Raw genomic sequence first — 144,179 nt, forward strand, 5'->3', positions numbered from 1 at the left:
CCCCCATGGCATCAGGTCAAACATGGGCAAGGAAACCTCTTGCTGATTGCCATGTACCGCAGCCCCCCCACCCCCCCAACCCCTCTCCAGCTGATGAGTAATGCTCCTCCATGTTGAACATCACTTGGAGGAAGCACTAAGGGTGCAAGGGTGTAGAATGTACTCTGGGTGGAGGACTTCAATGTCCATCACCAAGAGTGGCTCAATAACACCACCGCTGGCCGAGTACTAAAGGCTGCCAGTCCGGGTCTGCGGCACAAGGTGAGAGAACCAACAAAAGGGAAAAGCATACTTGACCTCATCCTCACCAACCTGCAGATACATCTGTCCATAACAGTATCGGTATGAGTGGCCACAGCACAGTGGAGATTAAGTCCCGTCTTGACATTGAGGATACCCTCTAGTGTGTTGCGAGGCACAACCACTATGCTAAATGGGATAAATTTCGAACAGATCTAGCAACTCAAGACTGGGAAACCATGAAGCACTGTGGACCATCAGCAGCAGCAAAATTGTATTCAATTGTAACCTCATGGCCCAGCATTTCTCCAGGTCTACCATTACCAAGCCAGGAATCAACCCTGGTTCAATGAAGAGTGCAGGAGGGCATGCCAGCAGCAACACCAGGCATACCTAAAAATGAGGTGTCAACTTGGTGAAGCTACAACACAGACTACTTGCGCGCCAAAAAGCATAAGCAGCAAGCAATAGGCAGAGTTAAGGGATCCCACAACCAATGGACCAGCTGTAAGCTCAGCAGTCCTGCCACATCCAGTCGTGAATGGTGGTAAACAATTAAACAACTCACTGGAGGAATAGGCTCCACAAATATCATCATCCTCAATGATGGAGGAACCCAGCACATCAGTGTGGAAAATAAGGTTGAAACATTCACAACAATCTTCAGCTAAAAGTGCCGAATGGATGACCCATCTTGACCTCCTCCAGAGGTCCCCAGCATCACAGATGCCAGAGGTCCCCAGCATCACAGATGCCAGTCTTCAGCCAATTCGATATCAAGAAACGGCTGAAAGCTCTGGATACTGCAAAGGCTATAGGCCCTGACAATAATCCAGCAATAGCACTGAAAACTTGTGCTCCAGAGTTTGCGTGCCCTTGCCAAGCATTTCCAGTACATCTACAACAGTGGCATCTACCCAGCAATGTGGAAAATTGCCCAGGTATGTCCTGTACGCAAAAAGCAGGACAAATCCAACCCAGCCAATTACCATTGCATCAATCTACTGTCCGTCATCAGTGAAGTAATGGAAGGGGTCATCAGCAGTGCTATCAAGAGGCACATGCTTAACAATCATCTGCCCAATGACGCTCAGCTTGGGTTCCACCAAGATCAATTAGCTCCTGACCTCATTACAACCTTGGTTCAACATGGACAAAAGAGCTGAATTCCAGAGGTGGGCTGAGAGTGACTGTCCTTGACATCAAGACCACATTTGACCGAGTATGGCATCAAGGAGCCCTAGCAAAGCTGGAGCTAATGGGAATCAGAGGGAAAAACTCTCCACTGGTTGGAGTCACACCTAGCACAAAGCAAGATGGCTGTGGTTGTTGGAGGTCAATCATCTCAGCTCCAGGACATTATTGCAGGAGTTCCTCAGGGTAGTGTCCTCGGCCCAACCATCTTCAGCTGCTTCATCAAAGGCCTTCCTTCCATCATAAAGTCATAAGTGGGGATGTTCACTGATGATTGCACAATTTGTAACTCCTCAGATACTGAAGCAGTCCATGTCCAAATGCAGCAAGACCTGGACAATGTCCAGACTTGGGCTGACAAGTGGCAAGTAACATTTGTGCCACACAACTGCCAGGCCATGACCATCTCCAACAAGAGAGAATCTAACCATTGTCCATTGCCATTCAATGGCATTACCATTGCTGAATCCCCCACTATAAACATCCTGTTGGGTTAGTATTGACCAGAAACTGAACTAGACTAGCCATATATATACTGTGGATAGGAAGCCTGCACATGTAACTCACCTCCTGCCTCCCCAAAGCCTGTCCACCATCTACAAGGCACATATCTGGAGTGTTATGGAATACTCCGCACTTGCCTGGATGAGTGCAGCTCCAACAGCACTCAAGAAGCTTGACACCATCCAGGACAAATCAGCCTGCTTGATTGGCACCCCATCCACAAACATTAACTCCCACCACTGACATTGTGCAGTGGCATCAGTGAGTACCATCGACAAGATGCACTGCAGAAACTCACCAAGACTCCTTAGGTAGCATTTCCAAACACACAACCATTACCATCTAGAAGGACAAGGGCAGCAGATAGATGGGAACACCACCACCTGGGAGTTCCCCTCCAAGTCACTCACCATCCTGACTTGGAAATATACCGCCGTTCCTTCACTGTTGCTGGGTAAAAATTCTGGAACTCCCTCCTGAACAGCACTGTGGGTGTATCTACACCACATGGACTACAGTGGTTTAAGAAGGCAGCTCACCATCACCTTCTCAAGGGCATTTGAAGATAGGCAATAAATGCTGGCCTACTCAGTGACACTCACATCCTGTGAATCAATAATTAAAAAGGACATTTAGAAATCATAATGCAATCAGGCAAAGTCAACATGGTTTTATGAAAGGGGAATCATGTTTGATTAATTTATTAGTACTTTTTGAGGAAGTACAAATACAAGGTGGATAAAGGGAAACCTGTAGATGTTGTATATTTGGATTTCCAACAGGCATTCAACAAGGTGCCACATCGAAGGTTACGAGACAAAGTAAGAGCTCATGGTGTGGGGGCTAACATACTAGCATGGGTAGAGGATTAGTTAGCTGACAGGAAATAGAGAATATGGATAATAGGTCATTTTCATGTTGGCAAGCTGTAACCAGTGGAGTGCCACAGGGATCAGTGCTAAGTCCTCAACTATTTCTAGTCTATATCAATGACTTGGATGAAGGGACTGAATGTATGGTGGCTAAACTTGCTGACAACACAAAGATAGGTAGGAAAGTAAGTTGTCAAGAGGACATAAATAATCTACAGAGGGAGTTAGATATGTTAAATGAGTGGGGGAAAAAAACTAGCAGATGGCGTATAATGTGGGAACATTGGATTTGTCCACTTTGGCAGGAAAAATAGGAAAGTAATATATTATTTGAATGGAGCGAGACTGCAGAACTCTCTGGTGCAGAGGGGTCTAGGCGTCCTGGTACAAGACCCACAAAAAGTTGACATGCAGTGACAGCAAATGATTAGGAAGGCAAAAGGAATGCCACCATTTATTGCAAAGGGAATCAAGCATAAAAGAAGGGATGTGTTGCTGCAGCTCTACTGGGCCTTCGTTTGACTGTATCTGAAGTACTGTGCACAGCTTTGGTCTCTTAAGGAAGGATACAATAACGTCAGAAGCAGTTCAGAGAAGGTTTACTCAGCTCATTCCTGGGGTGAAGGGATTATTTTAAGAGGAAAGGTTGAAGAGGTAGGGTTCGTATCCATCAAAGTTTAGAAGAAACATATAAGATTCTGAGGGGATTTGACAGGGTGGATCCTGGGAGGATATTTCCCCATCTGGGGAAGCTGAGAACTAGGGGTTACAGTTTAAAAATTAGGGCTCTCCCAATTAAGACTGAGATGAGAGATTTTTTTTTTCTCTCTCAGGTCATTAGTCTGTGGAATTCTCTTCCCCAGAAAGAAGAGGCTAGGTCACTGAATATATTCAAGGTTGAGCTAGATAGATTTTTAATCAACAAAGGAATCAAGGTTTATGGGGGCAGTCAGAAAAGTGGACTTTAGACTATAATCAGATCAACAATGATCTTACTGAATGATGAAGCAGGCTTGAGGGGCAAAATGGCCTTTTCCTGCTCCTTGTTCTTCTATTCTTGCACTCCTGTGTTCTTGTAAATACTCCACTGTTGGTGCCATGCCTTCAGTTGGCTATGCCCTGGAATTTGCTTCCTATACCTTTCCCCTGCTTTAAGACACCAATTAAAAGCTGCTTCCTTGACCAAGCTTTTGGTTACCTGGCCTAATATCTTCTTATGCAGCTCACTTTTTTTTTCCATAGCAGTTCTGTAAAGTGCCTTTAGACATTTCATTCTCATAAAGGTGCAAAATAAATGCAAGATAAGGCAACTCTCTCCTCCCTCTTTACCCCTTTTTAAATCCAATTTTTATTAATTTATTTATTCATTTATTTTAGTTTTAATCTTTTATTTATTTGTTCATTTTGATATCCTTTTTCCCCCAAAGCCCCCCTCCCACCACAGGGCCATCTGTCACTTGTTTTTATGTTGTGCTTTCACAGAGTGCTGACCCTTGTTGTGCTATTAACACCTTCTGTTATCTTACCTTTATGCCACTATCAGCACCTTCTTTACTCTTCGCCACTACCATTAACACTCCCTTTGTCTTGTGTCCATGACATCTTTGTCAGTTTCTCCTTAGCTGTCCCCTATCCCTGACCTTTTACCTCGATCCACCTGCTCCACCCCCTCTTAAACAGTATAAAATCCATGATATTTCTACTTCTCTTTAGCTCTGAAGAAGGGTCATATGGACTCGAAACGTTAACTGTTCTTCTCTCCACGGGTGCTGCCAGACCTGCTGAGTTTTTTGAGTATTTTCTGTTTATATTTCAAAATAAATGCAACTTGTTTTCATTGTTGTGTTAAGTCATAGTTATGTGACACTTGGATGAATGACAAAAATCTACTTCACTGTTAAGCTCAGCTGATTCTGCAATTTATCCTTGCCTTTCTTTCTAATTTTGAACACATTTGTTTACCTATATTTTTCTGTGTCCCACTCCCCACCCCCCACCCCCCACCCCACCGTGCCACTGTTTTAAGAGTTGGTAGTTTTTTTTCTAAAAATAAATGCTTCTGATTATCTGAAAATTAGCTTTAAAGTAACGTTGCCCTTATGGAAAGGCCAGATTTACCGCTTCAATTGGCTGAGAGATGACCTTGAAAATCAATTTCCTGCCAATAAAAAAAGTTAAAGGTAATTGCTCCTACCTCCAAAATGGCTTCTTTATAATGATGAATCAATTTAAAATGTCAACTAGAATTTGTATTTTTGTCTAGGCTGACATTAGGCTGGCAGGAGCCAAATGTCACTAGGAGGAACACAAACACAACTTCAAGTGTTCCTCCCTCAGGAGGATGGCACTCATACTTGAGTGACAGTCAAGCGAACGAAGAATATCTACTACATTATCAAGCTCTGCCGCTCCTATAGAAAGTATATTTTCTTTGAATACAATGTCATTGGAGTGCCGCAGATCATTATGTGAATGAGATAGCTCCATTTTTTACCAGAGTTCTGCCCATCAATGTGGTACTTAAATTCATTCATTTAACAGAAATAATCGGTTGATAGTTGCATTCAGTTTGATTGGATCCTGGAATATCTTACTTAAAATGTAACATTTGGCATCCTTGAAATAATTCATCCAGCACAAAAGCAGTCACTTCAAATTGTGCACAACAAAGGAAATAGGTTCATGTGACAGTGTCTATATTTGCAGGCAGAGTGCAAATGTTCACCTTCCGCGCCCTGGGAGATGATGGTGCCATTTTTGCAATCAACTGTAATAAGACCTTCAAACCTTCACAGAATAAGCAGGCCAGTGTAATTAACTGATGCATGCTTGTATTTCCTATCAAAAGCCAATCTGGCAAAATTATTATTTTTTTTTATTTTGACAGTGCCCGAAATGCAGTTTGCTTCACAAATCATCCAGTTCTTGACATGTTATATCGTTAACCCAATACAACATTGATTTTTTCATCATCTCTTATTAAACTTTTATGTAAATCCAATTTGACTGTCATGTAACTGTTCCTGGGTATCCTTGCTTACCTTTATTTCTGCAGTAATAAGCAGTTCTAACTAAAATTCAAAGAAGCTTAAACCTTATTATCCTGCCTACCTCAGCTAAAATGCTTACAATATAAATTGCGCAGCAATAACTGATAATAGACCTTAAGCATTACAACATTTCATCGTAGCCTCTTTTTTTAAAAGAGGGATACGTTTTGAATTTTACAAATACTTTTTTCTAGGCTTACTCAGCAAAAGGCCTTTCTGAAAATGGACAAATGGTGCCATATTGAGCACTAAGGGAACTTAATGCTACAGTAGATGTTCTGTTTGCTCCAAAATAATTTATGTTCTGATATGGTGTTTTAATTTTGATTCCAAATTAATTGAAAATATTGTGACAGTATTTTGTTTTTGCCATCAAATGTTTTCACTGCATAAAAAAGTATAAATATCATCAAAGACCACAAATTACTGGAGTTAGGACACATTGACAAAACTACCGGAATTTGTGGGTTGATATCTGGGGTGGCAAAAATTCTGATGGGTCTCTTTCCCCTTATTCTACCGCTGTTTAAATCTGCTGACAGTGGTAGGGGTGGCAAAGTGGGAGGGGGGCGGTGGCTGGGTGGTGGGGGAGTGTGGTTTATACATTCACCCACACTTCAGCGCAAATTTTCATAGAAAAGATAGAACAGGCAGGATATATCATCGGTCAAAATTCCCACCTGAGTTCTGACCTCAGTTGTCCCCAATGTGGAACTATGGGCAGAGAATTCCCCCCGTTGGGGCGGTTGTGTGGGCGGGGGCGGCTGCGAACCTAATCGGCGCCCCCGATCGGGGCTGCGCTGCCATTTTATGTGGGCCAGTTAAGGCCAGCCCAGCGTGACACGAGCCCGGAAGTACTGAGCACTCCCTGTGTGGACGGTGGGGGGATTCCCTGAGTCGGGGCATGCGCGCGAAAGAGTGCAGAAATCTGCCTGAGGCACAGAGGTGCCTCAGAGAGATTAATTTACGTTATGAAACATTGAAGAAAAGTTTTAAAAAAAATTAAGGACATGTCCCCTCATGTGAAACTGTCACATGAGCTGGGACATGTCCATTAATTTTTCAAAAAATTTTATTTAATTAATAAACCCTTCATGAAACCTCATCCTGCCCGTGGATGAGGTTTCATTATACATGTGAAGGCCGCTTGGGCTCTTCGCCGGCCCGCCAACCTTAAGGTTGGACGGACAGCATTCTTAACAAGTTTAATAACTTTCTTAATGGCCTTAAAAGGCCTTTGACAGTTTGGCGGGCGCGCAGTCGACTCGGCTGGATGCCCGCCGAACTAAAAATCCAAATGACGCGCGGTGACGACAGGATGCATGCCCGACATCACCGCGCGTCATTTCACACATCAGCGAGCAGGCCCCGCCCCCACTCACCGACCCGAAAATTCTTCCCTATGTTACAGATGTACTGTGAGGAGAAAAGAGGGTACTAGGAGGAACATGAGATAGTTATAACCCAGAAGAACATCAAGTGAAGTGTGACTTAGAGGTACACGGAGCAGTTTTCAAAAGTGCTGGGAGGTCGATAATTGTGAAATTGTGATAAGTGCTGGGAGGTCGATAATTGTGCAATATCAAGTGGAACTGCTGATTCAAAAAATAATCACTTCACTTCTATCAGTTCTTATACCCAAAGATCCAGACAATTTGAGGAAAGCGTGAATGCTATCCAATACTATTTGCTAATTCTCTGCAGCTTGTATATTTATTTGTCTGCACACAGCTTAGTACAGAGCTTGAAAGATTTACACTTAATAATGTTCTCCACGGTTAGGATAAAATCACTGGCAGAGATAGGGAAATGCCAGGGATATTAGCTATTATTTAGCTTCAGCATTTAACAGGGAGAAGGCTCAGGTGGACATGACATCAGAAAATGAGATTAGAAATTATATAACCATATTTAAAATAAGAGAAATATTAAATGAACTAATAAACTCAAAGGGAATCAAACTCCTGGTCTGAATGGATTGCATCCAGGCATTCTGAAAGAATCTAGGGAAGAAATAGCAAAGGCACTATTACACATATTTAATAATTCATTAGAAATAGGTCTAGTGTTAAAGGACGAATGGATAGGTAATGTCATACTTAAGAAGGGAAATAGAGCATCGCAGACCAAGCAACCTAATGTCAGTAGGAGGAAAAATAATGGAATTGCTACAAATGGCGTAAACAGGAAAACATCTAGATCTAGATCTTGGCAGCAGAAGTGGGATGCACAATAATTGAGATATCACAGGCTTGAAAATTGAAAAGGAATAGTCTTCATTAAAAGCATGTGGAGCAGTTCTTAAGTGAAGCCAGGAGCTACAATGCCATTGGCATATTCTCGGGATCAGCTGATAGACAGTTTGTTGGAGAAAACAGGTGCACCTAGAGCGAGAGATATACTGGGGACTGTAGAAGAGTGTGAGAGATTACAAGGGCATACTTGATAGGCCCTCTACAGAGGTTCAGAAAGGCAAAATGAAGCTTAAGAATGTAAGGAAGAAGTTGGGCTATGGTGCACACATGTGTGAACTACAGGATAGAAAGCACAAGGAGTTAAGGAAATGGGCAGAGAAGTTGCAAAAGGAACATGATGGCTGACAAGACAATATTCCCATCCTATAGTCAGTTACATCAGGAACAGGAAGCATATGAAGAGGTGTGTTATTAAAAAGAAATAGAGCAAATACTGGAACAAAATGTTGAGCTACAAACCAAAAATTCCAGATTGAAAGAGTTAGAAGATACGAGAGGGGCTTTGAGAGAACTAGACAGGCGGCAGAGCTTTTCCTCCCCTGATGCAAACTATTCCCCATATATAGACATCTTCAGGCACAAATCAGCCAGCAGCAGGCAGTTGTGGCTGCTGTCTCTAAAACCAGAGCAAGTGCTGGGCCAATACAGTTGAGAGCATCTCCCCATCTGCTCCACTTCATCTATGCAAATGAGGAAATGCCAATGTCTGTTGTCACCCGAGACAGGGCCACAGGACAAGCTAAGACCAAAACAGAAGAGGGAATGAGGAACGATGAAGAACCATCCTTGTCCACTGGAGTCAGGGAAGAAGTCACAACCATGACCTCACTAAGAACCTTGTCCACCGTCGAGGTTCCGGCTCTGAAAGAGGAGTTGGGGTGACAGTAGATATGAACACCGATCCCTTCCTCCTCATGAAAAAATAGGAGATTTTTAAAACCTCATGCTCAGAGTTACAGAAAGATGACCTTAAACAGATCCACCTAGCTGCATGCTGTCTAGAGTTAAGATGGGAAATTACCAAAACATTTTGAACCAAAGGCTCACTTGAGAGGGTAGAGGCTGACCTAAGGAGGGCCCTAGGGGAAAGGAATATTGACTTTCACCAGGATCTAGTTAGCATCAAACAAGCCCCCACTGAAAGCCCAAACAGAAAGGCTCCATAACTGTTATTGGTGCACGAGGAACGTGAGAGATCATCATTTTGACTTTCTGAGCTTCAAGAGTCTCTTTCTGTGAGGTTTCCAGCCATTCATACAGGCTGCATCCTTCATTAGCTGGAAAAAAGACCAGGGAAGAGCTTCTTAACATTATGGTGAGAAGCAGAAGGGGTTGCCACCTTCAGCCAATGGCTTTGGAGGCCAACACTCACTCTGCATCAGTCGTCCATTTATGCTCCAGGATTGGTAAATCACTCTGACCTGTCATGGGTTGTACCTTTTATCTGCCTATTTAGTTTATGCATTATATTTAAACTGTTGTTTCTTAATAAACTACATAAAAGTCACTTATGAGCTGCACTCACTTTTTGGGTGATCTGTGACTGCCAAACTTTAGAGGGTGGCATAAAGACAGAATCTGCACATGTTGAGTCATCGGGCAAAATTGGTCAAAACCAGAACAGGGGGAAAGGATAGTGTAGGTGCCAGGACTCCAAAGGATATGGTCACAGACAAGTTTTGATGCAGAAGACTCAAATAAGGGTTGCAATGGGATGGCATACAGGAAAAAGTTGATAGACATGTACTTCCCTGCCCTTTCCCATATTTTTTTATCATCTTCCCTTTCCCATTTAAAGAACGACTTTACATTTAACATAGCATTTTTTACAACCACCAGATGCCAATGAAGTACTTTTAAAGTGTATTAGTTGTTGTAATGTATGAAATGTGAGAACCAATGTGCACACAGCAACTCCCACAAGCAATGTGATAATGTCCAGATTATCAGTTTTTTTTTGTAATGCTGATTATGGGATAAATATTGACCAGGACACCAGGGGTAACTCCCCTGCTCTTCTTTGAAATAGTGCCATGGGATCTTTCACATCCACCTGAGCAGACTTGGTTTAACACCTGATTCAAAAGATGGAACCTCCAACAATTCAATACTCGCTCAGTATTGCACTGGAGTGTCAGCCTTCACGTTTGTCCTCAAGAGCCAAGCACCATCTAGATGGAAAACTATTTAATTTCAGTTGCCTCAGTGCCAAAACTAAACTGACGACCATGGATCTACGTGTTCTACAGTGTGCAAATGACTCCAGTGTTATTGCCCACTCTGCACTGGATTTGTAAACCAATCTCAATCTCTTCAATTCTGCGTAAAGGGAACTCGGCCTGTCCTTGAATGTTGCCAAAACAAAACTCATAAGTCAACCCACACCTGCTCAGCCAAGTATTCTGCCTCCCATATAAGTTGAAGGAAAGACTCTGGACTATGTTGAGCACTTCCCATACCTTGACAGCCACTTCTCTCAAAAGGCCACCATTGACGAGGAGATCCAACATCAGGTCAGCAGTACCAGCTCAGCTTTCGACTAGGTCAGTGAGTATTAGACCTCAAAGATCTCTGCAAGGAAACAAAAGTCCTAATGTACAGAGCAGTTATCATCACCATGCTCCTGTATTGCAATGAGACCTAGACAGTGAGCGGAATTTTCCCAGATTTGTGCTAAGTGTGGTCGTGGGCAGGTAAAACAACGTTTTACCCACTGGCCACGATGACGGGTTTTCACACTGTATCGGCCCAAAGCTGCCTCATTATTTATGCACTTCTGGGAAACATGCCGTTTCCATGGCAAGTGGGCTCTCATTCACCCGCTACGCCATCACCTCGCCACTGCATCATGCCGGGTGCCATATTTAAAGTCCAGTTGCAAGCACAGATTTCAGCTTTTCCAGACCAGCAATGCTGCATAGAAGACATGGCCCTGAAACTGAAGAAGGCTGCAGCCCCCAGGTTCAGTGACACGTCCTTCGAGTGCCTTTTGGGTGCTGTGGAGGTCCGCCAGGATGTCCTCTACTCCTATTCTGGCCTCAAGACGGGCAGCAACATCACTAACGCAGCTTGAGAGGTGGTGGCAGTGGTGGTCAGCGCCAAAGCCCTTCAAAAGCAGACAGATACCCAGTGCCGCAAGAGAATGCATGATCTCCTCCGTTCCGCTAGGGTAAGTCGTTCTTCTCATTACTTTCAACTCACACACACACAAACACATCACACATCCACTGTGATCTCACTCGCTGCTAGTTCAAGGGACATCACCATTCACTCTCTCACACTCACCGTCATTGTCCTCTTCCTGTCCATGGGACCACTCACTACTCACTATCATCTGGCCTGGCAGTCATCCTGCTTACACTTTCTCCATCTCTATTCATGCAGGACAAGCTGGCATAAAACAACAGGGAGAGGTCGCAGACCGGTGGCAGAATGCCCGAAATCAGGGTCCTCACGGACTGTGAAAACAGAGCCATTCAGCTGGCCAGTGATGATCTAGACTGGTCCTGTGCTGTCGGTGAGGTCGGCGCTGGTCTACCAAGTGAGAGTCCGGCAGTGAAACATACATCAGACAACCATACTGTGGGTAATGTGTCCTGTTTCACAGGCCAATACCATTCACTAATTATCTCCACTTGCATCCGCAGGCACATCAGGGAAACAGCCGATGGAGTCCATGACACAAGGCCTCCAATCACACCGCGAAGAAACTGCTGAAGAGGAATCTGGAGGCTCCCTGCTTGAAGTCCCGTCACAGCACTCACCACACTCTCCAACAGTGCAGAGGCACATACCTCGGTGGGATTTAGCTTTTAAATAGCCTCGGAATCACAATCTAGTGAGTACATCACACTGTCTGATCCACAGCAGGCGGCAGAGGGACCGCTGTGGCGTCCGGCACTCAGAGGATTGCTGAAGGCCAGAGGTTTTTTTTTTGTTAGTCATTCATGGGATGTGGGCATTGCTGGCTGGGCCACCATTTATTGTTGAGAAGGTGGTGGTGAGCTGCCTTCTTAAACCGCTGCAGTCCATGTGGTGTAGGTACATCCACAGTGCTGTTAGGAACGGAGTTCCAGGATTTTGACCCAGCGACAGTGAAGGAACAGCAATATATTTCCAAGTCAGGATGGTGAGTGACTTGGAGGGAAGCTTCCAGGTGGTGGTGTTCCCATCTATCTGCTGCCCTTGTCCTTCCAGATAGTAATGGTCATTGGTTTGGAAGGTGCTGTCGAAGGAGCCTTGGTGAATTCCTGCAGTGCATCTTGTAGATGGTACACACTGCTGCTATTGTGCGTCGGTGGTAGAGGGAGTGATTGTTTGTGAATGTGGTGCCAATAAAGCGGGCTGCTTTGTGCTGGATGGTATCAAGCTTCTATTCAGTCACATGAAGACGCATGGCAGAAACTCATGACTCTGAGTGGACATCATCCTTGAACAGAGGGACAGAAGACAATGGCAGATGTGCTGTCAATCAAGAATGCTGCTCTGTCCTGGATGGTGTCTAGTTTCTTGAGCATTATTGGAACTGAACTCCTCCAGGCAAATGGAGAGCATTCCATCACATTCATGACTTGTGCCTTGTAGATGGTGGACACGTTTTGGGGCGTCAGGAGATAAGATAGTTGCCTCAGAATTCCTTGCCTCTGACCTGCTCTTGTAGCCACAGTATTTATATGGCTGGTTCTGTTAAGTTTCTAGTTAATGGTAGCCCCTCAGGATGTTGACAGTAGGTAATGTGTTGAACATCAAGGGGAGATTGTTGGATTCTCTCTTGTTGGAGATGGTCATTGCTTAGTACTTTTGTGGAAAAAATGTTACTTGCCACTTATCATCCCAAGTCTGAATGTTATCCACGTCTTGCTGCATGCAGGTACAGACTGCTTCAGTATCTGAGGAATTGTGAATGGACTGACTGACCACTGAGAGATTTGGTGATTTCACCATATTCCCTTTATAGGTACATTATGATTTCCTCAGAAAATCAAGTTTAAGCAACTCTTTACATCTCTAATTGACTAATAAGTATTTGCTGACAGTCTAATGCTGCAATAGGCATCATTCTGAAAACAGTACAGCCTTGATTTTTGCTTCAGAAATCTGAAATGACTGAATTTTCTGAAGTTAAAACTAAAGCTAAACCCAGAGTAAAACCTGTTAATAATCCTACTGTTCATATAATCAGGAAGAAGACCATTCTTTTTTTGACAGAGCAATCGATTGAACAACAGAACTAACAGCCATACGGCATGGAGGCAAGTGGATCAGAATTACAGGATTTTTTTAATGCAGGATACGGTTTTTTTTTAACAAGATGGCCAGAAACAACGTTTAAGCAGCCTCCCTGAGCCCACCCAGAAGGAAAAAGCAGTAAAAACTGAGAAATAAGAATACTGGTCCGAACTGACCTTGTATATCTTAAAATGGAACACTTGTAAAACTAGGAAATAAGAGTACTGGTCTGAACTGTTTTTTCCTTCTTTGCAGTCACTTCCATACTTTTTTTCTCTTTATTCTATCATGAGATGTGGGCTTTCCTGGCAAAGCCAGCATTTGTTGCCCATCCCTAATTGCCGTTGAACTGAACATTTCCGAGGACAGTTAAGAGTCCAATCACATCACTGTGGGTCTGGAGTCACTTGTTGACCAGACCAGGAAAGGATGGCAGATTTCCTTCCTTAAAGGGCATTAATGAACAAAACAGGCCTTCACTATTATCAACATTAGTTTCATGGTCACCATCACTCAGACTAGTTTTAAATTCCAGGTTTATTGATTGAATTTTTAAATTCCACTAGCTGCTATAGCAGGGTTTGGACCCAAATCAGCAGAGCATTAGCCTGGGCCTTTAGAATATTAGCCTAGTGACATTACCACTACACCACCGTCACCCCAGCAATGCTTTGTAATTGCTTTACGAAGTAATGGAAAGTGTCCTTTAACATCTCAGCGGTATTGACAACTAATGTGTCTCTAGGAAGCTCACCTTTATGCTAAACATATTGTCAGGCAAACTACAGGGAAATCAATGGGCTAAATTTCACGGCACAAGGGCAGGCAGGCAATACTCCCTATGTACCATAAAATAGAGTGTGATGACTTTGGGAGGGGCTCCCAACATCATCATGCCAAATTATGATATTTTGGGAGCCAGGTGGGTCTGAAAGTCGTCAACCTGCACAACGTCAATTAAAGGGGAAACTGAAGGAATTAAAAATGCAATGCATTGCAATTTTAAGCTGCCTGTGTGGTTTTGTGGTCAGCACACAGGCTGCACAGGCAGGCACCTCACAGTGATGACTTTCTCAATCCAGGCTGCAGAAGGAGCAAAGAGTATGCAGGTAGGAGCTTATGTTCATTGCTTAAGTTTTCACTTTATGCCCAGAAGGAAAAATCAGTTTGGACCAGTACTCTTATTTCCCAGTTTTTTTGGTGTTCCATTTTAAGGTATACAAGACCAGTTTAGACAGTTTTCTTATTTCCCAGTTTTTACTGTTTTTTCCTTCTAGGTGGAGTTTTGTCCCATTGTTTTCAGAGCTATCAGTTAAAATTTATTTTTGGTAAGGGGGCTTCTGGCTTTACAAACAAATGGCAGAGTGGCCATATGAGTCAGTCTGCACCTCAGTAATCCAATTGCTTAAATGTGGGAATTGCTCTGTCAGGAGGAAACTTCCTCAGTTGAAGGGAAGGGCACAGGGAGAGAAGGCCAACTGGCCAGAGTCAGCATCAACAAGTCTGCCCACAAGAGCAAGCAGCACATCCTGAAGGGGTTGAAGGCCAGCAAGGCTCGTGAAGGAGAAGGGGCCAGCAGAGGCACCACTACCCTGCTGGCAGCATTTACAGAGTAAGATCCAACTACCTGAACATGACAGAGATGCAGGGCAGAAGAAGGATCCGCATCTCAAGGGAGACAGTAACTTCCAACTGTGAAACTGAGATAGCATCCAACAGTGTTGTAGGAGATTGGGGGTGGGGTGAGGGGATGGTTTTGGGTGAGGGGCGGGGGCACCTTATGCCTATTGCACTGAAAGTGACTGTTGTCCTAAATTTTTACACATCGGGGTCAATCCAGGGCCCTGCAGGGGATCTCTGCAGTGAGTTGCAGTTCGCTGCATGCCATTGCACACAGTCCATCATGAACACTCTCTTTAGGAGAGTGAACACCTTTATAAAGTTCAAAACAGATGAGGAGAGCCAGAGGATTTGGGGCAATTGCTGTCTTCCCTTAAAGATTCAGGGCACCATTGATTGCACCCACGTGGCGATCAGAGCGCCTGCAGGAGAGCTGGGGCCTTTTTGAATTGTAAAGGTTACTATTTGCTCAATGTCCAGTTAGTGTGCAATTGTCAGCAGCAGATCCTCCAGGTTTGTGCAAGATATCCTGGGAGTTGTCACAGCTCTTATATTTTCCGGTTCCATAGGCTCCGAGGCTTTTCAGCCCCCCTGCACACTTGGATAGCTGGCTGGTGGGGGATAAAGAATACGCTCTGAATGACTGATGACAACTATCAGAGGCCCTTGGACTCCCACTGAAGAGAGGTACAACAGAAGCCATGCCTCCACGAGGGCCATAATCAAGGGTATGATCGGACTACTCAAGATAGTTCCTGGACCGGTCTGGGGATACACTTCAATATGCGTCAGATTGCGTGTCCCTCACTGTTGTGTGCTGTGCCCTGCACAATCTAACTCTTCCTTGGTGAGATCAGATGAAGGAAATAGACTTGGACAGACAACCACATGTGTGATGACGATTCAAACACAGACTCCAAGGATGAACCTGAACAACCACACAGCCATGTTGAGGAGCCAGCAGGGCAGCAGCTTTTGGGACCCAGGGAGCCCAGGTAAGCTCTCATACAGACGTGCTTTCAATACGCTGGCAAAATATGCAATGTCATAAAAAAGCTGCAGTTACATCCTGGCTAAGACCACATGTACCCCTCCCGACACCCTGTTAAGCCTGAGCATCCTCTGAAAAATAACAGTGTTAGTGCTCAATTATTTTGAGAGATTGAGTTGTGGGTCTCCCATCTTCATGCCACTCATAGTGCAAGAATAACATGTAATTTGAAAGATCAATTTAGTAAGGTGAATTAGAATAACAAAACACAAGTTACACAACTAAATAAATCACCCTTGATTGCCTTTCCGTGTTTAGCGTGGTTTCTTAAATCATTTATGAGTACTTTGTCTTCGTGCTCCTGTACCGCTGGTAGCTTCATTGACTCAGATTCTCCGTTGGCCTGGGTGACCTTGGCAGTCATCCTCTGGCTGCCGGAGGCAGTGAGGACCCCAGCTGGGCAGGAGAGTCCTGTGCCATGGCAGGACACTCCTCAGTTGTCGCAGAGGGGCGGAGGAGCTGCTGTCACCATCAGGAGCATCCTGAGAGCATCCCCCAGATGCAGATAGCTGCTGCTCATCCGCAAAAATGAGGTAGCTTGGATCTCCTTGCTCACCATAGATGGACGAGAACCTAACAGAGACACCAGGTACCTCGTCCATTCTAATGCTGGCAATACCCTGTGAGGTCATTGCAAGTGTGTGGGCTTGCAGGCCTGAATGCAATCCCAGGGACCCTTGATTGAGCTGCTGGAGCTGGCTGTCGATGACAGCTGTCAATCTCTTGGTGGAGGATGTTCAGAGAAAAGAGTGACCACAGTGCTCATGACCCACATTGACTCTTCCAATGTACGGACAAGGGCATGCATACCCTCTGGCAGCTCCACCAGGAATCCACATACCTGCTGGACATCCAACATTTGTCATCTGATGGATGACCCCAGAGGCTCATCATCTGCCTGGTCTCCAACACTCAGCCGCCTGTTGGAATCCTGGAAATCACTGTCTCCGACAGCTGCACAGGTGATTGTGATGTGCTGCACCCAGTCTGTGCTACCATCTGGACAGAGGTGCTCAACCCCACTGAGGAGCCAGTATCTGTGGTGGTGCATGCTGCGGGGCGAGGATGTTACAGTGCAGCATCTGATTGACCGATCTTCCTCCTCCAATGTCAATGCTGGACCGTCTGGATCCTTGTCCAGTCTGGAAGATGAGCCAACTGATGGATGGGAAACGGCAGTAAATATACATGAGCATTAAAGAGGCAGGCTGTCTAGCTGTTGCAGCATCCTGTACATTGGCAAGACACACTTCACAAATAACGATAGAGGACAACAGAAGGCCAGTCACCATAAACTTACATTGCCTGCCCCTGAGCCCTTTAAATTTCATGTTCCCTCACCAGTCAAAAGTGCATCCCCGTCACTCTCACCTGCCTTAGAAACTCCTGCCTCTCCTCGACCAGCAGATCTCGCCGCACCCCCCCACCCCCCTTGCTCGCATGCCACCTCTAGAATGTTCTCTTCCATTGGCATTGGAACTGCCAGATTTGGAACTCCACCACCAGTATGGTTGAATTCTTGTGCACTGTGCTTCTTTTTCTCCTGTGAAGAGAAGAGCACATTCATGAGTCTTTATTCTATATGGCTGAGGTGCATGTGCTCCTCCCCAACATCACTGGTCCATGTGCACGACATATTGCAGGGCTTTTCCCCTTTTAGGTGTGTCTGCCACCCTACCTAGTTCTAAACAGCCGTGCTGGGCACAGATTTCCTGTGCCATTCATGTACCAACTTACAGCCCCACTAAATGAATTCCCATATACCAGGCCAATGGAGAATCTGAGTCAATATACATTCACTACAAATGTCAAGTCGCTTCCTTATTCACACTTGCAGAACAGAGAAGATCATTGACCCTATTCCTACACTGCAACCAGGTGCTGCACACCACCCCACCGCTGCTGACTATCTCCACCACCTCCCTCCAGGCTTTCTTGTGCAGAGGCTTCCTTTTCCCATTAACTGGCAGCAATGTGTCCCGTCATTCACTTATTGCCTGTAGGAGGGTCATCAGAGGACCAAGAGGCCATGCGTGTGCCCTCATTTGCATTCCCTCTAGCTTGGCTTTATCCTCTAGTCACCATACCTCAGCTCCCTCGATGAGGTGGTCCTGCCTGTGCTGCTGAATAACACTGAATGGCTGTCACAGAAGAATATCCTGCAATTACAGTCAATTATAGATTTATTGCTTCTCCCTCCCCAGTGTCACTGCATAATCCATGTGGCCTTTTTAACCCCCGGCTAGCAGCAAGCTCAATGCTCCTGCTCACCTGACAGCCTCTCAATGAACACCTTTCAAGCTGGCTGGCTGTTAATTGGCCAGTTGGTGCGTAATCACTGTCGGCATCCGGTACTGGGTGAGTGGACATCATAAATGTTTCCTGTCTCCCCATTGGACCCACACGCTGAGCATAACATTTAGGTCAATGTTTTTGCTTTTGTTTGATTTTTAGGTTTTGTTCAGTCAGAGAACTGATCAGTGTAACAACGATTTGGAATCTATTTAATCAAAATGAAAGCTAACAGCTGACTGCAAGGATGGATTCTTTTAGAGTTTCAAGATCAAGGGAATCCTTGTAGTGTTACTCAGATATGATAAAGCAAGATGGGAGCAGCATCAGTGAAGCAAAAGAGACACTTTATGATGAATTTAGGTTCAAGCAAAACTGATTGACACCTCAACGATCGTTACTATCCTCAAAACCGTCACAATGGAGAGATGCATCTGGAACAAAGTCCTTAAAAATGTTTAGTCTGATGCAACCAAAGTAGCTTTGGCTCAACAGAATGTATACCTCAATTATCTTCTGAATTGTTTTGTAACTGATTAAATATATAATTGAAGTAATACAACTTATCTATTATGAAATATTGTTGCTTCTCAAATAACATTCCTAGTTTTGCTGAGATTACCCCTTCAGTTGAAGTGTATATAAAAACAATAACATTTTATAAACAAAATAGGTCAAGTGACTTTCATGAAGAAACTTTGAAAACCAAAGCAATTAGTATACAGCATTACTGAAAATCTCCCTTGGAGATTCACTTTAGTCTCTCTGGTGATTTTTAATAGGTTTTGTAAAACCAATTATAGCATAAGTTAAATAATTGTAGATTTGCTGAATTTTTGGGTTTGATGCCAATGTTCTGAGTTCTGCTTCTACAGAGGAACCAATAAGATTCATGCCTAGTTGATGTTCTGTGGTATTGGTCACGGCAACTAAAGATCTTTCACATTCCATAACTGTTTCTCCAATAAGTTCCTCACTTTATTTTTTTTCAATGTTCCTCCCTAATTCTGTTTGTATCCTGCTCTCTGTCTTGCCAATGCTCTAAATGGTTCTGACTTTTCTCACTTTTTGTGCCTCTTTTTCTCATTCTTTATGTAAGTCTCAGCTGCCATCTATTTCCCGTTTCTTCTGTATGTCCAATGATGTCTCAGAGGTATGTTCCTGTAGCAAAACACCCTATTTCTATGTCTTATATTTGTTCAATCCTGGCAAACTAAAATCATGGGCACTGGAATCAGATGAGGATGAGGAACTGAGGAAGATTGGAGACAAATTGAGATATTAGGGCTGTTTAGGTTGAAGTCTACACAACACAAGAACACAAGAAATAGGAGCAGTAGTAGACCATATGGCCTGTCAAGCCTACTCAACCATTCAATACGATTATGGCTGACCTTCGGCTTCAACTCCATTTTCCCACCTATTCCCCATATCCCTTAATTGCCTGAGAGACCAAAAAGATATCTATCCCAGCATTAAATGTATTCAACAATGGAGTATCCACAAACCCCTGGGGTGGAGAATTCCAAAGGTTCACAACTCTTTGAGTGAAGTAACTTCTCCTCATCTCAGTTCTAAATAATTGTTCCCTTATCCTGAGACTGTGTCCCCATATTTTAGATTCCCCAACGGACAGAAACAATCTCTCAGTGTCTACCATATCAAACACCCTCCAAATTTTGTCAATTTCAATGAAATCACCTCTCATTCTTCTAAACTCCAAAGAATGTGTCCCAATTCACTTAGCCTTTCATCATAGGACAACCTCCTCATCCGAGGGACCAAACTAGTGAACCTTCGCTGTATCACCTCCAGTACAAGTATATCTTTCTCAGATGTGGAGACCAAAGCTGCACACACTATTCCAGATGTAGTCTCACTAAAACCCTGTAGAACTGCAGCAAGACTTCTTTATTGTTGTACTCCAATCCCCTTGCAATAAAGACCAACATGCCATTTGTCTTCCTAATTGCTTGCTGCACCTGCATGCAAACTTTCTGTGTTTCTTGTACAAGTACAACCAAGTCTCTTTGAAGTCTATTATATTATACTTTAACTGATTTCCATTCATATTGTAGTGATATTAAGGTTTTGCTTTCACCGACTAAGCAAATAGAAGGCAATTCAAAGTATCATTGAGCTGTTAAGGAAGCACTGGCCAGCTTCAGAATGAAGTAATGAAAGACTTAATCAAAGATGTTACATTGCATTCTTGTTCTGAATGTTTAAGAGAACCATTAGCTATCAGCTTGCAAAAACAATTCTCCAAAAGTCAAACAATGGGATATTCATCATCTTTTTTTAATTGTTACCAAGAATACAGAAACAAAGGTGGAGTTATGTTTAAAAATTTCATTTTGTAGAATAGAAATTTTATGGAATGAGATGAAATTATCAATAAAATAATAAAATAAAGGACAAATACTTGTTAGTCCAGTGGAAAAGGAGTTTGTTAAGTAAGGAAAGCTAAAGTTATTGTTGAGGGGTAAGTCAATTATTTCTCCCTTACATAAAGTTGTGTTTTAAATAATTATCCAATGTTGAATTGTATGGATTGTCATGTGAAGGGAATGAGAGATATAAATATGATAGTTTATAATGAGTATTTGGATTTGTAAAGGCCTAAAATATTGGGCAAGATTTTTAGCTTGGCGGGTAGGTGCGCGCCTGACCTGACCGAGCATGAAATGACACGCGATGACATCAGCCTAGCGTGCCGATGTGAAAGCACAGTCACACGATAGTTTGGTTGGCGGGCACGCTGCCGACAAATAAAATGCCGATAAAGCCCATTAAGTTATCAATTGAGTTTAATTTTTCATTGCCCGTTCAATCTAAAGGTTGGCAGGCAGGAGAAAAGGCCAAGCGGCCTTTGCATTTTTTTGGATAAGGTTTCCAAAAGCAAATACAAGTAAAATAAAAACTGTATTTTTAAATTAAAAACATGTCCCTGCTCATGTGACAGAGTCACATAAGGGGACATGTTTTATTAAATTTTTCTGATTTTCAATAATTTGTTCAATATATTCTTCATTTCCCTGAGGCAGCTCCATGCCTAAGGGAGATTATTCTGTGCTCTCTTGCACGAATGTGCGAAGTTCGTGATGGGTCTGCTCGCATTGCTGCCCCCGCCCATAGAGGCAGCTCAGCGCTTCCGCTCGTGTATCACGCTGGGCAGACCTTAATTGGGCCTGCCCACGTAAAATCTCAGAGCGCTGCCGATCACGGGCGGTGGTCAGCTTCCCGACTGCCCCCGCCCGCCCCCGCCAATCCCACACACCCAGGTCAAAATTCTGCCCATTGTGTTCAAAACTGTAACACATTTAAATACTCAGCCAGTCAGCGTTAGGACAACTTTTTACGTTTCTTAAGTACTATTACATGCACTGCATGATAAACAAATCTATGATACCTAATCCCAATGTTCAAGAGTCTGACTGAAAACCTTACAACTTGTATTTGTATAGCACTTTCAGGGTTAGATATTCCTGTTAGAGTTGGAAATCACAAGTCAGACAATTCTTCAATGTTGATTTCCTGTCATCTGTGTAAACCTGCCAATCTAGGCCTGAGATAGGAATGGAAGTGGGCAGATACTGAGGCTGGCATGTTTTAAAGCCCACCTCCATTTGCTGGCACATTGGTTCACATACCTTCTCTCCATGCCCCCCATGCCTTCCACATTCCCGCCATGCATTTTCTTTACCCCCAGGCCCCCCTCTATGTCACTTCTACAACCCCATGCATCCTTAATACCCACTAACCAATGTATCCACTATGGACATAACTCAGGAGCCCTATAATAACACTATGAAGTCTTTGAAATGCTCATGGATGGGACTTCCAGAAATGGGGCTTTGGCACCATTTTGGCTAAACTGAAGACTCTCTTTACCATTTCAAAAAGTCAGCCCACAATCTATTAACTGACCATAAAACTTTCAACCAAACAAAGCTCACAGTCCCCTTGACAGCTGTGCAGACAACCTCTGCTGAGTTAAATCCATCAGTGGGTTTGGAAGTTAGTCAAGCATTCATAATGAATTCTATTGCACAGTTGTATGAACAAACCCTTCAGAGCTGAATACAATAACATCTTTGAAGTTGACTGAACAGGTGGCTAGCCATCTGGTCAGTTTTTTTTTTCAAAGGCTCAACAGGTGGACTTTCAATCAATGATGTCAGGCATCTGTTCAGTTTTCTTTTCAAAGGCTCAACAGGTGTCTGAACTTTGAGTCAATATGAAAATCAAAGCACTGGGTCCATATGACACATTGATATCTGATTCCTAATACTGTTGAATGCATAAGAGGCATTTATCCTCTGGAGAAAGTACTCTAATGTACCTGAATACTTACACTATTCTGGTCAATTCAATGGTCACTTACATTCTAAGGTGTTACAATCCCCAGAAAGACCAATAACTTTACAAAAGATATTTTAATTCCAAGTGACCAATTTAAAGGATTTGCTAAGCAAGATTTCAAGCTTTAAGACTTTTACTGTAATGAACAAACTAAAAGCAAAATTGACTAAACACTATTTCATAAGGAAATTATACTACAGAAAAGTTAATTCTTGTTAATGCTTTAATGCAACTGATAACCACATACCTCAATTACATGTTATGCCACACTCTTCATGGAATTAAAGACTTACAGTCCATAGCAGAAAGTATCCTCTGTTGCTCCCAGCTTTCAATGGGTTGACATTTCCCTGTTTGCTGAGTAATAACTTTGAGTGACCATCTGAAGGGTCCCAACTCTGCAACAGGCTCCTCCCCAAGGTTCACAAACTGACGGATCTGACATGTTTCACACAGGCTTAAACCACCCACGCACCTCACTGAGGATCTCAACCTCAGGGAAATTCACCTGGATGGCAAAAAATGGCCCCTGATATAGTAAAGTGCCCCAAGATATTTCACAGGATTATCAAACAAAATTTCAGAACACACAAGGAAAGTTAACAAAAGCTTGGTCGGCCTTATGGAACATAAAGGAGAAACCCCTAAATAAGATGGAGAGGTTTAGGGACGGAAATCCAGAGCTTAGTTCCTAAGTTGCTGAAAGCATGGCTACCAACGTTGAACTGATTAAAATCACGGATGCTCAAGAGGCCATAATTGGAGGATAGAAGATATCTCAAGAGTTGTGGGGGTGAAGGCCAGAGACAGGGTGATATTTGCACAGAACGATGCGAATTTTAAAGTTGATGTGCTGTTCAGCCCAGGTCCAATGTGGGTTAGCAAGCACAGGGATGATGGATGAATGGGACTTATTGGGTGCTAGGACAAGGGAAGCAGAGTCTATAGAGGACAGAGGATAGGAGACTGGCCAGGAGAACATAGGAATAATCAAGTCTAAAAGTAACAAAGGTATGGATGAGGGGTTCAGCAGCAGATGAGCTGAGGCAGAGGCAATGTCAGGTGATACTACAAAAATGAATGGTGTGAATACTAGGTTGGAAGTTCATCTTGGAGTCAAAATATGATACCAATGTTGTGAAAAGTTTAGTTCTGCCTCAAAGAGTTGTTAAGGAGAGGGATAGAGTTGATGGTTAGGAAACTAATTTTACGGTGACGGAAGACAATGTCTTCCAAATATTTCATTGGAGGAAATATCTGCTTGTCCAGTACTGGATGTCAGACAAGCAATCTGATAATTTAAAGACAGAGGAGGGGTCAAGAGAAGTGATGGTGAGGTGGAGCTGGGTGTCACCAATGTACAAGTGGAAACTGACATGGTATTTTTGGACAATGTTGCCGAGGCGCAGCTGTAAATGAGGAATAGGAGGGGGCCAATAGCAGAAACTTGGGGAATCTAAGAGGCAACGGCATGGGAACAGGAAGTGAAGCCATCATAAGTGATTCTCTGGCCATGACTGGATGGATAGGATTGGAACCAGTCCAGTGATTCCCAACTAGTTGGAGAACAGCAGAGAATCATTGGACCAGGATGTGCAGGAGATATATATAGTTGGGATAAAGACTTGAGGGGAGATGTAGACTAAAGACTTAATATCAGAAGCACCTGGTGCTGATATGACAATGATGTAATGACACATGACTAAGTAACAGAGATCTGGAGGGAGGAGAATTCCAACCTTGAGTTCCTAAGATATACATAGAGCTGTAAATAAATAATAATGATTTTAACAAACTACAGTCTTGAGTAGCTTATTTAGGGAAAGTAGACAACCCCAAAGAACCTCAGCTAGACCTCAAACACCTGACAATGTATGGTGGCAACAGGCATTGAGTAAAAGATGCAGGAATTCTCCAAGGAAAGATTATAGACCTGAGAAGCCTACAGATCTTTGAAGGAAAGATGAATGGAGTGGATTGAAGATTCACCGAAAAAGCTGGAATATCACAGGTGCAGCAGAAGCAAGCTGAGGCACAGACCCAGAGTCTGGCAACGAGCCCAGACCAGAATCAACAAGCAATGGCAATGCCTTCCCATCAAGGCTGTGAGAGTGCCTGGGCATGGATGTATTTGATTTTAAAGACAAGGTATTTCTAATTGTCACTGATTTACTACTCCAGATGGATTGAAGTGAACAGATTGCACAGCATCATGGCAGAAGCAGTCACTCAATCACCAAAGAGATACTAAGCAACATATGGCATTCCGGACATTGTAGTGTTAGACAATAGTCCACAATTTGCTAATGACTTATTCCACAACTTTGCGAAGGAATATTAATTCATTCATGTGATGAGCTGACCTCAATATCTTCAAGCAAATGGAGAAGCTGAGAGAGATGTTCGAATCATCAAAGACTTGATGAAGAAAAATCAATATCTCAACTTAGCCCTTCTTAATTATCAAACCTCGCCGCTCCAAAATTGGTCCTCACCATCAGAATTGTTAATGGGAAGATAACTGAAAACACAACTTCCAGCTCTGCAACAGAAACTAGAACCAAAAATCACCTCGAATGACAATGAGAGGGTTAAAAAGCATGAGGGTGAATATGAGAAAAAAGTTCATAAATTCAACGTCAGGCACAGAACACGAGACTTATCAGTGCCGCAGCCCAGGGATAGAGCATGGATACGAGATCAACAGAAAGAAAGTGTAATAATGGAAAGAGTTCCACAATTGAGCTCTTATAAGATTGAGATGGCCCAGGGAAATATAAGGAGAAACTCAGCAATTTAATATCCTTGGAGCGAAAGCCAATAGAAACTTGGACTTAACTATTCAAATCTGGACGGGGATCAGGAACAATAAGCAAGACAAAGCTTTACAACAACCCAGGAGAAGGACACTCGTATCGAACAAAGAGAAAGTGAAGAATATCCTCAACCTCAGAAAGAGATCAGAACAAGATCAGAGAGATTGGTCAAGGCACATCAGAGACTAGCCTTGTAAAGTCTGAGACTTTGGTGGGAGATGTCAGAGGATGATTATAGTTGAGATAAAGACTTGGGAGAGATGTAGAGTAAAGGGTTAACATCAGAAGCACCTGATGCTGGTGTAACTATGATGTAATGACACATGACTAAGTAATAGACATCTGGAGGGAGAATAAGTCCAACCTCATGCAGAGTTCCTAAGGCGTACATAGAGCTGTAAATAAAAAAATAATGGTTTTAACAAACTAGTTTTGAGTAGCTTACTTAGGGAAAATAGGCAAATGCTGAAGAACCCCATATGGAACCCAACACACAACGAACAGGATGGTGTGCTCAGCCATGTCAAAGGCTATAGGCAACTCTAGAAGAATGAGACGGGATAGCTTACCTTCATCACATCAACTAGGATGTCATTTGTGACTTTGATAAGAACTGTTTCAGTACTGCAGTATGCATGGACGGATTCAAACATGAGGTTCTGTAAAAGATGCACATGCTTTGGGAACGAACAGCATGTTTAAGGATTTTGGAAAAGGAGGTTAGAAAAGGGGCAGCGGTATGCTAGGGTGGGGGGTGGGGGGGCGGGTCAAGGGATAGAGGTCAGGAGGTGAACTGTGACTTTCAATGAACTCAATCTCTGCCCTGCCCTTGGAATCATGCTATTAGTATGTATGATCCAGTTAAGCTTCTGGTCAATAGTGACTCCTAGTCCGTTGATAGTCAAGGATTTGTTGATGGTGGCATCATTGAAGTTGGAGGAGAGGCTGAGCGTTCCCTTCTTTGAAATAGGTATTACTTGCTATTTATAAGGTGTAAAATATTGCACATCAGTTGTCAGCCTAAACCTGGATGTTATTCCCATCCTACAGTTACTCTCATCTCTCCTTCATCATTCTGTCCTTATACCCACGCCTGGGACAAGTTTGAATGAGACCTTAGGCTGATGGTTCTAGTAGAATCTGCAATGAGCATCTGTAAGTAGTTTTGGTGAAAAACTGATGCTTGATGGCAGTATTTGGAACTTCTTCCATCACTTTACTGATAACTGGGAGGATTATAATCGGCTAGGATAGATTTATCCTGTTTTATAGAGAACGGGACATTCCACATTGTTGGGTAGATGCCAGTATCATAACTATTGGAAAAAGTGTTCTAGGAGAGTAGATAGCTCCAGTATACAGCCTTCAGCACTCTAGCCAAGGTGCTGTCAGGGCTCATAGGTTTCACTGGGTCTGCGTAATGTCTTAATGTCTTTTTAATGTCACATGGAGTAAAGCAAATTGACTGAGCATTGACAGCTATAATGCTGTAGACCTCAAAAGGAAACCAAGTGGGATCATCCACTTGGTATTTTTACCGAAGAGTTTCACATGCATTCGGCCTTGTCTCTTCCATTCAGTAACAGTTGAAGATGCAACAGTTATTGGAGTCGGCTCCTCATGTTAGTTCAACAGCTAGGTGTGATAGATCTAGAGCCTGGCTCTGATCTGTTGGGTGTGGGACCATTTAGCTCTGTCTATAGCCTGTTGCTTTTGCTTTTTAAGTGATATTTTATGTTATAAATGTTATTTTAGTGGAGCATAGCACAGTAGCATAGTGATATTTTTTAAAAATTCATTCACGGGATGTGGGCTTCGCTGGCTAGGCCAGCATTTATTGCTCATCCCTAATTGCCCTTGAGAAGGTGGTGGTGAGCTGCCTTCTTGAACCGTTGCAGTACATGTGATGTAGGTACTCCCACAGTGCTGTTAGGGACGGAACTCCAGGATTTTGACCCAGTGACAGCGAAGGAAAGGTGATATATTTCCAAGTCAAGATGGTGAGTGCCTTGAAGGGGAACTTCCAGGTGATGGTGTTCCCATCTATCTGCTGCCCTTGTCCTTCTAGATGGTAGCGGTCATGGATTTGGAAAGTGCTGCCTAAGGACCCTTGATCAGTTTCTTCAGTGCATCTTGTAGATGGTACACACTGCTGCCACTGTGCATCAGTGTGGATGGAGTTGATGTTTGTGCATAGGGTGCCAATTAACCAGGTTGCTTTGTCATGGACGTGTCAAGCTTCTTGAGACTTATTGGAGCTGCACTTGTCTAGGCAAGTGGAGTGTATTCCATCACACTCCTGACTTGTGCCTTGTAGATGGTGGACAGGCTTTGAGGAGTCAGGAGGTGAGTTACTCGTCACAGGGTTCCTAGCCTCTGACCTGCTTTTGTAGTCACAGTATTCATATCAGTAAACTAGTTCTGTTTCTGGTCAATGGTAACCCCCGGATATTGATAGTAGGAGATTCAGTAATGGTAATGCCATTGAATGTCAAGGGACAATGGTTAGATTCTCTCTTGCTGGAGATAGTCAGTACCTGGCACTTGTGTGGCATAAATGTCACTTTCCAGTTGTCACCCCAAGCCTGGATATTGCCCTAGTTTTGCTGCATTTGGACATGGACTACTTCAGTACCTGAGGAGTCGTGAATGGTGCTGAACATTGTGCAGTCATCAGTGAACATCCCCACTTCTGAACTTCTGATGGAAGAAAGGTCATTGATGAAGCAGCTGAAGATGGTTGGGCCTAGGACACAAGGAATCCAAAGGCCTGGACTGATGCTACAGAGATAGGAGTTCAAATCCCACCATGGGAGCTGGTGGAATTTAAATTCAATTAGATAAATCTGGAATAACAAAATATAACTGATCCAAGGTCCCATTTGAGGTAAGATAAATAGTAAGGCCTCAAATGTCAATAGATAGAGGGGTTCAAGGTAGAACTATTAGGAGAGGGCAGCTCCCAACTGGATATCTGAGACAGAAGCTTTACCTTAGAAAAAAATTACAACTAATGAAGAGCACAGAAGCAATAATTCATCTGTTACAGCCCTCAATAATTATGTCGTTAAGGTTAGTGTCTATATGCCATATTTTCCTTGCTTTGCTAGTTTTGCTAATAAAATAAGCAGTTAAAAACAAGTGGTGCAATATTGGTGGAAGTTATGAACAGACTAATTCATATTTACTGATATTCTAAAGATTCCTACTTTTTCAAAAAATGGATTAACCAACAGGAATAGAAAGTTAAATTTTAAAAAGCTGATCCGTACTTCATCAGTCACTTTTGAGGATCTCGCATAGCTTTCAGCCATTTTAGACTCACATCAAAAATACATTTCCCTAGATAAAATTTGGTATTAGTGAGTTTAAAGAACAGGAATATATCAATCGTGATAGAAGTGGCTATGGTAGTGGGGCGTGAGAGGGAGGAACTCTTATGAATCGTGGAATTGGATGGAACTAATTTTGGAAATTTCATAGAATGGCTGGAGAGTAGGAAGGAGCATGGGGCCTCTGGGTATTTCTCTTATAAATAGTTTTAATGTAGAATTCTAAATTATACATTTGTCCGTTTTACACGTGTGGGCAAGAACCAACTGGTCCTAAGAATTTGGAATATAATCTATATATACATCTTCTCTGGTGGATGCAATTGGCTGGGGCAAGTCTCATTGCCCCCAACATGAATTGCCTGTGTTACAGGCTTAATTTAAACAGCACTAATTTCTCCTCTCACCCGTCTGTAAACAGAAAGGTGTTTTGATTTGTTTCCCTCTTTATAAGGGATGGCATATTTCCCAACCCCTCAGTGTTTGTGTGATCCAATTTTCTATTAATAACCCCACAGAAAACTTGAGATAGGATGAACTCAAATGGTTAGTTTATTTGCACACACTCAAAACTTGGGAGAGGGTTTGCAACATCCCTCTCTTAGTCAGATAGTAAAAAAAAGGGATAGAGAAAAGAAATATTTACAGTAGGCAGATCACTGGCAAAGGAAATATTGCTTCACGTGGGTTCCAAAGTCCAGAAGCAAAGTCCAGTGAGATATCCCTTCATGGAGGTCGGTGGGTTGAAAACTGATGCTGTATAATTCACTTTTCCGGTGGTATTGACTTCGCATGATGAGATAGGCATGGAGAGATGAATCAGTCTTGTGGGCGATAGTACAGAATTTCCAGCAGAAGCAGTGTTGATGGGGCCAGGTGTTCAGCCTAGGCAGAGCTCCTTTTCTGTGAGGCTGCAAATTAGATGGAAAACAGGAGACTGAGCTATGCAGTTCAACAAGGCAGTATTACTTGTTCTACAAGCCAGAGGCCTATGACATGTGACTTATTACTGCTCCACCCGACCACTGACATAGGATGTGTATCCATCGTCTGGGTTCGGAAGACTGTTAACGGTCTCAGCCATTAGGAATTGAAAGGAAGCTTGTGGGGCTTTTGTCTTAGCAGATGATCCATCTCCTTCTGGCCAGCTTAGGTTATTAAATGCAGATGGCTTTTATGTAGCTGTCTTTGAAGTTGGGCTGTATATCTGAGTGGCTCCTCAGAGATAACGAGGTCTGAGTTTTTATAAAACTGCCCAGTGGCTTCTTTTGTTCACAGATCACAGACAGACATTGTTTCACATATTTTAAGGATCATTGATCAGTTTTAAAGTTTTAGAAATAGCAATAAGCATATCTATATATATTTTATAAAAATAGACAATGTGAGGTCTCAGTCCCTCACACGTGGGTAATGAAAGATTGGAACTGAATCAACTCTCTGTGGCACCCTGGGTGATCAAATACAATTCCCACCACCACTCCCTATGAGAAACAAATTGGTGTTAACACGATTTGCCCATTTTAAGCATTGGGTGGTAGAACAATAATAGGTTGTATCTGGCCGTTGGGATATTTTCCTACACTTAATGGAAAACTTTCATGTGCAGATGTTAATAATCAAACTTGTTACAGAACGGCTGAAGTCTTCACTTTCCAACTGCTTGTTATATTGTTAACATGATTGCTATTGATTCAGATGCAACTAAGAACCTCATCACTCAGGCAATCATACTTTAACAAGTACAAAGGGCTGATTGAAGCTGCTAGATCATCCAACTTTGCTTGAGTTGAGCAGAACTTTTAAAATGGCAAATACATGGGATTAAGCAATTAAAGCAATTGCATTTTAATGAGTTGCAAAGACCTTATTGAATTGCCCAATGTGGTCAGCACACTTAATATATTATAAACAGTGCTTTGTCTTTGCAGCTGACATCTATGGCAATGGTAATGTTTATCATTAAACATTTGGCAAAGACAGTTGCCCATCCTAAGCGCGAATGGTATAAATTGTGTGGGCTACACCTGAAACAAGTCATGGGCATATTCCAGGACACTTTAGATGATCAATCTATCAGCCTCTCATTAATGGGACCTGGACATGGGTGGGATTCTTTCCAGTAAACTATCGAAAAGAGTTACATCTTCTTTCCAGTAAACTAGCCAACATTCTAATGGATGATGTGGTTAGAGTTGAGCTCGCAACAATAAGCGCTATTGCTACATGTAAAAGGTATAATTTTAACCAATAAATCTCCGGGAATAATCTAAATGCTTTTGGAGTCCATAACTGTTGCCAACTAACCTTTGCCTAGCCTGTCTGCAGTTAAGTCAGTGGCCTTTACCCTTATGATATAAAGAAGTCTTAATTGTATAGCAAAAGCAAAATAATGCAGGTGCTAGAAATCTGAAATTTAAAAAAAGAAGAAAATGCTGGAAATACTCAGCATCTGTAGAAAGAGAAACAAAGTTAATGTGTCAGCTCGATGTCCGATGAAAGGCCATCCACCTGAGACATAGAGCGGAAATTAATTTTTGCGATGGGGCTCTCGTCCTCTGGCTGGAGAAATGGCGGGAGCCCCCTGTCGCCTACTTCGGGGAAGGCACAATGTTAGACCTTCCCAGGGATTAAGGACCTTGGGGGCTGAAATCCCACTGCCCAATAGCCAGCCAGAGGCTGGCAGCTCTCCATTACCATCAGCGCCACCAAGAGCAATGGTAGCTGCTGTTAATGCACCCACTAGAGACCTAGGATCAAGGAAGGACCCCACATCAATGGTGAGTGAGGCAAGGATGGAGGATCACAGGTAGTGGGCTGGGAGTCCTGGGAAGGAGGGTGGATGCATCAGAGGCTAAGGTAGGCTGATGGCTTTCTGTGCTCCCCACCCCCCAACCCTTCCCAATGCTGGGTCCCTAGATCAGGCACTGGGTGCTTTTGAATGATGGACCCTACCCCCACCCCCACTGCCGCCACGCCAACTTTTGGGTGCTGGAAGAAAACCCAGCAGGGTTTGCATTTCGGGCTTCTCATGTGGCGATTTCCCCACCTGTTGCTGCTTGAATACCAGCACAGGCAGGAAGAGGCCCTAAAGTGGGTATTAATTGGCATCCAGATGAAAAGGCCTCCAGGAGGAACTGGGAGAGCATTAAATTCACCCATTAATTCTGTTTCATTCTCCACAGATGCTGTAAGACCTGTTGAATGTTTACAGCATTTTCTGTTTTTTAATTCCTTAAGTATATAGCAATGTCCACTTCCTTAAAATGTTCCAATTTGGAAGTGTAATCATTATTTTTGTTTTAGGCAAACATCATAGCCAATTTTCACATAGTAAGATCCCACAAACAGTAATGAGATAAATAACTGGTTAACCTTCAAGTAACACCAGCAAAACAAGTTAAGTGTTGACCATAACACCGAAAGAGCTTTCCTTCTGTTCTTTGAATAGTGCCACGAGTTCTTTTGTGTCCTCCTGAACAGGTAAGGCGTTCTTCTATTTTATACCTCATTCAGCTCTGACCTCATACCTCTGGTCAGAAAGTCATACGTATTGCATTGAAAATTATTGTGCTCAAATCCTGGAATGGGTTTAACTCCATGACTCTGAATCAAATGGTGAGAGTGCTGTTACTGAACCAAATTGACACTATGGGAAGAATTTTCCCTCGGCGGGCACCCAACCCGCTTGAGCGTAAAATGACGTGTGTTGAAGCTGGGCGAGTGTTTCGATGTCAACGCACACTCACGTGATATTTCGGTTGGTGGGTGTGCGCGGGAGATGGAGCTGCACCCGCCATTAATTAAGAGGCCAGTTAAGGTCCTTGACACCCCAATTGTCAGCGAGTTAAAGTTGCCCGTGTGATTTCTCGATAGTTGCATGGGCAAAACGGGCAGGCAGGCAGCCCACAAATTGCAAAAGCTCACCCATGGGCAGGATAAGAAGGGCCAGCAGCATTGTCAATGTGAGTAATGAGGTGTTTTGGAAATCGTATGCTGCTGGTGTCTTATTTGAACTGGACAGCTTTATCTCGATTCTGAGCCTCATTCTGAGCATTTCTAGGCTTCATTTAAGGACTCATTGGTGTTATTCAGTCCCCCAGAGGATTCAGGCCATGTGGACCCTTCCAGGTGTTAGACAGCCTTCCATTACCTTGTAATAGGGATTGTGGTCTCCAGTAGAGGCACCTCCTCTGAGGAACAGAGAGGCAGAAGGGAGAGGTGGCCAGGTGTCCCAATGCAGCTTCGAGGGGAGGGACCAATGGAAGGAGAGGCATAGGCACAAGGATCGCAGGGCCAGCAGGTATTCGAAGGCGGACGGGGCCGCAGAAGATGGCACTATCCTGCTGCCAGGGTTTCCAGGCGGTGTTGCAGCTACCTCAATATGTCTGAGGTGCAATGCTGAAGGAGGCTCCGCCTCTCCAGGGAGACAGTGACCTCCATCTGTCATATGATCGGGCCTGAGATCAGCTCCAACTGTGTGGGTGGACACCTCATGTCAGTGGCTCTGAAGGTCATAATGACCCTCAACTTCTATGCCTCCGGCTCTTTCCAAGGCTCAGTGGGGAATGTGTGTGGAGTCTCCCAGTCAGCTGTCCACAGTTGCGTCAAGCTGGTGACAGAAACTCTGTTCAGACAGGTATTGACTTTCATTTAGTACCGCATGGACAAGGCCAGTCAGGCATAGTGAGCCAGAGGCTTTGCAGCTATTGCTGGGTTCCCCTGCGGCCAGGGTGCAATCAACTCCACAAATGTGACCATCAAGGCACCAGCGAGTGAGCCGGATGCCTTCGTCAACAGGAAGGGTTTCCACTCCATAAACATGCAGATAGTGTGTGACCACAGGATGCAGATTCTGAAAGTCTGTGCAAGGTACCCAGGCAGCTCCCATGACGCTTACATCCTGAGACGCCCCTACGTGCCAAGGCTCTTCAGTGCTCCAGCCCGACTGGATGGATGGCTGCTGGGTGACAAGGGCTATCCCTTGAAAAGGTGGCTCATGATGCCTCTCTGCTACTCAATAACAGAGGCAGAGCAGTGGTACAACAGGAGCCACGCCTCCACAAGGACGGTGGTAGAGAGAACCATGGGTCTTCTCAAGATGCACTTCTGATGCCTGGACTGTACGGGCGTGCACTCCACTACCTCCCAGATCATGTGTCACTGAGAGTGGTTGCATGCTTTCCACAATCTGGCACTGGCAAGGGGGGGATCCAGTGGAGGAAGAGGATGTTGACGCAGTTCCACAGGCAACAGATGATGTTCCAATAGTGAGTCAGAAGATGAGCACAGTAAGGAGAATGTTAAGGGTGTGGAGCCAGACCTCGGCAACCTCCAGGGAGGCATGGACACCAGGGACGCATTAATCCAATGCTCTTTCAGCTAGGCTACCAAATAAGAACTACCACCTCATGCCAGGGCTGCTGCCTCCATCCTCAATCCCAGAAAGGACCCTGTCCTTGGCCCCCAAGATACACTCAGTGCCTGTGCAATAGAGTTTCAACAGACACACGTCCAGCATTAAATAATGCTTATACTGCACCTGCAGAACAAATGAAGCATACTCAGGCCAATAATACAAAATCAAATGTCATTTAATGTTGGGACGCACAGATTCTTGAACTGAACAAAACCAGTTTTGGTAGTCACACCATTAAAAAAATGAAAAGCTAAATGGGGCAACAAAAGATCACCTGTTACCAGCCCCTCTTGTGCTTAAGGTGCTTTAAACTTACATTTACAGGTGCTACATCTAGGTGTTCTCCCCTCGCTGGCACCGGCATTGGAGACAGCCTGCTCACCCGGGCTGCCACCTGCTCCCCTGCGGTGGCTTCCTCCTCCCATTTCTGGGGACAAAGGTGTCCCTTTCAGCAGCCACCTCCTCCGGGAGGGCAGCGAGGCACTTGAAATGTGGGGCCGACTGCCCAGCTGACCTCACCTCCTGCATGGGTTCGCCTTCCTGGGTCGCAGCCATGTTGCTGTTGCAACTCCGATGCAGACAGCCTCCTTGGGGCTGCCTGTGCCACTTTAGAATTGGCTGCCATTGAACCCAACGGACAACAGGCTCCTTCCTTGAAATAAAAAGTCAATGATATTTTAGATTACTTTCCTCTAAGTAATATTACGGAGCCTCAGCCTACATTATTGGAAAATTTCTCGCACAGGAACAAATAGACACAACAGTTTATTTTGAACCTTTATCAATAAACACAATCTTGGTGGCAGCCTTCCATCTTGCAATGGTTTGCACTGGTCAACTCTGTTAATCATCACCTCATCACCTCAGGAGCCCCACTCTGGCATGGCACACAATCTTAATGAACAATTTTGTAAACAATCTCGTGAACTAACCTGGATCATAATAATCCTTGTGGTTTCACACTTTATAAGGAAGCCTTATACTTTAATGTTGTATTGTTTTGAAATTAGATCATAATGAAAATACATTGTTCTGTGGCCTAACCACAGAGCTGTAATGGGGGATAATATATGTACATATAAAATTAAATTCCATCATATCTGTATGAATAAAAACTGCATTCATATCTGATTTCAGCTAATAAATGTGTATCAGATTGCACCAGATGCTATAAAGTATTTTACAGAGCTAAAGACTCCACACAAAACCAATGCTAATTAAACCTGACTCAATGAAGAATAGACACTTCTTTAATCAATCTTGAGAACTAACTTATGAAGCATGGTGTTACTAACAGAGATACAACAATATAATTATCAAACATGCTTTTACACCTAAACCCAGGCACCATCCACAGTGGGATCACAGAATCTCATTTAAACTGTGATTTCAACAATTGTTTCAATTTAGAAGAAGGAACACCATGGCATTATTTATATAAACATTTATACATTTGTACAAATAACAAGGTGAAGAAAACATTGGGGGGAATAGTCTATAGGCCCCCTAACAGTAGCTATGCTGTAGGACAGAGAATAAGTCAGGAGATAATGAGAACATGTAAAAAAGGCAGTACATTAATTATGGGTGACTTTAATCTTCATGTAGATTTGGAAAATCATATTGGCAGAGGTAGCCACAAGCAAGAATTCATAGAGTGCATTCAGTTTCCTAGAATAATATGTTGTGGATCCAACCAGAGATCAGGCTGATTTGGATCTGGCTATGTATAATGGGGCAGGTTTAATAAATTATCTCAGAGTAAAAGATCCCCTGGGAAACAGTGAACATAACATGGTAGAATTTAGCATTCAATTTGAGAGTGAGAAACTTGAGTTGGAAACAACTGTGCTAAACTTAAATAAGGGTAAGTACAAAGGAATGAGGGCAGAGTTGGTGGAGTGGACTGGGAAAGGAGTTTAGCAGAAAAGACGGTTGATGAACCATTTAAGAAAATAGTTTATGACTCACAAGAAAGATATATCCCTGTGATGAAGAAGGATTCTAGGAAGGGAATAAACCAACCATGGTTAACCAAGGAAGTTAAGGATAGTATTAAATTGAAAGAAAAAACATACAATGTGGCAAAGATTAGTGGTTAGCCAGAGGATTGGGAAAGTTTTAAAACCAACAATAGATGACCAATAGAATAATAGAGGGAGACAATAAACTTTCAGGGTAAACTAGCAAGTAATATAAAAATTGATAGTAAGAGCTTATTTAAATATATAAAAAGGAAGAGAAAGGCCAAAGTGAATGTAGGCCCTTGAGGTTGTGGGAATAATAATGGGGAACCAGGAAATGGCAGAGGAGTTGAATAAATACTTTGCATCAGTCTTCACGGTAGAACTAATAGCATTCCAAAAATACTAAATAATCAAGGGGCAAAAGGGAGGGAGAAAATAAATACAATATCTATCATTAGAGAAAAAATACTAGGAAAACTAATGGGGCTAAATGCCAATAAGTCCCCTGGAACTAATGGGTTACATCCTAGGATATTAAAGGAAGAGATAGTGGATTCACTCGCAGTAATCTCCAAGAATCCTTAGATTCTGTAAAAGTCCCAGAGGATTGGAAAACTGTCAATGTAACACCCTTATTTAAAAAAACAGGTAAATATAGGCCAGTTAGCTTAACATCTGTCATTGGGAAAATGTTAGAGTTTATTATTAAGGATGTAATAGCAGAGCATTTAGAAATGCATCGTATAATCAAGCAGAGTCAGCATGGCTCCATGGAGGGGAAATCATGCCTGACAAATTTATTAGAATTCTTTGAGGAGGTAACAAGCACAATATTTAAAGGGGAACCAGTAGATGTAATATATTTGGATTTCCAAAAGGTGTTCAATAAGATACTGCACATAAGACTACTTAATAAGATAAGAAACCATAGTGTTGGGGGTAGTATATTGGCATGGATACAGGATTGGCTAACTAATAGAAGACAGAGAGTTGGGACATGGGGGGCATTTTCAGGATGGCAACCTGTAACTAGTGGATTGCCACAGGGATCAGCACTGGGGCCACAATTATTTACAATGTATATTCATGACTTGGATGAGGGAAGTGAATGTACTATTGCCAAGTTTGCAGTTGACACAAAAATAGATGGGAAGGCAAGTGGTGAGGATGACACAAGAGTCTGCAGGGGGATATAGACAGGTTAATTGAGTGGGCAAAAACTTAACAGATGCAGTATAATGTGGGAAAATGTGAGGTTATGCACTTTGTCAGGAAGAATAGAGGAGGTAAATATTATTTAAATGGAGAAAGACTGCAGAAAGCTGCAGCACAGAGGGATCTGGGGGTCCTTGTGCATGAATCACAAAAAGATAGCATACAAGTTCAGCAGGTAATATGGAAGGCAAATGGAATGTTGGCCTTTATTTCAAAGGGAATGGAGTATAAAAACAGGGAAGTCTTGCTAAAACTATACAAGGCACTAGTTAGATTACACCTAGAATACTGTGAACAGTTTTGGTCCCCTTATCTAAGGAAAGACATACTGGCATTGCAGGCTGTCCAAAGGAGGTTCACTAGATTGATCCCGGGTATGGAGGAATTTTCTTATGGAGGAGAGGTTGAGTCGGTTGGGCCTATACTCATTGGAGTTTAGAAGAATGAGATGCAACCTTATTGAAACATATAAGATTCTTAGGGGGTTGACATGGTAGATGCTGAGAGGTTGTTTCCCTTGTGGAAGAGCCTAGGACCAGAGGGCACAATCTCAGGGAAAGTAGTCGCCTATTTAAGACAGAGATGAGGTGGAATTTCTTCTCTCAGAGGGTAGTGAATCTATGGAATTCTTTATCACAAAGGGCTGTAGAGGCTGGGCCATTAAGCATATTCAAGGCTGAGATAGACAAATTTTTAATCAGTAAGGGAATCAAGGGTTATGGGGAAAAGGCAGGAAAGTAGAGTTGGGGATCATCAGATCAGCCATGATCTCATTGGATGGCGGAGCAGACTTGATGAGCCAAATGGCCTACTTCTGCCCCTACATCTTATGGCCTTATGGTCTTATAATTGTGTATAAACTAAGGGGGTAATTTAATCTAATTTATTGCGAAGGTTCAGGTTGGCAGCCCATTTTAATGCTAAATGGGGAGTAAAATCAAGAAGGAGTCATGTAAAACAGACACCCAACCTGATCCTGTTGGCTTTTCGCTGGCTAAAACTGCCAGATAAGAGCTTAAACCCATTTGTGTTGATCAAATACCATCAGAAAAATGCACATATGTTTGTAATTCTAGCTTTCAAAAGATCTGAATTATGAAAGACCAAAATAAATGATATGGGCGGACAGCAGTGACTCACTCATCTAAATTTAGTGGATCCAGAAGCCTAAACTCACACCTCTTAAACATTTATGTCACTTATGTTTGACAACCCCTTTTGGTAATGCTTGCTAGCAGTTCAGTATTTATTGATCCTTGACTGTATTACTAGAAATGTATACTATAAGTCTGCCATAGCTTCTAGATTAGACACAATGGCACTGAAGAGTTTTTTTTTACATGAAATGAAAGAAGCTGCTAAAATGTTGTATTGTGATAGCTGCTGTGAAAAATCATTATACTTTCCATGGAAACAGAAAATACTGGAAATGCACACAAAGTATCTCCATATCTGAGAAAAGAGAGTTTGAGGTTGTGGGTTGAGCTGCTGCATAAGCTCCAACAAAACTCACAGTCTTTATTGTTTCAATTTGTTTTGAAAACACCATTTTAAAACTAAAAAAAATCAGATAAAGTTTTTTTTCCCCTTAGTTCTGTTGAAGAGTCATACGGACTCGAAACGTTAACTGTGTTCCTCTCCGCAGATGCTGTCAGACCTGCTGAGTTTTTCCAGGTATTTTTGTTTTTGTTTTGGATTTCCAGCATCCGCAGTTTTTTGCTTTTATCTTAGATAAAGTTGAGGCAATGCTGCACATTTTCAGTGAGAAATTCAAATTTTAACATATTGGTGATATGAAAAAATGGATTAATTTACGACAGAGGCAAGGTGGCCAAGGTTCGTCGAAGTCAGCAGTGTGAAACATGTCCAAAGTAAATTGGAATTTTTCACTGTGCTGGACTTCTTTGCACTGAAGTTCACAGAACGATAGTTCAAACTCTTTTTGGAGACTCATTTTTTAGTTTCACTGTCAGTTTTACTTGGTTTGAAATTAAAAATCTTGGCAATATCTTCCAATTCAATGGAAAATAAAATCAAACAAGGTGAAAAGTGGCTGCCGATTCAGCCTGTTTTCCCGGCTGGTGTGGGCCGATTTCACACCACATGTACTCAGTTCATATACACTTCAATCCCCAGTCCCCTGTGTCAATAACCTGGTTATAAATGTACTCTTTACATGTTTCTATTTTATAATTCACAGGCAGCTTTTAAAATCGCCTCACTGTGCACATGATATAAGCATCCTCTAGTTAGGTAGATAGCCACATCAAAAATACATGTGTGTAAATCTTCTCTCCGATATCTCTAATGAAATTGTAAACACAGCCTTTACATAGACATTTGCAATGTTACTATACATTGTGTACCAGATAAGTTATTGCTGCACTATAATTAAAATTCTCTGGGCAAGATATTTTCAATGACATGAATAGGGAGCTTTTTGTGCTGCTATACAAAAATCTGATATTTTATTTGTACGCAATCAAACAATAGCATTACCCAATTGTGCAGCCAATGATATTTCGCTTTGCCGCAGAGCGATCACATTCAGCCAGCCCACTGAGCCCATTTTTATATTTTTATTGCTGGTCTATGTCAAATTTTGGAGTGTTTATAGTATCAAACCAGAATCCTTTTACTGGCTATAAGAATTGCAAAAACATTTTCCATGAAAGTGCTGGTCAGGCACACAGACCTTAACCCTAGTAATTTTAATTTATAGTTGTCAAAATACTATACTAAAATAAAATGGAATCAATTGAAAGCTGCTATTTGTGTTAAATTTGAAATAACAAAGCCCTACAAAGAGCTCTAATATTAGACCTGGACTACAAGAGTACTTTGCAGTAAATTCTCCAAGTGTGGATGAAAGCCTGGTACATCTGGCATTCTACACAGTCTCCTATCCAAGTACTAACTTAGCCTAACTCTGCTTAGCTTCTAAGATCACATGGGAGTAGGCACTATCAGAGCAGCACAGAACTCAACAGTAGCATGCGTTTGTTCTTTTTGCTTTGAGGTAAATTTTTCAACAATCACATCCGCTATGATTCCATGTTTCAAAATCATAGATATGTGCTAGCAAAGTTGAGACAGCTAAGGCACTGGATTAAGGCTCCTCATTCTCAGGAGTTTGAATTGAAACTCGTCATTGCCACTCAATAATAGGTTGTAAGAAATGGAATATTAGGCTTAATGGCAAACGCATAGAATATAAAAGTTGAGATGTAATGTTGGATCTACATAAATACTTAGCTTGAGGACTGTGTGCAGTTTTTGGCTCCACTTTTATGGGAAAATGTTATAACAATGTAGAGGGAATAGGGATGGAACAAATTTACTAGGACACTGGAAATTAAAAATATGCTTTGAAATATTGAGGTTATTTTCATTGGTACAATGGAGATTAATGGCTAATTAGACAGAAGTCTTTAATTTATGAAGGGATAGGACAGCATAGATAAAAACAGACAGATTCCTGAGGTTGAGGAGTCTAAAACAAGGAAATAAACAAAAGGTTAAATATAAGAGATTTAGGACAAAAAGCCAGAGAAACTTTTCTTACAAAAAATGTTTGTGAAGATGTAGAATTTATTGGTGATTGAAACAGAAACCATGGGCAAAATCGTCCCAGATTTGCACTAAGTGTGGTAGCGGGTGGGTAAAACGACATTTTACCTGCCGGCCGCGATGGCAAGTTTTCACGCTGTATTGTCCCAAACCTGCCACATTAATTATGCACTCCTGGGAAACGCTGTTTCTAATGGGGGCGGGTTCTCATTCGCCCACATGCCATCAACCCGTGGCTGCATTACGCCAGGCAACATATTTAAAGTCCAGCCACAAGCACACATCTCAGGGCTTCCAGACCACCATTGCTGCATGGAAGACATGGCTCTGATATGGAAGAAGACTGCAACTCCCAGGTTCAGCGAGCCTTTTGGATGCTGTGGAGGCCTGCTGGGATGTCCTCTACTCCCGCTCTGGCCGCAGGATGGGCAGCAAAAGCACTAACCTGGCTTGGGAGGCAGTGGCAGCGGTGGTCAGCGCCAAAGCCCTTCAAAAGACAACAGCCATCCAGTGCCTCAAGAGGATGAATGTTCATCTTCGTTCTGCCAGGGTAGAACTCTTCTTTTCAATCTCAGCTCGCACACTCACAAACCCATCACACATTCACAGGGCCCTCACTCACTGCCAGTTCAAGGGACATCACCATTCATTCTCTCGCAAACACCTTCATTGTCCTCCATCCATGGGACTACTCACCACCAAAACATGCCAGGCATGCTTATCATCTGGCCTGGCAAGCATCCTGATACACTCTCCCCATCTCCATTCATGCAGGAAAAGCTGACGCACAACAAGAAAGAGAGGCCGCAGACCAGTAGAGGAATGCCTGAAATCAAGGTCCTCACTGACTTTGAAAACAGAGCCATTCCGCTGGCTGGTGACAATCTGGACCGGACCTTGCTGACGGTGAGGTCAGCGCTGCTCTACTAAGTGAGGATCCAGCAGTGCAACATTCATCAGACAACCATGCTGTGAATGATGTGTCTTGTTTTACAGGCCATGCATTAATTATCTCCCCTTGTTTCTGCAGGCATGCCTGGGAAACAGCCAAGAGAGCCCATGACCCAAGGCCCCAAGTCAAGCCCCAAAGACACCTCAGAAGAGGAATCTGAAGGAACCCTCCTTGAATACCTGTCACAGCGCTCACCCACACACTCCACCAGTGCAGAGATACACACCTCGGTGGGACCTAGCATTAGAATGTGCCTGGATGTCTGCACCTCGACGGTGCTTGTCATTGCTGCCAGAATGTAGTAGGCAGGAGCCATAGAGTTCTCTCATTCTCTCTGTGAGCTCTCAGCATCTTTAAGGTGGGCTGGCCCCCATCTCTTCAGCATCTGTGACCACTGATGTTGTGCTCCTGAAGGGCTCAGATGCTGAAGGTGGACAAAGGGTCAAATGCCTTTAAAATTCCATGTCTGCATCTCTATGATATGACCCTGATTACAGAGTGCAAGCAGTCTGCCCATGACCAGACAGGAGTCAGAAATTCTCAGAGGCTATGTGAAGATTTATGGAGTGTCCTCACTGTATGTTGTCATCATCTTCCTGCCTTCGAGTGACTCTTAGAGCTTCCACTGCACATCCATGACAGGAACATTCTCACAGAGGGTTTTTGCGCTGCCATAAGCCAGTCTGGAGTCAACCGTTGCAATGTGAGGATCTATGGGGTCACTTCACTGCATGTCATCATCATCCTCCCCAAATCTGGCAGCTATGAGGGCCTCCCAAGTGCCTGCCTCGTCTAGCCAGTGCAAGGTCTTTATCCCCGTCATCGTCACCTCTGAGTACCTCCTCACTCCCATCCCTGTCAGCGTCCTCCTCATCCGAGGAGACGTGCAGCTCTTCCATCTCCTCCTCAGCCAGCTCGTCTCCTTGTTGGAGCGGAGGCTGCAAATGGCGCAGCAGCCGGAAATGATGCTTGACACCCTCTGTGGACTATATTGCAGGGCTCCACCGGACTGCTCCAGGCACCGGAACCTCATTTTCAGCATCCCGATGGTCTGCTCCACCAAGTTGCGAGTTGCAGCATGAGCCTTATTGTAGCACCGCTCTGCTGCAGTCTGAGGCCGTCGTACAGGTGTCATCAGCCATGGCCTCTGCAGGTAGCCCTTGTCCCTGATGAGCCACCCACCCCTGCAGATTCTGTGGACTCTGGAAGGTGTCAGGGATCTGTGACCGACTGAGGATGTAGGAGTCGTGCATACTCCCTGGTAACTGTGCGCACACCTGAGGATGCGTTTCTGTTGGTTGCATACCAGCTGCACATTCAGTGAGTGGAACCCTTTGCGGTTGATGTAATTAACCGTGTGTTGCAACAGAAATCAGACTGCCACATCTTGAACCTGTGGGAAACCCGAGATCTGGGCAAACTCAATCCTGGCTGTTGCATCTGACTGTCCTGGTCCCGGGTGAAATGCACAAAGTTGTGTGCCCTTGCAAAGATGGCATCCATGACCTCATGGATGCATTTTTGAGATCCCACAGAGGCCACCTGTGGAGCCCCGAAAGGAGCCACTGGTGTAGAAATTGATCGCCGTGGTCATTTTCACAACCACTGGCAGTGGATGCCCCCCATGTTCCCATGGCACCAAATCCTGCAGTAGATGACAGATGTGACCAACCAGTTCCCTATACATGCGACACTGGTTCTCGGTCATCTGCAGGAATGAAATGTGACACCCGTTGACCCTGAATGTCGCTAGGTGCTGACCAGCAACAACTCACTGTGGCTCTTGGGTAGCGTGTGTGGGAGCCCCAGCCGCCCCTTCTTCCTGTGGGTAATGCTCTTGCCTCTGTGCAGCCAGGTACCTCAGTCACTCTCTCCTCCGTCGTCTTCACACTCTGTAGGCCATCAGGCATACAACTAGTTCACCAGGCGCCATGATCCTGATGTATTCCTGCTGTAGGATGAAAGAGAGAGACACATGGTTAGCATGGGTGTACTAAGAACCTGCCCTGACTAAGTGTGAAGGCCCCTTAATGCTTCCCGGAAAGTGCTGTCACCACTTGGATGGCCAGAGATGAGTGCGCTGCAAGGCTGCCCTGTTAGCTTGAAACATGGGGGAGACTGGTCCAAACTGGGATGCTGACATTGCAAGGGGCTATGAGCACCTCCACCAGTGACTGCTCAATGGCCAGTACTGTCGGTATGATACCCACCCAAGGCCTAGGATCATTGAGGAAGCCAGTTCCTGATGGCAGGAGAGGGGGTCATGGGAAGAGAGGGAGGGTGGTCAGCAGCAAAGGCAGGGATTGGCTCCCAACAGGCTTCCTCCTTCCTGATGCCAGGTACCTCGATCAGGCACTGCGGGCCTTTGAAGGAATCCTCCACTTGGGAGTCCGCTAACACCCCCGCCAGAGTTTGCTTGTTGTACTCCTTGCATTGGTGAGCCACTGCCTGCCACTGGTATGGGATGAATCTCTTAAGTGTGTATTAATGCCCACTAAGGGCCTCAATTGGTGGTAGGGCAGGAAGGCCATCCACAGGCCTTCCCTCCATAGACTTAAGCGAAGTGGAAGTGGTAAGATGGCAGAGTGTCCACCCACCACCCTCCTACTTGATTATATGCTACCTGCCACCAAATTTTGCCACTGGGGAGGGCAATAGACACTGCCCAATATTTCTGGTTACAAGGTAGATATGGAAGACAAAAAGGAGGGGGTGTCAATATTGATCAAGGATACAGTTAGAACACTAGAATGGAATAAAATATTTGAGGGTTCAAATTTGATTAGAATTAAGGAGTAATAGAGGAGCTATTAAGCTGCTGGGTGTATATTACTGGCTATCAAATATTGGGAATGAAATCAAGGAGAAATTTTGCAGGCAAATGACAGAAAGATATAAGAACTACACAGAGTAGTGATATTAGAGGACTTCAATTGTCCTAATATCTGTAACTCACTGCCTGACTCCCCAAAGCCTGCCAACCATCTACAAGGCACAAGTCAGGAGTGTGATGGAATACTCCCCAATTGCCTGGATGAGTGCAGCTCCAACAACAGTCAAGAAGCTCTACACCATCCAGGACAAAGCAGCCCACTTGATTGGCACCCCATCCACAACCTTAAGCATTCACTCCCTCCACCACCAACACACAGTGACAGCAGTGCGTACCATCTACAAGATACACTGCAGCAACTCACCAAGGCTCCTTTGACAGCACCTTCCAAAACAACAACCTCTGCCATCTAGAAGGATATGGGCAGCAGATGCATGGGAACACCACCACCTTCAAGTTCTCCTCCAAGCCACACTCTATCCTGACTTGAAACTACATTGCCGTAGCTTCACTGTTGCTGGGTCAAAACCCTGGAACCCTCTTCCTGACAGCACTGTGGGTGCAATTAGGGATGAGCAAATAAATGCTGGCCAAGCCAATGGGGCCCACATCATGTGAATGAATAAAAATAAATATACTGGAAAAACAATAGTTTAAAGGGAAAGGAGGTGAAGGAATTCTTATGAGAGCTTTGTTAATCACCATATTTCCAGCCCAATGAAGAATGAAATATTGTTGGATCTCATTCGGGTGAACGAAATGGGAGAAGTAGAGCATTTTAGAGTGGGAGCAGCATTTGGGGATCATGGATCATAATATCATTAGGTTCACAGCAGCTATGGAAAAGTTCAAGCAAAAGTCAAATGTGAAAGTACTCAACTGGAGGAGATATAATTTCAGTGATTTGCAAAAGGACCTGGCCAACTGGACATGAAGAAAAGATTGGCAGGTCAAAGAGTAAATGAACAATGGGTGACCTTCAAGAGGAAGCCAAAGCCATGGTTCTTTACACATCTAAAGAGATAAAGAAAATTTAAAAACATGTTTTTATAAATGTTAGAAACATAATTTAGAAGAGAACCACAAATACTTTATGAATATATAAATAGTGAAAAGGTAGTCAAAGACAAGGTGGTGGGTCTGATGCGCAACCAAAAAGGAAACCTTTTTGTGGAGCCAGAAGGCATGGCTGAGCTACAAAATAAGTACCTTGCATCTGTTTCTAAAGCAGAGGATGCTGCCAATGCAATGGTAAAGGAAGAGGTAGTTGAGAATTTTAACAGGATAAAATTGGATAAAGAAAAGCTATTCTAAAAGTTGATATGCTCAAAAGTAGAAAAGTCACCAAGTTGCCATCGAGCCTGATGTGTCTTAGGATGGTGAGGGAAGTAAGGGTGGAAATTGTGGAGATTTTGACCATAATCTTATAATCCTCCTCCCAGAGCACTGGAAGATTGCAAATATTACACCCCTGTTTGAAAAAAAAGGGTAGAAAGATAATCTCTAGTCCAGTCAACCTAACTTCCCTGGTGTGGAGAACTTTTAGAGACAATCATCAAGTGCAAAATTAATTGGCACTTGGAAAAACATGGGTTAATAAATAAAAGCCATGAAAAATTTGTGAAAGGCAGATTGTATTTGACTTGCTGGAGTTCTTTGATGTAGTAAGGGAGCTAGTCGATGAGGCTAGTGCAGTTGTTCTTGTTTATATAGATTTTTAAAGCATGTTTGATAAAAATACCATATCATAGTGGTATGATCCCAGCTGAGGTTACCCCTGGGTAAGCCTGATCCCAGAGTGGAACCCAGCTTGGTAGATCCTAACTTTTTTTTTGTTCATTTAGATACATGGAAAGTAGCTACTGAACAGAGGCACAGGGGTCAGCTGATGAATTTTTAACAAAAGAATGAAACATTTATTCAACAAGAAAAGATGAACTATGTTACAATACCCATTCACTCACAATTATACCTTTACAGATATATACAGATTTGTAAGGATAACACAAGTAACAAAAGCTACCTTATACTCTAATGTCCACAGTAAGTACACAGTCCATGTAAACCAATGGCACCCTGTGGTCAGACATACCACACTCTGAAGCCAAGTGACAATTTTTTAAAAAATTATTCACGGGATGTGGGCTTCACTGGCTGGGCCAGCATTTATTGCCCATCGTTAGTTGCCCTTGAGACAGGCTTTGGGGAATCAGTAGGCTAGTCACTCATCACAAGATTCCTAGCCTATGACCTGCTCTTGTAGCCACAGTATTTATACGGCCAGTCCAGTTCAGTTTCAGGTCAATGGTAACCCCCAGGACGTTGATAGTGGGGGATTCAGTGATAGTAATGCCATTGAGCATCAAGGGTTGATGGTTGGGTCATCTCTTGTTGGAGATGGTCATTGCCTGACACTTCTGTGGCGCGAATGTTACTAGCCACTTGTCAGCCCAAGCCTGGATATTGTCCAGGTCTTGCTGCATTTGCCATGGACTGTTTCAGTATCTGAGGAGTCACGAATGGTGCTGAACATGGTACAAACATCAGCGAACATCCCTACTTCTGACCTTATGATGGAAGGAAGGTCATTGATGAAGCAGCTGAAGATGGTTGGCCCTATACCACTACCCTGAGGAACTCATGCAGTGATGTCCTGAAGCTGAGATGATTGACCTCCAACAACCACAACCATCTTCCTTTATGCTAGGTATGACTCCAAACAGCTGAGAATTTCCTTCTGATTCCCACTAAAAGCTGCCTTGATGTCAAGGGCAGTTACTCTCACCTCACCTCGGGAGTTCAGCTCTTTTGTCCATGTTTGAACCAAGGCTGTAATGAGGTCAGGAGCTGAATGGCCCAGATGGAACCCAAACTGGGCATCAATGAGCAGGTTATTGCTAAGCAAGTGCCACTTGATGGCATTGTTGATGACCCTTTCCATTACTTTACTGATGATCGAGAGTAAATTGACTGGGTTGGATTTGTCCTGCTTTTTATGTACAGGACATACCTGGACAATTTTCCACATAGCCAGGTAGGTGCCAGTGTTGTAGCTGTACTGGAACAGCTTGGCTAGGGGCGCGGCAAGTTCTGGAGCACAAGTCTTCAGTACTATTGCCGGAATGTTGTCAGGGCCCATAGCCTTTACAGTATCCAGTGCCTTCAGCCATTTCTTGATATCACTTGGAGTGAATCGAATTGGCTGAAGATTGGCATCTGTGATGCTGGGGATCCGGAGGTGGCTGAGATGGATCATCCACTCAGCACTTCTGGCTGAAGATTGTTGCGAATGTTTCAGCCTTATCTTTTGCACTGCTGTGCTGGGCTCCTCCATCATTGAGGATGGGGATACTTGTGGAGCCACCTCCTCCAGTGAGTTGTCCACCACCATTCATGACTGGATGCGGCAGGGCTGCAGAGCTTAGATCTGATCCGTTGGTTGTGGGACCACTTGGCTCTATCACTTGCTGCTTATGCTGTTTGGCATGCAAGTAGTCCTGTGTTGTAGCTTCACCAAGTTGATACCTCATTTTTAGGTATGCCTGGTGCTGCTCCTGGCATGCCCTCCTGCACACTTCATTGAACCAGGGTTGATCCCCTGGCTTGATGGTAATGGTAGAGTGAGGGATATGCTGGGCCATGAGGTTACAAATTGTGTTCAAGTATAATTCTGCTGCTGCTGATGGCCCACAGCGCCTCATGGATGCCCAGTCTTGAGTTGCTAGATCTGTTTGAAATCTATCCCATTTAGCATGATGGTAGTGCCACACAACATGATGGAGGGCATCCTCAATGTGAAGGTGGGACTTCGCTTCCACAATGGCTGTGCGGTGGTCACTCCTACCAATACTGTCATGGACAGATACATCTGCGGCAGGCAGGTTGGTGAGGATGAGTTCAAGTATGTTTTTCCCTCTTGTTGGTTCCCTCACCACCTGACGCAGACCCAGTCTAGCTGGTATGTCATTTAGGACTTGGCCAGCTTAGTCAGTAGTGGTGCTACCGAGTCACTCTTGGTGATGGACATTGAGGTCCCCCACCCAGAGAACATTCTGAACCTTTGCCACCCTCAGTGCTTCCTCCAAGTGATGTTCAACTTCAAGGAGCACTGATTCATCAGCTGAGGGACGGTGGCACGTGATAATCAGCAGAAGCTTTCCTTGCCCAAGTTTGACCTGATGCCATGAGACTTCATGGGGTCCAGAGTCGATGTTGAGGACTCCCAGGGCAACTCCTTCCCAACTGTATACCACTGTGCTGCCACATCTGCTGGGTCTGTCCTGCTGGTGGGATGATGGAGTCTGGGACATTATCTGTAAGGCATGATTCCGTGAGGATGATTATATTAGGCTGTTGCTTGACTAGTCTATGAGACAGCTCTCCCAATTTTGGCACTAGTCTCCAGATTTTAGTAATGCCACCTAAAGTGACGCCATGGATCTCTCCTTGACTCTCCCCAGATGGTTGTCACCCCGTGAGCCAATCAGTCTCACTGAATTCCGTCCTTCACATGAGAGTTTCCAATCTCCAAGACCTTGCCTTGGAATCTTCTCCCAAACTGACGTTTTCTCTCAGACTTCTTCTGCAAGGGTTCACCTCCAGGATTTCAAACTTTCCTTCCGATGTTCCTCTCCCCGGGCACCACATGCATTCAAGCTTTCTTCCACGCACTCTCTCTCACCAACTCAGCTGTCAACTGTACACCACTACTTCACATGCCCATAGCAAAGAGTTACAGACCTTCACCATTTCTTTGGACCTTTTTGCCTCTTGCAAGCTGTTTTCACTTTAAAGCTCAAACTTGGAGCCTTTCCCTCTTCCCCTCACTCTTAACTTCACTTAACAGGACCTTTTCCCAGATTCCTAGGCTTCCTTTGACAATAAGGTCTCTTTTGGATTTTCCCCTCTTCCACTCTCCTGGATTTTTGGGGTTTTTCTTTAGCTTGGGGCTCCTATCTGTTCGCTTTGCTCCAGTCTCTCCTGGCAGCATCTCCAAAACCAGCTGAACTCCAACAGCTTCCAAATCAAACTGGTCTCTTTCTTCTTTTGTATTTATGCCTGTGGGAGGAACCTGCCTTTCTGGCCCCCTGTTGTGAGGCAACAGCACCGTTTCTCTACTCTTGTGTGTTTACCTTTACCTTATAGCAGTCATAAACTCCTTATTAGGAATGCAAGCAGCCTTTTAACGTGAAACTAAAACTCCATTTGACCTATCTTGACACATAGATACAGAAATACAAATCAAACTTAAACTCTAAAACTAAAGCTCATTCCTAACACCCACAAATACAAATATAACATACTTAAACTATCTCTATTTCCTAACAGTAGACTTGTTAGCAAAATTAAGGCCCATAAGATTAAAGGGCCAGTGACTGTATGAATACAAATTGGCCCAAGGGACAGAAGGCAAAGAGTACAGGTAAATGATTGTTTTCCAGACTAGAGGGAAACATACAGTGGTATCCCCAGGAGTCAATGATCATTTTGATATTTAGTAATGTCCTGGACTTGGAAGTACAGGGCATAATTTCAAAGTTTGCAGATGACATAAAGCTTGAAAATGGAGTAAACAATGAGGTGGATAGTTCCAGGAGAACTTAGACTGGTGAAAAGGGTAGACAAATGGCAGATTAAATTTAAAACAGAAGTGTGAAGAGATGCATTTTGGCAGGAAAACTGAAGGGAGTTGATACATACATAATTATACAATTTTCAGCACATGCAGGAACAGAAAATTCTGGGGTGTATGTACACAAGTCCTTAAAAATGGCAGGAAGAGTTAGGAAGGCTGTTAAAAGGTAAATAGGACCATTGGTTTGATAAATGGATGTACAGAATATAGCAAAGTTATTCTAAACCTTTATAAATCACTGGATAGGCACCAGCTGGAGTATTGGGGCCAGTTATAGTCACCACACTTTAGGGAGGATGTATAGGCCTTGGAGACCATGCTAAAGATTTACGAGAATGGCACTTTGATGAAAGGCTTCAGTTATGTGGATAGATTACAAAAACTCAGATTGCATTCCTATGAACAGAGAGGCAGAGGTGAAATTTTATAGAGGTGAAAGGTTTGGATAGAGTAACTAGGTTTCCAGTGGCAGTAGGCACCAGAGATCACAGATTTAACATAATTGGCTAAAAAAACACTGGACACAACATGAGGGAAAAATCATGCTCAGTGAGTTATGATGATCTGCAATGTATTGGTGAAAGAGTGGTGGATCCGATTGAAATAACTTTCAAAAAGGAATTGGTTAAAAACTTTAATAAGAAATTTTTGGATGTCTATCAGAAAAGACCAGATGAGAATGACTCATAATAGCTGGTATTGGAATGATGGGCAGAATAGTCTCCTTCAGTGCTGTATAATTCTATGAGATTAATCACTTGGGGGCCGGAGAAATAAGTATTCCACCGTTTGGAATGCTAGAATCTTAAAAAAAAACAATAGTCTTGATATCTTCAACTTCAAGAAGGTGATTTCACTTCATCATGGATTTTCCAGTGGGATCTATTTTACTAACTTCTTTTCCCCTCCTGCATAAGCAGTCAGTGGGCAGAATCGTCCCAGATTTGCACTAAGTGCCGTAGCGGATGTTTTACCCGCCGGCCGCAATTGCGCGTTTTCACGCCGAATCGTCCCAAACCTGCCGCGTTAGCTATGCATTCCTGGGAAACACACCATTTCAATGGCAGGTGGACTCTTATTTTCCGGCCACGTCATCACCTTGCCACTTCATCAAGCTGGGTGCCATATTTAAAGTACAGCCGCGTGCACGCATCTCAGTGCTTCCAGCCCACAACTACTGCAGGGAAGATGTCCATAAAAGGCAAAAAGATTGCAGCCCCCAGGTTTAGTGACGCATCACTGGGATGCCTTCTGGATGTCATGGAGGGCTGCTGCAATGTCCTCTACCCCCCTTTTTGCCTCAGGAAGGGCAGCAGCATGACCAACCAGGCTTGAGAGGCGGTGGCAGTGGGATCACTGCCAATGCTGCACAGAAGAGGTTGACAATCCAATGCAAATACAGGATGAATGATTCCATCCATGCAGCCAAGATATGGCACCCATCTCTTCACTCTAAACTCACACACTCAATCCCATCACACATTGACTAGCATCTCACTCATGCCAGCTCAAGGGACAGCACCATCCATTCTCACACACATACCCTCACTTGTCCATTTGGCCCCATCTCCTCTGGAGACTGCCTCCCCAGCCCTTGCCATTTTGAGGCCACTTGCACAGGTCAACATGTGCCCCCATACACACCCTGGGTTACCCTCCTTCCCCAGTACAGACTCTGCAGTCTCTTCACTTGCCTGAGGCCACTTCTCCACCTTTACCAAGCAAGCCCTAGCCCTGCAGCCATTGAAAAGCCACCCACAAACGACTGATCTGGTAGGTAGGGACCCGCTGTGAGCTCCCCTAAAAGTGATGTGGTGCTGTCTGTGAATCCTGACGCTGATGACTGCGAGTGCTGATCGAAGCAAGGTAGGCAAATAAACCTTGAAGTCCCGAATGAAGTGTAACTCACCAGGTGCACATTGCTTATGTGCTGTTGTGAAACACGTTGGCGCGTTTCCCCACTGTCATGGGTGGACGATCCACTGGGGTGGGGGGGATGATTCTGGTGAGCAGGCCTAATAATGATATGCTGATGTATTACAAAGAGGCCCCTGATGTCTGATGGCGAAGAATGCAGCCCGCCATTGGCAGGCTGAGCGGACAATCACAAACTGTTTTCACGTTGTCGTGACACCGATCGCATCATATTGTCTGCTCACGCCACCGAACACGCCCGACACCAGCAGGCACGGAAAATCCTGGCCAGTGTTTTATTTTTACTACTTTACAAGGATTTATGATACTTCCACAGTTTCACAAAGAAATACCCCACATTCCACCCATTTTCCCACAAGGATTTGTCCAACAGTCTTATTTTCTATTCGAGCTATTCAAAATACTTGATTTTCTACACACATGGATCATACACTGACACTCTGATTTGCCACAGCAGTTTGACATTTTCCATAACATTCAGAATTTCCAGAGCGTTTCCATGATTTAGATGTGTAACTGCACGCTACTATGCTGTCATTTTTTTAATAATAACTAGCTATTCCAATCTTGATTCTTAATGTTTTGGAAAATATTGTTGATTTGTATAGAAATTTGTCACTTGGTACAATATTAATTTCTGTCTGCCACAGCCTCATTATTTCTTCCATTGAGTTTCCACAGCACTTCCTTTATTGAAGTGACTAACCACTTGAGATGGTTTTCTTTCTGACAATAGTATCCTTGGGTGAAATTTTCTAGATGTCAGTGATGTTTCCAACAGTAGTGCAATTACTGCAAGTGGAAATTACTAGTTTCTGACATGTTTTTGATATTAGAAATCAGGTTTGCGAACCTGCCATGAAAACACTAACTAACCTTGTTAAACTGAGCAAGGTGAATGCAATTAAAATTGGACATACTGAAGTATTTAATCACTCAAGGTCTAATGGGCATGTTCTTTAGGGGTCGAGTTTAGAAGTGGCATTTATGATATGAAGACAATATTTTTGTGAGAAAAGCAATCTGGCCTTTGTTCCTAAAGTGGCTGCTATTAATGTCTCAGAAAATTTTGTTCTATTCTTACGGTGTAGAAGGACCTATTCCTTCTGGTGAAAGCCAACTAACATGTGGGGGTAGAGTTTCCACAAGGTTGCACTGGTTTTCCAGCACAGTTCACCTGAAATTGGACAAACAGGTGCAAAAAGTTCAAGCAATTTCAAGTGCAAATTACACCAAGCACCAAACAAATTCCCCCATTCAATTGATCAAAGTGGCAACATTACACCAATTGCACCCAGCTGGGAGCTGTTGGGGAGGCTCTTAAAATTAAACTTTATCGGCATACTTTGAAATATAAAATATATTTCATTTATTAAGCAACTGCCTTCTGTACATCAAAGTAACTAGCAAATAGCTTTATATTGTTTATTTAAAGTGCTTTACAGTTATTTGAAATCAGTTAGCCACAAGTAGTGGTCTAGTCTCTGATAAAATAAGCATTTTTAATTATGTCAATTTTTAGCTGTATTAATAAAACTATCAGGGTTTGCCTTCAACTTTCTGGGGGGATGGGCGTTCCACTCAATTATATCAAGGATTTTTTTTAAGAACAAGGGGAAAAACAGTTACATTCTAAAATGCTGCCTGATTGTGTTGGTTCATGGGTCACGTTTTGTTAATGATTATGCAAATAAGTTTGAATGGAAACTTGAATAATAACTTTGCTTTGAAAAGCTACCACAATTCTGGGAACATCTTGCACCTGGATTGTGCCCATAGTAGAACATTCACCCTGTGATCCAGGATGTTTAAATAAAAGTGTCATAAACAGTACAATGACTTTGTAGAATTCAGATCAATTCAATTATTACTTTCTAATATAAGTTCAAGCTTTAAGAATGTTGCATTCCTCCAAGAAACAGTCATCATATTGTCTGGAAAGTTTATAGTTAAGAACCTGTATCATATGCAATAGTTCGGACGTTCCGCCAATTTTATCTCGTGCTTCTGACGCAGGGAAATCCTTTTTCTGTGCATGTGACATTTCTGCTAAAGTTATGGTCTCTCATTCAGAGAAGCTCTAAGGAACTTTATCCCCAATGACCTTCCTCATTTACCACTCATTAAAGCCACTTTTTAGACCATATACGCCCTGTTAATCAAAACTTAAAATAGGAGACAGAAATATCCCAAATCAGGCAAAATTTATCTGATAGTAGGGTTTCTTGCCCTGCCACCCGAAGAGTCAGTGGAGAACACATCCCGTCGATCACTGCAGCCCGGCAGCCATTTAAGGCTCCGAGGAGTATTAATTGGTTGGAGGCAGGGCTTCCGCCCAAGTGAGGGTGCAAGTTTGTCTCAGAGATGCCAGCGAATCTGATTGGCCAGCAGCTCCGTAGTCCCAGCAGCGCCAGTGGCCAGGACTGGGACTGCATGAAGTCCCGAGATTCGAATCCCGGAGCCCAGGACCATATAAGGGTGCAAGGAATGTTGCAGCAAAGAGCGGAAGTGAGGCCCAGCTAGGGTGGGAAGAGGAGAGATGGGAGACTTGACGGAGAGGCCAGGAAGAGATGGGGCACATGTGGGGGGAGCGCACAATGTGGAAAGGGTGCACGTGACGGAGGAACCCCACCAGTGCTGCCCCTCCCATACCACACCCACACCAACCCCCTGCCTGCACAACCCCAGCACCGTCCCAGGGCTCGCCTGGCCCCCCCAACCATCAGCCACCCCCCCACCCAACTGCCACCCGCCCCCCTGCAACCCCAAGGTTTCACGCCTGAGGTGGGCCTCCTTGTGCCCCTGAACTCCTCCAACTTAATGGCCACATTTAGGGAGAGGACAAATGGGCCATGCTAGGCCTCGCCTGCCCCATGTAAAATTACAGACATATCAAGAGTGCAGTAGAGAGTGGCAAGAAGGTCACCCGGAAAGTTTTACGGGCCCTCTGCCTGCAAACCGGCCGGCAGGGAACTGTAAAACTCTGCCCATTGTTTCAGTTGTTCCTTCGCAATAGTGAAAGATCAGTTAGCGACATTTATGTAGCACTTTTTGTAAATCTTGGGTGAATGTCCTAAACAATATCAACAAGCGCTGCATAAGGCAGATGATTTTCTTTTAGGAGATAATCCTGTGAACAGGTTCAACAAAGCGGATATTGTGTAGTAAAAATTCAGCAAAGGTTTTTGTGCAGTGGTGGCAGATCTTGATGTTTGGTGAATCACTCTCTGGTTAGGCTGGTATTAAGTTGGTCTCATGTTCTTCTCCTTAAATGTTGTACAAATTTACATTTGATGAAGTTATTTTGTACAAAGCTGTGCACTGATTCAAGTGCACTCCATTCATCCATCAAGGAAAGCAGAGTTAACGGGTCAAATTTAATGCCTCCCTTCTCGGTGGTGAGTTCTAGAAGCAGGGGTCTATATGATTAGGGAGGAGTGGTGATTAATTATTATCAATTACTGGCCACTTAGGAGCTGTTTTCCACCCAGCCTCAATTTTTAGGCTGGCATGAGGATTTACATGGCTTGGAGGAAGCCTGATAAAGAACGGGCTTAGATCTCGGGTGGGAAGGGGGGAGTTTGGGGTGCGCCTCCATCAAAAGCTCACTTCTGACTGCAGGCGCCACCCCCCCCCACAACCCAATTAAGGTCCAGTGGCTGCTGGGCGTCCCTGCCCCCCACCACCCTGCTCCCTCCACCAACACCCTGATCACTCCCTTGCACCTTCCCAGGCCTTCCCTACCTTCGCCGCCCTGGGACCCCTTAAACTGACCTTCTCCTCCAGTCCCAGGACATAAGCTCAGGTGTCTTCCTGAAGTTCCTCTTCAGTCCACTGCAGCTCTTGTCACTGCAGGGATTGGAGAGCTGCCTGCCAATCAGTTTGGCCCACAGCTCTCTAAGGTGGGACTTCCTCCCAAGTGAGGGGCGGAAGTCCCACCTGCACCCAATTGACACTCATTTGAGTGTGAAATGGTGTGGGGCGCTCAGAGTTGGTGGGGATGCATTCCCCGCCATTTCTTCAGATGGCGGGAAGGGAGACCCTGCCATCTGAAAATATTTAGGCCCAAGACTCTACCAACACAATTGCACATCAGCATTGTTTCTTTTTGCCACCTCATACTTGAATTCTGCTTCTTTCTTCGCTGCTCATTCTTATGCTGTGGGTCATCTTCTTCCATCTCCTCCTCATGTCTACACAAATAATTTTGTACCTGTGCCATTCTTTTCCCTTTTGTTGGCAATCCACACATTTCAGCTTCAGTGCTGCTTTAATTTAACTCTGTCAATGTTGACTTATCTTCATAGTAACTGTTATTTAATTCAGGTAATTTACTTTAACTTAATCTTTAATCTTAATCTATGACAGCCCATTTGGTTAGCAAGCCATCAGTTGTAATGGTTTGGGGCTTTCTCCTAACTTGTGCTCATGAAAGAAAGGCAGTTATCATGAATCTCCTATAAATTAAATGTGCAACTTTATATGTGGCACAGAATTAACATTTACCTCTTAGCTAGTATTGAATCCATCAGACATCACTTGGGTTCTTTATCAAATTCCCTGTAACTAATCTTTTTGTGTGAGTGCATAGATGAGAACAAGAGTGTGAGATGTTGCAATTAATTTGGGGTAGGAATGTGAGAATAAACATCCTTCTTTGTTTTTAAATTCACAATATCTTGCTTCTGTACTATTTAATTGGGATCCATACTCTAAGGGTAAGGAAAGACACACTTATTTCCATACAAAACATACTGACCACAGTAAGAGAACACATACATCTGTCCGTGACACTTACATTACATATATCGTTCATTGTAACACTTAATCTGGCCTCATATTTAAAATTGTATTGAATTATCTGGGATCTGACAAAATGACATTCCAAGGGCCTGATGTATTGAGCACATTAAGATCACTGTGTGACTGGTTCTAACTTCCTCCAGTAATGTTAATACTGAGATCTTAATTTTTGACAGGATTTTCAGCAGACATTACACGTGTGGTATTGTACCAGTCGACTGGCGCCCCAAAGTCAAGCACCGGAAAATGGGTCATCAGGTAGATCATTTTTGATTGTCAACGAGTGTTCCCTACCATTGAAGTCCTCGATTCCATTTAAAGGGTTTGCAGGCACATCCTGTGAACTGCTTAGTGAATGAGCCAGTCAGTCAGATTGTACCTGAGAAAATGCTGCTGAATCATTTGTCACCAAGCTGCAAGGCTCTTAAATGCAATGAGAGACAACCTTTGCAGTCAAAAAAATTGCAAGCGAGGGAGCATAAAAATCAGAAGAACAATATTCTGTTTGAATGGTCATGCCCTTGAGGCTCTTATAAATAGAATAAGGGAATGAAAGCTTTCTTTGCCCAAATTTCTGGTGATTGTGCCTGACTTCCAAGGGTAGGAACAAACCTTACACTCCAAAAACAAACATCTGGGATTTGTTGAGCATCTTTTTTAAATAAAAATTATTTAACTGTGATAGGTCTCAGTCATTTTTCTGGAAATATTAATTAATCTATATTTGTTTTAAAATCAATAAGTAATCTATTGCCTTGAAAAAGAGATTCTCAGGCAAAATAAAAACTGTTGATGCGGAGGAAAGGAATGACTAAGAATTTTACTTGTATTGTAATTTAGCACAATAATTAGATATTATTTATCTTTTGCAACATTAGGAGCTAGCGAAGCTTAAACAACACTAGAAAATGTTTTAATTTTGCTAATACTTTTTAAAAAAAAACTAATGAATAAATTTGATTGTTTGGAAAAACCCTTAGGCAGGATCTTTAGGTTGGTGAGCTGGGGGTGGGGCCCCCGCGCTGAAGCGGAAAATGATGCGGGATGACGTCGGGAGTGAGTCTGGTGGAACTCCCGACGTCACCGTGCATCATCTCCATTTTCAGGTCGGCAGGGGCGCAGCCGAATCAGCTGTGCACCCGCCGACCTATCAACGGCTTATTGAGGCCATTAAAAAAATCATTAACATAATTAATGGACCTGCCCGTCCAACCTTAAGATTGGCGGGCAGGCCGGGAGCCCTGGCGGGCTTCAGAAAAAGCATGAAACCTCATCCACGGGCGGGATAAGGTTTCATGAGGGTTTTTAAAAATTTAATAAATGTTTGAGTTAAAGTGGTGGACATGTCCCAAATCATTTGCCATTGTCACATGAGGGGGCATGTCAGGGAAATTTTTTCAACATTTACCTTCAAAGTTTTAATTCTGAGCCGATCTCCCTGAGGCTGCACTTAGCCTCAGGGAGATCAGTGTGCTCCTTAGTGCGCATGTGTGAAAGAGTGCACTCCCAGCTGAGGGAACTCCCCCACCACCCGCACAGGGAGCGCATAGTGCTTCCTGGCAGACGTCACACTGGGCGGGCCTTAATTGACCCGCCCACTTAAAATAGCGGCGTGCCCCTGCGTGCCTTCCTGCACCCAGTTCTGCACTTACCCCCCAATGGGGGTGAAAATTCTTCCCCATGTCTCTTGCAGCTTTATTCTGTCTTCGTTAAAACACAAGGAAAATCACATAAAAGCTGAGGATAAAACCATCACTGTAGTAACAGAAAAGGCATGTTCCTTGGGCGTGCTTTGAGTTTATACCTAGATGCCTGAATAAGTGAAATTGCCCTCTCATGGACAGAGGGAACTAGAGATCAAAGACTAGTGATGTGGTAATTGCAACAACTCAAAAAAATGAAATCAAGAGTGAAGAAACCCCAAAATAACATTGATCACCCAGATAACTGCAATTTTCACCAATATGTTGGAAGCCTGCACTTGGCCATTGACCAAATCATAACTGAGTGATGCTGAGAGATGGTACGGTGTGAAAAATTCCACTGATGCTCTCCACACTTCAATGATGCAGTAATAAGGATATGCTTACAGACAGTATCCAGACAACTAGGGCTAAGGAATTAAAGGCTAATGAATTAAAAGCTAAGGAATTAAAATGTTGGACTGCAGTAAAACATTTTGTGGTAGGTTAATCAATAACCTACATGAGGACTTGGCTTCCTGCAGAAGTATGCATGCATGTAGTAGTAGCGAATATTCACTTAAATCTCATGTGGATGCCAGGCCCACACCTGTAGTAGCCTCCACATATTATAGGAAACATTTTTGAAATGAGAGCCGCTTAAAGGGTGCACATTCCTGCAAACTTCTCACACAGATTCAGAACTGCCAGTACTATAGAAACAGAGATAATGGGCAAGTGGAAGCCTAAATAAGTGCTATAACTACCACCTGCACACTTATCATTGCTGCTTCAATTTTGGATTCACCTGGCAGTTTAAAAGTTAGAGGATGGTACATTCGTACACGAAGCACACATTTCCAGTAGATTCCATTTAGAGTGATTATGTTAAGAACTATATTTGAAATAAAAATAAAATACTTCCTTGTACATCACATTTAGTGCATCTTTTAATCAAACCATCAAGACCAAAGTGTAGAGGGTGGTGGTGTGAGTCAGTTTCACCTCTGACTTCTGAGCGGTTCGAATCGCTCCCACTCCCTGGGTTCTAGACCTTGGACTTATTTGGGGGTTGTGACAAAGTGCAGCAGACAACTGGTTTTGTTGAAAGAAAAACTGAGTTTATTGAAGTCACAAATGAACTTATAAAAATTAGGATTACACTGAGATTATACAAATTTACAAAGTACACTTAGTTAAGAATGGGGAACACACGGCATAACGAGGGAAAAATCATGCTACTAATCCCCTTACACTTGTCCCACCCCCAAAACCTAACTAAATTGAACTAGGAGAGGTCAGTGATCATGCTCACCAATCCAGGGTTCCTTGACAGTTCGAAATCCAGCCAGGTAAGCTGGTTGCAGTTTTGGGGTATGCTCTTTGTGTCCTCTGGGGCCTGCTGTCCCCATGTGGTCCCGGTCTGTGGAATCTACGAAGGTTCTTCAGTTGAGTGGAGGATGCGGTTGTGGGTGGTCAATCTTCGTGGAGGGCTGCGGTTGCGGCCTTGTTGTCTTCGGTTGAGCCTGCCACCCCCAGATGATCTTGCTTAAACTCTGTTTCAACCGCTTCCAACTGCTCACTGCCTGCTAGCTGGTTTCCCTCTCTCTCTCTCATAACTGACTGGCCAGTTATAATGTCTTTCGAATTTCTTATCGGAATCCAAATCAAGGTTAGTTCTTTGTTTGACTTTGGTGGGCTTCCCTTGGTGATTGATGTCTCGTTGTTTTTAATGGGCTCGCATGATGTTTATCATTTTCTTCCTGCCTTTTAACTAGTTTTGAACTGAAAGCCATTGTATGTGCGGAGTATTGATGGGTTCGCATAATTGAATTGATGGTGCCTTCCTGCTTTAGTAGTTAGTAACGATTATTTATGCAAGATTTTATTGAGCTTCAGTTTGTGTGAGGTGAAGTCTTTCTCTGGGTTGATTGTATTAAAGGGAAGAATGCGTATTCTGTCTCCTCTCGTTGTCTGGCTTCAGGTAAAACAATCCACACTGTACTCAATAAGCCCGGGCATGTGCAGCACCAGGCCTTCATGGGCCCAGCCTCCTGTCTGCAGGGTTTTACATTTAACTCAACAGTTTAAAAGTCCAAAAGTCATATCCTTGTTGATGATATGAAAAATGTGAGAATTTTGAGAACCCTTCAAAAGCAAGAACAAATGAAGCTAAGCTATCCCAGCCAAAGTCAAGGGCCATAATTTGCTGTCACAGAGTTTTTGATGGTGCCTGCTGTTAGATAGACAAGTCCCTGCATCCATCAATTCCGAGGAAAAAATAAATCCCTCAAAGTTTCCGAAAGTCTGAGCTGACAACAATGTAGTGAACTGAATGAACAGGGCAACCAACAGGTTGTCTTCATAACCAATGAGATTGAAGAACTTGGAGATAAACACTGAGATGGAAGGAGAATTCAATGCCAAACCAAGTATAGGAAGTATAGGAAGAAAAACAGTGTATAAGAGAGAGAGAGAGAGAAAGGGAAAAATAAGTTTTTTGAAAAAAAACTCCCCAAAATATTAAAAACCTGAAAGAACGAGACTCCACACTTGCAATCATTAATGTTTGGTGCCAGAGAAGTTGATTGGCAGTAATTAACACTTATCATGTTGTTAAAAGTGTGCTTGCACTTGTAATGACAAGACTTAACTTTCTGTAGTGAATTTAATGGGCATATACAGCAAGCTCCTAAAAAGAGGAGATGCTAAGGGCAAGATGTCATTTTTGTGAAGCCAACAGCAGAAACAAGCAACTAGAACAGTAAAGTTTGGATCTTCACAATTACCTGCACATCTGCTCCTCACGTGAGGTTGCTATTCCACTTAAGCGTAAAAAAACAGCAAGCACTATTAGCCTTGCCATTAGTTTGAAAGGAAATATAAACACAAAAGAAGAATCAATTTAGGGAAATTTTCAATTTGCCAGGTAGGGGCTCATTGTGCACGAAAGTCGCAGAGTGACATTTGACACACCACTCTTTCTTGTGGTAACTTTGTAGCCTCATTCTCTTCTCTTTTTCCACGGCCCATCTCTGCTACTTAGACTTTTGTCCACTGCAACATTTATGCAGCACGAATAGTAATAATAATTTTGAGTGGTCTATACATCTAAGCTGCTGTTTGAACAAACCAGCTCTTGTGTAGGAACAATTCATTGAGACCACCAAGCACGGTTGCTGTGCGTATGCCAAGAAACCAACCTTGTGACTTCCTTCATTGCCAAAGAGGCAACACATGCATACATTCACATGCAGCAGTCACAAGTATGCAGGCGGAAACAAACAGTGATATTCACTGCTGCAAGTTAGTGCAGTGTATACAGTTGATTGTATTTGTCACTGTAGTCCTATTTTCAGTGTTGCCCTTCCAGCAGGCAAATGTGGAATACATCTGTCATCAGGCTGCATTTTATATATACTTTCCATGTGTAAAGGAAATAACAGCCCCTTTGCGTATCATAGGCAGCCATGGATTTTTGGTTTACAGGGAAAAAGACAGAATGTAGGGTCTGAACTTTTAATCAGGGGTTGGGATCTGGGCATGTGGACCAACTCAAGGCCCCGAATCTGCACAGCATCCTTCAGGCACATCCACCTCAATCTTCATCGCTGCAGCCAATTAAACATCAAGGAGTGTGTTCACTGTCTAGTCAGGGGATGATGGGTGGTCCAATGGAAGGCCCTCCAGAATTCACTGATCGGCAGCCCCACAAGCTGAGGTGGGAACTGTTGATCTGAATACGGAGACTGCAAGGGAAAAGATCAGGTAAGCTGATTTTTATTTTTTAAAAAGCCACAGCTTTAAAAATCTACATCACGGCCATGATACTGGAGGGCAATGCGGCTGTGGACCAGGGGCTGCTATGGGTCCAGGAGTGAGGGATCCCTCGCTTAACCTTTCGTGCCCTGTTCTCACCCTGAGCCCACCTTATTGGCCTGGACCATGCCCTGGCAACATGGGCTGCCCACATTGACAACTGGAAATTCCAGTTGGCCAGGAACGGGGCCTTAATAGGCTACAAAATTTACATTAATTCGCCTCAATTGGCTGCATGCTGGGAAGCAGGGTGGGAGGTAGGGGGTTGGAGGAAGCTGATTCACCCTCAAGCCACCCTCATTAAAACTGGCTCAGGGTCAAAATTGTGGCGGCAAACTAGCATGGAGGCCAGTAGCGCAAAATTACTCACCCACTCACCTCAGATCCCAACCCCAACCCATTTAGAAATCTTGTCCTGGAATGCAATTCCAAAAACATCAGTAAAATCCAGCAATTCCCTGTCATAAAAATGTAATTTAAATGTATTCAGTCACCATATTGCAATGGTGTTGCCCATTAATAAGAGTGGGATAATCCCTATGAATAGCAAATAGGCATATACAAGATTAATATAACCACGTTGATTGTGAAAGTTTTCACATGGCAAAGATTCAACAAATAAATATTCCATTGCTACTGATGATTGTATGTCAAATATATTGGAATGGGGAGCAAGAGTGTCTCGCAGTGTAAGGAAAAACAAATCTCAAATGTATCTCTTAGTTCTTTCCTTCTCAGTGTTCAGAATGCATTCCAAGTATGTAGCTATCTTGGGACTGAATTGCATCAAGAGAAATGACAGGATTGCACAATACATAACCACTTCTCTTGATCCTGACATTTTAACCTATTTTTCTCTACCATGTTGCACCTTCTGCAATTGGATAATCATTTATGACTGCAGGGATTGGATGATTTGGCTCAGCGTCGTTGGCATAGTGAATGCTGCTAATGTTATTATGCCCATTATAGTAGGAGAAGAAAAACACAACAAATAGAAGTATTCATGCCTTTTACAATTTTGTCAGAATTTTTCAGTACAGTTCAGCATTTCATTAGTCCCAAGTTTTCATGTATTGAGAATGTAAGTTGAACATTAAGAACCAAACAATACATTCATTTCCTACATCACAAGAGTGACTGCAGTCCAAAAGTACTTTGTTAGCTATAAGAGCTTCCAAAGTGCTTTGGAAGATCCTGAGGTCAGGAAAGACACCATATAAATTCCAAAGCAAAATCATGGCCCTCTATCCAGTCCTACCTGTCCCACCCCCTCAACCAGCTTATATTTCACCTAATTTCTATATTTCTTAGCTCTGATGAAGAGTCATACGGACTTGAAACGTTAACTGTATTCCTCTCCGCAGATGCTATCAGACCTGCTGAGTTTTTCCAGCTATTTTTGTTTTTGTAAAGAGTTAACATCAGGAGCACCTGATACTGATGTAACGACTGATGTAACTATGGCCTGAATTTTCAGGATGGTGGGGGCTGAGCCCCCACCGCCTGAAGAGTCGGAGGTACAGATCCCCACCGACTGCAGCTGCCCTGATGCCATACTACGCTCTAACAAGCTGTTGCCTGTTGGCAACTCACAGGGCAGCGATAGTAAGCCAATTAAGTTGGGTGGCACCTGGCTGGTCCCTCCAGGCACCATGCTTGCAGGGAGCTGTGTGACAACAAGTCCCAGGACCGAGAGGACAAGGTAAGTGGCAGAGATCCCAGAGCAGGGAGGGTAGGGAAGGCATGGGGGAGGTCGCAGGGGAGGTGATCGGGGCCTCGGGTGATAGGCCAGGCGGGGAGGGAGGACCAAAGGTCACTGGGCCTTAAGGGGATGCCACCCCTATTCAGAAGGGGGCTTTTGATGGACACCCCACCCCACCTGCCCACCCCTTCTATTCCCACCCAAGATTCAACTATCTTCATTTCCAGCCTTCCTCCCCAAGCTGTCATCCACCTGCCAGAATTGAGTCTGGGCAGGAAATGGCCCTTAAGTGGCCACTTAAGGGCCTTAACTGGGGCAAGGGCGGGCTTCCCGTCTGAGGTCCTGCCTGCCCCAGGTCAGGGCAGGTGGGGACCCGGAGGGAATCCAGTCCATGCAATTTCATGCTCCCCCCGCCAACCCGCCTCAGAACCTACTGGGGAGTGGGGTGGGGGAGCATAAAATTCTGGCCTATGATGCAATGTCACATGATTAAGCAACAGATCTGGTGCAAAGCAGAAGTACAGCCTCATGTAGAATACTGAGATGTACATAGATCTGTAAATAAACAAGAATGGTTTTTACAAATAACAGTCTATGGTAGTATTCTTAGGTAACAGAAAAAGCCACATCTGTGGAGAGGAACAGATCTAGCATTTCAGGTTGCTGAGAGATCATTGACCTGAAACATTAACTCTTGTTTCTCTCTCCACAGATGCTGGCCTGTTGATTTTCTATATAAAACCAAGGTTTTTAAAAGAAAAATCACAATGCGCATTCCCTTGCTATTACAATAACCTTATATGTTGACACTAGTTTGCCCATGTTCAAAGAAATTATGCATTTTACATTCAGTGACAAAAATTGGACACCAGTTGTTCATTGCACTTAGACTTGCCATCAGATGCTTTATGGGTTTTTGCTCTGGAATTTGCAGCATTTAGAATTCCATTTCAGCATGAACCCACCCATTCCCCCCCAGCCACTTTACATTAGGAACCTGTGTTAACAAAGCATATCTCCTTAACCAGTCAAAATTTTCCATGCTCTTGGATGTAGGTTTGGTGGCATAAGGGCCAGGAAAATTGAGAAAAAAGCCATTGGACCAATATTCCAGCGTATCCCAGCCTCCTTCTTTCCTGAGGTGGCTTAAGAATCTTGTTGGCAACTTACAGGGTAGTGACAGAAAGGCAATTACAGCATTTACAGAGGCAATTAAGTGAAATTTTGCACCTGCAATGGCTATTTGCCAACACTGGACAGTTCACATTCAATGCCTAGAACACAGCAGCTTTTTTTTTATTTGTTCATGGGATGTGGGCTTCGCTGGCTGGGCCAGTATTTATTGCCCATCGCTAATTGCCCTTGAGAAGCTGCCTTCTTGAACCGCTGCAGTCCATGTGGTGTAGGTACACCCACAGTGCTGTTAGAGAGTGAGTTCCAGGATTTTGACCCAGTGACAGTGAAGGAATGGCAATATATTTCCACTTCAGAATGGTGAGTGACTTGGAGGGGAGTTTCCAGGTGGTGGCATTCCCATCCATCTGCTGTCCTTGTCCTTCTAGATGGTAGTGGTCATGGGTTTGGATGGTGCTGTCGAAGGAGCCTTGGTGAATCCCTACAGTGCATCTTGTAGATGGTACACACTGCTGCTACTGTGCGTCAGTGGTGGAGGGTATGAATGTTCGTGGATGTGGTGCCAATCAAGCCAGCTGCCTTGTCCTGAACGGTGTCAAGCTTCTTGAGTGTTGTGCGAGCTGCACTCATCCAGACAAATGAAGAGGCAAGTGCAAAACGAGGCATCTTTGCGGCATGAAACTAACATTGCAGCCAATACTATAAGGGGGTAATGTGGCAAGTTTGGGGTCAGCTATAGACAGAGGCTTACGATGACAGGTGCAGGTCATTAAGGCTGATACTAATGACAGTAGTCTTGGTAAGGAAGTGGTAGCAGTTCCTGCAGGACATTTTCACAACTCAACACGGCTACAGACCTTCCCCATCTCCCTTCCAGTTTCTTCACAATTGGCTCCAAGTCACCACAGAAATCTCTGTGTAGCCAGTGTGAAGGCTCCTATAAACCCTAGCTGCTCAATCGTGATCCTGATTCATCATTTAACCCACCAATCTTAATTGGAAAGCGATTCTGGATGTGGGTCCCTAATTGGACACCTCTGGAAAAGTTCAGCTGGAAAGCCTGCTATTTGTATGTCCGATTTCCTGACCTGGAAATCACCCTGCAGCTCAGGCAAAAAAGTAAGGCGGCAAGAGTTGCCCACAGAGTCTGAACCACAAAGTGCAAGTTAGAATATTTAATTGAGTATAAAATCATGGACAGAACATAAATTAACGGGAGGGAACGAGTGATAGGATTAAGAAAGGGAGATATGAGACTGAAAGTAAAACATTTCTTTTAAAATCTCCAGTGGTAACTAAGATATGAAGGAATAAAAATTCACACTTGTAAAAGGTTGTTTGCAGTAATTAAGAGCCATTATGGTATTAAAAATTTACTTGCGCAAGATTGGACAATTAAGCCCTAACTTTTTCTGGAAGGTTAGTGTGCATTTATCACACAATGATAGCATATTCCCACCGTTCCATCTGTTTCAAAGGAGAGTCTCTTGGTGTGATACTAGCATCGCAAAGCTTCTTAGAAGCAGAACAATTTAGAAGCAACTTTCTGATTTGCATAGGTGCAGAAAGTTAAAAATTGCTGTCAGATTAACTGTGAGCACTGTTAACCTCACTGTTACCTTTACCACAAAATTCATGCCATAGAGCTTACGTTTACATAGTACCTTGTATCCTCAATAATATGTAATGTTACATATCCATTTAAGTTGCTTTTTGAACTATATGCAAGAAGGAAACTCACCATCCTTTCTTGGTCTGGCACATGTGTGACTCTGGTCATACACCGAGGAGTTGACTCCCAACATCTCTGAAATAGTTTAGCAAGTATTCAGTTGCATCTTGAAGAAGGTATCCCATCGCCACCTTCTCAAGGCAACACCTACCAGCCTTGCCAACCACACCCACATACCTAAAGTAAAAAAAAACACTTGTTATGTCGCTGAACATTGCAGTTTAAACACTGCAAATCAGATTCATAACCTGTTAATGTTGTGTTATCACATGGCAGATGATGTCTGCCCCATGGCTCTGTGATGACCACTGTAGCTTTCTTCCATTAGCTGCTTTTACCTCATGAAATCCAACCTGAAATGCACATTCCACACGGTAAACAATAATGTTGGTATTTTCTCTGCTCGAGTGCATTCTAACTGGCTAACATTTGTTTTCTTTGACTCTCTCAACTTAGCCTACATATAGACCAAAACTGCAGCTGCCTCTGTCTGTTTCCAATTGAATTGCTTGCTTCTGTCAGCAAATACACACAAATAAATTAAACAAAAGACCCTTTTAACCAAGGCTCCATCCTGGAATAGTATGGAATCATGGCATGTTTTGGGATTGTTCAAACAGAAATGCAAGCAATTTATTTTACCTTCAACACACCTCTTTGATTCTGCAGTCCATATGAATAATTGCTATCTCTAATGGAGATTTACTACACTCTTTCTCAGAATTGCTAGCTTTTGGTTTCTTTTATGGAGATAACAATAGACATGGCTCTACCAAGAGGTTCAGAAATGGGTCACCCATTGTTTAAGTTTTTTTTTATTATCAGTTCTGACTTTGTAAGATAAACATAAGTTACCTTTTAGGTGTAATAAACCCAGGTTTGTTTGAATTGCATTTACATGAGCATTATTATCAGTTTCTCAATCAGATGCCCACTTATCTTACATTTAACACTTTGACCTCCAACCTGAAAATTATATATCTGAAACTAAAATTATATTCTAAAAAATATCAACTAAAACATTGATGTTCACAACAAGAGGTCATCCACTTTGGACCTAAAAAGGTCAGTTTACTTTATAAATGGTAAAAAACTAGAAACATTCGATGTTCAGAGTGACTTGGGAATCCATGTAAATAGATCATTAAAATGTCATAGAACATAATCAAAAAGGCTAATGGAATGCAGTCTTTATATCTATAGAACTGGAATATATAAGAAGTAAAAGTTATGCTTCAGCAAGACAAAACCCTGGTTGGGCCACACTTTGGGCTGAATTTTGCTGTCAGCGAGCAGGGGGCGGGGCCTGCTTGCCGACGCGTAAAATGATGCAGGATGACGTTGGGGGAACCCCCGACGTCATCCCGCCCCATTTAAATTTTCAGGAAGGCGGGCCCGCAGCAAAATCAGCTGAGGGCCCGCCGACCTGTCAATGGCCAATCAAGGCACATGAGGGGGACATGTTAAGGATTTTTTTTTCTCTAATTTTAATGTTTTTAAAACTGTCAGCAATCTCCCTGAGGCAGCACTTAGCCTCAGGGAGATGTGTGCTCTTTTGTGCGCATGCGCGAAAGAGCGCACTCTCGCTTTTGGGGAATTCCCCCCCTGCCCGCAGAGGAAGCGCATAGCGCTTTCCGGCAGACATCACGCTGGGTGGGCCTTAATTGGCCCACCCACGTAAAGCGGCGGTGGGGCCGGCCCCCTTCTCCAGCAGGGATTGGCTCCCATTCCGCCGGAGATCGGGTCGGGCCCGCCCACCCGGCAGGCAGAAAATTCTGCCCTTGAGGTACTGTGAGCAGTTCTGGCAATGCACTTTAGGATGGATATATGATGGAGGGCAGCACAGGGTTTACCAGAATTATTGTTAGAGTACAATATTTGGCTCGGTTAGTGGGGCTAGGGCCCGTTCACCGAGGTGTAAAATGACGCTGGGTGATGTTGGGCGTGCATCCTGATGTCATCGTGCGTCATTCAGATTTTCAGTTCGGAGGGCACGCAGCTGAGTCGGCTGCACGCCGCTGAACTGTCAAAGGCCTATTAAGGCCATTTAACAATCAATTAAATCATTGACCTGAGCTGCCTGTCCAACCTTAAGGTTGGAGAGCAGGTGACGAGACCAGGTGGCCTTCGCATTTTTCATGGAAACTCATCCACGGGCGGGATGAGGTTTCATAAACATTTTTAAAGTGTTGGAAAAATTTTCATTAACATTAATGGACATGTCCCAGTTTATGTGACAGTTTCACATGAGGGGACATATCCTTAAAATTTTTTCTCCCTTTATTCAATGTTTTATATGTGAAACTAATCTGCCTGATGTGCCTCAGGGAGATTTCTGCACTCTTTCGCGCATGTGCGCGAAAGAATGCATTCCCCGACTCAGCCTTCTCCCCCCGCCCGCATAGGGAGTGCTCAGCGCTTCCGGGCATGTGTCACACTGGGCGGGGCTTAATTAGTCCGCCCACATAAAATGGCGGCACCCAGCCGATCGGTGGTGCCGATCGGCTGCGTGCCCGCCCGCGCCCGCCCTCGCACAACCCTCCCCGATGGGTACAAAATTCTCCCCATAGAGTCCAAAGGTTAAATTACAAGTGAGACTACACAAACTAGAGTTGCATTCCTTGTAATATAGGGGAAGAGATGGGATAGATAGAGATAAACTATTTTCACCAGGTTGGAGAGTCCAGGACTGGGGGACATAGTCTAAAAACTAGAGCCAACTTTTCAGAAGAAATGTTAAGTAACACTTCTATGTGCGTAGAAGTGTATGACCATCTTCTGCAAACAACAATTGATTCTATGTCAATTGTTAATTATAAATTGAGACTGATTGATTTTTCTTAATCAAAAGTATGAAAGGATATGGGGCAAGGGCAGCTGAGATCAAACATCAGCCATGGTGTTACTGAATGACAGAACAGGCCGAAGGAGCCAAATGGCCTACTCCTATTCTTATGTTCTTACGCCCTCTATTTTTAAATCCATGTGGCATCTGAACTCACAATGTATTTATTAAGAGTCAAGAATGCTACAGTCCTAGCCAAGCTGACTTTCAAGGCATTATGTACAGTACACTAGGTCTCCATACAAGTCCATCAATGCCATAGTATCATATGTGAACAGAAGCAACACATTGCTGTGAGGCCATTTCACATGACACATCTTTAGACCTTAATTGAAAAGGTTAGTGCATTTTTGTATATATTACAATGTTAACTGGCAGTCTGAGAGTGGAATTTAATTGTTATTTATACATGTTAGAAACAGTTATGTTAAGGTCAAAATATAAAGATTCTATTTGGAAACACTACAGATTTTATTATGAGTGTCAATTAGAAATGAAGAACCATTGCTTTTAAGGTGTTATGGCACAGCCGATGGTAAATGCTGAGCTGCTCAAATTCCAAAGGGAAACTTGAAACAACTGCCAGAACTGTTTTGCAATTTGTATAAATTTTGAGATGCATACCTTGAATTCAGTAGTAATAAGACCACCGAGTCTTATAGGTTTCTGACATAATTAAATTAAACCTTTATTAATAGAAGAAATGATTTTAAGTACACACATAAATCTACAAATTACTACTATGATAACTGCTAAATCCCTTAATTAATCTAAATCCCAGTTACACTTTCATTAAGGCAACAGTAAGACACATAGATTTTTAAAAACCCAGGCAAAGAAATATGATACCCTGAACAATCCAATTCAAAGTGAGTTTTCATAACTTTAGTTCTTCATAGACAACAGCTTGAGGCGTAGGTGCTGGAGGCTTTTTCACACTTTTTTAGATCTTAGAATGCGTGTCCTTACACACAGCCTTCTCTCCTTGAAACATATTTTCCCCTTTGAATGCAAATTCCTATTGTTTCACTATGTCTTTGGACTTTACCTCTCTAATAATAAAATCCGTCAAAGTACCAATTTTACCAGGAATCTTTGGGAAAAATAAGCACACAGGGCAGAATTTTGCCCTTGATGGGCAGGCGGGCCCCACCGGCTCGGCGGTGGGCAGGCAGCCAATTGCCAATGCAGAAATGGGCCCTGCTGCCATTTTAAGTGGGCAGGCCAATTAAGGCTATGCGCTTCCTGTGTGGGGGGGATTCCCCAACTGTCAAAGTGCGGTCTTTCGTGCATGCGCACAAAAGAGCACACATCTCCCTGAGACGAGGTGCTGTCTCAGGAAGAGCGCTGACAGTGTTTGAAACTTTAAAAATGGAAAAATAAAAAAATTATTAACATGTCCCCCTCATGTGACAATGTCACATGAGATGGAACATGTTAATAAATATCACAAAAACTTTATTAAACTTTTTAAAAACAGACATGAAACCTCATCCTGCCAGTGGATGAGGTTTCATGTTTTTTCAGAAGCCCGCTGGGGCTCCTGGCCTGCCCGCCAACCTTAAGGATGGACGGGCAGGGCCTTTAATTCATTTAACTACCCTGTCAGTGGCCTCAGTTGGCCATTGACAGGTCGGCGGGTGGACAGCTGATCGCGCTGTCCGCCCGCCTTCCTGAATATTTAAATCAGGCGGGATGATGTCGGGGGTTCCACCCGATGTCATCCCGCATCATTTCCCTGTTGGCGAGTGGGCCCCACCCCCAACTCGCCAAAGAAAAAATTCTGCCCACAGTTTCTTAACTTCTCCTGGCTAGGTGAAACGTTTCCCCCCACCTCTCAAATCAATTTAGTCTGGTTTATTTAAAAATGCAAATGCTCCCTTTACACCTATGTTTACCCACTTAACATTTCAAACCTATCTTATCTTCTGTTACATCAAAGCTGGCAGGCCAGCTGCCTTTAATTCAATTAAGTCACATACACACACACACATACAGACCCCACTATTAGTCTACTTTACAATAAATTCCCATAACATAATAAAAATTATTACATCTTCCTGACACCCCCCTCATTATTAAAAAATGAACTGTCATAATTTAAAAAGGTGGTTTCATTTTCTGAACCCATCTTACATTACCCACTATACTTACTATGCTATTAAATTACTAAATGCTGCATTAACATAATACATATGCAAATCCTTGGGGAAGAATTCTCCGTCTGGCGGGGGGGGCAGAGCGGGACTGGACACGGGCGGGCCAATTAAGTCCCACCCAGCGTGTTTCGCAGCTCCCAAGGACAGCAGGAGTGGGCGGGCGGAGGCGGATTGGCAATCACCGCTGGGTCGAATGGTGACCCGGCAGCCTGTTTAAAGGCCAAGCTGCAGCCACTGCAAGGCTACTGTACATGGCCAAAGGTTAGGGCCAGCGCAGATCCAGGCTGGCCATGCAGGAGGGTAGGGCTGGTGGTCAAAGTGCGCCCTGATTTTCAGACGAGTGCCTTGCTGCCCTCCTCGAGGAGGTGGCAGCACGGCGGGAGGTGCCCGTCCCCCAGGATGGGAGGAGGAGGCCACCCATTTGACAAAACGTGCATGGGAGGAGGTAGCAGAGCTTGTGAGCTCCCACGACGTGATACGGCGCACATGCTCCCAGTGCTGCAAGCGCTTCAATGCACGGGAAGGGTGAGTAGCATGTTGGCATTGTTCACTTCACCCATCATATAAGCTTCTCCCACCCTGGTGCCACACACACATCTGTCATGTCTGACTGGCCTGAGTGCAATGAGTCATTGACGCCATGTGTCCTTAGCTGGGCAGGCCAGCAAATATTCCCTATGCGTTGGTCAGCCTGAGAGGGTTGTAATAATATGGGTTCTGCACCCACATCATGTGGTGGACTGAGACCCACGTGACTGTAGTCGGGGCAACCTGGAGGATCTGCACCCAGGCGCAGTGCTCGAACTCCAGGACATGTCGAAGTCAGGGTGATGACATGCTGGGATGGGTCTTCAAGGTGGTGTGGCACAGATCGATCTGCTGCCCTCTGCGATCCACATCATTGTGCCTCCTTGCTACAGCAGGTTAAACTGTGTGCTCCCAAATGTGATGAAGGCAGCATGTGACCAAGGGAAGGGGAGGTGGTGGGAAGGACACACTGGCATATTTGTGTGAGTGTTCGGCAGCAGCGGGGTAAGGATGCACTGCACCCCTGCAATGGGCGACTGGGCTTGGGGTAGGCCGGCTGCGAGGAGATTCATGGTACAAGTATCACTTATTAACGCTCTTTTCTCATTTCCAGGAGAAGAATTCTCAGAACACTGCCGAGCGGGTGAGGACTGGCGGTGGGCCAGCCCAGGTAGTGCTGCTTAGCCACTTTGAGTAGGAGGCCCTTGACCTGGAGAGGCGTCACGCGCTCGGGTCCAACGGAGCCGGAAAGGCTGCGGTTCCACGGGCAGGTATGTGTCGCCAGCACTTATGTCACCAGTAGTCTCCCAAAAGCCATGGCAGCGCTGATTGAGTGTTGAGTGAGTGACGCTACCAATGTGGCTTGCCCATTGCGTGTGGAATGATGAGCGCGTGATGATCTGGGGGACAGGCATGTACAGTAACATTGTTCGCAGGCTAACTGATTGAATTTCCTTACTCTTCCTTTCAACATCAGCGGCTTAGGGCCGGGACCTGGAGCAGCAGGGGCCCCTCTGACACCTGACGGCCATGAAGTTCCAGCATCACAGCATCTCGGCCAGGCAGGCACCAGCACAGATGCTGGCACCTTGGTGGGCATCAGATCTTTGGCTAGTGTCCCGGGGCACAACAGTGAGGGGACTTCACAGTCGCTGGAGGAGCTGGCGGAGACAGAGAGTGCCCCTACCGCCAGCAGTCGGAGGACTGCAGGGGCCCATGCACATGCTCAGTCAGTGGCTGATGATGAGCCTCTGGAGTTGTCCGCAATGCAGCCAACTCATGAGATGTGGCTGGGTGTGCGGGACCATCTGGTGGAGATACATGAGGCTGTGCTTGGCTCGGTGTCAGTGGTAGAGGAATCTACGCGGACCATAGCCAATGCATTGAGCCTCATGCATGAGAATCAAGCTTTCTCCCTGGAGACGGTGGCGACTCTCATGGAGAGGCAGCTCCAGGGACAGGATCGATGTTCCTGGGGTTTCGCTTGGACCTGCAATCCTTCAAAGTGGCATTGATCTCAGGTGGTCAGCGCCCATGTGGGCAGTGGTTTGGGCACCAGGTCTCCCACCTCTGTGCCCATCCATCTATGGTGAGGAGGGAGGGCCGAATGGATCTCATGTCGGTGGAGCAGCTGCCTGTCGTCTCTGCTGGTGCCTCTGAGGGCGCTCTGGATGAGGGTGGCAGCTCCTCTGCCCGTGACCATGGCACCCAATGAGGCTGCGATGACAGGGGAGATGCCAGCTGCGGAGCTGGCAGCTCCCTCCCAGGCGGGACAAGCACAAGCTCCACGGGCCAGAGGACGTTCGCCAAACTCATCGAGGCCAACAGGACAGCAGAGAGAGCAGGCTGTCTCAGATGTCAGTGCCAGCGATGGGACACCACAAAGACGTAGCATCCACAAACATAAAATGAAGGCACCTTAGGCACACCCCGGGTTCATCACTGTTGGTTTTTTCGTAGGCCCCCCTATGAGTTCCTTCTGATTGTATTTGCAGTGCGACACCACTTTATTTGTGTTATGTTAAGGCTCTTTTGTGAAAGCATTAAATTAAGGTTGTCTAACGTGGCTGGGGGTGCATCTTTTCTTGGGCAGGTGGATGGATTCCTGAGATGTTGAGTGATTTGTGTGTCATTGACATTTATTGACTGGGCCCATCGTCAATGCTCCTATCCTGACAGATTTGGCACTAATGTCTCCAGTATGGCGCCCAGGCTTGTGTTGGAGGTCCATAGGTTCTGTGCTAGCTGAAGGTTCCTTGCATTAGAGCATCCCAGGTGTCCCTGTCTCCCTGGAGTATGCCCGGGTCAGCGTCTGCCCAATCAGCGTATCCCTGTGAGTGCTCATCCTCGGACTCACTGCTGGACTCATTGTGTACAGCCGCAGCCACTCCGCCTACATCTTCTTCGTCCACAGCATCTCCCCTTTGCAGCGCAAGATTGTGGAGAGCGCAGCATGCAACCACTATCAGCGACACTAGATCTGGGGGGTACTGGAGTGCACACACGGAACAGTCCAGGCATCAGAAGCGCATTTTGAGAAGATCAATGGCTCTCTCCACCACATTCCTTGTGGAGGCGTGACTTCTATTGTACCGCTGCTCAGCTTCTGTTCTTGGACGACGGAGAGACGTCATGAGCCACTGTCTTAGGCGATAGCCCTTGTAACCAGCAGCTATCCACCAAGTTGGTATACTGAAGAGCCCTGGCACCTGGGAGTGACTGAGGATGTAGGCGTCAAGGGAGCTGCCTGGGTACCTTGCACAGGCTTGTAGAATCAGCATCCTGTGATCATACACTATCTGCACGTTCATGGAGTGGAAGCCCTTCCTGTTGACAAAGGCACCGGGCTCACCTGCTGGCACCTTGATGGCCACATGTGTGCAGTCTATAGCACCCTGGACACGGGGGAAGCCAGCAATCGCTGCGAAGCCTCTGGCTCGCTCTGCCTGGCTGGCCTCGTCCCAGCGGTAGCGGATGAAGGTCAATGCACACCTGAACAGAGCATTTGCGACCTGCTTGACACAAGTGTGGACAGCTGATTGGGAGACACTGCATAGATCACCCACCAACCCCTGGGAAGAGCCAAAGGCATAGAGGTTGAGGGCAACTGTGACCTTTAGAGCCAGGGGCATGGGGTGTCCACCCACACAGTTAGCTGAGAGATCTGGCCCAATCATGTGACAGATAGTATTGACTGTCTCCCTTGACAGATGGAGCCTCCTTCGGCATTGCACCTCAGACATATTGAAGTAGGTACTTCGCCTCCTGTATATCCTGGCAGGAAGACAATGGCATCTTCTGTGGTCCCTTCCGCCTTGGTCTACCTCTTGGCCCTGCACCCCATGTGCCTGCACCCGTCCTCCCAAAGGTGGCTCCCCTGAAGGCTGAGTGTGCACTCCTGGCCTCCTCCCCTTTCTAGCCCTCCCTTCCTCCTCAGAGGAGGTGCCTCCAGTAGAGAGATCACCTCCCATTCCCAGGCTCAGGGAAGCTTCCTGAAACCTACAGGCCCCAAAACAAACCCACACTGCAAAGTGCTGACCTGAAGGTTGTGAGTCCAGTCCAAGCAGCTGGTTTGCGTTTTGAAGTTTTCCAGCTCACACAGGCAAGTTTCAGTAATTTTTGTACAATAACTTTTAAATGTGTAAAATCACGACTCCACTGAGCCCTCTTCTCCCGCTCGTGGATGAGGTTCATAGAAATTTCTGCTAACTGCCCGCCTGATGCACCCATGCAATGAGCCAAAGATCGCACGGACACTGCAATATCCCCGTCAATTGGGGCCTCAAGGGCTTTAAGTGGCCCGTTAATTAATGGCAGGCATGAAACGGAGATCGTCACACGCCCACCCACAAAAATATCGCGATGATGAGCGGTGACATCGGGATGGTCGCCCGACATCACCATGTGTTATTTTATGCATCAGCATGCGGGTCCTACATGTCAAATGGAAAATTCTGCTCTTGATATCAATAGAAATCATTCCGGTCCAGTGTCCAGGTTTTAAAATTTTTCCTTTAAACTTTAAACTCTAGACAATGCATCTGCGGTCAGATTTTCTTGTCCCGCTACATATATAATCTGTAGATTAAATGGTTGCAGTAATAAACATCACCTGAATAGCCTTGTACTTCTGTCTTGAAATTTGTCCAGAAACTTTAAAGGACGGTGGTCTATATAAACAATTGTTTCTGACAAATCGTTTGTAACGTAAATTTGAAAATGCTGCAATGCTAACACCAGGTCCGAAGTCTGTTCTTCGATTGTTGAATATCTTCTCTGTTTTACATTCAACTTCTGTGAAAAATATCTTATTGATTTTTCAATTCCAGTGTCATCTTTTTATAACAGTACGGCCCCAATGCCTATATCGCTTGCGTCAATGGCCAACTTAAATTGCTTGACGTAATTGGGTACTGCCAAAACTGGTGTCGTAGTTAATATAGTTTTCAAACTGTCAAATGCCTCCTGACACTCCAGTGTCCATTGAAACTTCTTGTTCTATTCAATTGTTCAGTCAATGGAGCAACCAGACCAGTAAAATTTGGTACAAATTTCCGATAAAACCCACTCATGCCCAGAAATCTCAAAACTTCTTGTTTTGTTGTAGGCGTTGGGAAATCCGCGATAGCCTTGACTTTCACATCTCTTGGAGCCACCTTACCATGTCCAATAGGATGGCCTAGATATGTAACTTGCGCTTTTGCAAATTTACTTTTAGCCAAGTTCATCACCAAACTAGTTTCTTGTAATCGAGTAAATAATTCTTCCAGAAGTTCTAAATGCTCCTCCCACGTCTGACTGAAAACTATCAAGTCATCAATATAAACAGCACCATTGCTCAGACCTGGAATTACTTTGTTTGTCAGTCTTTGAAATATTGCAGATGCATTTTTCATACAAAACGGTATGACTTTGAACTGATATAGTCCATCTGGCATCACAAAAGCTGATATCTCCTTTGCTCTCTCTGATAATAGTTCTTGCCAATATCCTTTTAGCAAGTCAATCTTTGTGATAAGCTTTGATTGTATTGAGAAAGTGGGACAATCTTCCAACTGTGGTATCGGATATGAATCTGCTTTTGTCACTGCATTCACCTTTTGATAGTCCACACACGGTCTTTGAGTTCCATCCGGTTTCAGTACCGGCATAATGGGTGAACTCCAGTTGCTGCAACTAGACTCAATAATATCATTTTGAAGCATGAATTAAATTTCTTTCTGTACTTGTGAAAACTTTGCCAGATTTAACCCACAAGGATTAGTGAAGATGAAACTTCTACACATAAATGTATAGCTAAATTTGTCCTTCCCAACTTATTTCACAAATAGATTTGTGTGACTGCAATAGCTTCTCCAAATCACTTTAACACTTGTCTGGAAGATAACTCAATATTACATTTAAATTTTCAACTACCTCCTCATTATCCAGTTTGATGAGAGGAAAGTCATTTTCAGAATCATGCACTTTTACCTCTTTCTCATTATCTACCACCACTAATATTGCTTTTGGTCCTCTTCCCTATCAACGTATTTTTAAAGCATATTTACATGACACACCCTCTGCTTCTTTCTTCTATCTGGAGTATTTATTAAATACTTTACTTCACTCAGTGTCTTGTCAGTCCTGTAAGGCCCACTAAATCTTGCCTTTAACAAATCACTTAGTACTGGTAACAGAACTTAACATTTCTCCCCAGCACCAAAACTATGTGCTGTAGCTTTCCTGCCTGTCTTCACTTTCATCACTTGTTGTGATATCTTTAAATGTTCCCTAGCTAACTCACATGCTCTATCCAACCTCTCTCTGAAGTTTGATACTTATTCCAGGAAAGTAGTTTCTGAATTTTGACCCACCAATTTTTCATGAAGCAATTTCAGTGGTCCTCTCACCCCATGTCCATAAATAGTTCAAAAGGACTAAAACTAGTCAATGCATTAGGAGCACCCTAATAGCAAACAAGAAGAATGGAATTCCCCGATCTCAATCCTGTGGATAATCCTGATTATACACCCTCAAAGTTTTTAAGAGTTTGATGCCATCTTTCCATAGCCCCTTGAGAGTCAGGATGATAAGCTGTTGACTTAAACTGTTTTATCCCCAAACTGTTCATTACTTCCTTAAACAGTTGTGATATGAAATTTGGACCCTGATCTGATTGTATTTCTTTAGGTAAGCCATATCTTGTAAAAAAAGCTAACTCTTCCACAATTTTCTTTGCTGTAATATTTCTCAAAAGTATTGCTTCAGGAAACCTGGTAGACACATCCATCATTGTCAGTAAACACTGATTTCCACTTTTAGTCTTAGGGAGGGGCCCTACACAATCAATAATGACCCTAGTAAAAGGTTCTTCAAATGTTGAAATGGCAATTAAAGGTGCTGGCTTAATCACTGCTTGTGGTTTCCCTACCGCTTGACATGTGTGACATGTTCAACAGAATTTGACTACATCCCAATGCAATCCAGGTCAAAAAAATGCTTTTGTATCTTTGCCTGTGTCTTTCTAATTCCTAAATTCCCCCCCATTGGAATTTCATGAGCTATCCTCAGAATCTCATTTCTATACCCAAATGGTATTACAATCTGATGCACCTCCCTCCAGCTTTCACTTGCTGAAACATGATAAGCCTCTATTTTCTCATTAAAACATTACCCTTAAGGCAATAACATTCTGGAATACATTTTGTGACTGTTTCTGAGTAAGCTGTCTGATGTAAATGTTTAATTTGCGATTTTTTTTTCTGTAACTCCACTAACTCCCTTGAGTTAAACACTTCAGTTACAGAGTCTTCCAGTCTCTTGAACTGAACAACCTTATCAAACACAGTGTCAGCTAATTGGATTTACATACCATCCCTCTGCCTTTGAACTTCCTGTTCTTCTTGTTTCAACCTATGAGCCTGTGATCTCATTATCACACAATCTGGAAACAATCCAGGATGCTCTCACTGCAACACTTCTGTTGAAAACACTTCTACATACTGCACAACTACCATAGGCCTCATCTACATCTGTGATCCAGCTATATCATTACCTAGCATAAATTGAACCCCAGCAATGGGGATTTTTTTTCACTACTCCAACAATCATCTCACCTGTTTTCCACTTACTCTTTAAATATACCTTCCACAATGGAATAGGATTAGCATCTCCATGAACTCCACTTACTATCATCTATTCCTGCAATACTCCCTCTGAACAACACATGTCACCATTCCACATTAAGGATTAACTAGCCCTTGTGTCTCTTAAAATTTTAAGATCTTTACCTACTCCAGCTTATACACATGGAAAGGCTTTCCCTTCACATACAAAATCTTTAAACATTTTTGAATCCTGCTCCTTTTAATTCTCTCAGGTAAATTGTGAACACATTCCTACTTCTTTTCCAATCACTGATTCATCCTGTTTTACCTGTACACAAACGACTGGCTTTTCCTGTGCCTGAACCCCAGAGCTCACAGTACTTTTACTCCCAGAATTTTTCTGCCCCCCTATAATTCCAACAGATTTTCCCTGAAATTTCCAACACACAGATTTCATGTGTCCAATTTTATCACAATGAATTACCTTACATTTATTTTGAGAAAATAAATCCTGGGAATTCCCACTTACTCCTTCTCTTCCCTGACTACCCACCTTCCTTTCATCTTCCCACTTTCTATCCTTTTCTGATTTAAAAGGGAGATGAAAAAAAGGTTTAGCTCTATGAATTAACTCATGATCATCAGCACTCTCTGTTGCTTGTCTTCCAATTTGAACCCTCTGTTCCTCCATGTGAGTTCTCACTGCTGAAGAAATTGCATCTTTAAATTCTTTCAAAAGAATTACCTCTGCAAGAGCTGCATATGTTGTCTCTATCTTTAATGCCTTTTCCCACTGGTCAAAATTACTTTGTTTTACTTTCTCAAACTCAATATAAGTTTGCCCAGGCTGTTTTCTCATATTCCTTAATTTCTTCCTGTATGCCTCAGGAACCAACTTGTATGCACTCAAAATAGTATTTTTTTACCACACCATAGTTCACCAACATTTCTTCTGATGATGAAGCATAAGCTTCATATGTTGTACCCACCAACCTGGATTGTAACAACAAGGTCCAGTTTTCCTGTGGCCATTTCATGTATTTAGCTATCTTCTCAAATGAAATAAACAACGCTACAACATTTCTTTCCTCAAACTTTGGAAGAGCATGTTCAAATTTAAACATCTCCCCACTGGGTTTTAGGTTAAAGATTTTTTCATCATCAGAACTTTCCTCAGAATCTGTGATCTCTTTTTTTCTAATTTCCAGCCTTTTAAGCTGGTATGCCCTTTCTCGTTCCTTCTCTGTTTCCCTTACCTCCCTTTCTTTATCCTTCTCTCTTTTCTGGAATTCAGTTCCAGCTTCCTTTCTTTCTCCTGCCATTCTGCTTGCTCTCTTTGAAATGCCTTTCTCTTTCCTTTTCTTTTTCTTTCTCTGCGCTCTCATTTTCCGCTGCCTCTAGCTCAAGTTTCTTTTTCATTTCCTTTGCTTGTTCAAGTTCAAGCTTCTTCATTTCTAACTGAAGTCTCACTACCTCCAGCTGTGACTCACTAGTGTCAGGTATCACTTCCAAGTTTAAATGCTGTCTTATACCATCAATTATAACTGCTTTCTTAGCCCCCGCAGATAACCCCAATTGTAACTTATCCGCCAATTCCAGTAACTTAACTTTAGTTACCTTTTGTAAACCAGCCAAAGTTATAACTTGAACTCCCAAACAAGTCTGAGCAACTTCCAAGGCCATTTTGCAGTCTCATCACTACAAAAATAAACCTCACACCAACTCCTGAATTCAAAGTTCTTCTCGTACTCATAACTTTAAGATTTGCCAACTCCAAACCAATCAAGAAATTGCAAATATTCCTGAAAAAGCCCCCAACTTTGTTATGGTACAGCTGATGGTAAATTCTGAGCTGCTCAAATCCCAAAGGGAAACTTGAAACAACTACCATAACTGTTTTGTAATTTGTATATATTTTGAGATGCATCCCTTGAAATCAGTAGTAATAAGGTCACCGAGGTTTCTTACAAAATTAAACTAAACCTTTATTAATGGAAGGAATGATTTTAAGTAAACACATAGATCTAAAAATTACTATTATAACTTCTAAATCTCCTAGTTAATCTAACTCTCAGTTGCACTTTCATTAAGGCAGCAGTAAGACACAGATTTTAAAAGACCTAAGCATAGAAACATGATAACCTGGACAATCCAATTCAAAGTTAGTGTTCTTAACTTCAGTTCATTGTAGACAGCAGCTTGAGGCGCAGATATTGGAGGCTTTTTCACACTTGTTTTAAATCCTAGAATTCCTGCCCTTATACACAACCTTCACTCCTTTATACATATTTTCCCCTTTGAATGCAAATTCCTATTGTTTCACTATGTCTTTGGACTTTACTTCTCGAGTAATAAAATCTATCATACCAATTTTACAAGTAATCTTTGGGAAAAAATAACACACACTGGCCAGGATTTTACATTCTGCATTTGGGGGAGGGTCCAACACGCTGGAATGTAAAATGACGTGCAATGATGTTGGCCATGCATCCCAATGTCATCATGCAGTCTCGTGATATTTCATTTGGCAGGCACACACCGGAGTCGGCTGTGCACCCGCTGATAATTGAAAGGCCTATTAAGGCCATTAAGGAACTAATTAATTTCAAATTTACATTGCTCATCCAACCTGACGGTTGGCGGGCAGGCGAAAAGGCCACGCGGCCTTTATGTTTTTTAGGAAACCTCATCCATGAGCAGGATGAGGATTCATAAAGCTATTACAAATGATATAAAAACTTTCTTTGGCAAATGAAAACATGTCCCATATCATCTTACACAGTCACATGAGGGGGCATGTTGCATTAAGTTTTTAATGTTTTTAATAATTTCTTTAAGTGCGCTTCAATCTCTCTGAGGCAGCTCTGTGCCTCAGGGAGATTGAAGCACTCTTTCTTGCACATGCGCAAAAGAGCGCTGGACCCGACGCTCCCTCCTCCCCCCACCCGCACAGGTAGCTACCGCTCACAATCCTCGCTGGGCGGGCCTTAATTGGCCCGCCCGCGTGAAATCGCGGTGCCAAGCCGATCACGGGCAGTGGCAGGCTCCATGACTGCCCCTGCCCGCTCCCGCCGAGCCCGCCTGATATGGGAAAAATTCAGGCCATTGTGTCTTAACTTCTCCTGTCTATGTGAAACATTTCACCCCTCCTTTGGTATCAATTTAGTATGGTTTATTTAAAAACGGAAAAGCTCTCTTTACAGCTATGTTTTTCTCTAACTGGTAAGACGAAAGGGGTTTTATTGTTAGAGAGGTTTATTTCAGAGGTCGTTGATACAATGAGGATTAACATTCAATGTGGCTGTTAGGCATAACTTCAGCAGTTTTCCAGTGTGCAGAGCAGAGGCAATGTGAGATCAAAAGGCAGCTGCGAGCTTCCAACTAGCTCCACAGCACCCAAAGTGAAAAGAACCTCATTCTGAATTCATAAGGTGAAAATGCTTTGCCTGGTATTTGGTTAAGTCTATGGGTTGCTGCTGCCTTAATGGAGATTAGTTTGGGAATTTGTTAAAAGTTATGATCATAGTAAAAGTAATAAATCATAGGATAAAAGAGCGCGAGGAGAGCGGAGACACAGGATAAAAGAGCGCGAGGAGAGCGGAGACACAGGATAAAAGAGCGCGAGGAGAGCAGAGACACAGGATAAAAGAGCGCGAGGAGAGCGGCGGAGACACAGGATAACAGAGCGCGAGGAGAGCGGAGACACAGGATAAAAGAGTGCGAGGAGAGCGGCGGAGACACAGGATAAAAGAGCGCGAGGAGAGCGGCGGAGACACAGGATAACAGAGCGCGAGGAGAGCGGAGACACAGGATAAAAGAGTGCGAGGAGAGCGGCGGAGACACAGGATAAAAGAGCACGAGGAGAGCGGCGGAGACACAGGATAAAGGAGCGCGAGGAGAGCGGAGACACAGGATAAAAGAGCGCGAGGAGAGTTCCAAGGAGCAGAGTCAGAGGGCGTAGTTCCAGAGAGGTGAGTATAAAAACCTTACCTCGGGGATTCGCGGACCTCGGGTCTTAAACAAATATTACCAGTGGTGTCACGGTAAATCTGTGACCTGATTGGCTGGTAGAGAATCTAGACTGAATTTGAAACTAAAACATTGTTAAACTAATTAAACCAAATAAATTAATCACTTAATTAATAAGTAGAGGGTATCCAGACCAGAATCAGGGAATTACTGTTCTTAGAATTTAGCATTTATAGTAGAAATCTAGCCCTAGGGAATGTATATTTAATAAGGAGTCAATTAGCAGTTATTAGATTTAAATTAATTTATTAAATAGTTCTAGAAATGGCAGTTGCTGGGGTGAAGTGCTTCACCTGTGGGATGTGGGCAATCTGTGACGCTTCAAGTGTCCCGGTCAACTACATCTGCAGGAAGTGCACCCAATTGCAGCTCCTCACAGACCGCATGGATCGGTTGGAGCAGCAGTTGGATGCACTTAGGAGCATTCAAGTGGCGGAAAGCATCATTGACAGGAGTTTTGCAGACGTGGTCACGCCCAAGGTACAGACAGATAGATGGGTGACCGCTAGAAGGGGCAGGCAGTCAGTGCAGAAATCCCCTGTGGCTGTTCCCCTCTCTAACAGGTATACCATTTTGGATACTGTTGGGGGGGATGGCCTATCAGGGGAAAACAACAGCAGTAGCCAGAGCAGTGGCACCATGGCTGGCTCTGTTGTTCAGCAGGGGGGGTCAAAGCACAGAAGAGCAATTGTCATAGGGGACTCTATAGTCAGGGGCTCAGATAGGCGCTTCTGTGGCCATGAAAGAGACACCAGGATGGTATGTTGCCTCCCTGGTGTCAGGGTCCAGGATGTCTCTGATCAGTTATGGGACATTCTGAAGGGGGAGGGAGAACAGCCAGAGGTCGTGGTACACATTGGTACTAACGACATAGGCAGGAAGAGTGATGAGGTCCTGCAGCGGGATTTCAGGGAGTTAGGCAGAAAGTTAAAAAACAGGACCTCTAGGGTTGTAATCTCAGGATTACTCCCTGTGCCACGTGCCAATGAGGCTAGAAATAGGAAGATAGTGCAGCTGAACACGTGGCTGAACAGATGGTGTAGGAGGGAGGGTTTCCGATATCTGGATCAGTGGGATCTCTTCCGGGGCAGTTGGGACCTGTACAAGAAGGATGAGATTCAACTAAACTGGGGGGGGGGGCACCAATATCCTGGCTGCAAGATTTGCTAGTGTCACTCGGGAGGGTTTAAACTAGTATGGCAGGGGGGTGGGAACCAGAGCAATAGGTCAGCAGGTGAAATAAATGACTGGGGACCAGTGAATATGGCCAATAGGACTAAGAGGAAGGGCAGGCAGGGAGAAATTACTGAACACATTGGGACTGGGGGTCTGAAATGCATTTGTTTCAATGCGAGATGTATAACAGGCAAGGCAGATGATCTTAGAGCTTGGATTAGTACTTGGGATTATGATGTTATTGCTATTACAGAAACTTGATTGAAGGATGGACAGGATTGGCAGATAAACGTTCCAGGATTTAGATGTTTCAGTCAGGATAGAGAGGGATGTAGAAGAGGTGGGGGAATTGCACTGCTAGTTAAGGGGAATATCACAGCTGTACGACAGGACGACACCTCGGTGGGCTCATGCAGCGAGGCAATATGGGTAGAGCTCCGGAATAGGAAGGGTGCAGTCACAATGTTGGGGGTTTACTATAGGCCTCCCAATTTCCTGCGGGAGATTGAGGAACAGTTATGTAGGCAGATTTTGGAAAGATGTAAAAGCAATAGGGTTGTTGTGGTGGGTGAATTTAACTTTCCCCATATTGACTTGGGATCACTTAGTGCTAGAGGTTTGGATGGTGCAGAATTTGTAAGGTGCATCCAGGAGGGCTTCCTGAGACAATATGTAGATAGTCCAACAGGGAAGGGGCAACACTGGACCTGGTATTAGGGAATGAACCCGGCCAGGTGGTCGACGTTTCAGTAGGGGAGCATTTCGGGAGAAGTGACCATAATTCAGGAAGTTTCAAGGTACTGGTGGATAAGGATAACAGGAGTCCTCGGGTTAAGGTGCTTAATTGGGGGAAGGCTAATTATAGCAATATTAGGCACGAACTGAGGAATCTAGACTGGAGGCGGATGTTTGAGGGCAAATCAACAATTGACATGTGGGGGGCTTTCAGACGTCAGTTGATAAGAATTCAGGACCGGCATGTTCCTGCTAGGATGAAGGATAAGCACGGCAAGTTTCAGGAACCTTGGATAACGAAGGATATTGTGAGATTAGTCATAAAGAAAAGGGAAGCATTCGTAGGGGCTAGAAGGCTGAGAATAGATGAAGCCCGTGGAGAATATAAAGAAAGTAGGAAGGAACTTAAGCAAGGAGTCAGGAGGGCTAAAAGGGGTCATGAAAAGTCATTGGCAACCAGGATTAAGGAAAATCCCAAGGCCTTTTATATATATGTAAAAAGCAAGAGGGTAGCCAGGGAAAGGGTAGGCCCACTCAGGGACAGAGGTGAGAGTCTGTGTGTGGAGCCAGAAGAAATGGGAGAGATACTAAATGAATACTTCTCATCAGTATTCACCAAACAGAAGGACTTAGCAGTCGATTTGTCTAGGGAAGAGTGTGTAGACAGCCTGGATCATGTTGAGATCAAAAAAGAGGAGATGTTAGGCATCTTGAAGAATATTAAGGTGAATAAGTCCCCAGGGCCAGATGGGATCTACCCCAGAGTACTGAGGGAGGCAAGGGAGGAGATTGCTTTTAAACAATCCTCTATCCATACTAATATATTAGGGGAGATTTCCAGGCCAATGTTCACCCCTGAATCAAAACCTCCAAAATCAGATTATTTATTTTAGCTATTTATCTCATTCTGGTTTGAGGGACGCAAAGGGCATGTTCCCCATCAGCCTTTTGATTGCTGACCAGTATTGACTTCTTGACCACTTTTATGTTTCTGGTTATCAGGTTTGCTTTGTCCAGCAAACACGAGCTGTGCCCTTGATATTAACACATTAGTTGGTGCTTGCAACAATGTAGGCGGAGAGACCAATTAACTGAACAAACACTGGTAGTTTATTGCAACTAAGAACAGAGCACTAACACAATGTGTGCTTCTCCGATCACCTCCAGCTCTAGATTTACGGTTACCAAAATAGCCCACACTGTATAGCAATTGGTTCATACAGTTACTTGGTCAATTAACTACATCCTCTAAAGGTACAGAGCATTCCACTTTACCACAACCACCTCAATTTTAAAATTGTAATCTTTGTTTTTAACTCATCCATGGCCTCATCATTATTATAGCCATCTCCAATCATACAACCCTCAGACCACCGTGCACCTCCAATTCTGGCCACTTGAGCGTCCCCAACTTTAATTGCCCAGTTTTAATTGGTGGCTGTACTTTCAGCTGTCTAGGCTATAAATTCTGGCATTTCCTCCATAAACCTCTCTGCTTCTCTACCACTCCCTCTCCTCCCTTAAAACCTGCCTCATTGATCAAGCTTCTGGTTATCCATCTGCACTGTTATGTGACTCAGTGTCAAATTTTGTTTGTTAATGCTCCTCTGAAGTCCTTTGAGGTGTTTTCCTACACTAAAGGTGTTATAGAAATGTGGTTTTTTGTTGTCATTGGGACCTGGCTGTGTGCAAATTGTCTGCTGCATTTGCCTAAAAAAGTAACGACTACACTTCAAAACTATTTTTTGTTCATAAAATGCTTCAGGAATTTAATTCTTTTTGTTCCCATTTTGATCATCCAATAGCAATCCACCACTAGAAATTCAATTCAGAGATCCTGAATCCATGCTCACGCCAGACCTTGGTGAACATACAAGAATGAGAGCGAGAGAAAACTTTGGGCAGAATTTTAAGGCAGTGGAATATTACGTCCCTGCCAATGTCAATGGAGTTTAAAACGGCTTGCCGCATTTTACAACCCTGTCCCCATCGTGACGGGGCCATAAAACTTTGGCCTTACATTTACCAACCAGTGCATCACATCCAGGATGTTGCAAAACATTTTATATCCAATGAAATAATGTTGAAATTTGGTCATATTTATATTGCTGAACAGATGAATTTTAATCTTAATGAATCAGGCAGCCTTATGTATTGTCTGAATGCGTGACACATTCTACTGAGTACTGGAGAGCTCTGCCTGAGTGATCCAGGCAGCAGAACCATTATTTCAGAACACCAATGGTCTGCTCCATGACATTCTTAGTCACCATCTGGCTGTCATTGTTGGAGCACTGCCCGTGTGTGGTTGGGTGGCAGAGGAAAGTAATCAGCCACATGTAGAGTGGATAAGCCTTTATTGCTGAGAAACCAACCACTGGGTGAAGATGATGATTTGAAGATAGCAGGAAAAGCTGGCTGGTGCAGGGTGAAGGCATTATGACTGCCGTCAGGACAGTAGGCATTCACTAACATGAAGGTCTGTGCGTGGCTGCACAGCAATGCATGTTCAGCTGGTGGAGCTCTTTGCTGTTCCCGAACATCGCCCTGTTGAGATGTGGCACATTCAGAGCTGCGTGCTTGTAATTGATGGCTCTCTGCACCATTTCAGAAGTCCACTATTCTGGTAAAACCACTTTTTAAAAATATTCGTTCACAGGATTTGGGTTCGCTGGCTGGGCCATTGTTTATTGCCCATTCCTAATTGCCCTTGAGAAGGTGGTAGTGAGCTGCCTTCTTGAACTGCTGCAGTCCCTGTGGTGTAGTACATCCATAGCGCTGTTAGGAAGGGAGTTCCAGGATTTTGACTCAGCGACAGTGAAGGAACGGAGGTATATTTCCAAGTCAGAATGGTAAGTGACTTGGAGGGGAACTTCCAGGTGATGGTGTTCCCATTTATCTGCTGCCCTTGTCCTTCTGGTTGGTAGTGGCCATTCCTGCTGCTTCTCTCTGCTTAGAGAGAGGACAATGAATTCACCACTTCTTGCATACAGGGCCTTAGGTGATCTCTTGGATGCAGCAATGGAGGGTGATTTAAGAAATGTTGGTGATGCTGCTGACTCTAGCTGGAAGGATCTGCTGGCATAGAAATGAAGGGCCACAGTGACTTTGATAGCCACTGGCAAAGCCGCCCTGACCCTCCTCTATGGTTGCAGGTCCAGCTGGAGCTGACTCATTTCAGTGACCATCTTTTTGGTGAAGTGTAGCTGCCACAGACATTGCTCCTGTTTGAGAAAGATATAAAAGAAAGGTGCTCTCTGAAGACCCTAGATGGGTACAGGTTCCTGATGGAAGCACTCCTCCTCCTCCTCCTTCTCTCTCTTCTTCTCAGCTCTGAGGCTATATGGAGTCATACGGACTCGAAACGGTAACTCTGTTTCTCTCTTCACAGATGCTGCCAGACCTGCTGAGTTTTCCCAGCATTTTCTGTTTTTATTTCAGATTACCAATGTCCGCAGCATTTTGCTTTTAGCTTCTTCTCTCTGCTGCCTCTGTTCCATTTTCACATCATGCTGCAACCCAAGGGGAACTAGAGCTATAGTCTCCATGATAGACAGCAAGCTCTCCACTCAGAGACTTTACAAATCCACTTTGCTCCTTCCAAATGATCAGCACCACTCCCCTGTGACTAAAGGAAGCTCTGTCAACACTTCCAACAACACAATACCTCCACAAACTCTGCAGTAGCAGAAGGATTGCAAAAGCACCTTAGTTGGAGGTGGGGAAGAGGTCCCTTGTACAGCTAAATGCATTTTCTGCTGTATATTTTTAAGACAGTGCTAACGGAGGCTGTGAGGTTCAAAATGGCAGGTTGGGTACTCAATCAGCATTCTTACATTTGTTACGAGATCTAAACTTACCCTAGTGGTGAGCTGGGGTCAGGAAATCCTAGTGTTGACAGGCCTCGGGAATACCCACACATGCGTGGACTGGGAGCGGGCTGCACATGTGCAGCCCAGTGTTTGGAGTTCTTAGGGCACCTGCGCGAAGAAGAAAAAAAGAAAATGGATGAGAACCAATCATGTGACCCAGAAGCGAAAAGCCGTCATTGAGAAGAGCCCCAGACAGGGGACGGGGAGAGGGGATGGGGAGAGGGGAAAGGGAGAAGTCTCAGTTAAGAAGAAAGAGAGAGGAGCAGTGAAAGGGGTCCAAGCAGAAGAAGGGCTGTGGTTGGCAGACTTTAAGCAGGAGAGTTCAGGGGAAGCCCTGAATGAAGCAGAAGGTTGGTGACTCAGTGCTGTGGGCCACTGGAGTAAAGGTACCCACCCCTTTGGAACAGTAGTGTCCTGCTCAGCGTGGCCCCAAGCACTGAGGTTGTGCTTGTGAGTTGGTGCTGGAGGGCAGGTTCGGAAATCCAGTGGGCAGGATTTTCCCGTCGGCAAGTGGGGGGGGGGCGGGGGGGCAGGGCCCGCTTGCTGGCACGTAAAATGATGCGTGCTGATGTCGGGCAGAACTCCCGACGTCACCGCGCCCCATTTAAACTTTCAGGCAGGCCGGGGTGCAGCAAAATCAGCTGTGCGCCCGTTGACCTGTCAATGGCCAATTGAGGCCATTGACAGAGTCATTTAACTAATTAATGGACTTGCCCGTCCAACCTTAAGGTTGACGGGCAGGCCAGGAGCCCTGGCGGGCTTCAGAAAAAGCATGAAACCTCATCCATAGGCGGGATGAGGTTTCATGTAGGTTTTTAAAAATTTAATTAAAGTTTTAAAAGAAGTTATGGACATGTCCCAACTCATGCGACAGTGTCACATGAGGGGACATGTCAGGGAAATATTTTTTTTCTATTATTAATGTTTTTGGCAGTAGAGGCGATCTCCCTGAGGCAGCACTAAGCCTCAGGGAGATGAGTGTGCTCTTTCATGCGCATGCGTGAAAGAGCGCACTCTCAGGTTTAGGGATTCCTGCCCACCCGCACAGGGAGCGCACAGCGCTTCTGTGTAGACGTCACGCTGGGCAGGCCTTAATTGGCCCGCCCACGTAAAATGGTGGCGTGACCCGATTGGGGGCGCCGATCAGAGTCGCGTCTGCACGTGCCCACATTTCAACTTCGCCCCCGATGGGGGTAAAATCCTGCCCAGTGGAATGGAATATTGAGAGACAAGATTGAAACCCTGGAGGCGGGCCATCATTGAGGCCATCTGAGTCTGAGTGACTTTTGGAGAGAATTCTCAGGTTAGGTCTTTGAAGGTGAAGACTGAAATCCCTCTTGAGAAAGATAGGGTTTCAACAAGATTGGTTGACTCACAGACCAGAATTTTTACCTCGTCGTATGGACTCAGCAGGGGCGGGTGGGAGCAGTCGGGAAGATGACTGCTGCCGGACCACGATTTCACATTCGTGGGCCAATTAAGGTATGCCCAGCGTGAAACGCATGCTGCAGTGCTCAGCACTGCCTGTGTGGGCAGGAGGGGAGTGCGAGCAGGGAACTTCATGCAAGCGCACGGGTGCACGCAGGAAAAGCTCCCTGAGGCAGCTGAAGATTTAAAAAATTAAAAATAAAACATTTTAAGAAGTTAAAAAAACATGTCCCAGCTCATGTGACTCTCTGTCACATGAGTTGGGACATATTAGAAACTAGTATGAAAATTTTTTTTAAAATTTAATAACGGATCAAAACCTCACCCCCCCCATGGATAAGGTTTTGCAAAAAATGCAAAGGCTGCTTGGCCTTCTCACCTGCCCACCAGCCGTAAAGTTGGATGGACAGCAAAAAATTTAATTCAATTATATTGTTAATGGCCTTAAGGGGCCTTTTAATTGTCGGCGGACGCTCTGCCGACTCCAGTGCGTGCCGCTGACTAAAATATCGCGTGAGTGCTCGATGATGCCGGGACGCTCGCCCGACGTCATTGCGTGTCTTTTTACACTCGTTTGGGTCAGGCGCGCGCCCGCCCGATGAGCTAAAAATTCTGGCCAGTGTTCACTGACATCTGGGCGGGTTGCTAAGAAACCCATGGGATCTGCCTTGGGTGCATTTGCTATTTAATGTGTAGTGTGGGTGTTAGACCACAGTTTGCCTGTTAATTCACATGTATCTCGCATTAATCCTGAATTGTGCAGCATAAAATAGATATTTTAAATTGTTTTATCTTTCTGACCTTTTGTAATAAAGTTTATTTGGTTTGTTCAAAAACCGTGGAATTTTATGGCTTTATTCTCTTATCATGTGTCTTGGATTTCAAACTTTGTTTACTTTAAACAAAAAATTTACTGGCCTCTAACCGGATTGTAGCAAAAACTTGGGGTTGGGGGGTTGTCTGGTCCAGGGTCATAACACATTACAACCGTGACTACAATTCAACAGTTCTTCTTGGGCTCTAAAATACTTTGGGACATCCTGCAGTTGTGAAAGGTGCTATATAAATGCAACACTTTCTTTTTCTTAAGACGCTGACTGATACCATCATCTGCCCTCTCTGCCTGTTTCTGGCACGTGCATGGGAATCCCACTCTGTTGCCATTCAAAAGACGACAATCAGCGCGGGCTGCACCAGTCATCAGGAGTAGACCCACTCCCTAACCCATCACCACGTCTTTATTTGCCCTGCTCTCATATCACGGAAACCCATGCCGCAATGGGGCTGAGATTTGCAACAACAGTTCTTATTTTGGCACGTGGTTTACAACAGGCCTGAGCAACCATTTTGTGTGGGGGCAGCGGCGGTGGTGGGGGGGTGGGGGGGTGGGCGGGGGCACATTTCAATCATGTTAGGGGTTGGACAAGCCTGGTTTGCAACAAGTGTTGGAAAAAATGACTAGTTGCAACATTTAAGGCAGATACGGCTTTCCCTGTACCACAGTTCAGTTGCTGACTGGAAAGGTGGGCTGCGATCACATCCCAAGTGTTTCCGATGCCACTACAATAAATAACAAATTAAGTGAATTCCTTTCCAAATGTAAGAATAAATTTGTGGCAGGTCGGAAATATATTAGTCAATACCCTGGTTTGATTTTTCCATACTCCCTATTGTTTCCAACGAAAGCAAGGAATGTGTGGGAATTTCAGCTGTGAAGCAAGAGTCCCAGAAGCCTGTGGAACAGCATGCCAGCATACAAACCTGCTGTGCTGCCGCCTGGTATAATATCAACTCGAACAGGAAGAGAGATAAATTAGAAAACGTTCTAGCTTTTGATCATAAACCAGGTTTATCTTAAAACCATAGGGAATAAAAACAAACCTCAAATTAATTCCTTTGTTAGTTCAAGAATAAATGTATTTCTGACAGATTAGTGCTTGTTAACTGCTACAATATTGAAACTAATTACTTGGAAACATGTTTAAAAATCACCACAACGTAGAACGTTTATAGAGGAAATCATATAGCAAAGGGAAGGTGTCACAATCTCTACCTATGGCCAGAATTTTACACTCCCCCACCAGCGGGTTTTCAGATGTTATTTGGTGGGGTGGTGGGGGGTGGGGGAGCATGAAACTGAAGGGGCGTGGTACCCTCTGGGCTCCCGCCTGCTCCGGCCACACAGCGATTTTTAGCCGGGGTGGGCAAGGCCTTGGACGGGAAGCCTGCCCTTACCACAATTGAGGCTCTTAAGTGGCCAATTATTGGCCAATAAGAGCAGTTTCCCTCCCAGCCTCAATTTTTAGGCTGGCGGGAGAATTCAACATCCATGGGCAAAGCCCGAAAAAGAAGAGTTAGATCCCAGGTGGAAAGGGGGCTGAGGGGCACCTCCATCAGAAACCCCCTTCTGACTGGGGGCAACCCCCCCCATCACCTCATAGGTCTGTTGGCCTCTGGACCACCCTTCCCCTGAGACCTTGATAACCCCCTTCCTCAGGCCTTCCTTCCCCTACCCGCCCTGGGTTCCCTTGAACTTACCTAGGTATCCAGTGCCTGGACATAGATGAAGAAATGCAAGAAGATGTCAGAACCTATCTACTGCAGTGACTGTTGCTGCAAGGACAGGAGAGCTGTCGGCCAACCAGATTAGCTGGCAGCTCTCTAAGGCAGGGCCTTCTCCTGAGTGAAGGGCAGAAATCCTGCCTGTAGCCACTTCATGCTCATTGAAGCGTGAAATGGCTGCGGGGCACTCAGAGTTGGCAGGGATGTGTTCCTTGTTGACTCTTCGGATGGTGGGCAGCGAGAGCCCACAATCCAAAAAATTCAGGCCTTTGTACATTGAAGCACCTTTGAACAATGAAGGTGATAAATTTCAGGTTTGTTCCCAATGATTATCTGTCCACCAGCAAACAGAAAGTTGTGGGAACCTTACCAAGTTTCTCCGTGGTTAGATTGCAGATTTTGATAATCAACCAACCACACTGCCCCCCTCCCCAAAATAAAACACTGCATATCAGTTATTGAAAATAAACAGTGTTAAACAGGTTAACAAAACCAGCAGAAGATGGTTCCGTTCTTAGCAATGCCCTTGCTCCCCTCCTGCGATGCATTTGTGAATATTAGTCCAAGTATAGCTGCATGATAAGGGTTGTCTTCTTTAACAAAAAATAGATGAACCAGAATGGAAAGAGGATAAAAGAAGATAGAAATTGAGTTATGAACTCACATCTAAACCTCTGGAGTAGTTGTATGAGAAAGCACACGGTTTCCAAGTTATATTGTGGCCCAGACAGAATTAAATAGCATGGCAGGGTTTTCATCCTCACACCATGATTGCAGCATAAGGATTCTCACAGTGCAGCAGCAGTTTGATGAGAGAAACACAGAGAGCACTGTTGAAGCATCACTTGCAGAACAAACTTGTCCAGGGAACAAATGTACCACAACATATGGCATCTTACTATACTCAGATACTCAGTCATAATTGAATCTTCTAAGAATTTCATTCATCTCTGTACTAGAAGGCTGATTTAGGATTTCAATTCCTCATTTCTGAGAGTTCTAGTTTTATTTTGTTTTAATATATTTAACTTAATTTGCTTAACATCCATATTATCTCTATATTAGAATCATAGTTTCATCGTACTTTTGTGCTGTTTCTCCAGTCATGAACTTTTGCACAGGTCTCATCTCAGATTCTGATAGTGACCTTGGATTGACATGGTCTGTGATGTGCTGCCATGTTCAATGCATGCAATGAAAATTTATGAGCTGCACTAATCCACCCCAACCCAAAACAGTTTATCCGTGATTTGTTTCTGTCACAATTTTCAGGTCCCAGTAAATGAAGATGGCTCTCCTAAAGAATTGTTGTGCTATTTTACAAAGGTTTTCCACTTTGACAACTGGGCAAAATAAATATTGATCATTTGTGCTGCTTATGCTTGATACGCATAAAATAAGTGTTATTATCGGTGTGTTTACAGGTAATTTTTCTTCCACTCACGCAACCAAATCTATATCTCAGAAAATGATCTGCGCAAACTCAAGCACACCTGCTATTTTGATTTGATTTTGTTGAACTCTAGATTTTAAGTCAATTAATCTTCTATTTGCTAAAAGAGGGAATCATGGCCCTAATTTAACCATGAATCCATGCTTAAAATGGCCAATATATTTCTCGCTGACATCTAGAAAAAAAAAGATCTTCCTAACAATTGGATTAAAATTAAGTGTATATTTTGAAATGCACCCTAGAAAATGTGATAACGGGAATTTTCATCTCCTCATATTGTATCAGCATGAATGAACACCAGGACTTGGTGGAAGCAATAAACTGGGGACAAATAACTCATAAATGGCATTAATGAGTACAGGGAGATGGAGTGGAAAGGCTTTAAATGTGTCCCATTAATTAGTAGGATAATTAACAGTACAGTACCAATGTGGCATTTTATGACAGAAATAGATGATAGGTTCCTGCCTGTGCAGGCTGCAGTGAAGTTGCTCAGGTTGTTTATTTCTTTTATGAGGCTTTTCTGGCCTGCAGGAATGTAAAAAAAAATACCGCCTTGCTGGCAAGTTTGGCTCAAAAACCCAAATGCTGAGGAAAGATTAACATTAATAAATGATGCTGATTCCATGTGAGGGTAGCAAGGCCTTCATGATTTACACTTTGGAGCACTGCACTGTGCAACTGCGCATGGATGCACTTTCTAAGTCCAAATGCCTTCTTCACTGCTCCAAAGTTGAAATAACATTTTTTTCAGTCAGTTATAAAACTGCACATTTTGAAAGGGACTGAAATGCAAGTACAATTCTCATTTTGTCAGCCAGTATTTCAAATTGTAAAAATCAAAATAATGACCCTGATTTTAAACCAAAACAGCTGGGAAGGATGAGGAATTGAAATCGTGAAAGTCCACGAGCCTCTCCATTCCCTCCAGAAATACACCAGGCAGCCATCTTAATTCTTGAGCTGATTCAGATGAGAAACAGCTTGTGACCTTGGCTGCACCCTGGACAGTCTTGGACACTTCTGGCACCATGACTAGGTGTTGGTTGAGATGAGAGGATGGTGAGAAAATGGAGGTGCTGACATTTGGAAATCTGGAAGGGTGTTGGGGGTTTGCAATCCATGTGTTTGTAAATGAACCACTGCCACTGTCATCAGTATGTATGGCTTGTTGGCAGTATTTACAACATTTTCAATTCTCGTCAAAATACAAAGAAAAAAACACTTCTCTTGTGCTACCTCTCAATGTACAAGCAATCCTTGAAACATGATATTTCACATCTTGCATAGCCAAATACTCCCACAGAGCTGATGGATCCCAACTGCAAGCTCAGGCAACAAAATATAGGCCTGGAATTGGAAACTCCTGTGTCCTCAGAGGAACTGAATAGAATCATTAGCCCTATCTCCATAGAGGCCTAACTCATGCCTTTACTGAAGCCATAGCTGTTAATGAAAACCATTTCTCCAGGCTGTCAATCAGCTAGGATATTTGGAATTGGAATGCGATTGTTGGATTCATTTATGTGGCAAGTACTTTGATATACCTGCTAGACTGGTCCCTTCCAGGTATAATTCAAAGGATCAAACAATGAATACCAATGACTTCAAGAACAAGTTTATGCCTTGTCTTGAGATGTGAATATTAGCCATATTGAAATGTAAACTTTGTCCAGCTTTCAGAAAATAGCTAGCAATTGAACTTACCCAATGTGATTATGTGGACACCAAAGAAACCAGCAGGCAGGCAGGCATTAATGCTTCATTTCACTACACTTGGCTCAAGTGAACAGAGTCCAGGCAAAGCTGTCCTCATTCCAACTTGCTACTAAATCTAAGGACCTGATATAGGTACTTCTGGAGCCCAACGATCTGGACTAGTTATACCATTGACCACTCCAGGACAGTCCAGATATGTGTTTTTGCTATTAAACTTGCATAAGAAATTTATTTTTCCTTTTTACCTCTGTGCTCATTAAGGTGAGAGATGTTAATCCACTGTCATCCAGTGTCTTCATCAAGCATTCCAAGATCAAATATAGCACAGTTATACGCAGAGTAAAGCTCCATATCTAACAATATGCCTCAGTCCAACAAAAACATGCATTTATATAGCTCCTTTGAACACAGAAAAACACCCCAAGCTAACTCACAGAAATATAATCAGATAAAATGTAAGCTAAAGGGTAGTAACGAACCAGAATTTGGTGTAGCAGGGCACCTAATAGCTTGTGCCATTAATTAGATTTGCCCTTGTATGCATCAGCTCAAAAATCTTTGGACACAAAGGTCAGGATTTTTCGGTCAGCGAGTTGGGGGCGGGGTCCGCTCACCAACATGAAAATGATGTGGGATGACGTTGGGGGGGACCCCTGACATCATCCCACCCATTTAAATATTTAGGAAGGCGCACGGACAGTGGATTTCGCTGTCCGCCCGCCGACCTGTCAATGGCCAATTGAGGCCATTGACAGGATAATTAAGCCAATTAAAGGCCCTGCCCGTTCAATCTTAAGGTTGGCGGGCAGGCCAGGAGCCCCAGCGAGTTTCTGATAACACATGAAACCTCATCCACTGGCAGGATGAGGTTTCATGTCTGTTTTAAAAAACTTTAATAAACTTTATGTGATATTTATTAACATGTCCCATCTCGTGTGACATTGTCACATGAGGGGGACATGTTAGTAATTTTTTTATTTTTCTATTTTTTAAGTTTATAAAACTTTCAGCGCTCTCCCTGAGACAGCACTTAGTCTCAGAGAGATGTGCGCTCTTTTGTGTTGGTGAATCACTCCCCCCACAACAAAGGAAGTGCATAGCGCTTCCCATTGGGTGGCCCGCTGGGCGGGACTTAATTGGCCCGCCCACTCAAAATGGCGGCGGGGCCCATTTTGGCGGCGGCGATCGGTGGCCCGCCCGCCCATCAAGGGCAAAATTCTACCCAAAGTTGTTAAAATCACAAGTTGCTCATAGCGAGGAAAAGAGGAAATCTGGTCTTGACTCAACCAGTGCAAACAGTATGGCAGAATTTTTCATCCCGTGGGCGGCACACATCCCAAATTGGGTGTAAAGTAGTGCACGATGAAGTCAGGCGAGCGTCCTGACAATTCAAAGGCCTATTAAGGACCTTAAGCAAGCAATTAAGTATAATTTTTCGCTGCCTGTCCAACCTTACAGTTGGCGGGCGGGCAAATAGGCCAGGCATTTTTTGCAAAACCTCATCCACGGGTGGGATGAAGTTTCCAACAGTAAATAAAAAAAACAATAACTTTTTTTAAAAGTCATTTTTAACATGTCTCTCTTCATGTGACTGAGTCAGATGTGGGGACGTGTTTATATTATTTGTAGAATCTTTATCTTTCATTTTAAAAAATCTTCAGCTCCCTGAGGCAGCTCTGTGCCTTCAGGGGGCTTTCAGTGAGTGCACCCCTGCACATGCTCAGACTTCAGCGCTTGCGCTCCTTCCACCCCCACCCCAGCAGCACTGAGACTCTCAGCGCACATTTCACTCTGGCTGGCTGTTAATTGGCCAACTAGCATGAAATCACGGACGGAGCCTGATTGCGGGCGGTGGTCTTTTTCGCGGCCGTTCCCAGGCCCACCCACCGCAGCCGCCCGACGAAGGGAAAATCCTGCCCAATGGTATCTCCTTAACCAATGAAGTTTAAGGACTTGCAAGTAAAAAGAGGAAGCAATGAGGGGGATGATGAATCAAAGTGTGTGAATTAAATGTCAAATCAGGTATAAAAAGAGAGATTAAAGAAGAAGGAGTCAGAAAGTAAAAGAAAGAAAAAAAATGTCATTTTGTTATGGTTTTTAAGGGCTCAAAGTTCCCAACTGTTAAAGTAATTGCCAGGTGGAAGTTAGGCAGCACCTGTAGAAAGGTGAGCTATTAGACATTTCAAGTGAATAAATATTGGGGGCTGGGGAAGAGAAGTTGCTGGAACAGATTGATGTATGTGGTGGGGACCTTCTGTTAGAACTTGTTGTCAGCGAGCTGGTCTGCATCTTGGGGCAGAATCTTATGCCTCACTAACCCGATTGGACGTAAAATAGCACGGGAAGACGTTGGGCCACTCGCATGCGTGCAATCTTCAGGTCAGCGGGCACGCGCGTGTTAGAGCTGTGCCCGCCATCTTAAGGCCACTTAAAGCAATTAAAAATCCAATGGAACTTGATTTTCCGTTGCTCATGTGATTTCGCGCTCATCACATGGATAAAATGGGCAGGCGGGCAGCCCACATTTTGCAAAACCTCATCCAAGGGCAGGATAAAAAGGGTTGGCAGCAATGCTAGCATTTGAGTAGTGATGAGCTGAGGAGGTAGTTTGCTACTGGCACTTATTTAAACTTGACAGCTTCATCTCTATTCTGAGCTTCATTCTTAGCATTTCCAGGCTTCATTCCAGGACTGATTGGTATCTCCAAGGCCCCGGGAGGATTTTGACCATGTGGACCCTTCCAGGTATGAGACAGCATTCTGCGATCATGGTAATGGGGATTGTGCTCTCTGCTGGAGGCACTGCCTCTGAGGAGGAAAGGAGGGGCAGAAGGGAGAGAAGGCCAGGTGTCCCAATGCAGCTTCCAGGGGAGCGACTTGTGAGAGGAGAGGCACAGGCATAAGGGGCGCACGGCCAGCAGGTAGTCCAAGGGGGAAGGGGCCACAGAAGATGCCTGTATCCTGCTGCCAGGGTTTACAGGCGGCGATGCAGCTACCTCAACATTTCCAAGCTGCAATGCCGAAGGAGACTCCACCTCTCCAGGAAGACCGTGACCTCCATTTGTCAGATGATTGGGCCTGAGATCAGCGCCGACTGTGTGGGTGGACATCCCATGCCAGTGGCTTTGAAGGTCATGGTGGCCCTCAACTTCTATGCCTCCAGCTCTTTCCAAGGGTCAGTAAGGGATTTTTGTGGAGTCTCCCAATCAGCTGTCCACAGCTGCGTCAAGCTGGCGACAGAAGCTCTGTTCAGTCGGGTATTGACTTTCATTCATTTCCGTATGGACGAGGCCAGCCAGGCTGAGCAAGCCAGAGGGTTTGCAGCGATTGCTGTGTTCCCCCGTGTCCAGGATGCAACCGACTGCACTCGTGGCCATCAAGGCACCAGCAGGTGAGCCCGGTGCCTTCGTCAACAGGAAGGCTTCCACTCCATGAACGTGCAGATAGTGTGTGATCACAGGATGCAGATTCTGCAAGCCTGTGCAAGGTACCCAGGCAGCTCCCATGACGCTTATATCCTGAGACACTCCCAGGTGCTGAGGCTCTTCTGTGCTCCAGCCCGACTGGATGGATGGCTGTTGGGTGACAAGGGCTATCCGCTGAAAAGGTGATTTGTGACGCCTCTCCACCACCAAAGAACAGAGGCGGAGCAGCGTTATAATAGGAGCCATGGCTCCACAAGGGCGATGATAGAGTACACCAAAGGTCTTCTGAAGATGTGCTTCTGATGCCTGGACCATTCCAGGGGTGCACTACAATACCCCCCAGAGTGTGTGTCACTGATAGTGGTTGCATCCTGCGCTCTCCACAATCTGGCACTGGCAAGGGGGGACCCACTGGAGGAAGAGGATCTTTATGCAGCTCCACAGGCCACAGAGGATGAATCCAGTAGTAAGTCAGAAGAGTAGCACTGTGAGAAGAATGTTGAGGGCGTGAAGGCAGACCTCTGTACCCTTCAGGGAGACAGGGACACCAGGTATGCTATAATCCAACACTCCTTCAACTAGGCTGCCAAAGATCAGCTTCCACCTCATGCCAAAGGTGCCACCTCCATCCCTGATGCCTGAAATGACACTTTCATTTGAACCCAAAGTCCACTCAGTGCCTGTGTTATAAAGTTTCAAGCCACCCACATCCAGCATTACATACTGGTCTACCCTGCACTAAAGAAAATGGTGAAGGATACTCAGGCCATTACGACAAAAACAAAATTTATCTCATTTTGACAATCGAAACAAATTAACATAACCTTCTCTGGTCTTCATTCCAGACAGTGAACATAAACAAAACATTACAGAATAGAAGATCACCCGTGACCAGCCCCTCTTACTTACATGGTGCCTTAAATTTATGTTTGCGAGTGCTACATCTTGGTGCTCCACCTCGCGGCACCGGCATTGGAGACAGACTGCTGACTCTGCTGTCTTGTTGGCCTTGATGGCCTTGGTGGTCATCCTCTAGCCAGTGAAGCCTGTGCTGGCCCCACCTGGGAGGGAGCGGACAGAGCCATGGCTGGCATCTCCCCAGTCATTGCAGCCTCATCAGATGCCAGGGTCACTGGCAGGGGGTTGGGGGAGCTGCTGCTGTCAACCAGAGCATCCTGAGAAGAGCCCGCAGAGATGACAAGCAGCTCGTTTCCGCCAACGTGAGGTCACTCTGGACCTCCCTGCTCGCTATTGATGGATGGGCACCTAGCAGAGATACTGGGTGCCTCATCCATCTCCCACACTGGCACTGACCACCTGAGGTCATTGCCTGTGTGAGGGCTTGCAGGTCCAAGCGCATCGCCAGGAACCCCTGATTCTGTCCCTGGAGCTGCCTCTCCATGAAAGTCGCCACTCTCTCAATGAAGGAGACAGTGCGCTCGGCCATGAGGGTCAACGCAGTGCTTATGATCCGCATGAATTCCTCCACAACAGAGACCATGGCATGTGTACCCTCATGGACCTTCGCCAGATTCTCCCGCACATCCCGCTGGATATCCAGTATCTGCCACCTAATGGATGACTCCAGAGGCTCATCATCTGCTTTCAACTCAGCATCGTCCTGGTCCCCAGCACTCCTCTGACTACCAGCGCCCTGGGCACTCTCTGCCTCTGCCTGCTCCTCAAGTGAGTGTGAAGTGCCCTCACCGCTGTGCTACAACATTCTAGCCGAAGATCTAATGCCCACCAAGGTGCAGGTATCTGCGCTGGTGCCTGGTTCAGAGGGCAGGTGTGACCCAGGTGCAGCTGAAACCCGGTGGCCCTTTGGCATCAGGGGTGACTCTTCAGGGTCCTGAGAATGAGTGCATGCTGGTGAATCTAAGGAAGAACAACATGTTATTAGTTTAAGTCACCACACTGTCACTGTGCATGCCAGGCACTCTGGTGAGACAATGGAGATCTGCATCATGGTGCCATGGTCTTTCAGTGATCAATGGGTAATCCAGTTTTGAGACCCCCATCAATGAAGAGACTATATGAGAATGTTTGCACCATCCGATACTCTCACCTCTGTGCACTGCACTCTTACCTTCGTCTGATACCCCAGCCTCTCCGCAACTGGCTGACCAAGGTGTGTGGCACCTCTGCAAGTCAAAGGCATCGTGCTCAAATCTTGTAAGGGTTAGGAGGTTTGGGGGGCTTCCGCCTGTCCGCAACCTCTCAATGTTGTTATAGCTCCTCTCCTCCTGAAAGGACAGAGGAGCATTGGTTAGTCCACTCTCTACCTGCAGCACCATTGCAGCCTGGCAAACCACACCTGAGGAACACCTTGCAGGGCACATCCGAGTTGTCGCCCTCGAGCTGCAAGGCACTCAGTCCAAGCAGCCCCTTGGCCAACTCCGGTGTCACTGACACTTGGCACTCAGACTCTAACACTCCTAAGCACCACACGGGGATGGCCAGACCTTAACACTTCACCGCACTGATCCATGCCAACATGCCAAAATTAAAACACGGAACTCACCCTTCCCGAGCACAGCAGGTTGTTAAACCTTTTGCGGCACTGCACCCATGTGCGCCGCACAACATTGTGGCTGCTGACCTGTGCTACCACCTCCTCCCAAGCTCTTTTTGTCAGATGCTGTGGTCTCCTTCCATCTCTGGGGATGAGGGTGTCCCTCCTGTCATCCAGCTCCTCCAGGAGGACTGTGAGGCACACATCTGAAAACCGGTGGGGAGGGGGGGAGGGGGGGTGGGGGGGAGGGTTAGGGGAAGTGCCCACCCAACCTACCCTCCTGCCTGGCATCTCCAGCTACAATTTGAGGCCATAGTTTCAGACTTCAGCATGCAGAAGATATCTTCTTCCCTGGCAGCCTTCAAGGAGCTGCCTGTGCTGCTTTTAAACTGCCCGCCAGGTCACCATTGGACCCGGTACCTGAAAGGCTCCCGCCCAGTCTTCCCGGCCATTGGGAAGACGTGTTTAACGCTGGGCGGGCCTTAATTGGCCAGTCAGCATGAAATCGCGGTCAGAGGCTAATCGTGGGTGGGGGCCTGTTTCCCAACCGCTCACGGGCCCGCCAATCGTGTGCACCCACCAAGGGTGAAATTCAGGCCTTGGTGTCACCTGCTTTTTACTGCGCCCAGCCCTCTGAGCTGCTGCTATTTGTTCTGATTTGCCAGTTTTTTTTGTGCTTCCATTTCTACCTGCCTTATTTTGTTCCTCCTAGCTACTCACACATTCTCTATGGCCTGAATTTCACGCTTGGGGTGAAGTCAGTGTGCCTGGAAGCTGCTGTAGAATCTGCTCCTCAGAGAGATTGCATTCTTAACGCAGTTTCATGCTGGGTTGCCAATTTAAGCCTGCCCAGCTTGGAACGCGTCTTCCAGGTGGCCTGACCTTGTGGGCAGGGGTGGGAACGATCATGGTGCTGGGTCCTTCATGACTTTGGTAACTTCAATTAAACTTCCAGTGGAAAAACAGATAGGTCCTACAGCATGGAAACAAATTTAGTGTTAATACTGTGGCTTTTTGGCTATGAGCTAATCCTGACTAAAACCTTCACTGACTCAATGTATTTGTATATAGTAGCTCTGAAGTATACCTTGAAAATCTACAGGTCATGCCCAACAACTACCCTTGATGCGACTAACTTTGAGGCAGCAGTGAGGAAGCTGAGGGTGGGGGGGAGGGGAAGAAAGGATTGAGGAGGGGTTTCCCCTCATCTTCTTACATCAGTGAAGAAAGAAAATATAACAAATAAGCATATCTCCAGCACCTTTTATGACTTTAGAACATCCCAGAGTGCCTCAACGCTCTTTGAAGTGTGGTCACTGCTATAATGTAGAGAATGTGCTGGCCAGCCAAACTTCCATGGACAGCAGTGTTGGATTTTTTACATCCATCTGAGAGGGTGGATGTGGTCTCAAGTTAACCTTTCACCTGAAAACTGGCACCACAGAGAGTGCAGCTCTCTCTCAGGACTGCTCTGGGACTATAAGCTCGCATGCTCAACTCTCTGGAGTGGAACTTGAACCCATAACTTACTGAACTCCAGAGAGCAGAATGCTTGAACATGGTAGACACCAAAGCCTTCAAGGGTGCATCTGTCCTTCCTGTTATTGCAGCAGCCCTGGACAGCCCAGCTGAAGTGGTGCAGCTAGAGCTAGTGGCTGTGGTAAAGTCAATGTGAGGGAGGGGGTGCTGGGGGTTGCAAACCAAGTGTGGTTGTTCCCTTTTGTAGGGGACTCCTATTTAAAAAGCTGTTTTTAACTATGCTGGGATCTGGTTATTTTCCACATCTCCTGCTGGAACAGTTGGGACACCTCCAGTGACAAACCTGCAGTATCTATATGCTGGATCATAATGAAGGCCTGGACCATGCGGAGTCCAACGTTCAGAGAGCCCCTACCCTCAGCTCAACATTCCTCCCCCGCATATGATTACAGTAGCAATACGCCTGATGGCTATGGATTTTCAAGGCCAATATCTTTTGTAAGTGACAATGTTCCCCATGGTTTGTACAGACGGATCTATTTTGTAAGAACTTTGACACAGATTTATATTAGCAGTTTGCATGAGGTCAGTAAATCATCATTCCCTAACTGGGAATCGAACCCAGGTCACAGCGATGAAAGCGGCAAATCCTAACCATTAGACCACCAGGGAATAATTCATGCTCATTTTAACAGTTTGAATGAGGTCAGTAAGCCATCATTTCCTGACTGGGAATTGAACCCAGGTCACAACAGTGAAAACGCTGAATCCTATCCACTAGACCACCAGGGAAACTTAACTGGAGAACGTGGGCATCGATCAGAAGGAAATTTGTCAAAATTCAGAAATATGACAGCAGCAAAATCACAAAGAAAATAAAGGTGCTTGTGCTCTGGGGGCCTTTTATCTTGGCCTTGGATGACAATTTTATAAAAACATGTTGCCAGCCTGCCTGTTTTGCCCATGCAACCAACGCAAAATCGCACGGGCAACGTAAAATCTCAGTCAATAGGCCTTTTAGTGGCCTTAATTGGCCCTTTAATTGTTGATGGGTGTGGGTCCGACTAACACGCGCGCCCGCCAACCTCAATACGCGTGCATGATGATGTTGGGATGCACGCCCAACCTCGGAATGTAAAATTCAGGCCTGTAGTTCATAAATGTCTTTGATTTCTCTCAAGAAGCTTGGCACCACCCAGCCCACTTGAATGGCACCACATCCACAAACATTCATTCCCTCCACCACCGATGCACAGTAGCAGCAGTGCGTACCATCTACAAGTAGCACTGCAGGAATTCACCAAGGCTCCTTCGACAGCACCTTCCAAACCCATGATCACGACCATCTAGAAGGACAAGGGCAGCAGATAGAGGGGAACGCCACCACCTGGAAGTTCCCCTCCAAGTCACCCACCATCCTGACTTGGAAATATATCGCCGTTCCTTCGCTTTCTCTGGGTCAAAATCCGGGAACTCCCTTTCCAACAGCACTGAGGATGTATCTACATCACATGGACTGCAACGGTTCAAGAAGGCAGCTCACCACCACCTACTCAAGGGCAGCTAGGGATGGGCAATAAATGCTGGCTCAGCCAGTGAAGTCCACATCCCATGAATGAATTAAAAAAAAGCATGCCTCGTATTATCTCATTTCTGCATCACTTCTATTTAAGCATCTTCCATGTTCCACTTTACAGGTAATTCTATTCTTTTTCTCATGAGTGTGTTTTCCTTTCCTCTGCTTTTTGTTCTATCACTTGCAATATGGTGTTCGTTTGTAATATCCTCCACACTAAAAAATCTGTTGTCTCCGCTGCTGTTGCCTGGTGTGCTGTCTTGTTTCCAGCATTTTCTGCTTTTACTTCTTCAAATTTACAGATCTGGGATGGGAAATCGGCACCATAAAGCCCTGGCACTACTTCTAACGGAGCTGCCATTTGGTCATTTTTAGTCTTAACGTGACAGGCTGGTATTTTCAGAGAGCTTTCTCTTTAGCATCTTAAAATAAAATTTATAGTTTTACTGTTTGAGAGTTGTTGCTAAAAACTTCCCACCTCTTACACTTTCCAATAGAGGAAGTGTTCCATTTTATTCTTACTTTACTCATCCCCCTTTTGTGATATGGTTTATTTGCCCCATGCAAAGAGAAAATACCACAAGCCCTCTTAACAGCTGTGGAGGGAATGCACCTGCATCTCTCCTGAGCATTTCACAACTGTTTTCCAACCACAGGGGGAAGATCTTCCTTTTCCTTGAAGACATAACAATTACATCCCATCTCAAATTAGAAAGGGCTGCTTCATTTTGACTCCTTTTCTTGCCTGTACCCAAGAGAGCACCCCCACATACACCTGCATTATTTTAATTCAGGCTGAAAGGGAGTTCAGCTGATGCGGCCATGGCCCCAGCAGAATACATTTCTGGAGCGCAAGATCAGGTCTTGTTGCTCTTTTCTGTACATTTGAAAAGTGAATGTCTTGTCTGTCGAGATTGACAGATCAGGATGCGATTTATTCTTCATCGCTGATCTCTCACTGTAACAATCTCCAGCCAATCTTTCAACTTGAGTTCCCATTTAGATGCCAAATGCAATCTTGTTTATTTGCATCAGTTTATTTCAGTACATTTTATAGTTTGTTATTTAAACCTTGGCATTTTTAAGGAAATTATAGTTTCCCTGGACAACTGTTACACTTTTGTGTCTTGTGGCTTTTTTTATTCTAGGTATTTTGGCTCCCATATTTTAAAGTACCCTGATCATGCATTTTGATTCCTTATAATCTTGAGGATGCTTTCATTTACTGCAGTTTCCAGCTACATTTTGACAATATACCCAGAGCAACAAACAGAATACTTATCTGCAGATTTCTTTAGCTACATGGACCTATCCCATCTCCCCACAGGGTTCCATCTTCAAAAGTGGTAGAACAACACCAACAACAGATCTTGTTACAGCAAAACAAATTTGCTTTACACTAAACAATAACTTTATGAATAACTTTTATGTATATATAGTGTTCATTTCTTATAATCTTGGCAGCTAGATGAGTTAACTGATTTAACTGGTCTTTACTAATGTACTAGACCAAGTCTTATTGATTTGAACAATCCAAACTAACTAAATACAATCCCACCATTTAAAACCATGGTGTTGACACTAATGCAATTTACACATGTAGGGCAGAATCATCCCAGATTTGCACAAAGTGTGGTAACAGGCAGGTAAAAGGATGTTTTACCCACCAGCAGCAATAACAGTTTTTTGCACCGTATCATCCCATTCCCGGTGCGTCCTGCCTCATTATTAATGCATTCCTGGGAAACACGTTGGATCACTGGTGGGCGGCCCCTGATTCACTCGCACCGTCATTCACCTCAGAACTTCAGTAATCCGGGTGTCATATTTAAAGGGAGCCCCTGCACAGTGGTAGCTCTGTCTAAGGGATTGGAAGCTGCTGGAAAGTCATGGCTGCCTATGGGAGGAAATATGCTGCCCTTAAATTTAGCAATGTCTCCCTCGGATGCCTACTGGACACTGTGGAGGCCCGCCATGAAGTCCTCTGGCCCCCACTCTGGGGGAAGGCCAGTAAGCAAGGTCACCAATCCAGCATGGGAGGCAGTTGCAGCAGGGGGTCTGCACCAATGCCCCACCAAAACGGACAGCCATCCAGTGCAGAAAGAGGATGAATGATCTTCTCCCTTTCACCAGGATAAGTCACTCTTCTCATCACTCTCAACTCAGTGCATGGAGTCTTACGACATCCCACACAGGTCACCTGTAGAGCCCTGAAAGGAGCCTCTGCTGTAAAAATTGAGCACCGCGGTCACGTAGATGGCCCTCCATGTCCTTGTGGCACAAAATCCTGCAGCAGGTGGCATATGTGACCAACCAGCTCCCTAGACATGCATAGTCTTTGGCAACACTAGTTCTCAGTTACCTGAAGGAATGACAAGTGCCGTCTATAGACCCTGGATCTAGCGAGGTGCCTACGAGCAATGACTCGCTGTGGGTCCTTAGCTGCGTGTGAAGTAGGCCCTGTCACCCCTTCGTCTTGAAGGAGGTGCTCCTCCCTTTGCTGAGCCAGCCACCTCCACTACTCTCTTATCTTTCTTCTCTGGCCCTGTAAGCCATCAGGCATGCCGTTAAATCACCAGGCTCCATGATCCTGATTTTCTTCTCCTGCAGGATCAAGGAGAGATAGACACGTGGGTTACGATGGGTATACAAAGAACCCCTCTTGGTTAAATCTGAAGGCCCCTTCACACATGCAGGAAAGTGTTCACCGCCACTTGGATGGCCATGTGTAGTGCGTTCATTGGCTGTCCGAAACCCCACCCACTCCACCTGACTGATTGGTGGCAGCTTCAGCCACTGGACTGCATGCTGTGCTCTCAGCTCAGGCACAGGCATTCTCCTAACCCACGCTGCAAGGCTGCGCTCTTTGTTTGAACCATAAATTGATACGAGTCCAAACCTTAATAGAGACATTGCAAGGGGCTGTGAGCAACTCCACTAGTGACCGTGACTTGACCACCTTTCACAAGGGGATCGTACAAACTTGCCCAGTCGGCCAATTGCTCTGTTGCTCCCTAAAACACACATTAATTTGCAGACTGTGCCTGAGAAGTGCAAAGTTCTGGAGCATTTGGTGGCACTTTCATGCTTTCACGTTGCTTGAGCGGGCAGAAATGCTTCAGAGGCCTGACTCCAAGCATGTCAATGGAGCTGCAGCTGAACGGTCTCAGCTGTGAAACAATGCTCACTTTTAACGAGCTTTTCCAAGTGCGTGGCCACTTCCTTCAAACCCCCCACCCCTCACCCCAACCCCCCGACACGTGGTCGAGTGTTTCCTTCAGTCTGTCTGTGCTGCCTTGCCACCAGCTCCCCAAAACCACCCCAACCACCGCCCCCTCAGTCTGACCCGCACTGGAGCCCTTGCCCCAACATGGCACTGAAAGCCAGCCAGGAAAAAGCTACTTGCCTGTGACCCCTGCGAATACGCAGTGCCTCTTCCTCGATGTATTACAGGCGATGCTCGCAAGCTCTGCGCAAAGTTGTGTGCACTCACCTCCGAGTTCTCCTCAAAGTTCAGGCCTCCAGGTGCATGTGTTTTAAAGGCAGTCATGAAGCACGTCATTCTGAAGTCACACCGACGTGAGTGGTAAATTTGACGTGAAGGGGATGATTCTGGCGAGCAGGGCTCATAATTAATGCAAATATATTAAAATATCGTTCTTGATATGCAGCAGCGGGAAATGCAGCCCACCATTGATGGGTGGAGCGGACAATCGCAAACTGGTTTCACAATGGCATAAGACCAATTTTTGGTATTCTCACCACATTGTCTGGCCATTCACATGCCATGACGCTTGACATCAATGGGGCCGGAAAATTCCAACCATTCTACTAGCTATCACTTTTGAACAAATCAGCAGCACAGTGGTCCCCAAACTGTGGGCTGCTGCCTCCCCATTATTTCAGAGAAACAGTATTTGGGGTCACAAGCTTCTCCTCCTCTGAGGCAGCAATAGTGACTGTGGAAAAGAGACACTGATGGGCCAGCAATGGACCCACTAGGCCGATGCTTCCAAAAAGCAAAGGGGTGGACAGTAATCCCGAATGTGCCCTTTAACCTTTGGAAACACTTTAGTGGCAAGTGCCGAGCAGGCCCGGGATGTCTGTACACCAACTTGATGCAGGCCAGGTAAAACCAGGAGGTCATGCAGCTAAGCCAGGAAGGTTAGAGGCGGCTTCAAACTTCACTGTTTGTCTGCTCCTATCTGCCTGTTGTACAGGCTCCTTACCTCAGCTGGTGACTCTGCTTCACAGGTTCTGGAATAAAAAGGAGGTGGGGTGTGGCGGTGTGTGGTGTAGTGGTGGAAGAGGGCCTGTTATTGTCATGGGAGGAGGAAAGGGGCTGATTACTGTGTATGTTGGGGGGCGGGGACAGTAGAGGGGCTGATTATGGTGTGTGTGGCGGGGGGAGAGTAGAGGGGCTGATTACTGTGTGTGTGTGTGTGTAGTTGGGGCAGAGGAGAGGAGAGGGGCAGATTACTGTGTGTGGGGCACAGGGGGAGAGGAGAGGGACCTCAGAAAAGGACAGGAAGAGGATGAATGATCTCATCCACTCCCCAGGGTAAGTCAACTTCTCCTCACTCTCAGCTCAAACTCTCAGAAGGCCATCTGGCATTTGCAGTGTTACAATCCACAGGAATCTCACACACTGCCAGCACAAGGGACATCACCACTGATTCTCTCACACACAGTTTTACATCTTCATCTTTTGTCACATCATGCATAAGTTGCGTCTTCAGCCCTTATATAAGTCCACTCATCACACATAGACGATATGCATTCTTATCATCTGCTTTGGCATCCATCCTGCTCACAGTCTGTCCATTTGTCATTTTGCAGGAAAAGATCCCCCACAATCCTAGTGAGAGACAGGAGGGGGGATGCCTGAGCTCCGGCCACTCACCCCCTTCAAGGAGTAGGCACAGAGCTGGTTGTCGAGGACAGGAACTGTTCCTGCACCAAAGGTGAGATCGACATCTCCCAACAAGCATTGAAGCCAAATCCACTAGTCTTCGCCCACCCTCCGAAACTGTCAGTGCTCTTTAATGTTGGTGGCTGTTGAGCCAATCACTAATTATCCCTTCTCTCTGTTACAGCCACCAGCAAGAAAAGGCAAAGGCCCACTGCCAACCAACCCATCAGCCCCAACCCCCAGACCACCTCAGATGAGGATCCTGAGGACCCACTAGATGTCGCGCCATCACTGCGTTCACCTGCACTCTCCACCAGCGCAAAGACACATAGATAAAAGCAAAATACTGCGGATGCTGCAAATCTGAAACAAAAACAGAAAATGCTGGAAAAACTCAGCAGGTCTGACAGCATCTGTGGAGAGAGAAACAAAGTTGACGTTTCGAGCCCATATGACCCTTCTTCAGACCCTTCTCTGATGTCGTGACACTGACATGCTAGTGCATCAAGATTGGAAGGGTAGTGGCCAGCATGCATACCTTGGTCCAGCAGACGCTCAGTTTCTGCCAGATGAGCACTCAGACCTGCACACCATAGTTATAGCCATGAGTGGGATCCATCAGTGGCTATGCAAGGCAGGGGGGATCAGTCACCTCGATCTCCCTCCAGGAGCCCTTCTCCTCAAGAAGTCAGGGGGGAGCCCACGGGCACTCACAGGGAAGAGGAGTGTCAGCCGGACACCCTGAGGCAATCCACCCAGCACATTCCTGGGCTCTCCAGTCGCTTCAAGTCCTCTTTGCCTGTGACCCCACCCCCTAGCTGCTCAGGCCAAGGAGAGTCCACATGCCCCACAGCACGAGACTCAAAACAGGGTGGGGCCCTCCAGAGGTCACCTGCGAAGGTCATCACAGACACAGGGCATAACAGTCACCAGGCAACGTCACGCTATGTAATGTCTGTCAGGTTTGGGTGTGGGTTACATTTCAAGTCATATTTGGGGACCATAGCCGTACATGGTAACCTGTAGCGTGATGTCATGACCAAGTGTACAGCTAGACATCACTCCTATTGTAGTTCCCAATCTCCACCTGCATGATGCAGAACTATGGACCTAGCTAGCATTTCGTGACTCCCGAAATGTCTGCTAAATGGCCACAACTATTCGAGATTAGAGGCTCATGATGCCAGCCAATTAAATGGGAGGATGCTGGTTTGCACCTGAAGGTCTGGCTAGTGTACCTTGACAGAATCCCTGAGCTAGTTCTCCTCTAATTAGGTGTCAGAGCTCTGAAGAAGAGTCATATGGACTCAAAATGTTAACTCTGTTTCTCTCTCCACGGATGCTGTCAGACCTGCTGAGTTTTTCCAGCTTCTGTTCTTATTTCAGATTTCCATTTTCAGTATTTTGCTTTTATGAGTCAGCTGAGCCTTCCTCTCCACGTCCTGAATTGGAAATTATTAGGGTGCCCCTTCAATTGGCCCAAAGATGCAGTACTTGACTCCACCACAAGCCCTCAGACCCCTCCCTTGGCGATTTTTTTCCAAGGTTTTTCTTCAACTGCGTCATTCAATTGGCTGTCGAAATGTGCTGTTCCGCTTCTTTGAGACCAGCTTCCAACACTCCCCACCCACTCCCAGGTGTCTGTCCAAGTCCCTCCTATCGTTCCAGAAGAGCATCAGGTTTCCCTCCCTCCGATCACTCGCCTGCCTACCCCTTTAGCCATGGAGCCCATTGTTCATCTTGTAAATATCCCTATCCTCTCCCCTGAACTACTTTCTATGAATGTCTCGATGCCCCTTGTCGACCTCACCCTTCTCCATCTTGAAGTCCTATGCACAGTGACCTACCGAGAAACCATCCCATGAGACCATCGATTGCCCCCCTCTTATTTACCAGTTCCCCATTTACAGGCTGCAGATGCATCCCCTGACTGTGACTGTGCTATCTGCCATCCAGTGCCAAGCCACCAACCTCTAGTACCCAAACGTGTGAGGGACTGACCACGCCCTGCGCACTATGTTGTTCGCGACCACACAGCAGACAAGCCCTCCCCAACCCTGGGTTGGGACGAAGACCTGAGTGCCCTACATAGCATTGTAGCATGGAGGACTGCCTTTGCTTTCTGGCCCTGACTACATAGTGCACACTGCCCCAGGACTGCCTCAGACTTATTCCCCCTCTTCCTTTAACACCGCAACCATGTCCCCCAATTCATGTGTCTCCTTCCACCCCTTCCCCCCCAGGCTCCAGTCAGCCTCCCCGTCCCTAGCCTAGTATGTGCTTTACAACCCCTTTGCTTGTCTCTGTCTAGTCTCACCTCCCCCACAAACCCAGTCAGACATGTGCCTTCCAGCCCTTCCCTTGCTTCTGCCATGTCTTACCACCAGCACCCCCAACTCACAGTCAAGTGGGTGCCTTCCGGTCCTTTCCCTTCCCGCTGGTCTTGCCAGAGCAGCCTTGATGCGGAGTTGGAGCAGCCACAAGAACAGTGCAGTGAAAGCTTGGTGAATGTTGCGCACACAAATCTCAAAGTCACAAGTAAAGTGCAGTTTGTTGGGTGCACATCAGTTATAACTGGTCATGATTCACAGGAGTGGGAGCGTGGTTCCGGTGAGCTGGGTTTTTAATGAGCATTCATAAGGTGCAAAAGCATACAACTTGCCATGAAAGTTGGGAGGGAGAAATTACAATCCGTTTTTACTCCAGTGGCAAACTGACTTTTGGCCGCACTCCAAATTTTCCTGTGCCGCTAGCCATGATGCCCATTACTGTCGGGACCGGAAAATCCCACCACGTGTGTGTGTGTGGGAGCGGTGGTGTAAGGGCGATGATGACTGTGTGTGGTGGGGAGCAAGGGGAGAGGAGATGATTATAGCAGGTGGTGGGGGGTGGCAGTGGGGGAAGGAGAGAATGGCTGATTGTGTGTGGGGGGCAATGGAAAAGGGGCTGATTACAGTATGGAGGAGTTGAAGGGGAAAGGGGCTGATAATAGTGTGTGAGGGTGTGGTGATGTAAGGGCGGTAATTATTTTGTGTGTGGTGGGGGAAAGGAGCTGGTTACTATGTCAGGGAAGGAGAAAGATGCTGACTACTGTGTCAGGGGGTGTGCTGGGGAGAAAGGAGTTTTACTGCATCTTCTGTCACCAGGGTATATGGAGAGCTTGGCTGAAACCTACATGAATACATATAATAACATATTGCTCAGTACTTTAGGAACACAGATTTTCATATGTATCTTCTTGAGCTCTCTACCCAAAGGCAGGTCAGACCCACAGTGCTACAACCTCCACCATGGGTAGGGGAAGGAGGCAGGTCCTGAAGCCACCCCAGTTGGAACGGGAATTGAATCCCATGCTGCTGGCACTAATCTGATCTATAGTGGTTGTCCAGCCAACTGAGCCAACCAGTCCCCAAGAAGTCTTAGTTGCTGTGGCAACATGCACCTTTACAAATATGTCATAGCCCAGAGCCATGTATAGTGATGGTAGAGGCTCCAATTTTCTTTCCATCACTTGGCTGATCACAAATCTCTCTCAATCTTATCATCTGCCATTAACGGATGTTGAAATGAGTTAAAAGCAATTTGGTCACATTATGAATGCACCTTCTTTTGCCATCATGTCCTGGAATGGGACTTGAAGCCAGAGCTTCTAGCTCAGAGCACCAGAAGAACTACCCAGTGCACCAGAAGAACTCCTCCTTTCATGCTTATTTGATCTATTAACGGCCAGAATTTTCCCATTGGCGTGTGGGGGCTTGCCCCGCACACCGACATGTAAAATGACACACGGTCACGTCGGGCGAGTGTCCCTTGCGATGTTGTCAGATGCGCGCCCGCCATTAATCAATCATGTAGTTAAGGCCCTTGAGGCAGCAATTGACTGCAATTTTTCAAGGCCCATGCGATCTTCAGGACATCGCACGGGTGCAACGGGCAGGTGACATTTGTATAAACCTCATCCAGGGGCGGGATAAGATGGGTGAGTGGGGTCATTAATGGTATCTGTTTGATATTTAATTGTGAAAGTTGCTGCTACTTGCCTGTTTGAGCAGGAATAGTTCAAAACCCATACCAGCTTCTTGGACAGGAGTAACAGCCTTCAGGTCAGGACTCTACAGTGAAGATCATTTTTGGGGCCTGCAGGTTTTAGGAAGCCTTCCCTTAGCCTGGGAATGGGAGTTGTGCCCTCCACTGGAAGGACTTCCTCTGAGGAGGAAGGAAAGGAGGGCCAGAAGGGGGAGGAGGCCAGGAGTCCGCATTCAGCCTCCAGGGGAGCCACCTGTGGGAGGACAGGCGCAGGCACAAGGGGCGCTGGGCCAACAGGAAGTCCAAGGCGGAAGGGGCCACAGAAGACTCCACTATCCTGCTGCCAGGGTTTATAGGCAGCGAAGCAGCTACCTCAATATATCTGAGGTGCAGTGCCGAAGGAGGCTCCATCTCTCAAGGAAGACAGTCACCTCCATCTGACAGATGATAGACCCTGAGATCTGTGCCAACTGTATGGGTGGGCACCCCATGCCAGTGCTGCTAACGGACACAGTTGCCCTCAACTTCTATGCCTCTGGCTCTTTCCAGGGCTCGGTGGGTGATCTTTGCTGTGTCTCCCAATCAGCTATCCACACTTGTGTCAAGCAGGTGACAGACGCTCGGTTCGGGAGTGCACTGACTTTCATCCACTACCGCTGGGACAAGGCCAGCCAGACACAGCGAGCCAGAGGCTTCGCAGCCATTGCTGCTTCCCCCACGTCCAGGGTGCAATAGACTGCACACATGTGGCCATCAAGGCACCAGCAGGTGAGCCCAGTGTCTTCGTCAACAGGAAGGGCTTCCACTTCATGAACGTGCAGCTAGTGTGCGACCACAGGATGCAGATTCTGCAAGTCTGTGCAAGGTTCCCAGGCAGCTCCCATGATGCTTACATCCTCAGACACTCCCAGGTGCCGAGGCTCTTCAGTGCTCCAGCCCGGCTGGATGGACGGCTGCTGGGTGACAAGGGCTATCCCCTCAGAAGGTGGCTCATGACGCCTCTCCCTCACCCAAGAACAGAAGCTGAGCAGCGGTACAATAGAGGCCATGCCTCCACAAGGGCTGTGGTGGAGAGAACCATCGGTCTTCTCAAGATATGCTTCCAATGCCTGGACTGTTCGGGGGGCGCACTCCAATAACTCCCAGATGTTGTGTCGCTGATAGTGGCTGCATGCTGCGCTCTCCAAAATCTCGTGCTGGAAAGGGGCAATGGTGTGGATGAAGATGTAGACACAGTTGCTCTTGATGCACACGATGAGTCCAGCAGTGAGTCCGAGGATGAGCACGCACAGGAGAACGCTGAGGGAGTAAATGCTGAGCTGGGCATACTCCAGGGAGGCTTTAATCCAAAGAACCTTCAGCTAGCCCACCACAGATGGACCTTCAACACACACTAGGGCTGCAGGCTTCATACTCAATACCTGAGTGCTATATCTGCCTGGATAGGAACATTGACTAAGGTCCTTATCAATAAAGCTCAATGTCAAACAACTCACTCATATCATCATGGGTTCCCGCCCACTGCAGAAGTAAGGAATCACCCTGAGGCATGGCAACATATCAAAATTTATTGAGATTACAAAAGTAACTTCAGAAACCAAAAAAAAGGTGTTACACATCACAACAAGTCTTCAGTGAACTAATATAGGGCAAGATAAAAGCACCAGTGAAAAACCCGTGGTGTGCCTAAAGTGCCTTAAATTTACGCTTACAGGTGCTACGTCTAGGTGCTGTCCCCTTGCTGGCTCTAGTATTTGAGACAGCCTGCTCATTGTGCTGTCCTGTTGGCCTCGATGACCTGGGGATGAGCCTTTGATAGCCCCACCTGGGAGGGAGCGGCCAGTTCCACAGCTGGCATCTCCCCAGTCGCCGCAGAATCATCAGATGCTACGGTCACTAGGAGAGGGGTGGAGGAGCTGCTGCCCTCATCCGGAATGCCCTGAGAGGAGCCGGCAGAGATGACAGGCAGCTGTTGCGCCGACCTGAGGTCGCTTTGGACCTCCCTGCTCACCGTAGATGGATGGGCACCGAGCTGGGATACTTGGTGCCCAAACCATCTCCCACACGGGCAATGACCAGCTGAGGTCAAGGCTGCTGTGACAGTTTGCAGGTCCAAGCGCATCCCCAGGAAACCCGGATTGTTCTCCCGGAGGAGCCTCTCCATGAGAGTTGCCACTTTCTCCATGGAGGAAGCATGACGCTCGGCCATTAGGATCATTGCATTGATGATGCTCCCCGTGGACTCCTCCAGCAGGGGCACCATGCCACGCATAGCCTCATGTATCTCCGCCAGATCCTCCCGCACACCCTGCTACACTTCCAGCGTTTCCTTCCTCACGGACGACTCCAGAGGCACATCATCAGCTACCAATTGAGCATATGCCTGGTCCCCAGCAGTCCTCCGACTGCCGGTGCCCTAGGCTCTCTGTCTCTGCCCGCACCTCAAGCGAGTGTGAAGTGCCCTCACCGCTGTGCCCTGGGACACTAGCCGAAGACCCAATTCCCACCGACGTGCTAGTATCTGTGCTGGTGCCTGCCTGGCAGAGATTGTGTGATGCTGGTGAGTCAATTTCCTCTGTGCCTTCAGATGTGAGAGGTGGCCCCTCTGCCTCCTCCTCCTGGCCCTGCTCTGGTGATGCCAAAAGGAAGAACAAGGACATTCGATTAGCTACAGTGCAGACAATGTCAACTTGCATGCCGCTCCCCCGGATCATTATGCGCTCATCCTTCCATAATCAATGGTCGACCCATGTTGCTGACTTCAATCACTGAGCATTCAGCAGTGCGATGGCTGCTGGGACACACAAGGTGATCCAAGTGCTTGGCAAACATATCTCCACGTGGCACCCCAGCCTCACTGCCTCCAGTGGACCTGGGGACATGGCGCCTCTCCAGATCCATGGCCTGCTGTTCAAAAGGAGTCAAGATGGCCAACTGGGCCTGGCCTCCGCCAGTCCGCATCCCATCTGCGGAATTCTGTACAGTCTTCTCCTGAAATGATGAGAGGAACATTGATTAGTCCAGCCTGTACCTGGATTCCCATCGTATCCCTGCAAACTCAACCAGAGTGGGACATTACAGGACTCGAGTTCTTTGTTACCTCGCAGCTGCCGCACACTCACGCAAAGAAGCCAGGGCTGAACCCCCCCATTGCCTAAATGCTGCCTCCTTCATATGTGGCACCGCACAGTGTAACTTTGCACAAGCACGTGGAGCACAAAGATCAGCAGATGGATTAGTGTCCCGCCACCTGGAATCTCCCCTCCCAGTATGTTAGCACCCTAACTTTGACTTGCTTCCCAGTTCCAGCACTCTGCCTAGGTGCAGATCCTGGAGTTTCACCCCCATTCTATACTCTGGGTGTCAGTGTCACACATGCTGTGGGTGCAGAACACATCCTAGCTCAACTCTTTCAGGATGAACTAGGCATGGGCAATCTCTGCTGGCCCACCCAGCGAGGAATCCATGCCATGAGGGATTCAATGTCGTAACTGTGCTCAGAATTGCTTGGTGGAGGGGGGAAGGAGCAGGTGCTGTTGTTGGTGAAAGGTTGACGGCTGCATTATGTCACCTAAGCCAACATGGTACTCACCCTTCATGAGTGCATGAGGTCATTGAATCTTTTTCTGTACTCGGCCAATGTGCATCGCATCACATCATGGGAGCTCACACTCTCGGCCACTTCCTCCCTCACACGTTTGGTCAGGTGGGCAGGCCTCCGCCTCCAGTCCCTCGGAAGTAGGACCTCCCGCCGTACTGTCACCTCCTCCAGGAGAGCAGTTAGGCACTCATCCGAGAACCGAGGGGCACACTGCCCCACTCCCTACCCTCTGGCCTGGCCTGCCCGGCTGTCCTACCCTTCGGCCTAGCCTGACCCGCTGGCCTATCCTCTGGTCTGCCCCACTGGCCTACCCTCTGGACTTGCATGCTGGACAGTAGCCCTCTGCTGAGCCCTTCTGCCGGCCATTGTGAGCAGCCTTGCAAAGGCTGCCAGGCCTTAATTTAAAAAGGCCGCCGTGTCGCCATTGGACCCGGTGGTCTATACATGCCCGCCGCCCGCCCACTCCCGCTATCCTTGGGAGTCGAGAAAAATGCTGGGCAGGCCTTAATTGGCCTGTCTGCGTAAAATGGCGGCGTGGACCCGATTGCGGGTGGCGATCGGGTCCACGGCCACCTGCACCCGCTCCCGCTCGGCCCGCCAACATGGGGACAATTCTCCCTGATGTGAACTTTATAAATATATATTGAATTGAGGAAGACAAATTTACACTTACACCATGTAAAATTTTGCTCAGTTGTTAACTTTGAGTTCCTTGGAAGATTTGATGGGTCATGATGATTTGGGCAGCATGCTTTGCCCAACATCTGGAGGAATGTCTGGAACAGCTGAAAAAGGTAGTTATATATAGTGGAGGATGGGAATATGTGAGACCTTACATGGGAATATGAGGGACCTTACCTCTTTCACTTGTTCCAATCATTTCTCCTGACGACGGGCAGAGTGTGCTGCCCCAAACATTGAAGCCTATCAGTTCTTCCAAAGGCTCTTTTAAGGTCATAGCTGCTCTTTCCAGAGCAAAATTATACATTCCTCAATGTTACTGTTCTCACCTTGAAAACTTTCAAACAGCATTTTTTTAACTAAATGTTACAATGCTACTTTATTGCAGTTGTTGCTGGTAGCTGGGATCATGTTAATTTTCAATTGTTAATGTGGGGGTCACGTTGGAAAATAGTTTGGGAAGAACTGCTGGAGCAAATGACTATTGAAGATGTGGAGGTAAAGTATACAAGAGAATTTTACCTAATGAGGTGCAAACTGCTGAGCAAACATTTGTTTTTAACCTGAAAAACACAAACTGCTTAACAGACTAAGTGACAAATTTCTGACTATGGTAGAAATTGAAATGGTTAGCACAGTTTTGCAGGTTTAGAAGTGAGTTGTTTAAGTGGTGGGGACTGTATCACTGAAGCTGCTAATGGGACTTTGTGGATTTGAATAACTCAGCGTAATTCACAAGGCATCATCAGTCACACACAGAACTGAACAAATCGTGCAGCTACCCAGTTCACTTTCTGTTTTCCTCTTTTCTTTCCCCAATCTTGGCAGGCTGAAAATCACAAGAGACGCTGTGCAAGACTGGTGCTACATTTTGTAGTCAGACTTTCTCAGCAGTGCTTCGATAGTAGCACCCTCCACTGTGAATCAGAAGGTTGTGGATTCAAGTTCCACTCCAGAGATTCGAGCATAAAAATCTGGCTGATACTCTGGGCAGGATTTTCCCCTCGGCCGGGCCCGGGAGCGGCCGCGAAACAGTCCGCTGCCTGCGGTCAGGTCCTGACCGCGATTTCATTCTCTTGTTGGAAATGGTCATTCCCTGGCACTTGTGTGCCATGAATGTTATTTGTCACTTACCAGTCCAAGTCTGGAGTTATTTAGGTCTTGCAATGTGCAAGCACTCCCTCTTAATTGTCATTTACTTCAATTAACTGCCAATTAGCGTGAAACGCACGCTGGGAGCCTCAGCACTGCTGGGGCGGGGAGGCGGGAGGAGCGCAAGTGCTGAAGATTGCACATGTGCAGGGGTGCACTCACTGAAATCTCCCTGAAGGCACAGAGCTCCCTCAGGGAGTTGAAGATTTTTAAAATGGAAAATAAAGATTCGCTAAATAGAGAAGACATGTCCCCATGTGTGACTCTAATACATGAGCAGGCACATGTGAAAAATGAGTTTAAAAATTTTTAATTGTTTTTTCAGTCATTGTTGGAAACCTCATCCCACCCGTATATGAGGTTTTGCAAAAAATGCAAAGGCAGCCTGGTCTATTTGCCCGCCCGCCAGCCATAAGATTGGGCGGGCAGTGAAAAATTCATTTTAAATAATTGATTAATGGGTTTAACAACCCTCTTAATTGTCGGCAAGCGCGCTGCTGACTCTCGCACACGCTCGCCAGCTATTTCAGCTCGTGCATGTCAGGCGCGCGCCTGCACACCAGGCTGAAAATCCTGACCTCTAGTGCAGTACTGATGGAGTGCTGCACTGTCAAGAGATGCTGGCGGGATTTCCAGGCAGGACTTGAAATTCCCACCGAAGGTCAATGGACATTTTGCTGGGTCACCAAATGTTTTTGCCCCACGAGAATCCCAGCCACAAATTTGAGACATTATACTATACAGTATGTTTAATTTTCAAGATAGGCAACATGCTATAATTAGTGAAGAACATTGATATTTTGCAATAAAAAACAAAAACATGCTGGAAAAACTCAATAGGACAGGCAGCATCTGTGGAGAAGGAAATAGACTTAAAATTTCAGGTTGATTTCGACAGAACTGGAAAAATTCAGAGATGTCACAAGTTTTAAACAAGCACAGAGGCAGGGAAAGCGGGGTGAACAAAAAGTGAATATCTCTGATAGGAGATTAAATGACAAAAAGGAGATGGAATGGAACAACGTTTGAACCCAATATGATTGCTTCATAATTGACTCTTCCGGTGCCCTCTGTTACTTCAACAATTTCCAGTTCCCTGACATTAACCCTCTCCTTTTCACCATGGATATTCAATCCCCCTACAACTCCATCTTCCACAGGACAGCCTGAGGGTTCTCCATTTCTTCCTTGAACAGAGGATGCTGACCAATTCATTCGCAAAATGCCCACTGACTCCCAAATCCACCTTGATTACATTTCCTCCCACTCCACTTCCTCTAAAGTCTCTAATCCATTTTCCCAGTTTGTTTATTGTACCTAATCTGATGATGCTAGCTTCTATACCAGTGCTGCCAACATGTATTCCTTGTCCTTCATCCGAGAATTCCCACACAATGGTTGACAGGGCCTTTAGCTGTGCCTGTTTTGTTTCCTGCAGTTCTGTTCTCACTTCTTCTCCTCCATCCCTGAGCCACGCCACTTTCCACAACACCAGGCTCTATATTCAGCAAATCATCCACCACAATTTCAACCACCTCATGTGATACCACCACCAAAGATACTTTCCCTTCACTTCCCAACAGTTCGATGGGACTATTTCCTCCCTGACCTCCTGGTCCAGCCCTCAACTACCAACAGTCCCATCCCTTCTCGTGCAGGACATGCAGCACCCTTCCTTTTACCTCCTTCCATACTATTGTCCAGCACCCCAAACACTCCTTCCAAACAAAATATCCATTTAATTTAGTCTACTGTAGTTTCTGCACATGACGTGCTTTCAAATGCATTGGAGAGACCAAACACAAATTTGGTGACCGTATTGCAGAACACCTTTGCATAATCCACAAATGTAACCCTGGGTTTCCTGTTGCCTGTCATTTTTATTCTCCCTCCCACTCTGATCTTGATGTGCTTGGTTTCCTACACTTCCAATGAACAAAAACAAAAGCTTGCATAATGTAATAAAATGTCCCAAGATGTTTCATAGGAGCATTATAAATCAAAATTGGATACTAAGCCACATTTGGAGAAAATAGGGCAGATCTCCAAAAGCTTGGTCAAAAAGCCTCTACATCTCTTTCCAGTTTTCCTAATTTTTAATTGAAGGAAATTTCTGATCATCCATTACAGGATGAAGCTCAATGCAAACTCCAGGAATAACACCTCAGCTTTTGATTAAGCAATTTACAGCTTTCAAACATGAGTTCAACAATTTCAGACCAAAAGCACTGCCCCTAATATATTTTATATATTTTAGTTTGGGTTGTAATTGTTGTTGATGATTCTGCAATTCCCATTAACACCTTCTCTAGGTTGACCTTTTGTTTCTTTACTTGTCCTATTAGCATTTTGTTTTGTTTTGTAAAATCACCTACATTTGTTGCTTAATGGCGAGGATTTTGTCAACAGTGTGCCATTCCCAATGTCATAACTAGAACTGTGTGCCACTTCCACTCTTTTTGCCATTTCCCATGTGCTTAAAATTAAAATTCTAAGTGCCAGTGGCATGTATGCAAAACACGATTTAGCCGAGAGGAAGCTTCTCATTGGTGAAACTCACTGTCAGCTGACAATGCTGCAGCTACGGTTGGCCTTTTGGTCAAACAGTATCATGGCCACAGCTTTCCTGCCCAACATAAGAATTGAGAACAAAGGTGGCATAGGTGTTATTCAAAGTTAAATTTCACTTATAAATATTTCACATTACATTGGTTTCACTTTTCTCATGTGTGTATCAGTGTTATTTGTTGGGACTAGTTTAGTCACAGATCCAAGTGTACTGACATGCCTCATGGTTGACATACATTGATGGTTACAGGGGTGAAGGGACATTTTATTTATCATGGAAGAAGCAATTTTTGCATTCACTCTTTATTGAAGTGTTCAGTGTTGTACTCATCACTCTGGGATATGGCTGAACTTAAAGGCTTAGCTTGCCCTTTCCTTCTATGCGTTATAAAGGACAATGTCTGAGATCACTCTCAGCGGGGATAATTGAAATATTGTAGGTGAACTCAAACTCCTGTTAAGACTCTGTCAGCCAACACCCTGCGATGGACATACATTTGGGCAATACTGACACGGCCCTTTAGGCCCTTCATTTTCTTACCTTGGCTGACTGTCCCCATCTCATCAGGACACCAGGCCATTCCCACTCCACAGCCCCCTCCCACCACCATTGACTCATCCTTGCTGACCCTGAGCCTCCATGCAAGCTGCCATTCTCCTGCTCCCCGTCCTTGTGCCATAGAGCTCAAGAAGGAAAACTGCTGACCTTATCACAACTGGACAAAGCTGACTGGTACATGCCACCTTTAAATGATCATGAGCCAGATGCCACGAGGCTTTTGTCCACTGCTGACTTTATCTTGAAGGTAGGAGGCAAGTAAAAAAGTTTTACACTAATGATTATTCATGACATACAAATGTATTCATGAGGTACAAATGCACCACTGGCCAACGTAATGCTCAAAATACCACAAACACCCCACTGACTTTATCTCTGCACCTCAACCCGCCATCGGGGAATTGAAAATTTGCATCCCACCTAATTAGGTCACCCCACATTTCCCATTCGTGGGCTCTATAAAACCCCTCCCAATATCTCCTACTTCCCACCCTATAATAAATCTTCCTTTATATCGATATAATTTATACACTTTCCTAGCCAGTAGAAAAATAGAAAGATTGTCTGCTCAATTGAGACAAGAATACACAAAACATTCTCATTTGTACTGAGATAAACCCAGCAAATCATCCCGCATGCCTATAATTTATTTACATAGCTCCTACCCTCCCACGCGCAAAAAACGAGATCACTTGAGTTTCTGCTAGTAATCTTGTTCGTTTTAGGCCTATAAGCATACAAAATAGCAGAAGTAGGCTATTTGGACCCTCGAGACTGTTCCACCATTCAATGAGATCATGGCTGATCTGTTTGTGTTTTGAGTTCTAAATTCCCATCTACTCCCAATAGCCTTAGATCCTTGTTAGGCAAGGGAATCAATCTATCTCCACTTCCATTGCCTTCTGAGGCAGAGCATTCCAAAGTCGCACAACCCTCAAATAATTTATCTTCATCTCTGTCCAATAAGGGCAACCCCTAATTTTAAATCAGTGCCCGCTAGTTTTGGACTCACCCACAAAAGGAAACATCCTTTTCATGTTCACCTCATCAAGACCATTCAGGATCTTATATAGTTCAATCAAGTCACTCCTCACTCTAAACTCCAGTGGAAACAAGCCCAGTTTGCCCAATCTTTCCTCATTAGACAACCCACTCATTCCAGGTATCAATCTAGTAAACAAGCTCTGAACCACCTCCAATACATTTACATCCTTCCTTAAATAAGGAGACCAAAACTGCACACAGTATTTGGATGTAGTCTTACCAATGTCCTGTATAACTGAAGCAAAACATTGTTACTTCTATGTTCAACTCCTGTCATAATAAAGGATAGCATTCCTTTAGCCTTCTTGATTACATGCTGTCCCTACATTCTAACTTTTTATGACTCAAGCGTTAGACCACCTCGATCCCTGTGCACCACAATTCTGCAGTCATTCTCCAGTTAAGTAATACTTGGCTTTTTTATTCTTCCTGCCAAAGTAAACAACTTCACATTTTCCAAAATTATATCCACTCAACTTATTTATATCCATCTGCAAACTCATCATGTCTTCTTCACAACATACTTTCCTGCCTATCTTTGTGTCGTCTGAAAATTTAGCTCCCATGCCTTCGCTCCCCTCATCTAAATCATTGATGTAAATTGTAAAAAGTTGAGTCCCCAGACCCCTGTGGGACCCACCAGTAATGTCCTGTCAATCAGACAAAGACCCATTTATGCATACTGTTTTCAGCTAGCTAGCCAACCAATCCTCTATCCAGGTTAATATATGTTACCCCTTACACCATGAGCTTATATTTTCTGCAATAACTTTTGATGTGGCACCTTATCAAATGCCTTCTGGAAATCGAACTACAGCACATCTACAGGCTCCCCTTAATCCCATGTTACTCCTTCAGAAAACTCTAATTGGTTAAATGTGATTTTGATTTCACAAAACCATGCTGACCCTTCCCGATTACCTTGTGTTTTTCTATATTCCCAGCTATAACCTCTTTAACAATTGACTCTAATACCTTCACCACAATAGACATCAAGACAACTGCGCTATTGTTTCCTGTTTTCTGCCTCCCTCTCTTCTTGAACAGCTATATTTGCTTCTTTCCAGTCTGATGGAATCTAGGGAATTTTGTAAAATTAACATAAAAACATCTATTACCTCATTAGCCATCTCTTTTAAGACCCTGGGATGAATTCCATCTGGGCCTAGAGTCTTGTCAGCCTGTAGCTCCATCAGCTTGCTCAGTACCACTTTCCTAGCGATTGTAAGTTACCCAAGCTCCTCTCTCCCCTCCACCTCTTGATTTATAACTATTAATGGAATTTTTTTTTATATCCTCTATAGTGAAGACAGAAGCAAAGTATTTGTTTCTTTGTAGAAACCCTCAGGATTGACAATTACTTGTTTCCACTATGGATAGATGGATTCTGAGATAGCTAATAAGTCCAATGTGTGTGATCTACAGTTTCTGTAACATGCAGGACAGGTGGTGCTTGAAGGGTTGGGTAGGGTAGTTGTTCAGAGGTTTGTTTGCTCTCTGATGTCTCGATTGTTAATCCCAATAATTGCATGATGAGGAAGAATTAGTCTGAAGCTAGCCTGTACCTTGAAATAGATTTATTTCCAAGATAGCAAAATGAAGTCTCAGACTCTCTAAGTTCCTTAGACACCCATGATGAACTGATTTATATACTCTTGCAATGATTCCCAAATCTATCCCCAATTGGGGACAGTTGTACCTAATTACCAAATTAAAGCATGTATTCTATTGCAGCACAAATTTAACACTAACAGCTTCAAGCAAAACAAGTGCATTTCCTTTTCAGAGGAATAAAAACTGGAGATAGAAAAATAAATCACCCATTTTCAAAAAAAATCTCACATCCTGAGTCATCCTTCTTCTAATACCTCCAACAATTTTTCACTACAAGCATTTCTTTTGATGAAACAGTCTGATAACTGATGACTTGTATCAACCCACTGGTACTTAGAGATTTCCTTTCTCTCCACCATTTGTTTTAGGCTTGCAATATCAATTCACAACCCTTTTTCACTCAGTCTTTGTGGAGTGTAGGTTATCCTAAAGGGATCGATTGTCAATATAACATTCTTTTGGGACATTTCCTTCATCATTTCCCCCATGTAGTATTTCCTATAATGTTTTAGATAAAAAGGATACCATGTTAACCACCTCTACTAGTGCGAGAGACTCTGCAGCCAGGGTGCTTTTTACTTCCCTAATCCAAAGGACAACACTTCCAATTCTCACCCACAAGAAATATTATAAAACCCGCTGCACTTGAAAACCCAGCAACAAGGTTTGTGCGAGAGGCGTCACCGAGCACAATCAATTTTATATTCTTAGGGTCACCCAAAGATGGAAACTCGAGCACACATTTCTCCGCCCTTAACATTTTTAAAGTTTTGTTTGCCCATAAGATATCCTGGACCTTGATATGTTTCACTATAGTACTCAGTCCAAGAACATCAAACTTACATCTGGCCTCATCTGAGTGCCCAGCCGGTTTCATTGCCCACCCAGACTCTGCAGCCTTAGATGGACTCTTGGATACTTGGAAACTTCAGCACCTTTTTGCAAAGACCCAACCTGCCTGACTGCAATAAGGCTAACACTTTCTAAATATGATTGCTAATGAAAAGTAATCTCAGACCTATACGGTTTTATTTCTAAGCCAATATATTTGAAGGCCCCATTAACTTGACTCCCAACCTTGTCCCAAAGTCTGTCCTAATCTTGTCAATATCTGTGTTTTGAAACTCACTAGTGCCACTCCACAGGAAATCAATATGCATCAGGAAGATAGAGTCAGAGTTTTACAGCACAGAAAGAGGTCCTTCAGCCCAGATGCCTGCCAGTTTGCCACCATGGTACCAGTCTTCAGTTGGAGACAACCCAACTTAAACAACACCGATCGAACAAAAAAGTACCACACTCTGGTAGTTTAAACATATACACACTTATTCAATTTACGAAGTTTCCCCTCCACCTCTGGTGCCTCCTAAGGAGATTTGAGAAACTATTCCCTTTGGAGGTGACCCCTTGCAGAAATGCAGCTTTTATATCTTTTAACTTACACTCCCACAAAAACATTGCCAAAAGGGCCAAAAAATTTTTCCACATTACCTTTTCTGCTGTGGGTGAGTTCACTCTGATGCCTTTGCCTGATAATCATTCTTCAAATTCCCAGGCCATTAACCTTGTCTTGACCTCAAGTGCAGACACACCAATGTGATAATACTGGCAGACCCCTATTTGGGACTTCTGGCTACACACCAAACTCGCTCCAACTGTTCAACTCCATCCGTTTAGCCTCCTGTATAGTTTTATCCCCTAACTCATCAGCCGTTACAAAAACCTCTTGGTCGTGGGGACTCCTGCTTCTGCTACTTTGTCGTAATGATTCAGCATTCCCCACTCTATTATGTCATCTAGTCAGGCTGTGACCCCTACTTGCCTGTTTAAGTCTTTCCACACTCCTGCTGTCAGAGCTTCTGCTCACCCCGTCAGAGGCCCTATCCACTGTATCTGAATGTTTCCACACCTGGGATTCATCACCCGACCCATCACTGTAACTCAGGCTAAGCGTCCTTATTTTCCATTTTTGTATTCCGTTCTCCCAGTCCATGGCCTTCACTTTTGTCCATCATCCTGGATATTCAGCCAATTCTTACATTTTCCAACAGATTTTCCTGTCCGTCCCACTACTGTTGCATCTCTCCAGTTATCCGATCCTTCCGGATGATACAATACATGGGAACCTACTTTGGACAACTGACTTCTGGACAAAATAACCCCTTCCTGTGTCACAAATCTGATTTTTTACTGATATCTAACTCATGATCCATTATATTTTGTCCCTCTGGCTCCATCCCTCAAAATATATGAGTATGCAATGCATATGGTCCTTTGTCATCTTCCATCACATTGTCAGAATTCACAAATTCATTCCAATGACCTGTGAAGAATGAGCTTTTATTGTTTGATTTTCATGTTGAATAATTACAGTTTTCCCTTCACAACCTATAACTTTCCCTGGGCCTTTCCATTCCCTTTGTCCCTCTTTGTTATAACAAACCAGATTACCTGAACTAAATTATACTTCAGACGGTCTTAAGAGGTGTCACAATGCTCTTGGAATTCTCCCTGAAACCTCCGCCTTGATGAAAGCTTTCCTGCCTGCATGCGAGACATTCAAGTGCACAGAGAAACAGAGATAATGGCAGTTCCTTCAAGGGTAGGGGGAGCATCTGATAGCATTGAAGGCAACTTTAGATTTCTTCTGTACACCAACTGGTGTGAGCTATACCCCCCAACCATTTGTTAAGAATTCTTTGCATGTACTGTCCATGCCAATGCTATTTTCAGCTTGCAATTGATTGTTCAGCCTGCATTTTATATAACATGTTGTCTATCACTACATGATTCCTCTCGCATAAACCATTGCTGAATGGACTCTCAGTTGCAGCATGTATAACAATGATATTCAAATTTTCACATGTCCCAAAATTCCTCATTCACAAATTCCCCTCCATGATCTGTCAATTTTATTGGTGTTCCTAATCTGGCACCTTATTGACAATGGTCAATGGTCTGTTTTCCTTACTATGTATTACTATAGATAGGCTAAATCTACCTGCCATATCTACAAAGTGCAGCAAAAAAATATATATTTTTAAGTCCTGCCACTACATCATTAGATTCCCTGGCCAGTGGCAGACACATGACAGGATGTGGTGGTGTCCTTCAATATTTAACACAAATGTCACATTGAGCCATGACTTGCTCAATAAAAGTAGTTGTATTCTTTATCAACCACTGCAGGATTGCACAGTAGAGCTTTCAGTTTTTGTGGTGCTGGATGTGCAAATTCTCTATACAACTTCCAACTAATCTTCTTGTCCACCAAACTTTTATCCCCAGAAGTTAACAAGACTGCTTGAACTCTTTGACGAGAAATATCTGTCTCCCTTAACGGCAGGCAGTAAATGGCTTGATGGAGAAAAGTGTAGATCCAAAGTTTTTCCTGAACACAATCACTCTGTCACATTCTCCATGTCTAGCTTCACCTGTGTTTTATCATTGAAGATCTGCTCAACAATAGAGGTATCTCGCTAGAGACTGCGTCAATACTGATGATGAGACTGATCCCAGCTATTTTGCAAGGGAGGACTACTCTTTTGGAAGACGTTAGCGTGTTACCATCCCCAAACATGAAGCAGGTTAAGCTTCCATAATCCTTAACCTTCCACTGATCTGCCTCAGAGATTCCAAGTAGCCATATAAATACTGTGGCTACAAGAGCAGGTCAGAGGCTAGGAATCCTGTGACGAGTGACTCACCTCCTGAATCCACAAAGCCTGTCCACCATCTACAAGGCACAAGTCAGGAATGTGATGGAATACTCCCCACTTGCCTGAAGAGTGCAGCTCCCACAACACAAGAAGCTTGACACCATCCAGGACAAAGCAGCTCACTTGATTGGCACCACATCCACAAACATTCACTCCCTCCCCCACTGATGCACAGTAGCAGCAGTGTGTACCATCTACAAGATGCCCTGCAGGAATTCACCAAGGCTCCTTGGACAGCACCTTCCAAACCCATGACCACTACCATCTAGAAGGACAAGGGCAGCAGATAGATGGGAACACCACCACCTCCAAGCCACTCACCATCCTGCCTTGGAAATATATCCCTGTTCCCTTACTGTTGCTGGGTCAAGATCCTGGAACTCAGTTCCTAATAGCACTTTGGGTGTACCTACACCACATGGACTGCAACAGTTCAGGAAGGCAGCTAACCACCTCCTTCCCAAGGGCAACCAAGGGACATTGCTGTAACTGAGCATTCCAAAGTTTGACAGTAATTTACAGTATTTTGAATTTTTTTCTTCCTGAGATCTGCACTGTATTTAATTTAAATGCCATCAGTAACAATGCACCCAAAGCTTTTCAGGCCTGATGTGTACATGCATGATGTAATTATCAGATTAAGAAAAGATTTTAAGTGCTGGAAAAGTAGTTAAGGATTTTGTCAGGTAAAGAAGAATAAAAGCATTCCTTCTACCCAGACCTACAGGATACTGGCCTATATTAGAGTAAGTCAGACATTCCATGCTGTTGGACTAACCTTGGGTGTATTACAAGATTGTTTTTGAATTTCACTCTATTTACTGACCAACCCATGCCACATGGGAAAATGGTATGAATTAGGTTTTGGATATCGAAAAGCCATTTTGGACATTCAGCCATGTTCATTTTTCATTACAACAGGCATCAAAATAGGTTACAATTTTAAAATGCGATGACTAACAATCACCAGATCAGTCAGACTTGACATGACTGGCCAAATCTGAATGTGTGGTCCTAGATGCATCAAGAATACAGATTGTGCCAGATGGTATTCAAAACGAAACAGATGGAATATTAATGAGGTCATGTGAACTTATAAATCAAAACACAAAAATGATTGTTGCTACACTTTTCCTGTATTAGTCCCACAGAATGAAAATACACAACTGAAAATATATTAAATATTCAAAACATTTTAATTCTCCTTGTGCTTTCTTCTCCTCTGATTTCATTGTTTCCATTTTTCTAAGAAAACCTATCTGTTCTATAACTTTTCTTTGCTAAATTCTAATTTTTAAAACACAAGACATTTAAGGAGACATTTCAGAATACACAGAATAGATACATTCCAATAAGAAAGGAAAATTCCAAGGGGAAGAGCTACCATCTGTGGTTAACCAAAAGAGTCAAAGGTAGTATCAAATTTTAAGAAAAAGCATATAATTGTGCAAAAATGGGTGGGCAGGTCAGAAGATTGGACAGAATATAAAAAACAATACAGAATGACTAAATGGTTAATAAGGAGGGAAACATTAAAGTATGAGAGAAAGCTAGCTAGAAATATAAAGACAGACAAATATCTATGGATATTTAAAAAGAAAAGAGTTGACAAAGTGAGCGTTGGTCCTATAGAAATTGAGTCTGGGGAATTAATAATGGAAAATAAGCAGATAGATGGCAAATGAATTTAATAGGTATTTTGCATTGGTCTTCACTATAGAGGATACAAGTTACATCCCAGGAATAGCTGCAAATCAGGAATTGGAAGGGAGGGAGGAACTCAAGAAAATTATAATCACCAGAGAAGTGACACTTCGCAAATTGTTGGAACTGGGGTTGACAAGTCCCTGGTCCCGATGGATTTCATCCTAGGGTCTTCAAAGAAGTGGCTAGTGAGATAATTCATGCGTTGGTTTTAATTTTCCATAATTCACCAGATTTGGTGAAGGTTCCATTAGATTGGAAAATAGCCTATGTAACTCCTTTATTCAAAAAGGAAGGGAGACAGAAAGCAAGAAATTATAGGCCAGTTAGCTTAACATTTGTCATAGGGAAGATGTTAGAAGCTATTATTAAAGATACTATAACAGGGCACTTAGAAAAATTTGAGGTAATCAGGCAGATTCAACAATGCTTTGTGAAGGGGAAATCATGTTTAACCAATTTATTAGAGTTCTTTGAAAAAGTAACAGGTGCTGTGCATAAAGGGGAACCAGTGAATGCGCTGTACTTAGATTTTCAGAAGGTATTTGATAAGGTGCCTCATCAAAGGTTATTGTGGAATATAAAAGCTCATGGTGTAGGGGGGTAGAAGATTGGCTAGCTAACAGAAAACATACAGTAGGCATAAATGGCTTATTTTCTGGTTGGCAGGATGTGATGACTCGTGTGCTGGGGCCTCAACTCTTTACAGTTTATATAAATGATTTGGATGAAGGGACCGATTGTATGGTTGCTAAATTTGCTGATGACACAAAGGCAGGTAGGAAAGGAAGTTGTGAAAAGGACATAAGGAGGCTACTAAAGGGTATAGATAGGGGGAGGTGATGGCTTAGTGGTATTGTTGTTGGGTTAGTAATCCAGAGACCCAGGGTAATGCTTTGGGGACCTGGGTTTGAATTCCACCACGGCAGATGGTGGAATTTGAATTCAATAGAAATCTGAAATTAAAAGTCTAATGATGACCATGAAACTATCGTTGATTGTTGCAAAAACTCATCTGGTCCACTAATGTCCTTCAGGGAAGGAAATCTGTCGTTCTTACCGAGTCTGGCCTACATGTGACTCCAGACTCACAGCAATGTGGTTGACTCTTAAATGCTCCCTGAAATGAGCAAGCCACTCAGTTGTACCAAACTGCTACAAAATCACAAAAAAGGAATGAAACTGGACAGACCATCGACCTAGGCACCGGAAACGACAATGGCAATAGCAGGCCTGTTGACCCTGCAAAGTCCTCCTCACTAAGATCTAGGGACTAGTGCCAAAATTGGCAGAGCTGTCTCACAGACTAGTCAAGCAACAGCCTGACATAGTCATCCTCACGGAATCATACCTTACAGATAATGTCCCAGACTCTGCCATCACCGTTCCTGGGTATGTCCTGTCCCACCAGCAGGACAGAGCCAGCAAAGGTGGTAGCATAGTGGTATACAGTCAAGAGGGAGTTGCCCTGGGAAATGTCATGGCATCAGTTCAAACATGCGCAAGGAAATATCCTGCTGATTAACAAATATCGCCCTCCCTCAGCTGATGAATCAGAGCACCTCCATGTTGAACATCACTTGGAGGAAGCTCTCAGGGTGGCAAGGATGCAGAATGTACTCTGGGGGACCTCAATGTCCATCACCAAGAGTGGCTCGGTAGCACCACTACTGACCGAGCTGGCCGAGTCCTAAATGACATAGCTGCTAGACTGGTACTGTGGCAGGTGGGGAGGGAACCAACAAGAGGGAAAAACATACTTGACCTCATCCTCACCATCCTGCCTGCCACAGATGTATCTGTCCAATACAGTATCGGTAGGAGTGACCACCGCACAGTCATTGTGGAAGCGAAGTCCCACCTTCACATTGAGGACACCCTCCAACATTTTGTGTGGCACTACCACCGTGCTAAATGGGATAGATTTCAAACAGATCTAGCAACTCAAGACTGGGCATCCATGAGGCACTGTGGGCCATCAGCAGCAGCAGAATTGTACTCAAACACAATCTGTAACCTCATGGGCCGGCACTTCCCCGACTCTACCATTATCATCAAGCCAGGGGATCAATCCTGGTTCAATGAAAAGAGCAGGAGGGCATGCCAGGAGAAGCACCAGGCATACCTAAAAATGAGGTGTCAACCTGGTGAAGCTATTAAACAGGACTACTTGCGTGCCAAACAGCATAAGCAGCAAGTGATAGACAGGACTAAGCGATCCCACAACCAACGGATCAGATCTAAGCTCTGCAGTCCTGCCACATCCAGTCGTGAATGGTGGTGGACAATTAAACAACTCACTGGAGGAGGAGGCTCCAGAAATATCCCCATCCTCAATGATGGAGGAGCCCAGCACATCAGTGCAAAAGTTAAGGCTGAAGCATTCGCAATAACCTTCAGCCAGAAGTGCTGAGTGGATGATCAATCTCGGCCTCCTCCGGAGGTCCCCAGCATCAAAGATGCCAGTCTTCAGCCAATTCGATTCACTCCACGTGATATCAAGAAACAGCTGAAGGCACTGGATACTGCAAAGTCTATGGGCCCTGACAATATTCCAGCAATAGTACTGAAAACTTGTGCTCCAGAACTTGTCGTGCCCCTAGCCAAGCTGCTCCAGTACAGCAGCAACTCTGGCATCTACCCAGCTATGCGGAAAATTGCCCAGGTATGTCTTGTACACAAAAAACAAGAAAAATCCAACCCGGCCAATTACCGCCCCATCAGTTTACTCTCGATCATCAATAAAGTGATGGAAGGGGTCATCAACAGTGCTATCAAGTGGCACTTGCTTAGCAATAACCTGCTCACTGATGCCCAGTTTGGGTTCCGCCAGGGCCACTCAGCTCCTGACTTCATTACAGCCTTGGTTCAAACATGGACAAAAGAGCTGAACTCCCAAGGTGAGGTGAGAGTGACTGCCCTTGACATCAAGGCAGCATTTGACTGAATGTGGCATCAATGAACCCTAGTAAAACTGGAGTCAATAGGAATCAGGGGGAAAACCCTCTGCTGATTGGAGTCATACCTAACACAAAGGAAGGTGGTTGTGGTTGTTGGAGGTCAGTCATCTCAGTTCCAGAACATCACTGCAGGAGTCCCTCAGTGTAGTGTCCTGGGCTCAACAATCTTCAGCTGCTTCATCAATGACCTTCTTTCCATCATAAGGTCAGAAGTGGAGATGTTTGTTGATGATTGCACAATGTTCAGCACCATTCGCGACTTCTCAGGTACTGAAGCAGTCCATATCCAAATGCAGCAAGACCTGGACAATACCCAGGCTTGGGTTGATAAGTGGCAAGTAATATTCGCGCCACACAAGTGTCAGGCAATGGCCATCTCCGACACGAGAGAATCCAACCATCGCCCCTTGATGTTCAATGGTATTACCATCACTGAATCCCCGAGTATCAACATCCTGGGGGTTACCATTGATCAGAAGCTGAACTGGACTAGCCATATAAATACTTTGGCTACAAGAGCAGGTCAGAGGCTAGGAATCATGTGACGAGTAACTCACCTCCTGACTCCCTAAAGCCTGTCCACCATCTACAAGGCACAAGTCAGGAGTGTGATGGAATACTCCCCACTTGCCTGAATGAGTGCAGCGCCCACAATATTGAAGAAGCTGGACACTGTCCAGGGCAAAGCTATCCACTTGATTGGCACCACATCCATAAACATTCACTTCCTCCACCACTGACACACAGTAGCAGCAGTGTATGCCACCTACAAAATGCACTGTAGGAATTCACCAAGGCTCCTCAGACAACACTTTCCAAACCCACGACCACTACCACCTAGAAGGAAAAAGGCAGCAAATAGATGAGAAAACCATCACCTGGGAGGTCCCCTCGAAGTCACTCACCATCCTGACTTGGAAATATATCACCATTCCTTCATTGTCGCTGGGTCAAAATCCTGAAACTCCCTTCCTAACAGCACTGTGGGTGTACCTACACCACATGGACTGCAGCAATTCAAGAAGGCAGCTAACCACCACCTTTCTCATGGGCAACTAGGGATGGGCAATAAATGCTGCCCCAGCCAGTGAAGCCCACATCCCGTGAATGAATAAAAAAAAAGGTTAGATGAGTGGGCAAAGATCTGGCAAATAGAGTGTAATGTAGGAAAATGTGAGGTTGTCCATTTTGGCCAGATAAATAAAAAGAGGCATAATATCTAAACTGTGAGAGATAGCAGAGCTCTGAGATGCAGAGGGACCTGGGTGTCCTGGTCCATGAATTGCAAAAGGTTATAAGGCAGATGCAGCAAGCAATTAGCAAAGCCAATCAAATGTTATCATTTATTCCAAGGTGAATTGAATACAGGAGTAGGGACATTACGCTTCAATTATACAGGGCATTTGCGAGACCACATTTGGCGTACTGTGTACAGTATTGGTCTCATTATTTAAGGAAATATATAAGAGCATTAGAAGCAGTTGAGAGAAGGTTTGCTTGATTAATACTTGGAATGGGTGGGTATCTAATAAGGAAAGACTGGACAGGCTAGGCTTGAAGAGTAAGAGGCGACTTGATTGAAACATATAAGACCCTGAGGAGACTTGACAGAGTGAATGTGGAAAGGATATTTCCTCTTGTGGGAGAGTCTAGAACTCAGAGTCACTGTTTCAAAAGAAGGGGTTGCCTATTTAGGACAGAGATGAGGAAAATCTTTATCTCTCAAAGGGTTGTGAGACTTTAGGATTCTCTTCCTAAAAGATGGTTGAAGCAGATTCCATGAATATCTTTAAGGCAGTGGTAGATAGATTCTTAATAAGCAAGGGGGTGAAAGGTTATTGAGGATAGGCAGGAAAATGAGGTTAAAATCAGATCAGCCATGATTTTACCTTTGGGAGGACAATGAAAATACATATGGTCACATGACAGAAACCAGGCTTTTGATGAGGAACATTTAATAAAACACATTTTTGGGAGCAGCAGGAGAGGACATTAGAGTTCCAGACCAACAAAGGAACAGGAGCCTGCCTAAAATTCATCAAGAGGCAGAGAATTCAAGCTGCCCTTTATCTACCTATTTGAAGAACCAAACCATGTTTTTGCTGCAGGGGTTTGACTGCAAATCAACTGGAGTCAAGCCAGAGAAACCTGTTACTGCAAGCAGCAAGCCATTGCAAGTACAACTTCATAAAACTTCAACCACTATTTAATTCAGTGAGCAAAAAAGGAAACACACACCTGCGACATTTCAAGACTTCAACTTGAGATAAGCAAATGTGACAGTGAATTTTTGGACTTTTATGATCTAAGTGCATTTGCAAACTCTTGTGTGTGTGTGTTTGCGTGTGCGCGTGTGTGTGGGAGAGGGAGAGAGGGTGCTGTTGCGTAAACGTTACACTGAGTAATGAACATCTATGCTTCTGTTTAAAAACCTATGAGAAAACCTGTCCTTTGTTCTAGAGAGTTATAGTACTCAGAAAGTTAGAATACTTTGTCTTTTAAAACACATCTGTCTTCGGTCAGTCGTGACGTAGAGAAAAGGGGTAAACCATTCGACCATAGTACGTTTCACCATCCGTATCATCTGATTAAGTTATGTACAAAGGATTATCTTCCAGACATAGGCTATTTAGAACATTGATTAGAATAATTTGATAGTTTTCCTCAAGGTACATACATTAAAATGGGTCTTTTAATTTTGAATCAGGTTTGAGACAATACTAAGTTGACCATCTCATGTTATTTCCACTGAGGTGAAAATGGGTATTTATTCAAAATGCCTGTCAGTGATCCTTAGCTGAACAGACTGTAGGTCTGTATAAACTACCCAAACCAAGGAGGGTGACATTTCCTGCAAAAGTAGAAATTTTGATTTGACTGTTCATGATATTCCATTGCCAAGACAGCAATTTGGGAAAGGATCAGAAGACAACCTTTGTTTATTCTTAGATAAAAGCAAAATACTGCGGATACTGGAAATCCGAAACAAAAACAAAAATACCTGGAAAAACTCAGCAGGTCTGACAGCATCTGCGGAGAGGAATACAGTAAACGTTTCAAGTCTCTATGACTCTTCATCAGAGCTAAGGAAGTAGAGAAATGAGGTGGAATATAAGCTGGTTGAAGGGGGGTAGAAACAAAAAGCTAAAAGCTACTGCGGATGCTGGAAATCCAAAACAAAAACAGAATTACCTGGAAAAACTCAGCAGGTCTGGCAGCATCGGTGGAGAAGAAATCAGTTAACGTTTCGAGTCTTCATGACCCTGAGGGGTCATGAAGACTCGAAACGTTAACTGATTTCTTCTCCACCGATGCTGCCAGACCTGCTGAGTTTTTCCAGGTAATTCTGTTTTTGTTGTGAAGGGGGGTAGGACAGGTAGAGCTGGGTAGAGGGCCAGTGACAGATGGAGATAGCCAAAATATGTCATAGGCAAAAGGACAAAGGGGTGTTGACGGTGGTGATATTAGCTGAGGAATGTGCTAATGATGACATTAAGGGTAGAAAGCAGGATGAGCAAGATAGCCCTAGTGGGGGTGGGGTGGGGGGAAGGGATCGAAATAGGCTAAAAGTTAGAGATAAAACAATGGATGGAAATACATTTAAAAATTTGTTTATTCTTTCTGTTTCTGTATTGGACTGTGCTGAACCGAGACATTGGGGAATGTTGCTCAATGGGTAGTGATGGGAAGTAATGAAAAACACTCACATTAACTCGATATGGCAGAGTGGTCACACAGTGCTTGCAATCAGCACAAATTTTTGCTGCATAATAGTTGATTTATTTCAGCAGTACAAGTACATGGGATGGAACCTTGGGCCCTCCTCCATGGCTGATTTGATGGTGGCGGGGGCATATAATCGGCTGGGAGGGTGGCAAGTGGGGATACCACCTCCTCCTGCCTCCGCCCTGATTAAGTCCTGGGCAGGTAGCCCATGAGTGGCCTTCCTGTCAAGCAAAGCCCTTAAGTGGGCAATTAATGCCCACTTAAGGGCTTCATCATCCAGCTGCCACTGGTATTCACCCAGCAGCAAGCAGGGGGCTTACCATGCAGGGTGCATGACAACCGGCTTCCAAGGGGGGCATCCTTGTTCAAAGGTACTCAGTGACTGATCAAGGAACCCAGTAATAGGAAGGGCCACCTTCCTGCCCTTGCTGCCTCCCCCTCCCTCCCCTGCAACCCCCTTCCCTCCCCTGCAACCCCCTTCCCACCATCATTCACCTGTGTCTGAGTCCCTCCTTGATCTGAGGCCTCGGGTGGCTGTAGTACTGGCAGCAGCCACTATGTCCTCAGTAGCATTTCTGAGTTCTGAAGAGCAGCCGGCCTCTGATTGGCCCCGGACCCTTGATGGGGAAGGTGTGTCGCTGGTTTGTCAAGTCCCTGAGAGCCAAAAGATGCAGCGGACCTGCCTGAACAGAGGCAATGCGGGACTCTCACCAGCTCTCTAGCCGATGGCCAAGACTCTCATCACCTCCACCAGATCCAGCTCATGTTATCGATAGTTGGAAATAGATAACTCTCACTGGAAAACGGACTGGTATTCATTTCATAGGTTTCATATGAAATAAACCACGTTCTTGGTTTGCCTCATTCACATGTTTTTCAATCCACCTCCTGGAAGCAATGAATGCAAAATCATAGAATCTATTACATGCAACATGTGGTATGTCATGATCCCTGGATCATGCTATTATTCATCTGGATAAGGCAGTACACATGCTTTTCAGGTTGAGAGACACATTAGGCAGAATCTTGTGAAGCTCCCGGGAGCAGGAAACTATATGAATGGGGACAGTTAATTGTGCCGGAGGCCAAAAGTCAGCTTCTTGATGGTGGGGTGAAACTACAGAATTAATTTGGTGTGGATTGACGGGTAGATCAAGCTTCCCTACAGCAAGCATCGGGAACTTCTTGTCAATACATTTTCCTGTCATATGCACTCATTAAAAGGCAGCTTCACCAGAATTAAGTGTACCTTTCCAATTAAGTAATCAGCAAAGAGAAACATGTGCCTTCAGATTCACGACTGCTTAGAAGTGGCATGCAGCATGTGAGGTTGTCTTCCTGGTGGGTATGAAATGAGTAGGAGCTGCTTTTTCTTCTATGGGGAGCTTCGCTCAACTGTTGGAGAGAAGCACTGATGACTGAGATCGGGCGGCAGCAATGAATGGGGAACAGAGCACGGATGACCAAGAGAGAGAAGGAGGGACAGAGGTGATAGTTCTGTGAAGTCTTATGGGGACAGAGGGAGGAAGCTAGACTCCTCAGGAAAAGTCAATGTTAAAAGACAGTAGGTCAAGCATGATGGTGGGGAAATCAAGAGTTACACAGGGAAGGGCAATGGTGAAGCCCTGAGAGTTCCAGACAATAGAGAGAAAGTCAAAGGTAATAAAAGGAGGGTGGAGGATAATGGAAGGAAGGGCAACGGTTCTATAAGTGAGGGTCCAGGGTGTTAGCTTCCAGTTCCTGTGTCATAGTGCGAGTGTCCACAGGCATGGCTGCATCAACAAGAAGACCTATGTGCCGTGAACCCTGAGGATGGAGTTGACCATGGTAGGATGGTTGGAGACCAGGGTGTGTCTGATGCTAAGTACATGACTTTGCATAGGTCATAAGTGCTTAGGACAGAAGGGTACATATGAACATACGAACAAGGAACAGGAGTAGGCCATTCAGCCCCTCGAGCCAGCTATGCCATTTAATAAGATCATGGCTGATCTGATAGTAACCTGAAATCTGCATCCCACCGACTGCCGATAACCTATCACCCCCTTGCTTACCAAGAATTTATCTACCTCGGCCTTAAAAATATACAAAGGCTCTGCTTCCACCACCTTTTCAGGAAGGGAGTTCCAAAGACTCAGGACCCTCTGAGTGAAAAAATTTCACCTCATCCCTATTTTAAATGGGGACCTCTTATTTTTAAACAGTGACCCCTAGTTCTAGATTCTCCCACAAGAGGAATCATCCTCTCCATATCCACCCTGTCAAGACCCTTCAGGATCTTATATGTTTCAATCAAATCACCTCTTACTCTTCTAAACTCTAGCAGATACGAGCCTAGTCTGTCCAACCTTTCCTCATAAGACAATCCACCCATTCCAGGGATTAGTTTGGTAAACTTGCTCTGAATTGCTTGCACCGCATTTATATCTTCCCTTAAATAAGGTGACCAATACTGTACACAGTATTCCAAATGTGGTCTCACTAGTGCACTGTATTGAAGTATAACCTCCCTACTTTTGTATTCAACTCCCCTCCCAATAAATGGTAACATTCTATTAATTATCCTAATTACTTGCTGTACTTGCAGGCTAACCTTTTGTGATTCATGGACTAGGACACCCAGGTCCCTCTGTACCTCAGTGCTCTGCAATCTCTCACCATTTAGATAATATGCTTCTCTTTTATTCTTCCTGCCAAAATGGACAATTTCACATTTTTCCACATTAAACTCTACCTGCCAGGTCTTTGCCCACTCACTAACCTATCTATATCTGTTTGTAGCCTCCTTATGTCCTCTTCACAATTTACTTTCCTACATATCTTTGTCATCAGAAAATTTGGCAACCATCTCTTCAATCCCTTCATCCAAGTCATTTCTATAAATTGTAAACAGTTGCAGTCCCAGCACCAATCCCCGTGGCACACCACTCATTACATCTTGCCAACCTGAAAAGGACCCATTAATGCTTACTCCCTGCTTCCTGTTAGCCAGCCAACCTTCTATCCATGCCAATATATTACCTCTATACCATGAGCTTTTATTTTCTGCAGTAACCTTTGATGTGGTACTTTATCAAATGCCTTCTGGAAATCTATGTACAGTACATCAACCGGCTCCCCTTTATCCACAGCACATGTTACTTCCTCAAAGAACTCCAATAAGTTGGTAAAGCATGATTTCTCTTTCACAAAACCATGTTGACTCTGCCTGATGACCTTGAGCTTATCCAAGTGCCCTGTTATAACTTGTTTAATAATAGCTCCTAACAGTTTCCCTGCGACAGAATTTAAGCTAGCTGGCCTGTAGGCCTCAAAGACTGTGCTGACCAAATGTCCGTGGTTTACCTCAGGCAGTCAAAATGGATCAAGTGCACCTGTTTCTGCCAGCTCTGGCACAGCTGCAGGCAAACCTAAAGATGGTGGCCCAGGGCCAGGCACACAAAGGCTACCAACAAAGGCCACCAGCAGAGGCTCAGGCAGTTCAGAATGCTGGCAAACAGGGGTCAGTGTGATGTCGAGGATTGGAGCGTAATCACATATAATGCAGGTAGTGTAACAATCTGCAAATGTCAGAGAGCAATGTTGGAGGTAGCTGAGGATATCACGGGCTTCTGTCACTCACCTATGTAAGCTCCTTCAGGTTGTCAATACCAGGCTGGAGGCATCCCCACTTGAATGTGTTGAAACACGATCGCTCATGATCTTGCCCAGTCAGTTCCGATACCTCCTCTTCAGTGGGGGCCTATATGCAAATATCAGGTACACCTCCACACATCTTAGAGTGCTCCCTGTGGTTATGGGCTATTTTTCCTGCAGGCAATGAGAAGGATTGAATGTCATCCCAATGGATGCATAAACGCTTTAGGAGCATACATGCCTATGACAGCTACTCTGCCCTCACTAGCACAAACACACTGTTCCGCAACTTTCAGAGCGTGAAGTGACTCCCACACATTCACCCCACATGTTCCAGCTGATACTAAGTCCTGCAATCCAAAACTCCTATCTGGTGTCTCTCTTCACTGGCTCATGAATACTGCTCAATGCTCTTCAAGTGCTACTTTTCAGTGACCACTTATGCCACTAACCCTTGCGGAATGCAGGAGATCATTCATCTTTTTCCTGCATTGGTCCCAGTTTCTTGTATGGACCCAACCTCTACCCACCCTCTGCTGCCACCTCCAACCGGGCCACCTTGGTCAGGTGGGAAACCGGACCACCCGCCTTTCCCGGACAGCCTGGAGGAGAACCTGCAAAGTGGCATCGCTGAACCATGGAGCCACTCATTGTCCGCACTTGGCCATTTCTTACTTTGATGTGGGGTTGCAGCAGGGATCCAGGTGGCACACAGAGAGAGGGTGGTAGCCGTTGCAGCTCCCAGCTCCTCAGACAGTGAGAATGATGCTCCTAACTTGCAGGGAATGAATGCCTGTTGTGGTGCCATTTAAATATATCTAAACGGTCAACCCTGTGAGGTAATGGTGGACTCATCTACATCCTACCCATCTCTGCCGCAAGATTCACGGTGGTCCTCGATGATAGATAGCTAATTGTCTAGCCACCGCGTGATTGCGCATGGCCAGCCATCCCGCCTAGAAGCGGAAGTGTTGCACACTTCTAATTACACCGTTAACAACCTTACAGCTCCCAGAAGATACTGCCCATTATGTCTGCTTACAGAAGTCACCAGTGTTGCTGAAATTGACGGAATGTCTTCTGTAAACATCTGAATTTGTAAATAAAATCTCAAAGTTAACTCTGGATGAATATACTTATCAGTGGGCCCAAAGTACTGATTTGCTCAACTGCACCCTTACCTCCATTTTTGATGCCCTAATTCCAGATAAAAACAATACACTCTCACCCTGACCATTCCCCCTTTTACAGCCCTCATCTCCTTTTCCTTAAATCCAAGGGATGGAGACTTGAAAGGATATGACAGACAACTAATTTAGTTATCCATTGCCAGATCTGGCTGGACCACGTTAAGTCCTGATCAGGCCCTAATCTCATCTGCTAAAACTGCTCCTTAATTCCAGGATCTTTTATTTTATTTTATCCTTTATTCCTAGGACCCTGGAATGCAAAGATAGCCCCAGCTCCTTTTACCAACTGCACACCATCTTCTTAAAACCCTCTCCCCTTTCCCTTCCACCCTCACTTCCAACATTAAGTGCAAAGAGTTCACAGACTTCTTCAATGCTAAAATAGATTCCATACAATCAGCTGCCTCTATTGTATCCCTCATTTTCACTAGCCTAACTGGCTAAACATCCTTTAATGCTTCCTGCTACCCTAGACGTGAACTCACATCTTTCTCTACTTCCTCACCTATCTCCCTTCACACCCTCTCTGAATTCATTTTATCACTGAGTCTCCACCTCCTATTCCCTTGATCCTATTCCCACTAAACTGCTGACCACCCCAATTTCCCCTCCTGTTCCCATTGTTAGTCAATGTTGTAAACGGATCTCTCTCCTTTATATCTGCCATCTTCACTGCTCTACTCAAAAACCAATCCTTGACCACACCATCCTTGAAAACTACCATCCATCCCATCTCCAACATCTATTTCCTCTTCAAAGTCCTGAAGTGTGTCATCACCTCCCAAATTTGTTCCCGTCTTCCCCAGAACTCAATGCTTGAATCCCTCCAACCAAATTTCCACCCTGTCACATTACTGAAACAGCTCTAATCAAAGTCATAAATAACATCCTATGGCCAGGATTTTTCCCTCGTTGGGCGGGATTGGGGGATTGGCGGGGGTGTGTGGGAGCGGGCGGGAAGCCGACTACCGCCTCTGATAGGGGCTGGATCATGATTTCATGCTAGCGGGCCAATTTAGACCAGCCCAGCATGAAAGGCGGGTGGCAGTGCTCAGCACTGCCTGTGTGGGGCGGGGGTGTGTGGGGGAGGTGGGGAGGAGGGCGAGAGCGGAAGTACGTGCATGCATGTGGGTGCACGGTAGAAAAGCTCCCTGAGGCACAGAGCTGCCTCAGGGAGATGAAGAGTTGTGAAATAAAGACTTTTAGAATACTCAAAACCATGTCCCCTCACGTGGCTTTGTCACATGAGCAGGGGCATGTTAGAAATTAGAACAAAT

Source organism: Cetorhinus maximus, chromosome 8, assembly GCF_964194155.1.
Source record: "Cetorhinus maximus chromosome 8, sCetMax3.hap1.1, whole genome shotgun sequence".
NCBI lineage: Eukaryota > Metazoa > Chordata > Chondrichthyes > Lamniformes > Cetorhinidae > Cetorhinus > Cetorhinus maximus.